This window comes from Diceros bicornis, chromosome 3 (genome assembly GCF_020826845.1).
Source record: "Diceros bicornis minor isolate mBicDic1 chromosome 3, mDicBic1.mat.cur, whole genome shotgun sequence".
Taxonomy (NCBI): Eukaryota; Metazoa; Chordata; class Mammalia; order Perissodactyla; family Rhinocerotidae; genus Diceros; species Diceros bicornis.
In genome coordinates, this window is record NC_080742.1 from 82,378,565 (window position 1) to 82,518,963 (window position 140,399).

Here is a 140,399-nt window from a genome sequence, read left to right on the forward strand (position 1 = left end):
AATTAGGTCTCTTCTATGAGTTTGTGCAATGGGTTGGGTAACTCTAACCCTCATTCAAACCTCATAGTAGTTGAGTTTGGTCCAAAATTTTAGCCCATCGCATTTTTAATCTTTCCTTAAATCAAAAGTGGCAAAACTTTATTCCATTATTATCTTCTTCCATTCTTGGGATAAGGAATTGGAATATGACATTTTAAAGCAAATAAACCAGAAAAATTTGATGGTATATTAAAAATAGGAAAGTTGAATAGTAATGATAATAGTGACCTACTTATTCAGTACTTGTGAAAGGGTAAAAGCTAGAGGAGGAAGCAGTCTCACGTCTTTTCAGGATTACCTGAAATAATCTTATTGTCTTTTAGGCAAATTCCCTGAAATGACTCTACCATGAAAAAGTCTCTTGCTGGCTTTTATCTCCAGAGAAAATATTAAACAAATTATCTTACTCCACCCTCCTTCCCTGATCTAATTTTAAGCACTCAATGTACAGTGTATTTATAGTTATCTTGGCCCCCGGATGAATTTATCTCACAGGAATAATGAAATTAACCTTTGGGTTTCATTGGATTTGTTGTGGGGCAACTGACAGTTATTTGGTGAAATTACCTGTCAAAGGCAAAGGGTACAAACACTTCAGAGTTCTTGCAAGTGCAAGATAGGAAAGGCCAGCCATATCTGTTCCATTCATGTGATTTTAACAACTCCAGGTTTTAAATCAAAAATCCAAAATCAATATATATAGTGACATTCAATGCAACTTCAAAAAAAAAAAAAAAAGCCAGCTAGTGTGCTATACTCTTAACATTTGTGTAAATTTCTCTAAAGAATAATCTCAAGTTAAAAACGTTGGTTAGTTTGAGTGAACACTAAAGCTTTTTTAAAAGTTGTATTGAGACTGTGGTAGGTTAAAAATGTATACTTTAAATCCTAAAGCTACTGCTGAAAAACAATACAAAGAGTTATAGCTAATAATTCTATGAAAGAGATAAAATGACATCATAAAAGACACTCAGTTTGTCTAAAAGATGCAGAAAAAGAAAAAAAGAGAACAAAGAACAGATGAGACAGATAGAAAATAATAGATTTAAACCTAACCACCTCAATAGTCACACTAAATGGAAATGGCCTAAACACACCTATTAAAAGGCAAAGATCATCAGATTGGGTAAAAAAGCATAGCACAACCATATGCTGTTTATTAAAAAACATTTTAAATACAAGGAAATAATTAAGTGAAAAGTAAAAGGATGGAATTATATTCCATGCTAACACTAATCAAAAAAAACTAGAGGGACTACATTAATAGCAAACAAATTTGCCTTCAGAGCAAATAAAATTTCACGGGTAAAGCAGGTTTCTCGTAATGATAAAAGGGTCAATTCACCAAGAAGATATAACGACGTTAAACATTTATGCACCCAATGATAGACTTTCAAAATATGTAAAGCAAAAACTGATAGAACTGAAAAGACAAATAGACAAATCCACAACTATATTAAGAGATTTCAATACTCCTTTTTCAACAACTGATAAAACAGGCTATCAGAAAATCAGGAAAGATATATAAAACTTGAATAACATAATCAATCAACTTGACCTAATAGAAATTTATAGAACATCCCACCCCAAAACAGTAGAATATATATTCTTTTTAAATGTATATGGAATATTTACCAAGATAAACCATAGTCTTGTCCATTAAATAGGTCTCGATAAATTTAGGATTTGAGTCACACAAAGTATGTTCAATGACCAAAATGAAATTAAATTAGACGTCAATAACAGAAATATATCTACAGAAATCTCAAGTATTTGGTAACTAAATAATGCACTTCTAAATAGCCCATGGGTTAAAAAAGAAATCAAAGGTAAATTGGAAGGTATTTAGAACTCAATGAAAACGAAAACACAACATAATAAAATTCATAGGATCCTGTTAAAGCAGCACTTAGGGGAGAAATTTAAAACACTAATACTTATATTAAAAAGAATAAAAGTTTCAAACGAATAACCTTAATTTCCACCATGAAAAAACTAGAAAAAAATTAATAAGTGAAACTTGAAGTAAGAAGAAGAAAAGAAATAATAAAAGTCAGAGCAGAAATAAATGAAATAGAAAACAGGAAAATAATAGGAAAAAAACAATGGATCCAAAATATGTTGTTTTTAAGCAGATCAATAAAACTGATTAATCTGTAGCCACATTGATCAGGTAAAAAAGAGAGAAGACACAGATTATCAATATCAAGAATGACAGATGTGACATCACCACACATTCCACAGATATTAAAAGATAATAAAGGAGTATTATGAACAATATTTTGTCAATAAATATGATTTAGATGAAATGAACAAATTTCTTGAAAGACACAAACTGTCATATCTCACTCAAGAAGATATAAATCATCTGGATAGTCCCATATTTATTAAAGAAATTGAATCCACCCCTCTCCCCCCAAAAAATGCTCTCAATCCATATCGCATTATTGGTGGATTTCACCAAACATTTAAAAAGAAATAATATCCATTCTACACAAATTTGTTGAGTAAACTGAAGAAGATGGAATACTCCCAGCTCATTTTATGAAGCCAGCATTATCTGGATACTCAAATCAGGCAAAGATATTACAGGAAAAGAAAACTATAGACCAATATCCCTCAAGAACATGGATATAAAAATTCTAAACAAAATTGTAGCAAATAAAATTCAACAATATATAAAAATATATATACAACAATACATAGAAAGGATCAAACTCCATGACCAAGTTGGGTTTATCCCAGGAATGAAAAGCTGCTTTAACATTTGAAAATCAGTTAATTTACATATTAACAAACTAAAAAAGAAATATACAATCGTGTCAATAGACCTAAGAAAAGCATTTGACAAAATCCAACATCCATTCCTAATTAAAAACTCAGGAAACTAGCAAAAATGTGAAAGACTTTGGGATCAAACTGACAAAAGATGTGCAAGATCTATACAGTGAAAATTGCATAACATTGCTGAGAGAGATTAAAGAAGTTCTAAATAAATGGAGAGATAGACTGTGTTCATTGGTTAGAAGACTCAATATTGTTAAATGACAATTCTCCTCAAATTAATGTCTAGATTCAATGCAATACCAATTAAAATCCCATCAGGTTTTTTGACAAACTTGTAGAAATTGACAGAGTCTAATATCCATACAGAAGAATGTAGAGTGGCCCAACAACTTTGAAAAGGAACAAAGTTGGAGGATTAACACCAACTATATTTAAGACTTATTATAAAAGTACAGTAATTAAGACAGTGTGGTATATTTTTTAGAAGCTAAGAAAAGAGAACAACTTCCTGATCTCAGATTAGGGAAAGGTGTCCTAGAGAAGATACAAAAAACACAAAAGGAAAAGATTGGAACATTTGATTACATTAAAATTAAGAAGGTCTTTTTGCATAAACATGTCATAAAAAGCATATAAACTCAGGCCCCAGAGTGTTGCAGGATATTTGCAATATGTATATAACCAACAAAGGACTATTATCTAGCATATATGAAGGACGCCTATAAATCATTAGGAAAACAACCAAATAGAAAAAAATGGGCAAGGACTGGAACAGATATTTAATAAAACTGGAGATCCCAGTGGCTAATAAACATATTAAAAAGCACTCAACCTCTTTAGTAATCAGTGAAATACAAATTAAAATCACAACCAGATACCATTTCAAACCTTCCAGACTGGCAAAAATGAAAGAAACTGATGGTATTTAATGTCAATAAGCAATCTAATTTTTTGTATACAGCTGGAAAAAGTGTATTGGTACAATCACTTTGGAAAACAATTTGTTATTTAGTAAAGTTGATGATATGTACATTTGCACCTCAGCAATTTCTATCGTGAGGGGTCAGAATTTGCCACCCCAAAATGTGTCTCCTTGGCTTGATTATTTTTAGCAGGAAAAGATTTTATTTATTTATTTTTTCCCCCAAAGCCCCAGTAGATAGTCGCATGTCATAGCTGCACATCCTTCTAGTTGCTGTATGTGGGACTCAGCCCCAGGATGGACGGAGAAGCGGTGCCTCGGTGCGCGCCCGGGATCCGAACCCGGGCCGCCAGCATCGGAGCGCGCGCACTCAACCACCAAGCCACGGGGCCGGCCTTTTTTGCAGTAAAAGACTCAGAAAGAAACTTGACCTTCCCCCTGACTACAAGAATTTAAGATAGAAGGCCTGTCCCGGGAAGGAGCTATCATCATAGATAACTCTAGGTGTGGTAGACAGGAAGGCACCTGGCAAGCCCCAGCAAACACTTGTTTATCACACATTTGCATTTCCATCTCCATGTAAATTGCCTTCCTCCCCTTGAAGTCCCAAACCACTACCCCCAACATCCTCCTTTGTCTTTAGCTGAAGACAATATTTAAGGTGGTGACTTTGGCCATTTTGGTGAGTTACTCAGTTTTCATGGGTTTCTCCCTTGTATACATGTAATTAAACTTTGTTGGATTTTCTCCTGTTATTCTGTCTCCTGTCAGTTTAGTTCTTAGACCAGCCAGAAGAACCCAGAGGGGAGAGGAACAGTTCTTCCTCCCCTACACCACCCTAGAGAAACTCTTATACACATATATGTATTCTGGTGCCTATGTGTACGAAGATGTTCATAGCAGCTTTGGTTGTAACAGCAAAATCCTAGAAACAGCTCAAATGTTCATCAACAATAGACTGGATGAATACATTGCAACATATTTATACAAAGCCAAAAATAATATAAACAAATCACAGTTACAGGAACATGAATGAAATGAACTTCATCTTTCAGGAGCAAATGAAGCAACCCAGAAAATAATTTATATAAATATACTCTTAATGCCACTTTTCAAAGCACCCCCTGAGGGTATCTCACCCTTGCCATTGCTGACTGTGTCAATGTTCATGGGGAGCTTACTATCTCCTAATGCTCCCAAAGCTACAGTCCTCAAGGAGCCAGAGGGAGGCTAGGTTCAATAGTGAACTGGGGAGAAGGTTCCCTGCCTACTTGATCTTGTAGTTTGTCACTTTGGTGCTGAAGCATCACTGTTTGAGCTCCGAGTTTTACAGCCTTCTGCCAAAATAACTCCTTTAATATTTACTTCTAACCTCTTTTTCCAAAGGAGCTCAAACCAACCTGACATGATAGGAGGTGGCAGGAAGGAAGGCGGAGGTGGGGAGGACAGGGGACAATGCCATACTCTCTTAGCCTAGTCTCCAGCTGCCCATGAAAAACAACTATTCTGATCCCCAAACAAAATAAGCAAATCCTACTCTCCTCTTTCTTAAACTCAAAACAAAAAAAGCTCACTCCTAGAATTGTGAAAATTTGCTTAATAATCTTAGAATTGGTTTAAGCTGTCTATTTGCCTTGGTAAGCTATCATACATATTATATGCCTGGCTGGGCTTTTGGAAGTATGCTCCCTGAATAATATAATATCTATTTTTTCTTCTTTTATTTTCACCCATGTATTCTCTGAGAGTCATAGATTTATTGTTCATATATACTATTTTCTTTCTTTAGCATATAGTGTTATCTTTCTATTAAATGTGCTTCCTTACAAGAACTCACATCCTTCATTTATCAAATTCCAATTTATTTGTATTAAACTATCCAGTTCTCATTCCTATGTTTATTCCATTTTTGGGGCATCTGAGGTCCTAAGTAGGGTCGCCAATTCATCCTGGTCTACCTGGGACTTGCCTGACTTAAAACAGAAAGTCCTGTGATCTGGGAAACCCTGCAGTCCTAGGCAAACAGGGATGGTTGGTCACCCTAGTAAGAGTTACTCCTGACAAGTGACCCCATCATATATACTCACAAATTTTAAGCTCTCCTCTCCTTTGCTGCTTCTTGTTACTTTTTTTTTTTCTTCATTGTATACAATCTTACTGGTTTCTCCATAAATTTCTCCCTTCCTTTCCAAATTCTAAGCATCGTAATCCACTATAGTTGGAAGGAAACTTAGATATTATCTGGTCAAAGTTATTGATCTACCGATAATCAAACTGAGGCCTGGAGAGAACTGACCATTTACAAGTCTTAAATCCAGAAGTGGTTATGCCTTGCAATCACAGTATCAATAATAATAATAGTGAATAATATTTGTATCCTCAAGTCTTCTTGCTTGCTGGGGACAACTTGTCTTTTAAGATGAAGTAAACATTTCCTCAACTTCAGATCCCATCTATGACAAGCAACGTGGCTTCTCTCCCAGCATCTCTAGGAGTCTTGATATTCTCATAGTTTTGCTGGGTTCCTCCGGCTCCCGACCCGGGCCCTGCTGCTTTTCTGATGACTGACCTGCTTTCACCTTCTGTGTGGAGCATTCTTTTCCACACAATCTTGCTGGGGCTCTGCTCCTTGGGACCTTAGCAGTTGCGGGCCTAATTTCCCTTCCAATGTCCCTTCTTCCAAAGTCGTCATCACCAGGCCAACTCCACGGTCTCTCCACGGCTGTGCTCACCTAGGTCCTCTTCCTACCACTGTTAAAAATTCTTCTTATTGGACTTTCTTTCTTAGTTTCTTAAAACAATGATTTTTTAGCTCATCCTTCACTGTCATACAAGCACTTCTCTTCTAAAACTTGGGGCTAGTTTTGTTGGTCTAGGGTGGAAGACAACTTGAGAGGCCGCACAGAGCACATTCCTCCCACTCTAATCATGCTTCTGATACGTAATCAAATCGGTGTCCTGGGGCTGTGCCGCCTCAACTCAGTTCTACCTCAGGAAAATTCCCTGCCCACCCCATGCATTGCCCAAGAAGATGAGGAGTGGTCTTTCCTTTCTTTTCACACCTGAGTCAGAAGTCTTAGTTATGGGACTGTTGGTTCCAAAATGTCCCATTATGGCTTTGTCCAGGGGATGTATTATAACCCCATGCAGAATCTCCTGAGGTCCCCAGCGTTTACCTGGGTCCCCAGATGTGCAGATCATGCTGTCTCAGGAGCCTCACTACATTTAATAATCCCTAATAATAATATCTATAAATATCTATAATAATTCCTAAGACTTTAGCTTAGTTGCACTGATACAATTTTCATGGTATTAGTATAAAGATAAAGCGATTTCTACCCCAAGCACTAATCTAGTTTTGCTCATATAATTTATGTGATCATATGCTAAAGATAGATTCTAGAATTACAGAAACACACTCATTGACTATTTGCTTACCCTTCTGAGGGAGAGGGAATGAGCTGCTTCTTTATTCTGCAGTAGACACAGGATTGTTTTGATCTCTTGATTCCTGCTTTTCCGTTAACCATTATCTGTTTTTGGATAATAAGAAACTCTATGTTCAGCCCTCTCATGCTGGGCCTAACCTGACCTGAGGAGCAGCCTTGATGAGCTGCAGAGGGGAGCTGGGGAGGATGGAGGCATTCATTTCCTCTTCTCTGTGTCCTTATCGCTCACAGCTGGCTTTAGCTGGAGCTTTGAACTTTCATTCTACACCTCAAACAATCCCCAGTGAATAAAGCACAGCAATCTCTTTGGGGATAGTGTCTCCCTAGGCCAGTCTGAGCCAGGCCAATCCGTCTTCCCTCAGGGGGTGGCAGTCAGCACTTCCAAGGTTGTCTGAGGTTTCTATCAGAGTCCTGCTCAGCACGCGGCCTTCTAGCAATGGAAGCCTCAGCCTCCCTCATGCCTGGCAGCAGGCAGAGGGCTCCCAAGAGGGCTCTTCACACCTGGCCAACACTTAACTCCCTAGTCACAAGGTACTACTTTGGCAAGTCTTTAGGACCATCCAGGGGAGGGCTGGTTCTAAGTCTGCTCCTAGCCACAGGATCACTGTCTTCCTTTCAAAGAACTGATAACTGCTCTGGGGCATCCACTTGGAGGTAGGCACCGGCAGGGGAAGTGAAGCCATTCTTGTACATAATGTGCTATGCTTGCCCGTGAACATGACTTTGAACATGATGTACTAGTTCTGATCCGTAAGATGAATGCTATAAAAGTCAGAGTGATTAAGAGAGCCATGGAGACGCAGTATTGAAATTTAGACACAATCTGTGTCCGTAAGGAAGCACAGATTTTATTAAAAAGCACAGGTTGTATCTACCTCAAGTAGTTCTGCTGTTGAAGAATGATCATTTACATGCCTTGCCAACATCTTCCCAGTTTCCTTCTGTAAAGTGCTTAAAGATCATCTGGGAAAGTGTCCGTGGTCTTATTCCCACCATGTACCTGCCATGGAAACTGTCTCCATTCATTTGTTAATTCATTCATTTACTCTTCAAATAGTGTTGACTATCTTCATTGGGGCAAGAACCATACTGTGAGAATGTAACTGTGCTTGGTTCCTGCTCTTAGGAAGCTTCAGACAAGTGGAAGAGGATAAAAGCTCATACAACTTCTTATGGTACAGGAGGTCTGAGTGAAATGCTAAGAAGCACAAAGGAGTTGGTGATGAACTCCTGGATTCTGCTGGAGGGGTTGAGAAGGGCTTCACAGGGGAGGGGACTTGGGGTGGTACACCCAGATGGGTGAGAGGACCTTGCTGGGCAGGGAAGGTGAAGATGGTTGTCAAAACTGGGACTTCACCAATGGTAGGACAGTCACTATTCATGGCCCAGGCAGTCTCTGACCTCAAAACCGACACAGGTGGTATGAACACGCTTGTGCTGCCCAATTAATGATGCCTGCATCACCCCCGCCCCCTGCCCGGGGCTTGTAGGCGTGTTCCATCCTATGCATGCCAAAGGACATTTCCTGGAGAATATAGAAAGCAGAAGACTTTGGGTTAATGCGCTCCACAAGGATTTGCACTTTCTATATGCATGGTAGTGTCCCAGGCCCTCTGGGGGGAACAAAGGGGCATAAGGCACTGTGCGTGTGCAAGAGGAGCTTGTAGTCTTGTTAGTGGCCATTCAATAACAATGTGAAGTTGCAAGTGGGGGTCACAGCAACAAGGGCCATGGGATCCCGTGGGTGTGTGGGGCCTTCCATACTTTATGGAATACAATACTGAATGTCACGCACACTAAAAATAGCTTTCTAAACTTTTCTCTGATTTCCTTTAGAACATTGAGCTTAATTTGTTCACAAGAAGTGTGCTCACACTGACAAAACCTTGTTAGACTCAGAAAGTCAATGGCCAGTGTTGCTCTGCTGATGGCAATGCACACCAGTGTCCAGTAACCAGCTATGTCTGCTGTCCTATCAATAATTCAATGTGTACAGCATCATTTTCTATGTCTCTATTTCCCCAAGAAGCCAGCATCACCACACTACTATAGGTTTGAGGGAACTACACATTCCGTCTTATTTTTCATTTGAAATATTGGTTGAGTGCCTACCCTAGGTCCAGCGCTTTTCCAGGTGGGAAAATTCAGAAGTAGAGGACATAGGAAGAGGCAAATACCCTTGAGATGAGTCACTGACTTAGCACTCTCTCCCCATGTACTCGACCTTGGAATCCAGCCTTCTCTGTAGATGGAAAAACAGAACCTCCTCACCTCACAGACCTTCTCTCTCAGAAGAATTCACTCTCAAGATCTCAGCTCAGCTCCAGGCTTTTAAATGCAAATGTCCTGAAAGAAGGAGCTCTAGGATCCGTGGATCATTTATGGCTCAATGTGAATACATTTTCAACGGGTTTAATTATGAAGAAAGGAGCAGAGGACCATGGGACTGGGTCTGGGCTTGGGAGACCTGAAATAGTGAGGTGAGTCACGGACAGAGGAGGGATTGGGGAAAGCTACAGATTCAGGCAGGCCCTGTGGGTATAATCAGTTTATATTATAATTGCATCTTAGCACAGACGAAACAAGAAAGTGCTCAATGTGAGTGAGCAGGACAGAGGGACGAGGGAGAAAGAGAGAAGAGACGGAGAGAGAGAGAGAAAGGAAGGAAGGAAGGAAAGAAAGTAGGAAGGAAGGAAGGAAGAAAGAAAGGAAGAAAGAGAAAGAAAAGGAAAAAACTTAGAAAATGCACCCATTTCGTGGATACCTCCAAGTCTAGACCTGGAGCTGGCTCGTTATCACTTCCTCCTCTTCTCCTCCTGCACGTCCTTCCTTAAGGAAGGCAATTAGGGAATTCATAGAGTGAATTTCTTCCTGTCTGGTACTCTGTTTCCTTCCACCTGTAAAAAAGGGAGATGGAAACCAAGGTGACGAATAAAGGCAGGGCTGAGAGGAATGAGGAGAAGCAGCCTGGGGAGGTGTCAGCAGGCCGTTGCCTCTGTTGTCTGTCATCTGAGCACAGTGTCTTGCTCCTGTGGGCGTGTGTTCCATCCCACGGCGCCTTCAGAAAGGCCATGTGGTTTTCCAGGTCAGCACCGCGCGCGTTCATGTGTCATCATCATCAGCTCCCACAGTGACAGCCGTTCTTCCCAAAGGGTGTCTCACACTGCCCTGGGGCCAGGCACCCATCTCCAAGACCCGTCTGAGGGTCTTGGGGAAGCTTTCTCTCACCAAAATAACTGAGACTACTACTCAAAACCCCTTATTTTGCAGAAAGACAAATATCCCTGGAAGGAACTCCTAGCAAGCATTCCCTCTCCACTCGACAGCAAGCTAACAGCAGTTTCCCCACCAGAACCTAGGATTTGGCCAGGGAGACTAATCTTCTGGACAAAAGTCCTTCCTCAAAGAGGTAGTGAGCATCCAGGGGGAAGCCTGACGTGTGAAACCCGCTCCCTGTGGTGACGTAATGTGACATAAGAACAAAAAGTGCTGGCTTATCTCTTTTCACTGTTTCAAGGATCTAACTACTAAATGCTGATAGGTAGGCAATCATTTTGTCTCAAAAGCCATATATTTCTATATCTATGCAAACCAATTCTAGACTCAGGCTGTGGATGTTAACCGGTTTTTAATCTCTTTGGGGCACCTCACCCATGTTCCCACTCAGCAGTTACCCAAAGACAAATAGAACTGGATGGCTGGAAACACACATGGAGGTCTCTGATTCACCGGAAGAGGAAATCTCAGAGCGGCCCACTCGGGCCACACTACCTGCCCTCCTCTTACTGAGCCTGAAAGCAGCGGGGAAACTTCTCTGGTGGTGTTGTAGGGTGTGCAGGTGGGGATGGGGAGAGAGGTTGGGCACAGGGCGCAGGGTAGGCTTCTGGGTGGTGTGTGTTGGTAGAAAAGTGGTGGTTACAAGAGGGCTTTTCAAACTTCAACATGAACACAGATCACCTAGAATCTTGTGAAAATGCAGATTCTGACTCAATGGGTCTGGCGTGGACCCTGAAATTCTGCATTTCTGACAAACTCCTAGTTCAGGCCAATGCTACCAGTCTCTCAACTATACTGTGAGAAGCAAAAGAGGGACACACAGGAAGCCCTAAGGATTCAAAGACAAAGTGTTCCCGCTTCTGAACATTGCCTTGGTCGAGCTCTGGATCTAGGCTTGAATTTGAGATTGTGTTCGAAATGACTTTTAATTTTATATGCGCAAGTAGACTTTGGTAAAGCTGGTTATCTTTCCCTAGGAAACACTACCTCAGGGCCAGTTCTGTGTTCGATTTGTCTGGAAAGCTGGGTACATGCGTATGTACTGCCCTGTGCTGATCATAGTGTGACATGCACAGTCATCTCCACCCTGGTCTGGGTGCTGGGTGGAATTTTCAGTCACACCTGAAATTGCCCCGGGCAGTTCTAGGCCAGGAAAGGCATTAGATTCATTCCTCCACCCTTGTGGGTTCATTCCAAAACATACCTTTAGATATCCATGTTTTCTGAGATTGAATGCCCTTTACTACTGCAGAGCTAGTTCTTCAGATTATGGGGTCTATCTGTTACGAGTATTCACGGTCATGTAGTATTGGGTGGTGGGTGAGTGAGAATGACTTGGAGTCTTTTTCACAAGAGACAAGAAAGAATACGTGTTCTGTAGAGGCATTCCACATTATTCTATAGGCAGCCCTTTCTCTCTGCTGAGAACCACTGCAGTATTGTTATTTTTGATGTGAAGAAACTGAGGCCCAGAGAGGCTAAGCGATGGGCCACGTTGATATTGGGAAAGCTGGCAATAGAACCTCAGTCATGCACGTGCTGCCTCATGTGTGACTCCCAGGTCACGGCTCTATGAGGAGGTGGGAATCTCCTTCGAGACTAGGATGGGTGACTCTTCACGGCTTCACAGACCCCTCCTGCCCAGTAAGTCAGATTGGCAAAGACAGCGTCTTAGTCAGATGGAAGGGAGATAGGGCAGAATGGCAGCGTCTACTCCTTATTTTTAACACAAGTACTCTGGGAATAACCCAACTGTGGCTGTCTGCGGGCTTCCCTCGTCAAGGACAGTGCTTGTAATGAGCATGGAGGAACCCTAGAACTGGGAAATTAAACCCTGGGACTTTCCTTTAAAGATTACTGTGGAAGACAGGGACGGAAGGGCTAATGAGAAACCCCGTTTCCGTGTAAGTGATAAAAGCAATATCCTTCCAGTTTCCATCTTACAATGGAGGGTGACTTCAGCTGTGATCTTAAGGTTTGTGTACATAACCCAGTTGGAAAGATTCATCCACAGGCTACTAGAGGGGAGTGTTGACTGATTGTGGGGAAAAGAGTCAAAAAGAAAAACATAAGACAATATGGCTATTAGCAGCCAAAGAGACAAGAGGAGGAAACAAAAATTGATTGGTGGAAAAAAATTCAAGAGAGTGGTTCTGTTCTCTGTCCTTTACTGCCTGCCCTCCTGTGAAACTATTTTACTCCCTCTCCTTCCTCCTGAAATTGCAAACACTTTTTTCTTTTTTTTTTTTTGCGGAGGAAGATTCTCCTTGAGCTAATGTCTGTTGCCACTCTTCCTCTTTTTGCTTGAGGAAGATTCGCCCTGAGCTAACATCTGTGCCAATCTTCCTCTATTTTGTATGTGGGACGCTGCCACAGATTGGCCACCGACGAGAGGTGTAGGTCCGTGCCTGAGATCCAAACCTGGGAACCCAGGCTGCCAAAGTGGAGCATGCCAAACTCAACCACTAGGCCATGGGGCCAGCCCCTCGCCAACACTATTTCCTTCAAGTTTAGCTGATGATCTCTGCATATTTAGAGACAGCAATGCACAGAGAAAATGGACAAGCACCACCTCATCCTCCCGCTGTCAGGTCCACCACCTCCCACCCTCTGCTGTCCTAGGTTCATGAAGCTTCCCTCCTCTTACAAAAGGAGACATGACCGCAGTCCTAATGAGGACTTTCTAAGGGATGAGGGAGCAAGAATAGTTTTAGAGAATCAGTTTCCAGATCCTCATGGAGCCTCCAATGGTGTCTGAGTGGGGGCCTCTTACATCCTCTGTCATGTAGACAGTCTTGCTAGGTAACTAGCCCCACTGCCGGATTCCTCTGGAGGCCTCACCAATACCAGGGGCAGATCATGCACAACATCATGGAATTGCATTTCTTATTGTGGTGAGACAGTTTAGGCTAATTAGGCCCACTGGAATGAATTCTAACAGCACAGTCCACCCCTGATCTGTGGTCAAAGCCTTTTTACAACAAAATAATCACTCAAAATAATCACTCAAACTGCAAAAGTGCAGTTTGACAGCACTTACTTGCCTCATGACATTGCTTAATCAAATTGACATCAAAATGTACATACAGATTCCAAACATTTTTAATAGCTGTGGAGGGGTTGGTTTAGATTGAAACAGATACCTGAAGCATCCAGTAATTCCAGCACAAACTATCTCATATTTCTGTAGTAACTTTACAAATCTTTTGCCTCCCTGATCTGTAGCTGTCTGCACTTTATGCTATATATCTGTTGAGTGATTAAGAACCATAATCAAATCATTAATTAAATCTAAATCTTCAGACCAATTCTCTTCTACAGAGACAACGTCTTGCAGGGGCTTTAATTCAATCTCCCAATAAGTGTGATCCTCGACATCAGTATTATCGTAAGTTTTATTAGCTTCAACAACACTAATTTTACTTATGCTTCTAAATTATAGCAAGTAGTACTCTGGATGCATGGTTATGATAGAAATAAGAGATAAATACAACATAATTATTCTTTCCCTCTCAAGAAAAACTACCTTTGCATATACAAAGGTATATGAATTACTATATGAATTACTCTCCCATTGCTGCTATGACAAATTTCCACAAACTTAGTGGCTTATCACAATGCAAATTTATCATCTTACAGTTCTACACGTCAGAAAGCTGACGTGGTTCTCACTGGGCTAAGATCAAGGTCTTGACAGGGCTGCTTTCTTTTCTGGAAGCTCTAGGGGAGATTCTGTTTTCTTGCCTTTTCTCGCTTCTAGAGGCTGCCCACATTCCTTGACTCCTGGTCCCCTTCCTCCATTTTCAAAGCCAGCAATGTTAGACTGAGTCCTTCTCATGTTGCCATCTCTCTGATTCTCTCTTCTCTCTTCTCATCTCTCTTCCTCCCTCTTCCACTTCTAAGGACCCATATGATGACATTGGGGCCACCTGAATAATCCAGGATACTCCCCGCATCTCAAGGTCAGCAGATTAGAAACTTAATTCCATCTGCAACCTTAATTCCACTGTGCCATGTAACCTAACACATTCACAGATTCTGGGGATTAGGGCGTGAATATCTTTGGGGGTCATTATTTTGCCTACCATACCCTATAAATTATTTTTCATAAGAGTATAAACTTGAGGCCATGTCTCTGTTATTCTAGGATTCAGAATATCTGAGTAAAAAGAAAAAAAGTCTTGAGTACACAGCCAAATTCCTTTCCTCTGGGTATATGGCTTAAATAAATATTGCTTTCCAATGAGAGAGATCCCTCAATGGGGTCAATGGGAAGTACTCTAGACCTGTTTAAAATCTGCCCAATTACCATAAGTTGCACTATGGGAAAAGGATGGTTAGCACTCAGTCATGGTGCTAAAGCTGTGAAAGAGCATCTTAATAGTTTGCGTTCCGTGATTAAACATTTCCATTGACTGGGTGGGCTACAAGTCTCCCATAAATATAGAACGTGGGCCTCTGCTGTAGCATCCCTGGCCATTGTGCCTGAGACACTTCAGACTCCATCTATTAACTACAGCCCATGGGCCAAATTTGGCCTGGCACCTGTTTTGTAAATAAAACTTTATTGAAACACACTAATTCATTTACATACTGTTTATAGCCACTTTCATGCCGCACAGCAGAGTTGAATATTTGTGGCAGAGACCACATGGCCTGCAAAGAATAAAGCAGCCCTTCATTTTCTTCTTCTCACAGGAACGAGGGCAAAGCTAATTTGCTCCTTTGATAAATTTTAGGTTTTCATAGAAAACATTTTCTGCCCCCTGGTTTAGTTAATCAGCTTGTAATGGGACCACAAGCGTCCTTTATAATATTTCTTACATCTTATTTTTACATTATATTATTCTTTTGTAGTTCTGAAATATGGTATAAATTTTTTAATTAATATAAAATATCAAAGAATACTTTCTATTTCCATATAATGCAAAATTCTAAGCGTGTAGTAAGAGCACTCTGGACTACTAGAACATGGTTTTTGTGAAACAAGTTTTCTTCAGTATTGTTTCCCATAGTGTGCTCTGCAGTTTGCTTGTCTCAAGGATGATCTACCAACAAAAGGAGGTGGGAGTGGGAGGATGGTGTTCCATGATCAAAAAAATTAAGAAAAACTACATCTTATACCTCCACTTCAAGATTCACAATGCACATAATTAGTGTATTAAAGGCTCTGACAATTCCTATAGAAAAAGAGACCTATTTAAATTTGTTTAACACAGAATTTCCCAAACTTTTTAAAATATATCCCTTTTTTTTCACCTAACAGCTATTCCATGGACTACACTTTTGGAAGCCCTCCGACGTGATCAGAGGGCAGTGGGGAGGAGGAGAGGGCCAAAGGGAAGCCAAAGGCCATAGCAACGGTCTGGGGTGATTGGAAATGGTTTTGAACTAAGTGAAGGCTGTGGAATGGGAAGGTCTGAATTGAGATGGGACACATTCTAAAGGAAGAGTCAATAATGCTAGAACTATATTTGGATGTGGGGTAGGAGGCAGGGAGATAGAGCAGGATCATTGTACACGTTTTCATATCAGAGTAACTGGGGAAAACTGAAATAGGGAGATTGTAGTGATGAAATCTGGGCCGGTTAATCAACTGGGTAGACTAAGTGCCTGTTGCCAGAGCTGATGAGGCTGCCGGCACGTGTTCATACCCTTCAGAGAAAGGTCGAGAGGCAGTTGGACTATAATTGTAGTCGCTCAGTGTGAGTTTATTGCAGAAGGAAGTATCCTTCATTCTCTTCTTCTCACAGGAGACAGGGCAAAACTATTTGCTCTTTTGATAAGTTCATCATGAAACCTGTCACCAAGTATATCCTGCATTGGTTCATAATCATATTTTATTGATTGATTGTTACTAAATGACGGGGTGGAGAAGGAATTGCTCCTAAATGTGCTTTTGATTTGCGGCGTAACCGAGGTGAAGGTCGGTGCTTGCACAAATGTGTAATGAGGGGTGTGTGTGCTGCTGTTTGTACTTTGGTTTTGAGCAGAATGTGAAGTGAGGGAAGTTTCTTCAGCAGACTGTTGGACTCTGGTTTAGCCTTGATTCGTCAAGTGAGTCAGGGACTCTGAGCAAGGTCAGGGAATGGAGTGGACAAAAAATTGGGGCAGACAGGACAAAACTGTGAGAGAGAGAAATCCTGGGTCCCAGGAAGTGAGAAGGACAGCTGGAGACACCCATGGTGACAGCCCTTGGACAATCCCTTATCCGCTTTTCCTCGGGTTCAGCCCCCCCTCCTGCCCTCAGGGCAATCACCACAGAGACCCTAATGCTGATTGTTGTCCTGGGGAGCAGTCTAATCTCTCAGAAATATTGCCTTTTTACTTATTTTCTTCTGATCTTAAGAAGGTTTTCCCTGAACCATTTGCTGAAGAATATCTGCTTTTGAGATTCTTAACAAAATAATATCTGAGTTGAATTCATGCTTTCATTCAACTACAAATACCTAGACTGTAATGTAAATCACATAGTCTAAATTCCAAGGCCTCACCAGCCCAGGGTGCACATGAGACCCATTACCACAGACACCCCGTGGCGCCAGTGCTGGGCTTCCTGGGCCTGCTCATGTGCCAGACGGGGGCTCGTTGGTCTCCTGCCCTGACCTCCCCATCCTGTCCAGTCTGGTTTGTTCTGTGAGGATGCTGTCTTGATGCCACAGCTCTTCTCTTCATGGCGCCCCAGCTCTTGAGGTGCCAAAGCCGCACTGTGGTCTGTGGTGGGGGCTGGGCCTGGAGCTCTTCATCCCCCTCCCCCACCTGTGCCTGGAACTGTCACCTGCCAGAGGGCAGGGACTGCATCCCAGCATCCAGCACAGTGGCTGGCACGTGGTGGATGCTTATTGGTGTAATAAACGTTTTTCAAACAAAAGTGAATTGATGAGAGTGGCAGATATGGTTCATCACCTGTCTGCCTGTCCCATCCTTCTCCAGGTGAGTGGAAAAGGACAGGAAGTGAGAGACTGGAGGAGGAGGGCAAGGGGCAGTGGGAGTACACGCACATGCGTGCATGCCGGGCGGCCTTGTAAATTGTTGTAGTTATGATTAAGCAGTTTTTCTTCTGAAATCAAAACAGCGGAATCAGATTTAATGGAAGTTTACCATGAGATTAGATCCTCTGAATGCTGACAGGAAGAGATGCGGGGACAGGAGAAGGACCAGGAAGGAGTGCTCATGCCACCAGACCAGTGATTGTTAGGGAAAGCTCTAACACTGAAGTTCTACATTATTACAAGGCAGGAATTATTTGTAAAGGGGGCAAGAGGACTGATGTCTTCGAAGGGGCGGTGTCTGTGGTAAGTGCTCTACTTTATTTTACTTAAGACGATTTTACTTTATTTTACTTAAAGTAATGACTTACTTTACTTCATTTCCTTAACTGAACTCGGATACTCAGCAAGGGAAATGTTCCATCATTAACAAAAGTATTGGGTGGCACCACATTTCCAAGACCCCTTTCCAGCAGATTTTGCTATTGCCAGGTGACTCTTCTAGACCAATAGCCCTTGACAATGAGGGGACAGAACGAAGTCTGATGGCAATGTCCTATTGCCCTGCCTGCTCCACTTCTCCCACCCAGGTCTTCTCCAGCAACCATACTATAGCTGTTGAGGCACCTCTTACCCTTGACTGTCTTGCCTCAGCTCCTGTGTTAACGCTATTGGAGTGGCAGGGTTGTTATGGAATATACCAACAGCCATAGGCCACTAGCGTCTGGACATGGCATTATGTTGCTTCTCTTGGGTTGGGGTTGTTCCCTAATTCTTCTTGATGTCGCCAGCCTGAGAGGCTATTGCCAACTCCCTAGTTACTACAGCAGTGTCCTCTGATGGCTGGTGAACCTTGTCCTAGGGGCTTGTCTCTCTTCCTGGCCCCATCTCCCAGCCACTCAACCATATTTTTTTTCTCCTTTAAGCTGTTAATACACAATCTAAGAATGGGATTCCTTTTGATCATAAGGTAGACTTCTTTTAAAGTGGTGTTAGATTCTGTATTTTAATATTGTAAGATTTTTACAGCAATATCCATTAGCGTATTGGCTTGAAGTTTTCTTTTGTTTCTCCTTTCAGTTTATTGAGATATAATTGACATACAATACTGTATAAGTTTAATGTGTACAGTGTAATGACTTAGGAAATGTATATATTACAAAATGATTACCAGTATAAGTTTAACATCCATCACCTCATATAGTTACAAAAAAATTTCTTTCCTTGTGATGAGAACTAGCGAGAGGATCTACTCTCTTAGCAACTTTCAAATATACCATACAACAGTGTTTACTATAGTCATCATGTTGTACATTACATCCCCAGTACTTATTTCTCTTATAAATGGGAGTTTGTACCTTTTGACCACCTTCACCCATTTCCCCCAACCTCTGCCTCCTCACCTCTGGCAACCACAAATCTGATGTCTTTTTCTGTGAATTTTGTTTTTTTTAGATTCCGTGTATAAGCAAGATCATACAGTATTTGTCGTTCTCTCTCTGATATTTCACTTAGCACAATGCCCTTCAGGTCCACCCACATTGTCTTAGAGCCTCTAGTTTTCTTTTGGTGAACTCTCTTTGTGAAGTTTTGGTAACCATGTCTTACTGAATTCTAAGAAAAACTGGGAAGCTTTTCTTCTTTCTCTGGTTCTGGAAGAGTTAAAACATAGAGGCATTATTTGTTTGTTAAAGGTTTGAAGAGAGTTACCTATAAACCCATGTGGGTAGGGACAGAGATTGGATTGGTGGTTGCCGGGGGGGGGGGGAGGGGGGGGAGGGAAGGGGGTGAAGGGGATAGTTTGGTACATGTGTGTGGTGATGGGTTGTAGTTGGTGTTTTGGTGGTCAACGTGATGTAATCTGTGCAGAAGTGGAGGTATAGTGATGTACACCTTAAATTTTTACAATGTTGTAAACCAATGTTACAGCAATAAACAAAAAATAAAAATAAATAAAAATAAATAAAATAAAAAAAAAAGAAAGAAAGAAAAAAAAAAATAAACCCATGTGGGCCTGTAATTTTTTAGGAGGTAGGAGGGAAGGAGATACTGCTCTCTGACAAATTCCTCATCTGTTTTGTAGCTATTTATAGGTTCAGGTTTTCTAGTTCTTTTTTAGTACATTTTAGCAACTTATACCAATATTTCACTATTAAAAATTTATTAGTATGGAATTATGTAAAATAATTTCAAAAAATTGGAAATTTCCACTGTATCCATGGGATTTTTTTTCATTTTCATTCCTGGGTATAAATATTTGTGATTTCCTAGTTGTTGTCTCCATTAACGTCACAGAAAATGTTGCTCTTTTGTTATTGTGGCTCATCCTTGTTTGTGTCTTACAAACATGTTATGTAGATTTAGCTTTTTTATCCAATTTGATAGGCTTTCACCATGCACTGAGTTAACCATATTCATTCAATAAATATTTATTAAGTGTAATTCTCAAGGGATATCAGAGGATTGTTGTAAAGATTAATTGTTTCACAAACATTAGTTCAACTCTAGAAGAATTGTAAGTGCTCAGTAAGGGTTATTCTAGGTAATAATAAATTGTGAAGAGGACAGTATCCTTGCCCATTTAAAGACAATTGTATCTTTTGACTTTTAGTAGGTAAATTCAACGTATTAATATCTATTGTAATAATGATAAGTTTTATCAAAGTTTGGTTATCTAAGCTTATTTTCTTTGTGTCATGCTTCCCTGACTTTTTCCAGATTGAAAATATTCCCTTTAAGCCTAATGGTTTTTCTCTCTATTGGTGTGGGTGTTCTACAATCCATTCATTCAATTAATATATGTTTAAAAGGCAAAGGGAATCCACATGCCGTCGGCAATCTTGGATGGTTTCCACCTGCCTTCTTTATTTTACTAAAATGAGACTGTGCATGCTTGTGTAGCTATCTGGCTGAAGGAAAACACTCATACAGTTCTGTTTGAATGGAAAGTTTGCCAAATACTGTGGTCAAGTGGGATGTTGTGACTTTCTCTTGGGTACTCCTTCGTTCACCTTTTATCACAAATTTCTCCTGCAGGAACTTTCCACTATCAGCTATCCTGGGTGGTAGCAGCTGCAAGCAGGGAAGAAATGAGAGCACTAGCTCCAGGGGGCAAGTAGTTTCCTCTGATCATGAGGATGATGACAAATAATAGATAACGAAGAAGCAGTAGGAAGACTGAGTTGTCGGCTACTTAAAAAAAAATTGCACTGACTTTTAAGCAATGTAACAGGCTGTGTAGTCTGCTCCCCTGAAGACCGAGACTTTCACCAACCACAATCATTCATTCATTCATTCATTCATTCATGAAGTATGCATTGAAGACCTATGCACCAGGTACTCTATCAGGCAATGGGGTGATGGTGCTGATCAAGATAGACAAGATTTCTTCCTCATGGAGTTTACTTTCTTGTGGTAGGAGAAAGAAATCAACAAGTAAACTAGGATTAATTCTGATTGTCATAAGCTGATATGAGGAATAAACTGGAGAGAGTGGTAGAGAATACTCGGGGAGAGTGGGTAGGCATGCCACTTTACACAGGCTGGTCAGGGAAGGAGGATCAGCTCAGAGGAGACATTTGAGCTGAAACATGAAGAGAGAAGTCAGCCCTGCGAAGAGCCAGTACAAGAAGATTCCAGGCAGAGGGAAAAGCAAGGGAAAATGCCTTGGGACAGGAAAGAACTTGGAACCTTTGAGAAACAGCAGAGAGGACTGCAAGGGGGACGTATGATGAGCAAAGGGAGAGTGGCGCAGGACGAGGCAGGAGAGGCAGTAAAGACACAGAGCACAGAGGCCCGAAGCCTCTATCCTGAGCTCTGTATTTTGCTGTGGGCGCAGTGGGAACATATTGATGGATTTTTTTTTGTGTGAGGAGATCAGCCCTGAGCTAACATCCATGCCAATCCTCCTCCTTTTGCTGAGGAAGACTGGCCCTGGGCTAACTTCCGTGCCCATCTTCCTCTACTTTATGTGGGACGCTGCCACAGCACGGCCTGACAAGCGGTGCATTGCTGCGCGCCCGGGATCTGAACCCGGGCTGCCAGCAGTGGAGTGCATGCGCTTAACAGCTGGCCCCTCATTGATGGATTTCTAAACAGGGATACATGATCCATTTTAAGTGTTAAAAGGGTGTAATGTAGAGAATGGTTTACAGCAGCGGTTCTCAACTTTAGCATGCATCGGAGCCACCTGGAGGGCTGCTAAAACACGGATTGCTGGGCTGTCTCTCCGGTGTTTCTCAATCAGTAGTGTTGACACAAATAATCAATAATCATGCTAGTGTAAAAGAATAGGAGAGAGAGTTTTATTCAAGCCAAACTGAGCACATTCTTTACTTTAGGGTAATGATTAAAACAGATGTACAATGTATGTTTGACAGGCCATAAGTCAGGCTTCTTAAGTTCAAATAAAATTTAGGCCAAATCAAGCTAAGACTAGAATGGGTTCCCCATATACTTTAATACATAAAACTTTCTTATATCAGTAGGTCTGGGGGGAGGCTGAGGATTTCCAATTGTAACAACTTTCTAGGTGCTGTGAACTGAATTGTGTCCCTTCCAAGTTCATATGGTGTACCCTAACCACCAATGTGATGGTCCTAGGCCTTTGGGAGGTAATTAGGTTTAGTGTAGTCATGAGGGTGGGGTCCTCATGACAGGATTAGTGTCCTCACAAAAAGACACATCAGAGATCTTGCTCTCTCTCACTTTCTGCCATGTAAGGACACAGTGAGAATGCTACCAGCTACAAGCCTGGAAGAGAGCCCTTACCAGAACCCAACCCTGCTGATACCTTATCTTGTACTTCCAGCCTCCAGAACCATGAGAAATAAATTTTTGTTGTTTAAGCCACTCAGTGTGGTATTTTGTCATGGCAGCCCGACAGACTAAGATACTAGGTGATGCTGATGCTGGGCTGGGGTCCACACTTTGAGAACCATTGCTTTTAGAGAGACAGGAGTAGGTCCACAGAGACCAGTTAGGAGCTATTTCAGGGATCTGGGTGAAAATGGACATGGTGACACGGTATCAATGGCAAGGAGATTGAGAGGCAATCAGTCAGCTGATCTGTATAGAGCATTTATAGTCATATAAACAAGAAAAGCTGATGTAGGTCCTAAGTATATTTTACTCTAAAGTTTGCAAAGAAATTCTCTCAACCTTGTTTAAACATTATTTTGTTTTTCTTTTAACTATTTAAAAGGCACAAATTAGATTGTTGAGATAAAGTGGTAAAACTGAGAACTGAATGTTTTCTCTGACTTAGGCAATGTATGGGCATCTTTCTAAAAAGCACAAGACTTAGGCAATGTATGCGCATCTTTCTAAAAAGCACAATTCTCATGCAGCATCATGGCAGCACAGGATATCCCTCTTTTTGTCCCCCCCCCCCGTTTTTTTTTTGTGAGGAAGTTCGGCCCTGAGCTAACATCTGCCAATCCTCCTCTTTTTTTGCTGAGGAAGACTGGCCCTGGGCTAACATCCATGCCCATCTTCCTCTACTCTACGTGGGACGCCGCCACAGCATGGCTAGACAAGCAGTGTGTCGGTGCGCGCCCGGGATCCGAACCGGCGAATCCCGGGCCGCCGTAGCGTAGTGCGCGCACTTAACTGCTTGTGCCACCAGGCCGCCCCCTTTGTCCCCCTTTTCTAAACAACTAATTAGGCATCTGTCCCTGAACAGAACTGCCTCTGTGAGAGTTGCAGGATCCAGCACTATACACCAAGGGACCCAGGAGGAGTCTCACCCACCTGTGCATCTGGTAATAGGCAGATACTCCTCAGTACAGGCTGCGGGACAACATATTGCAGCCAGGGAGAACCTGGAGAATGCTGACTTGGGCAAATACCCACGGATGAAAAAGAATTTGGAGAAGTCCAGCCTTCTCCAGTGGAGATTCTGGCACACCATTGGAGGAAGCCAATGAGTTTGTACACAGAGGACACGGTAAGAGGACCTTTGTCCTCTCTGGTTCTCCTCCAAAATACACAGCGTGAGGCTAATCTATCCATGGTGACCTTCTGCTCAGGGGAATAGGAGAGCAGTGAGTGAGTGCCCTGCTGCCCCAGCTCTGGGGGGAGATGCTGGAGAAACCCATTTCTCTCCCGCAGCACCCGGAGTCTGATATGGGACCTCCATGATTAGAAGGAGGGAGAAGGTCAGGAAACAGGTAGATAAGAATATAAAAGGGCTGACTGTGTTCAGGACTCCTGCAGGAAGCCCACCCACAAGCCACTGGGAGAACCTCATCCGAGGGTCTCCCCATGGCGTGCAATACCCTCAATACCCCAAGAACTAAATACACACCTCCCCCCATTTTGCAGCTGCTTTCTTATGCATATTCCCAAGTGTGGTGGCAAGAGTGAGTGCAGTAAAAGGAGCGCTATTAGCAAAGCACACCAGGTCTGTGGGCAAAGGAGAAACCATAAGCTTGAGCTGTAGAGCCACCTTGTGAAAAACCAAGGAGACCTTTCCAGCAGCCAGCCAGGTGAGATGTAAGCAGCAGAGAAGACATAAAAGCTTAAGAATTCTGCCACAACAGGGAGCAAGAAGTGTGGAGCAGGTGGATCCATGCACAGTCGGAGAGAAAACCCCAGACATAACAGGACCAGTGAAAAGTACACCCTATCCGAAGGCAATTAGTAAATATTTGAGGAGGTTCTTACCACTCAGATGTGAAAGCAGTGATGCAAAGGATAAGAAACATGAGGAATCAAGGAAACATGTCATCACCAAAAGATAATAATGCTTTCCAATAACCGAGCTCAAAGGCACAGAATCTTGCAATCAAGTTGACAAGAAATTAACAATAGCTGTCTTGAGGGACCTCGATGAGCTTCAAGAAAACATGGAAAGACAGTTGTCGGGAGAGAGGGAGAATCTCCCTCTGCCCTTTTCCTTAAGGTTCTTATGGCTGACCAAATAATTAACAAGACAGGTTAGCAGGAGAAAATAATACCAAGTTTAATAACATGTATACATGTGAGAAAGCAGGGACACTGCATTTCTCAACACAATAGCAGAAATTCTTGTCTTAAATACCATGTTCAGCCAATGACAAAGGAGGATGTTGGGGGTCGGGGGAGTCAGTTACAGGAGATTACCACTAAAGCACAGTAAACAAGAGTAAGGTTATTATGCAGATTTAAGGCCTCAACTTCCACATTGATAAGTCTCTAGAAATGAGGCCATCTCTCCTCTTCCCAAAACAGAGAGGGAGACACCTTTACAAATGGAGATTTCCCTTATAAATGTAAATGTTTGTCTGGCAACTCCTTGCAGGGCCATCCAGAGAATGTGGCCAGAGAGACATAAGATGGGCTTGTTGATGCCTTTTCTATTGTAACATCTATTTTACATTATATTACAGCCATCAGATAGAAAATCTGTTCCAGGAAGGAGTTACTATGTCAAATTCTTTAGGCAGGTAGTGGGGGAGATCAAATGTCCCTCAGAGAAAACAATCAAGGTAAAGAGATATATTTCAGGGTAGCCAAATCTTGATCTCCCACACAGTTCAATGATATCAGGAAAAAATACATAAAATGAGAGATTTAACTAAGAGATATAAATCATAAAAAAGAACCAAACAGAAATTCTGGAGCTGAAGAATTCAATGAACAAAATGAAAAATGCAATGTAATAGCGAGCATCTGCACCAGAGTAGACCAAATGGAAGGCAGAATAAGTTATCTAGAGGACAGGAACTTTGAACTATCCCAATCAGGGGAGAACAAAGAAAAAAGAATGAAAAAGTTCAAAGAAAGCCTGCAGGATTTATGGGACTCCATGAACCATACAAACATTAGAATAATCAGATTTCCAGAAGGAGAAGAGAGGGAGAAGGGGGCAGAAAGTTTATTTAAAGAAATAATAGCTGAGAACTTCCTAAACCTGAGAAGAGACTTGGACATTCAAATTCATGAAGCTAATAGATCACCCCTTTATCTCAATGCAAATTGACCTTCTCCAAGACACATTATGAGGAAACTTGTCAAAAATCAAAGGTAAAGAGACAATGGCTATCATCAAGAAGACAAGAGGCAACAAGTTTGGCATGCATGTGGAGAAAAGGGAACGCTTGTGCACTGTTGGTGGGAATGTAAATTTGTTCAACCACTATGGGAAATAGTATGGAGGTTCCTCAAAAATTAAAATAGAGCTATAATGTGATCCAGCAATCCCATTTCTAGGTATATTCAAAGAAAATGGAAACAGGATATGAAAAAGATATCTGTACTCCCATGTTTATTGCAGCATTATTCACAATAGGCAAGATATGAAAACAACCAAAGTGTCTGTCAACAGATGAATGGATAAAGAAGATGTGGTGTATATATGCATCGAATGTTATTCAGCCTGAGAAAGAAGAAAATTCTGCCATTTGCAACAACATGGATGGACCTTGAGGGCATTATGCTAAGTGAAAGAAGTTAGAGAAAGACAAATACTGCATGGCATCACTTATATATGGAATCCAAAGAAAAAGAGTCAAACTCATAGAAATAGAGAGTAGAATGGTGGTTGCCAGGGAGGGGAGAGGAGGAAGTAGAGAGGAGAAATTAAAAGGGTACACACTTTAAGTTATGAGATGAATAAGTTCTGAGGATTTAATGTATAGCATGGTGACCATAGTTGATAAGATTGTACTCTATAATTGAAACTTGCTAAGAAAGTAGAACTTAAATGTTCTCACACACAGAGACACAAAAAATGGTAAATATGTGAAATGTTGCATGTGTTCATTAACTCGATGTGGAGAATCCTTTCACAATGTATACATATATCAAATCATCATGTTGTCCACTTTAAATATCTTATCATTGAGTTTGTCCATTATACCTCAGTAAGCTGAATAAATAAATAAATGACCTCTACTGAGAAAAAAAATAGGTATAAAGCCTAAGGCAGGGCCTGTGTAAGTGAAGGCAACTGAAACTTAAGTCTTGCTAGCTTCATGGTAAATCTACCTGAAATGGCTTTGTGGCTCTGGACCATCTGGTTTCTATATACCTCTCTGCTTCACCTCTTAGCTATGCTCTTGGAGCGTCCACACTCTGGCTCCCTCCAATGTATTTCAGTCTCTCCCACCACAGGACCTTGGCTCCTACTCTTTCTCTTCCCAGAAAGTTTTCTGCGCCCCACCATTCTTGGAATTATTCTTTTCTTCCTTGTTTCTACCAGATACATTAGTTGCTGCTTCCTCTCCCTCTGAGGTAAATTGATGTGGGAATGGTGGAAGGGATGACAAACAATCCCTGCCCCTAGCTCATTCTTCTTCTATAAATTATTTTCTTTCAATTTGTATTTATTTTAAACAAAGTAAAACTTATTCCACATATATATTCCTCAGACTGAAAAAAAGAGAAATTTCATTTCTTAAAAGTATAAAACCATGAATCTTGGAAGTACCTAATCATGCTCTTATTGATTAAAAATAGCCACAAATTCTTTGCAACAACTCGCATCAAGAAGTGGAGTATATTGTCCCACTCCCGGAATCTGTGTTGGCCTTGTGACTTGCTTTGACTAACAGAATGTGGCAAAAGGAACACTGTGAACGTTCTAAGAATAGGCCTTAAAATGCCACTGCCTTGTGAACAAGTCCAAGTTAGCCTACAGAAGACGAGATACGTGTTGAGGGGTCTCAGCCATCCCAGCCCACCCAAATGAAGACCAAACATGTGAATGAGCCCAGCTGACACCGTGTGGAGCAGAGACAAGCTTACCAAGTGATTCCAGCTGAAACTGCCAACCCACAAAATCATGAGCAAATAAATGGTTGTCATTATAATGAGTTCATTTGTTACACAGAAAAAGCTAAACGATATACCTTCCTAATCCTAGTTATCCAATAAAGATCTTCTTTCTGACTCATAATTTAAATATTATCAGGGATAATACACTTTTCTCTTATCTGTAAGTTGTAAAGAATTTACTAATTCAATAATATTTGCACTACCATGTCATCCAATGTGTGCTAGGACAACCTAGCCACCATCCAACTGTGAAACATGCATATGTTACCTAATATTGGAGTAGATAATTTAACAAACATTAATGGCGTATGTTAAGCTTTTCCACTCATAGGTACAAAATATCATGCCAATTGACCCCAATGAGCTATGTCATAATCCACAGCCCGGAGGTTTATATTCACTTCAAGACTCAATCAAAGCCAACTCACAAACAAGTGAGAACACGTAAGGACAGAGAAAACCACGACATGCAGGCCGAAATTGATGCCTTGCCATGCCACAAGTCTATGTTATCTCCCCTGGATTGCTGACTACCCAACTAGTCACCACAGACTTGAACCAGGTCAGGATTTGGCCATCTCTAAACTGAACCTGGAATTGCAACCTTCCAAATGGAGATGCTGCTGCTCGCCCCTCCTCTTCTGGAGCTCATTTCACAGTGGAAACAATCACAAAACAAGAAGATTCCTCTTTCGTTCCCTTTCTCTTTGTCTCCTTCCTTCCTTCCTTCCTTCCTTCCTTCCTTCCTTCCTTCCTTCCTTCCTTCCTTCCTTCCTTCCTTCCTTCCTTCCCTTCTTCCTTCCTGTCTTTCTCTTCTAGCTGAGTTCGTTTTACACAAAAGATGTCCAGCTTTCCAACTTTCAGCTGTGTTGAACTTGTTGCCTCACTGTGAACAAACAGAACTCCTCTTCTACTTGTGATCTGAAGCTCTGTAACTTGATTCTGGTCTATTAGCAGGATCTTGATGGAACAGAAATGGACCTTTAAAAGCTTGCTTCACCCCTATTTTCATCAACATAATAGCATTCGCTGGAGAACAATAAAGATGCTGTGTAGTTAGAAGCCCCATGGACTTGTTGGCAGGATGGAAGAGAAAAGGAACTTTGGACGGATGGGATGGCCTTCCCATTGTGGGAGCAAGCACACACTTTTCCAGAGAGAAGTGCAGAGAAAATCACAGCGGGTTTCTAGATATCTTAGGTGGGCTGGGTATGTAAAAAGTAAAGGCAAGATTTCAGATAGAAAAATGTTATAAGAACAAAAGTAAGTATACTGCTGCCATATGATCCAGCAACTGTGCTCCTTGGTATTTATTCAAATGAGTTGAAAACTTATGTCTACACAAAAACCTGAACATGAATGTTTATAGCAGCTTTATTCATAATTGCCAAAACTTGAAAGCAACCAAGATGTCCTTCAATAGGTAAATGGATAAGCAACCTGTGGTACACCCATACAATGGACACTGGTCAGTGAAAAAGGAAATGAACTATGAAGCCATGAAAAGACATGGAGGGAACTTAGATGTATATTGTTAAGTGAAAGAAGACAGTCTGAAAAGGCTACATACTGTATGATTCCAACTACATGACATACTGGAGAAGGCAAAACTATAGAGACAGTAAAGCAATCAATGGTTGCCGGGGGTTGGGGGAGAAGCGAGTAGGGATGAATAGGTGGAGCACAGAGGATTTGGGGGGCAGTGAAAATACTTTTTTTTTTTTTTGAGGAAGATTAGCCCTGAGCTAACATCCGATACCAATCTTCTTCTTTTTGCTGAGGAAGATTGGCCCTGGGCTAACATCCGTGCACATCTTCCTCTACTTTATATGGGACGCCACCACAGTGTAGCTGGACAAGCGTCAGTCCATGCCTGGGATCTTAACCTGCAAATCCTGGGCTGCCGCTGCCGAAGCGGAGCACGGGAACTTAACTGCTACGCCACCGGGCCGGCCCCTCTGTATGACATTTTAATGATGGGCATGTCATTAAACATTTGTCAAAACCCATAGAAGGTACATCACAAAGAGTGAACCCTAATGTAAACTATGGACTTTAGTTAATAATCATGTATCAATATTTTCTGTAAACCTAAAAATTCTCAAAAAAATGAAGCCTTTTAATGAAAAACAAAGTCGTAAGAAAAGGATAAGGCTGTCACATCTGAAAAAGGTCTATGTGCAGGGCCCACATATCCATGAAGCCCAGTAGGCACAGGGTCTAGGGCCCATGACAATTTTAGGGACCCACAAAGATGTTTTAATTTTAATTTCTTTTAAACTCAGAAGAATAACATGAACATAATAATGAATATATAATCATGAATCCAGTCTTTATAGCAATGCCGTCATAAAATATACTTTTAAATATTTGTTTATGGAAGAAGGGGACCCCAAAGGCAAAACTGTCTAGGGCCCACAAATTATAACGTGGTCCTTGCTGTGTGTGGGTGAAACATAACCCCCAATGAGCTTGGAGGTGGGCCTGCTCCATGGCTGGGGTTCAGCTAGAAAGGACCTAAGAGCTTACATACAGAGCTAGTATGTTAAAAAAAAAGAGGACGCTTGTGGTAAGTAGTTCCAGAAGAAGTTTGGGCAACCAGACTGCTGGAAAAGAATTAAAAAGCAAATCAGAAACTGCATGAGCAGGAATAAGATGGAGGTGAAGCCAGAGTATTATCTAACTTGGATAAGAACCTGGGCTGGGAGGAACTAGGGTACCAATGACACAGGGAACAGCTGGACAGGGGCTGGATTCTTGTGGGCAGGGACCTGGTGAGACAGAGAAGAGTCCTGTTCTCCAGGGTGTGGGGACCCCAGAGGGAGAGACTCCACTCTGAATGGGTAGAGACTGAACAGGCCTGGCAAGTACTTCTGGTGCTTGGGTTTTACAAAGAAATAGGAAATAGTTACTGGAAGAAAGCCTGTGTTTGTTCTTTCATTGCTGATAAGAATGCTATGGCCTTGACTTAGACCCATCCCATGCCTCTCACTCTATATGAGTAATGAACATATTCTCTCAGCTCCAGTCGTAAACAATCCAAAAGAAGAATGCTTTCATGAGTTTTCAAGCTTTATAAAAATCTTTAAACTGTCTCTGTTCTTGTAGCAAGCTTTCAAAATTAACAATGCCTGAGAGGAGTAGTTCTTACTCGTAAATATTCACTGAAGGCAAAAAAATCATCATTCTCTTTAGTAGTTACATTTCCATTGGTTTAAAAAGATCTTGGATCAAGAAATATTATTGGGTCTGGATTGACTTCTTTTCCGATTGCATAATGTGGTGGTTCTTCAAGTTGAGGTGTGTAAGAATCTCCTCAGGGGGTTGTTATAGGGTAGCTTCCCAAAGAACACCCCCCTTTCCCAAATCCTGGTTCAGTAGATGCAGAAATCTGCCTCTTTAACAAGTATGTGAGCTGGTTTAGGTGCCAGGAGTTGGTAGACTGTACTATGAGAAACATCGGCACGGTGTTTAGGGTATAGTCTCAACCTCGGGAGCACCCTAGGATCCCCAGGGAGCTTTGTAAAATGCCGGTGTTTTACCCTCAGACTCAGCAATTCCATTCCCACGTAAATACCCACCAGAAATGTGAACATATATTCACCGAAAGATACACATGAGCATGTTTATAGCATCACTACTTCATAATAGCCACGAAGTGGAAAGATCTCTAATGCACATCAGTAGTTGAATAAAAACATTGTAGTCTTCTCATACAGTGGAATAATACACAACAGCAAGAATAAACAAACTACAGCTACATTCAGCAATGTGGATGAATCTTACAAGCCTACTTTTCAGTAGAAGGAGCCAGACGCGAAAGAAAGTATGGTTCCATTGAAACACGTAAATAAAGTTCAAAACTCAACATCTCTATGTGTCAGTTCGTCATTTGAAATGAGGATAATAATAGTATCTACCTTATGAGGTTGTTTTGAGGAGTGAATGAGAAAATATGTTAATCCATGTAATATTAGGTGGTACAGGTCCTGTTAATAATAATAATAATAATAATAATGATAAACCATAAAGAGAATGTGCTGGACTCAGAATCACCCCTCTCTTCATGTGATAATGAAGGTGTTTTTGTTTGTTTGTTTTAAGCTGGGTAAGATTTGTGCCTGGATCATCATTCCCATGAGATAAATTCTGAACCAGATATTCCTCAGTTCATCATGGAAATAAAAGTTACTTTTTTATAATTGAAATTAAAATTACTTTCTGAAGGCATGAAGAAAAAATGGGCTGGATCAACTGCTTCTGGCAGATCTTATCCACTTTTCTGAAAATTTTCTATGTTAAACTTCCAGCTTACACTGGCTTTCTCCTTTGTTTCACTCTGACTCCTATTTGTTTCAGGATTAAAATCCACCACATTTAGGATTTCTTCTTTCCAGCTCTCAGCTGGGTTTAGGGGAGACTCGCTAAATGTCAGTGTGGGAGCGGTGCCTGGTGTGGATCACCATCTGACACTGGCTTCCCCTGAGATGTGACTCATATATCTGGTCCTCAGGTGTGCTCATCCCTTTGTGCAGTCATTCCAGATGTCCGCATCCCCATCAACTCCCTGGCCTCACAGCCCACTCTGTAACCTCGATCCAGCTCCCCTGAATATGATGTGTGGGTTGTGTATGTCCACATGACAACCTCCACAAGCCCGGCTCTGAGACATCTGTGGGCTCCCGGCTCCTTCCTTTCAGCCGGCTTCCCCCGTGGACTGAGTAATCGGGCTGCTCTCCCAGCTCTGGGCTGGGGATCATGGGACATCCTGAGGCCACCCTCGGGCCCACTCACCTGCACACCACCTGCAGTCATTGCCACTCTACAGTTTAGGGGTCCCGGAGCTTCCATCCCAGAGTTGACGTCTTCTTCCCCGCCTCACCCTGGGAAACGGGGCACAGTTTTGAGACTTCCTGACTTAAGTGGTCATCCGCAGATATGCCCCCAAATGTTAAGAATGGTCATCTCTGAATGTGGGAATACGGATGGTTTTTATTTTCTTACATAACCTTTTCTGTGTTCTCTATTGATTTTTCTTTTTCTTTTTTACAAAGAGAATATATATATGACTTTTATAATATTAAAAAATAAAAACTGCAAATGCTTTATAAACGATTTCTGAAACATCACTAGCAATGGCATGCGTTATTCTTTAAATGACGTTGGGAAAAAACTGAATTTTGAACCACGTCCCACATGATAAACTAAAATAAATTTCCTTTGGCCATGTGGGAGATCAAGATTTGGCCACCCTGAAATTTATCTCTTTATCTTGATTGTTTTCTCTGAGGGACATTTGACCTCCCCCACTAACTGCCTAAAGAATTTGACATGGTGGCTCCTTCCTGGAACAGATCTTCTATCATGATGGCTATAAAGATAATGTAGGATAGAGGTTACAGTAGCAAAGGCACCAAGCCTCTTTTATCAAAAAACTCTGTCTCTCCCTGACCACATTATCTATAGATGACCCCAAAAAGAATTGTCCTCCTGCCCTCTGAGGTCCCAGGCCACTACCCACCCCCAACACGCTCCTCGCCTTTAGCTGCAATACTTAAGCAAGCAGCTTAGACAGAGGGACGAGTTGCTCATTTCTGAGTTTCTCCCATGTATACATGTTATTAAACTTGGTATTATTTTCTCCTGCTAACCTGTCTTGTTAATTATTTGGCCAGCCATAAGAACCTTAAGGAAAAGGGCAGAGGGAGATTCTCCCTCTTCCCCCGACAGTTTTGGCATAGTCGGCAGGATCCACACTGGCTGGCAAGTTGCCTTCTCTGGCTGGAAGACCTGCCTTCTCCCTGGACTACTGCAGATGATGAGATACGGGAACGCCTGATGAAAGCCGGCAAAAAGGTAAGACTTCTTACCATGTCAGCCTCCCGGGATCTCTATCTGCGGAGTCCGGCGGAAGGAAATGGTGAGAATTTTTTCTCTTTCTAAATTTAGATTGGCAGGAGAAAATATTTGGGAAACTAGTTTCTTGGGTTTTAGTGACTCTTGGTTTAAATTTGGTAGAGTACTTTTGGTTTTGATCTTGATCCCTTTTCCTTCCAGAGTAGTCTCTGTCTTGTTCTGTGTCCTGAGAACTTGGCTTTGTGACCAGTGAGAATCTTCTCCTTGGTCTCCACCATACGGAAGGTGCATTTACCGGGGTGCACCTTGGTGACCAGTCAAGTAGACTGGGGTTCCGAACTGTCTCTTTGTCTGGCTGTGCCAAGCTCTCAGGGGAGTTTGTCATAAAGGGCCCAGTCCATAAGGGCTTTTGTCGTCTTAACCTTTGTTGCTTGTTAGTGTTGGAAAAATCCCATTCCAGTATCGCCTGCCCGGTGTCACAGATTAGCGGGTCTGTGACTGAAGGTGTCCCACACTATTGTGGGAGACCGGAGACACCGTTTTCACTACACCATCCTTACCGCCTGTGCAACGAAGGTCTTTACTTTCTCTGAATATCTTTGGGAGTGAATTCTGTGGATCATGGGGGCTACATCATCTGCGTCCTCACCAGGGACGCCTCTTGCATCCATGGTAGATTTATTCTAAGCGTGGAAAGTTACCTCCGGGTCTTTCCTTAAAAAGGCTTATTCGTTCGAGTCACTATTGGAATAAATATACAAATGAAGATCCTACTCGTCAATGGCCAGACGACGGATCCTTTGAATTGGAAAAACTTCTAAATTGGGGGAAAAAATGTTTCGAGAGCTCTCACATAATTATTTATTTGGTACCTAAGAAAAGGCCAGATAAAGGAAGGGAAAAATTAGACTAGCCTTAAGACCTTGACTCAGGTTACAATTGAATTGAGAACATGTAAAAGTGTAAGTGTTGATAAGATTATAAAGGTTGGAATGTTTGAGCTAATTTTATATAAAGAGGTTACATCAACTTTGCCTGAGTATGTTTTAAAATGTCTGACTGGGAATGCTTCCCTTGTCCAAAATTATAAGACCAAGACCTATTGATAAAAATCTTAATGATAACTATGTTTAAAGGTAAAAGAGGTGATGAAATTTACATAAAATTTTGTAGAAAAAAACTGATGTTATTTCTATTACAGAACTGGTTAACAAAAATAGTAATTTAAATGATGGCTAATTTTATCTAATGTCTTATGAAGTCTTGTAGGCAATCTAAATAATTATTGGGAATAAGTAACTAAATAGTTGTGAAAAAGATGAATGTTGGATGAACTTTAAACAATAATTATGTGTTATGGTGGTTACAGCTTCCAAACTCTTTTTGGTGACTTAAAACTTGAGAGTTTTGCTAAGTTTTATGATAAAAATTCTCTGAGTATCATCATTTCCAAATAACATAAAATATTAGACATTGATTGCTAAATGTACGTTTGTCTACATTTGGCTTTTCATTACAGGAAAACTAAAAGGTGTTTTGGGTCTATTGATAAACATGTGTTTTATTAAAAGATTGTACTATAAAGTAACATATTTCTAGAAGTTATGAAGTGTTTATAAATTTATCAAGCCATGAAATGCTACTGTAAAAAAGGTTGATAATTGTTTTTACTTACAAATTAAGGTTTCTAAAGGTTAAAATTTCTAATTAATATATGTGATTGAAGCTACTAAATATTAAGAAAAATATGTCTGTGTACAAGGAAAGTAAGATGTATAAAGAAGGAACAAAGAATGGAAATATTTTGTTTGGTTAAGAAAGATAAATTTGTCCTCAAGTACTAGGAGGGAAAAGAAAGACATGGGACAAATTCTGAATGTAAAAAGAAAGTTATAGAAGTTTTGTGGAAGAGGAATTCTGGAAAAGGAGTTTTTGCATGGTCAAGTTGGCTAAGATTGAAATGAATTTAATTAAGTAAATGAGTTTTAATAGCAGAAGTAAGCTGGTGCAAAATTAAAATTTGGTCTTATTTCTCTTAAAAGGATAATTTGCTTAAACTTGATAAAGAGGTTATAAAAGATTTTTCTTTACCTTTGGGTAAGTTTACCTAAAAGACAGAAAAAAAAAAAAAACTGTTAAAATACTTTCCTGTGTTCAAAAGACTGAGGTCTCTCTATTAAGGCTTTTTGGACTGTTAGTGCTCTGTTTGCATTGACTTGACTGTTTATATTTTTGACAAGCCTCCCCAAAATTCATATCTTAAGTAAAGCCTTTTTTTTTACTTTTTTTCTTTGAGAATTTTCAAAGGGCCCTGGAACTTCTCAAAGAAATTTGCTCTCTTCCTATAAAGAGAAAGATACTTAACTTATTAGGCTTATTCAGTATGTTAAATTACATGGAAAGCATTGTCAGACAAGTGATGATAAGTCTGCTTAGGTGCTATTATGTGGGCAAATGTTATTGATATAGGTGTTTTAAAATTGTATAACATTACTGAAATGCTGATCTGTCCTGAGTATCAGTCATAATTCTGGTTATTATTATTTTAAAGTGTTGTATGTCACAAAATTAACCAAATTTCTTTGTCAATTGCCATTTTGAGGTCTTGTTTACAGACTTATTTCTTTGCTCTAATGTTTTTGCAAAATGTTTCAACTTCAGAAAAATTCATGGAAAGGACTCTGACATTTACACTGGAGTACAGTTTTCTGACAAACTTTCTGATCATAAAACTGAACTGGGTAAAAAATTATAGAAATCTGATGGAGAGACTGATAACTTCATGAAGCTGCTAACAAAAAGATTGGGATCAAGAATGGATTACACAGGACTGAACCAACTGATAAGGATGATTATAATTTTTATGATTTTTCGTTTGAAGTATTGCTGAATTTTTAATGTTTTGTTTTTTCAGATTTAAGAAAAACTTTTTCTCTTTTCTCCTGAGCTAGCTATGACTTATAGCAATTTGGTAAATGATACTTTTGTAAGTAAAATTGAAATATTTATCTTTTTCTCTCTACCTGATCCCTCGAATTTAGAAACTCTTAGTGAGTATTGTTGTTTTCATGGCAATGTAGTTATTTGCATAAGTTCAATAAGAATCTGTTCTCCTTATAACAGGACACAATTGGAAACACTGGTTCTATTACCAAGGTTGTGACTGGAACATCATATTTGCAATATAACCATACAGCTTTTGAGGAATGAAGATTGGACTTTATGGAATAAAGCCACGTGGAAATATTGGCCTGGTACCTTATGTTCCAAGCAGCACTTAGCAGGATAAGTAAAGAATGTCACTTATCTGGCAGGTACAAGGAACCTCGAAATATTTTGGGGAAACCTCGGAAGAGAGGAATTCACCCAAATCTATAGGTATTGCAGGCAAAGTCTGATGACAAAATCCTTGGCTTGGCTTTCCTGGCCTCGAGAGACCTTTAAAGTTCACTCTGAGATTCCTTATAAAAAGTTCCAGCAAAGCAGATTTAAAAGAGCCTATGTGATCAACTGCTATTCTTGCTGTACTTATGTAAATAATTGGGCCAACTCTATTGGAACTAGACTTATTTTGCAAACTAGTTTTAATTTTGCTATCTTAATAAAAATGAGGGTGATTTTAGAGAGAAAAATTATATTTCAGGAAAAATTATTTCAGTATAAATTTGCGGATATTAGATCCTAGTTTTGTTAATCGTCTTTTGAGGTTTTTGTTTTATATTTGTTGACTGGACTGGATCCTGATTTCTTCTAGTCTCCTGAAATATCTGGCTACAGATGTCCAAACTAACGTTTTTGATTTTTTCCATCATTTTCATTTGAAATCACTGAAAACTGAACCTGCCCTTTTTCCTGAAGCCTTACAAACTGAAGCTGATGGACTTGATATAAACTTAAGAGATGACCTGACAACACTATCAGAGACATTTAAACTGCAAAAGATGCTTTGACGCTGACATCTAAAACCTTAACTGGCTGTCCTCTAACTCAGAAACTGCTTTACAACTTGCTCCAACCATTAACCTTGTTTTTCTTTTGTTTACATAGATGCTTCTATTAAATACTTGATTGCTTGCTTCCACAATATAGGCGTAACCTTGAGAGCCCACCTGCATCACCACCTTCCAAAATAAACTTAACTGAACTGATCTATTTATCAGGACTAAGAAATGTGTTCAGTGAGATGAAACAATCTACCAACTCAGCTTCTGGACTATGAGACTTCTTTAAGTTTCAAAAGGACTGTGAAACTTTTAGTTTCAAAGGCGGGACTGTGGGAGATCAAGATTTGGCCACCCTGAAATTTATCTCTTTACCTTGATTGTTTTCTCTGAGGGACATTTGACCTCCCCCACTAACTGCCTAAAGAATTTGACATGGTGGCTCCTTCCTGGAACAGATCTTCTATCATGATGGCTATAAAGATAATGTAGGATAGAGGTTACAGTAGCAAAGGCACCAAGCCTCTTTTATCAAAAAACTCTGTCTCTCCCTGACCACATTATCTATAGATGACCCCAAAAAGAATTGTCCTCCTGCCCTCTGAGGTCCCAGGCCACTACCCACCCCCAACACGCTCCTCGCCTTTAGCTGCAATACTTAAGCAAGCAGCTTAGACAGAGGGACGAGTTGCTCATTTCTGAGTTTCTCCCATGTATACATGTTATTAAACTTGGTATTATTTTCTCCTGCTAACCTGTCTTGTTAATTATTTGGCCAGCCATAAGAACCTTAAGGAAAAGGGCAGAGGGAGATTCTCCCTCTTCCCCCGACAGCCACATATTCCCACTTCTGGAGAACTAGCCTAAAGTTAATCAAAATGTGTCCATTGCTTTACTCACAATGAGGTTCTTTCAAATATTGTTTATTTATAATAGAAACCAACAGGAAACAACCTAAATATCTAAGACTAGGGGAAATGATAGAATAAATTATAAAATATCCACAAAACAGAATCTTTTACAACCATTAAAAAATGATATTTGATGTAAAAACAATTTTAAAAAGAGCTTTTATAAATGTATAGCAAAGTTTATTTTGTGGTACTAGGTTTAATTTATTTTGTGGTGTATTTAACATGCGCAGTGTATTAAAAAGGCTGGGGGAGAACAGTGATCTCTCAATGGTATCTTGAGTGGTAAGAATATAGGTCAGTAATATTTCCTTATTTATAATCTTCTACACTTTCCAATTTTTCTTATGTATCATTTTATAATCAGAAAGTTTTTTTTTTTAAGAAAGTCACAAGAATTTAAAAATTTCATTATAAATACAATTATTGGTCAAAGTCCCAAGATCTAAATAAATATATGAAGAATATTAGCATCTGAAGATCCTATCCAGGTGGTTGACAGGTAATGTCTATGCTCTGGAGGAAAAAATATATAGAGCTATTATAGAGCAACTATAGAGCAATTAGAAAGGAACAAGTTAAAATAACAGACACATTTTCTGTTTATTAACCTAGCAAAAGAAAACAAAAATTGATAAAATTAATTCATGCATTTTGCAGTAGGGAGAACTTTACATGAGGTTGCGACATTTGAAGTTCATTAATGTTACTCAGTCTTGCAAAATGCTGCAAGGACTTCCTGTTCATGCCAGAGCAAGAGATGACCCAGCTTGCAGCTCGTCCCTCTGCACCAGGACCTGTGCTCTACCCTTGACCAGGGCACAAGACAGCTACCTGCTGGCCCAGAACCGTTTCCACACTCACCATGCTCAGCTTCCTGGAACTCAGCACCAAGGCCAAGATGCCCATTGTGGGCCTGGGCACCTGGAGGGTAAATATACAAATATTTGAAACATGCATCTCTCTGGCAGGGTGGGAGTGTGGGTGGGTTTCGGGTGGGGTGGGGCTGGGGGGTTGCTTAGGCAGTTTTCTCTCCTCTGTCGGTAGGGAATGCCCCGAGGCAGGGGTCTGGGGAGGTGAGAGTTTGGCCTTGGAGGCAGGACTGAGGTTGCTTTCCTTTCTTAGGGCTGGTTCAGGCTGCAAGTCTGGCTTTTCCAGGAATGGTGAGCGCTTCACTAACAATTATCAAGTTTTTCCAATTTCTCTCTTAGCCACCTTTCCCTCTAACTCTCCCCGGCTCTAGGACACTTAAAGGGGCCATGGGTTTGCTGCTGCCTGGGTGGCTGAGAGGAGGGGATGCCAGGGCTCAGAAGGCCCTGGCACTGCTCACCGCACAGCATGGAACCTGGGCTGGCAGCATCAGTGCCCCCTGGGAGGGATCCTGTGAGAATGCAGAGTCTCAGGCCCCACCCCAGGCTACTGAGTTAGGATCTGCACATCAGTGAGATCCCCAGGAGGTCCTGGTGCACATTAGAGTCTGAGAAGTGCTGAGACTATAGGGAGGATGGACCCAACAAGAGGAGAGCCAGGGTGGGAGTCAGGAGCTCAGCTTCCTAAGGTGTGCTCAAGTCAACTGGCAAAACCCAGACAGGCACCTCCCAGTGCACAGGAAAGCAGACTCCTGAGCCTCTCCTAGGGTGATGTTTCCCCATAATTCCCTAACTGCCTTCTTTCTCATTTCCATCAGTGACAGTACCATCTTGACTAATTACCAGGAGCAGTCTTTGCATTTCTTCTTCTCTTGTCCATTGTTGATTCTTTTTTCTGTTGGTTCTGTTCTTCTATGAGCCTCCTCTTTCCCTTCACCTCTCCAGGTTAGAGAGTAGGAGCCCTCTTTGTTCCAGAACTGAGTCATTCTCAGGAAGCGTTATTGGTCAGTCTGAGTGAGCAGATCAATTCTAGCTGGATTCAGTCCCAGTTTCTCCTACTTGAACAGGGCTGTTTTGCCCCAAATCAGAGCATTGACCTTGAAACAGATATGACAAATAATCACTTCCAGATCTCCAGTGAATCTGCTCATCCTGTATAAACTTACCAGAAAATTCTTTTTAGAAGTAAGGATTATGAAGGGATCCATTTTCAACATGTGGAGATCATCTAATTTTAAGGGATATGTACCTTTATCAGTGAAGGTAATGGAGGATGTGTTATTTGGGAAGGGTGTAACCGCGGACCCTCTAGGACCAGTTTGAACAGACCCCATCTCTTATCAACAAAGTGATTCAGAATTGCCTTTCAGAAAAACTGCACAATCACGTAGCCAGGGCATGCGTGAAAGAATAAATCATAACCTGTACCAACAAAACTTGGAACCAAAGATCCTCCTTCCCATGGAACCCAAGGACCGAGATAGCACCAGAAGTCAGACTTTTTTTTTTTGGCATCAGCTTTTTTTTTTTTTGGCGGGAAAGATTTGTGCTGAGCTAACATCTGTTAGGTTCCTCTCTCTCTCTTTTTTTTCCCTCCCGGGCACCCCCGTACATAGTTGTATATTCTGGTTGTAAGTCCTTCTAGTTCTTCTATGTCAGCCGCCACCACAGTATAGCTACTGAGAGACAAGTGGTGTGGTTCCGGGCCCAGGAACCAAATCCTGGCTGCTGAGGTGGAGCACGCTGAGCTTTAACCAGTAGGCCATCAAGGCTGGCTCGAAATCGGACTCTTTCAGAAGTGAGGGTTCCCTCATTCAGGAAGATCAGGTGTTATTATTCCTTCCCCACCCTGTCATAAATGTTCAAAACCTTACCATAAATGCTTGAAGCCCCCCACTCTAAGCCTGTCCCACCAGGTTTTCAACATGCCAGCCTGTTTCCCTGATCTCTTAAATTTCGCACCAAATTATGAATCAGGGAGACAGATCTAAGGGCACACACCCCAGTCTCCCTGCAAATTGATCTCGCAGAATAAAAGCTGATTTCTCCCCCTAAGGCTGGTGCCATAATTAATTGGCTTCTTTATGCACACTGGGCAGAGAACTCCAATTTTGTGCAGTAACAAGGGCACCCTGGGATGCTTCTGAACATGTTTGTTATTTTACAGTAGAAGAGGTTTTAAAAAGATTTTGTGAAAGATCAGTATTAAGTGCTTTTTTTCCCATTGTTGGCTTCACTAGATTAGACAGCATGTGGTATTTCTAACGATTTCTGTTTTGTTTTTTTTTTTGCCTTAAGGAGGGAAAAGAAACTCCATTCTTACAAGGTTTTCTACCTCTCCTTTCTCTGAAACAATAATTCTATAATGGCATGCACCTACTGACCCTTAGTGTGTGCCAGGCGCTGGGCTAAAACGTTACGTTCACTGTGCACTTAGTCAACACAACGACGTCAGGAGGTAGGTTCTATTGTTATTCTTATTTTGCAGACAAGGTTTAGAGAAATTAAGTAATCTGCTCAGGCCACACACCTAGGAGGTAGTGAGCCTGGATTTACGCTGCATAATGGCCATTTGGGAAAGTCGTCTGAAAATTCCTCTGGGTGATTACAGAATCCAAATGTCAGCCTGGTCTTTAGAAAGGGTTGCAGTAGGGCCAGCTCTCTCTCCCACACACCTGGAGACACTTCAGGGCAGGAGGGTTAACCTGAATTAGAAGGAATGGGGTTTTAGCTAGCAGAGGGCATGAGGCCATAATCATAAAGTTACTTCACTTTCCTTCCTTCTCTTTTGAAGAGTTTTCCAAGGTTTGTTTTCCTCCCAAGTGTCCTATGGATAATAGAATCCCAGTGAAGCCTTGGTTTGGAGGAGCTGGGCTGTGTAGGAGAGCCTGAGGAAGGTGGTCTGGGGATGAGAGTATGTGATGGTCTTCTCTCTTTCCTTTCAGTCTTCCCCAGGCAAAGTCAAAGAGGCTGTGAAGGTGGCCATTGATGCAGGGTACCACCACATCGACTGTGCCTATCTCTACGAGAACCAGAATGAGGTGGGGGAAGCCATCCAAGAGAAGATTCAAGAGAAGGCTGTGAAGAGGGAGGACCTCTTCATTGTTAGCAAAGTACATGGGGCTCCTTTGGGAGGAGGGCTGACTTCAAGGCAGGCGGAAGTATTTGGACTTGGTCAGCACCCAGAAGTCTGTCAGCCTTCCCTCTAAGTGCTCACTTCATTTCCTCCAGCCCTCTTCCTCACTGCCTTTATAATGTCCCTGGACACAAACAAATCCACACTCTAGACCAGTATTGGGATATGGAGACACTGCTGCTGCCCCGCCAATCTCAATGCGGTTTTCCCCTAGTGGGATGGCTCCACTGTGCCATGGCCATGCCCTTGGCCTCCCTGCTCACCATCAGTGGGATCCATTTGCCCGGTGGCACTCACAGGCTAAGAGTGGGGTCAGGGAATGATCCCGAAGCCCCAGCTTTCAGCACTGTTGTCTCAATGGCTGTACCCCAGAGCTTCTCAGCCAGTGCGTATTCTGGAAAATGGCAGGAGAGTGTTGTCACATGTGAATTTCATTTTAGTTCAGTCTAGTAAAAGGTGAGTTACAAAATGTTATTAAAAAAAGGGAGGTGGTCAATTGAGAGAGGATTGAGAATCACTGGATCTGTATTATATCCAACTTGCTAGAAAACACTAGGTACATGTACTTTGGAAGTGCATTAATCTGATGGGACAAATAGACCCTACTGTACGCAGAGGTTGAGTCTGGATAGACTCCTTGTTGAGTCATCACTGGGGGCCCACAGGCTTAGAGACATGGGAGTGCAGAGAGAGGACCATCTGCTCACAAAGGCTTAAGAATACTTGACATTAAAAAGCAGAACACAATTCCTGCCCCCTGAAAGCCTACAACCAAGGAAGGGAATAACACATGTAAACAAATCCGAAATCAGTGCTCAAATATGCTAAACAACATCAGAGACATATAGAGCACCAGGAGAGTTGATAAATAACTTACCTTCAACATGTAAGAAATGTCATTGACTTGCTGAGCACCCTGGTTATCTTCCATACCGGGATCATGTGTCTTAACCAACTTTGCTATAAATGGCCTGCCCCCGGGTTAGATCAGGGTTTCTGTCAAAAAGCAGGAGAAGGAGTGTGATGTGGCGCTTTCTCTCCCCAGTACTGACGTCTCACTGTTGCATCTCTGCAGTTATGGCCCACCTTCTTCGAGAGACCTCTAGTGAAGCAAGCCTGTCAGAAGACCCTCAAGGATCTGAAACTGGACTATCTGGACATCTATCTTATTCACTGGCCACAGGGATTACAGGTTTGAGCTACTCTCTGTCCCAGTCTCCACTTCCCAAGCGGGAGCTGGAGAATAGCAGCTGGGCCAGGCCTGGGGGCTGGGCAGGCTGAAGCAGGAGGCCTTGCACTTCATGACTTGAGCTGCAGGTTGTGAGGAGGAGACGATGGGGAAGAAAGGTGCTGGTCTGGAAGGGAGGCCGAGTCCACGTGCGGCTGCGGAGCTTGACCGCGTGCCTAGGTTCCTCTCAGCTGCATCTGAGAGAATCAGGATTTCTGGCAGCCCAGGCAAGCTGCAACTGCCACATCACCATAGTCCTGATTCCATGCCAAGGGTCCCCTCCCAGGGGGCTCTTACATAATGATATTTCAGGGCTAACCCTCGTGTGAACCACAGCCCGCCCTGGGAGTGCCATCTTGGAGTAAAGCCCAAGTGTGGTCATGCTGGAACGTAGCCAGTCCTCATGGAAGAAACAGCACACGTTACCTGGGGCTCTGCTCCTGCCTACTCCTGAGACGGAGAGGGACATGAATTCCCAGCTCCCCACCTCGTGATCAGCTAGGGGGATGATAGCATGCCATCCCTAAGTCCAGGCTTCTTGAGGCTGCAAGAATAGCAGTTGGCCAGTATCTTCCCCAGGAAGCTGCCCCTTTGGGAGCTAACCCTTGTCTGGTGAATTGAAATTGAAGTTTGTCCCCAAGTGTGTATGGAGACTGGGTCTATGAAGTTAATGTCCCTGGTGTTGATGGCAGCTTTTGGAACGTGCTAATTATAGATTTTACAATCAGTCTAGCAGTTTCTAAAATATAAGAATTTATATAATGTAGTAGATTGATTCAGAGATTTCATTAAACTCACATTCTTGAGGTTTGTACCCTGGAACTTGAAAAAATGGTATTAAATGTGGGTGTAGAGTACGACTTAGGATCCTGAGACCCAGGTAGCAGAACCAGAGGTTCAGATGCACATTGCACTAAACTTTTGTTCTGCATTTACAGCCTGGGGAGGACTTTTACCCCAAAGATGATACAGGCAAGATCCTTACCAGTAAAACAACATTCTTGGATGCCTGGGAGGTAGGTTCCATCTTCTTCTAAGTGTGCTGGGAATGAAAACTTTCTTCAGTCATCCACAAGGGTGTATACTGTGTGAAACAGCCTGTGTACTCGATGCTGTTCTGTTTCATCGTTATTCTCTAATTCTTTGAACTTCTTCCTAATCAATCTTTGCTTTTGGGTCCAATGAGACTATTTATATTTTCAAAGGCTAAGACTGAGTCCTTTGATGAGACTGGGAACATAATATACCTCAATTTGGAGGATACACATGCTGTTCTCAAATCAGAGGAGGCATTTAGAACAGAGGTTTCGCCCTAGGTTTGCCTGTCTTAGCTGAGTACCCTAGGGTAAGTATTTTAACTCTGATAACTCAGTTTCTGCCTCTTAAAAAAAATCTCATAATACATATTAATCATATATATCTTTTAGGATATGTCAATTAAGGATTAAGATTGCCAACATCTATTGAGTGTCAGGAACTTTATTCATGGAGTTGATTTAATCATTCACCCCTGTGAGGCAGTTCCTATTAGCAACCCCATTTATTAAGGAGGAAATTGAGACCTAGAGAGGTTGGTGACTTTTTCAGGTCACGTAGCAAGAGTGTGGCAGAGCTGGGATTGGACCCCGGTCTCTCTGTCTCAAAAGTCCAACCACTGATGCCCTTAACCTGGTGCGTGGCACACAGTGAATATGCAGGTCCAAACATCAGGGACACGAGTGCCCGCCTCTCAGATCTGATAATGACCTGTTCCATGTAATTCATATCCAAAATGGAATTAAAGAATGAAAGTCTTTCTCTGATAATTTTTTTCTGTAAGCATTGTGTCCTCTTGCAAATGCTAGTAGAGAACCAAGTGAATGAACAGGTTGTAAATGAGAGCAAAGAATACTCCGAGAGTTAATTGTGTTGTCAGCTTTCACGGTCGGGACACGGGTCATTCTGAGTTGGTATTGTGTTTTACAGCTTAAAAATATATTAAACCCAACCTTTCTGAGGAGCTTAGGATTGTTATAATTAAATTCAGTGTAACTTTTCTGCGGATTGTGTGTTCAAAAGTATCTGTAAACACAGCATTCCTGCTGCTTTGAATTTCAATAACTAGCGGTAAGATAATTTAGATAGGAAAATTGGTTTGATAACTGATGGAAAAGGTAATGAAGCAGAAAAGTAATCATTTTACAATGGCAAGGTTAGCAATCCTGTAAATGTATTTGTAATGGAAATTATCTTTGGCAAGTAAATCTTTAAATTTGCCTCCTAACAGCAGAAAGCCTATTAAAACCAAGTATGGAGAAAACTATCTGGATTTCTATGGGTGGGTTTTTAAGACTGTTATGAAGCTCTCTGGGTTGTGGGTTAAAGAGGAAAAAATAGCAGCCATGATAAAGAGTTACGATAATGTTCTTCAGTATTTTTACTGGATTTGCTCCATAAGGATATGTCATTTGCAGGTAGGTTCTACAAGTTAAACCTAACAATAAAAAAGAGCAATGATTTATGGAAATGAGTTATATTAAACAATCAACTACTGGAAATATTGTATCTCATGAGCAAGAGACTATACATGTGTAGAAGTAAGTCAAATAATCTAGGGAAAATCTTCTGAAGGCATCGATTTGTCATACATTATGCTATTTTGATCATACAATTAAATATGAATCCATGGTAAATGTGACAGAACATCGCTGCTGCCCAAGCCATGACGAAGTGGTTGAGCCCACATACTAGAAAGAGGGTTCAAACTACAAGTTGGAAATGCTGGTTCTTTTAGATTTACACATTCCTTTTTACATTAATGACCACACAAGTCATTATCCAACTACATGGTCTGAAATACTTGTTTGATAAATTCACTAAAATAAATTTATTAAGCCTGAATCTCAAGAAAAGATATTACTCTCTCTATGCTAGTGATAAAATTATACCATAAAAGAAACTCAAATTCTGGTACTTAACTGTAAAAAAAAGTCAACATAGTTATTTTCCTGCCATGGACAACCTCCTCTGAGAGCAATGTTTCAAGATTGATGATTTAATGAAGAATATAATGGTTTATGTGTATGGACTCCACTCACCAAATGCTTTATTCCTGAGAATGAAAAGTGTGGTAAGACCTAGAGATTGTCTAAAATTTCAGCAGACTCAGCCTTTTCATTAAATGTGATAGGAGGGCTCTGTCATCTATATGACCCTGGTAAAACACTAGGGCTTACATATATTAGGAGTTGTTTGTTGTGGGATATGGAGACCAGCATACCTCTAAGGTTGTTTCCACAAGATTTTTTGCCCTAGCTTTTAGGATGGGACCAAATGTGGCAATTATGTCATTGTTCTCTGCAAAAAGTACCTAAATTTTCACAGTGCCATGTCCTTTCAGTGGATTTGAGAGTAAAATCTACTCAAACAACTAAAAGATTTTGAAGGCAGGAAAAGGCTTTTGATGATCATGGTCAGAGGGTCTAAGATGAAATAGACACAACTGAGCACGTAAGCGATAAATGTTTATGTGGACTCACAACCAGTTCAATAGACACCTCCTTGACCGCCTTGAAGCAGATGGGAGAAAAAAAGTGTAGAAAAGTCACGATGTTGTCATAGACTCAACTGCACCTGATCTATGACACACAAAACTTTTATGTTATCTCATTGCCCAACTCAGGCATTTTGGGAACCTTGCGATCTCATCAATTCTAAACTCTTTTGCCCGATTTGAAGACCTACATTGTTTATCCGTAGGTCCCCAACTTTGGCTGTGCATTAAAATTACCTGGATAGTTTTAAAAATCTCGATGCCTAGAGTACATCCAACACCAACTCGGTCAGACACTCTGGGGGTGAAACCTGGGCATCAGTATGTTTTAAAGCTCTTGGGTGATTCCAAATTGCAACCAAGTTTGAGAACCACTGGATAGAGCATCCTCGGAACACCTCACGCCTGTCCCTCCCTCGAAGACTTTGCTCCCACTTTCCTCCCTCACCTGCTCTTGTTTTTTCTCTCTTTCCTGCAATCTATTTTTTGAGTCTCAGTTTAAACCCCACACACAAAGCCTCTTCTGACAACTGTGGCCCTTCCTTCTCTGACCTCCCAGATTCTCAGTGCTGCGTCTCTGTCCAGTGATCTGAGGCAGCTTCAGTGTTGTGGCTGATTGTTCCCCAGAAGACAACCCTAGCACTTTCATTGGATGTAAGATTCTCAGAGGAAGGAAGCACATTGTATACTTCTAAATCCCGACAACACTTGGACAGGAGCTAGACATGTAATAAATGAATATAAATATATGTTAAATTTGGAGCTGCGACTAACACATACGGTGTCTTTTGGCAAATTTGGAAAAATGTCCCTTATTGGCTAAAAATTATAGAAAGATATCTTTCCTTGGGGTCAACGCAATTTCTGCACCAGGGAGCATGGCTTGGTAAGTGAATGGTGGTCATATTTCACCCTACGCAACCCCTTGGCCAGGTGCCCCTGCCAGGGTACAATCTGCACAACCTTCCTCAGTGATCCTGATACTGCAAGCCAAACCATGGTTGGTGTGGGAGGGGGTGGCCCAGACCCAGACAAGCGATGCTTCTGCACATGCTGCAGCCTCTTCTGGAGTAACCCAGGCCATCCCGGTTTGGGTGAGAGGAGAATGGCAAGTGTATAAAACCTTTACTTCTTACGCCTAGTTTCATTAAGGCTGGGGAAGAGCAGGAGGGCTGGAATCAACCCTGGATGGGCATCCACGGGCTGGATTGAAATTTCCTTTTAATGCCTCAGCTAATCCTAGTGCAGTGGCTCCTTTGCCAGTTTCTCCTGCCACAGAGAGGACTGAGCCAAGCTTCTAAGAATGCCCAAAGTGCTCCATTCTATAACAGGACATGGAGGAGCTGGTGGACGAGGGGCTGGTGAAAGCCATTGGGATCGCCAGCTTCAACCACTTCCAGATTGAAAGGCTCTTGAACAAACTTGGACTGAAATACAAACCAGTGACTAACCAGGTAAATTCTATTTAATCAAGGATAAGGGTCCTGCCCTATTACTTCTTAAACATTTGGAAGCAGGTTCCCTGTTATGTACTGAGTCTTACCTCAGGGCACAGTAATGAGGACACTTGGGGAGATGGGAGACAGGGTCTGGTTTAGCCGGTCTAGAAGTGGTGTAGCCAGTCTAGCAGGGGACAGTGTTTGGCCTTTGTGGGCAGTCTTTTTTTGTGTGTAGAATTCCCTATGAGCAGCTCACAAAGCAGGCCAACTCACTAGTGATGAAGATTGTTTGCTTTTGCAGGTTGAGGTTCACCCATACCTCACGCAGGAGAAATTGATCCAGTACTGCCACTCCAAAGGCATCACTGTCACGGCGTACGGCCCTCTGGGCTCTCCAGATAGACCTTGGTGAGGCTTCTGAGGGATCATTCTCTTGATACTCTTAAACAATTATTTTATCATTGGTTAGTGTTGGTATGAGACGTAAGCCATCAGGAGGAAAGGTGTGTCTGAGGCAATGTGGCTAGCACACCAAAACAGTGGGGAAACGTAGAAACTTTAAAAAAACAGCAACATGCCTGATCCTGTGGAAATACTCAGGTTCAGCCACCCACTGCTGGACCAGCATCTGCAAAATGCTGAGGCTTCAGAGCTCATGGGAAGGCTCAGGGGTAAGACACAAAGCTTTCAGATCCTCTTGCTTTATCTCTCACATGGAGAAGACTAATGATCAGCCTTGGGACCATCATTGGAGTAATACTCGTTTGCATATGGTAACAATGATGATTATTCACACCAGCCATCTTTCTGTCTCCAGGGCCAAGCCAGAAGACCCTTCCCTACTGGAGGACCCCAAGATTTAAGGAGATTGCTGCAAAACACAAAAAACTACAGCCCAGGTACAATGTATGTGTGCACGGGCATGTGCCTGCATGTGTGTGTGTTTTACCCTAGCAAACTATTCTTGGATTTTGTTCCTTATATTGGGTTTTTAACTCCTTGAAGAGGAAGAAAACAGGAGAGGAAGCCCACTAAGGCTCTTCCTTGAAAGTCTGTTTGGACTTGCAGGATATACCATGATTCTTGCTGAAACCAGGATAGCATCTGTCTAACAGCTTCTGTTGAGCCCTATGGTTCAACAACAAGAGTGTGGCTTTTGGAGCTGAGAGATCTGGGTTCAGAGCCCAGCTCACCTCTTATCAGCTTTATGACCCCAAACACTGTCCAAGCTACTTTCCTTATTTTTTAAAAATGGAAATCATAGAATTGTTATGAGGATTAAGGGAGATAATTGACCATAGGACTGACAAGTGACTGACAGCTGTGAAGGGCTCAGTCATATTAGCTATTGTAACTGAAGACATAGTGAGTGGCAGAGAGATTTTGTTTTTCCTTTCAGTAGAGGAGAGCTCCTTATAGAGAAGTGGAGACATGGTGTCCCTTTCTGTACAGGTTCTGATCCGATTCCACATACAGAGGAACGTGGCTGTGATCCCCAAGTCTGTGACACCAGCACGCATCGTGGAGAACTTTCAGGTAGGATCCAGGCTGGGTGGCCCTGGTTTTCCTCAGTTGAGGAAGGGATGGGAGAGACTTTCTCACTAGGCTTCTCATCCCATCCCTGTGTTGTCTGTGGGCCTCACCCCCTACCTGCCACCCCATCATATCTCAGGCCAGGGAGCTGACCTCAGCAGAGCTGAGATGAATGACCCAGGGGCCAAGGATGTGGTAAGGGGAGCGGACAGGGAGTCCTGTCAGATCTGAGCCCAGGTGTGCCTTTCACCACTGAGAAGACCCTTAGTTGCCCCTGAGCAGTTAGGTCATGGGCCACAGGCAGGAGCAGACTGTTCTGGCCTAAACAACCTGCGTCTCAGCAGCAGGGGAGATATGGACCGTACTTGACCTGACCTGGAAGAACCCACATGTGCATTGGGGAGCACAGACATGGTGCTCGTCTGTGGTTTAATGCCTGTAAGCCTAATAGCCTCCCCTTTAGAGAACTAAACCCCATAAATGTGGCAGTCTTTGTGTAGGACCTAATTGGGAGCCAAATTCGTATCTGGTGGACACACTAGAAGAAACTCCTACGGCCAGTTAGTGCTGCAGATGCGAGCTTGCTCCTGGCTGAGAATCACAAATCACACCAGAAGTTGCTTTACCGATGATGTTTTGGAATTCTCGCCTTTCTAGGTCTTTGACTTTAAACTGAGTGATAAGGAGATGGCCACCATACTCAGCTTCAACAGAAACTGGAGGTTCTTCCTTGTGGAAGAGTAAGTGGCACTGGGCTAAGTTAAGTAGGAGGATCGCCAGTTTTTCTAAACTAGTAGAGGGTTAGCTGGAAGGAGTGGAAAGCAGCTGGGACTACTTTTATCTTCAAATACTATTTTCTGGTTGTTTTGAAAATTAAAATTGGACCACCTGGAATCATTATGAGGAAAGATGTATCCCTAACTGCTATTTATTTTCTCAACTTCTGGATGTAGAGCTAGAATTTCAAGAAAGGACATGTTGTCACTAGGTAGAAGGTAGAAGCATCCATTCATCCATTCTCTCAGTAATTACTTATTGAGCATCTGCTATGTGCCAGGCACTTTCTGGGTGCTCGAGATATGACACTGGACTAACACTTCACAGGCTAACATCCTAGTGAGGGAATACAGAAATAAACGCAAAATAAATGTCTATGAAGAATGAATCCTACCAGAATGAATGACAAAGAAAATTAATTGTAGGAAAGCATTGTCTAACTTCTCTATTTTATTTTCTTCTCTATTCTATTCTAACGTCTCTGTTCTTCTTTATTGGGGGAGTACAGAAATAAACTCAAAATATATATGTCAGATAGTAATAAATGCTATTGAGAAAAGTAATGTCAAGTGAAGGTTGATAGGAAGTGGTGGGTGGTGGTGAGATTGAGACTTTCAATAGGGTGGGGCAGGGGAGGCTTTGCTGATAAGGTGACAATGGAGGAGAAATCTGAAGGAAGTGAGAGGTGAGCCGTATAGATATCTGGGAGAAGAGTATTCTCTTTTTTTTTAAGTTTTATTGAGGTCATAATAGTTTATAACACTGTGAAATTTCAGTTGTATTTTATTATTTGTTAGTCACCATATATATGTGCTCCTTTACCCCTTATGCCCACACTCCAACCCCGTTCCCCTCTGGTAACCACTAATCTGTTCTTTTGTCAGTGTGTTTGTTTATCTTTCACATATGAGTGAAATCATACAATGTTTGTCTTTCTCTGTCTGGCTTATTTCACTTAACATAATACCCTACAGGTCCTTCCATGTTGTTGCCAATGGGACGATTTTGTCTTTTTTTATGGCTGAGTAGTATTCCATTGTATATATATACCACATCTTATTTATCCAGTCATCAGTTGATGGAACCTTGGGTTGCTTCCACTTCTTGGCTATAATGAGTAATGCTGCAATGAACATAGGGGTGCATAAGCCTCATTGAATTGATGATTTCAAGTTTTTTGGATAAATACTCAGTAGTAGGATAGCTGGGTCATATGGTATTTCTATTTTTAATTTTTTGAGACATCTCTATCCTGTTTTCCATAGTGGCTGCACCAGTTTGCATTGCCACATGCAGTGTCTGAGGGTTCCCTTTTCTCCACATCCTCTCCAACATTTGTTGTTTTCTGTCTTGGTAATTATAGCCATTCTAACAGGTGTAAGGTGATATCTCATTGTAGTTTTGATTTGCATTTCCCTAATGATTAGTGATGTTGAACATCTTTTCATGTGCCTGTTGGCCATCTGTATATCTTCTTCGGAAAAATATCTGTTCATATCTTCTGCCCGTTTTTTCTTTTTTTTTTTGGTGTGGAAGACTGGCCCTGAACTAACATCTGTGTCAGTCTTCCTCTATTTTGTATGTGGGTCACTGCCACAGCATGGCTTGATGAGTGGTATATGTCCACACCTGGGATCCAAACCTGTGTACCCTGGGCTGCAGAAGTGGAGCACACCCAACCTAACCACTACACCACTGGGCTGGTGCCGTCTGCCCATTTTTTGATCGGGTTGTTTTTTTGTTGTTGAGTTATATGAGTCGTTTATATATTTTGGAGATTAACCCCTTGTCAGATATATGATTCACAAATATTTTCTCCCAGTTGGTTGGTTGTCTTTTTGTTTTCGTCCTGTTTTTTTTTTTTTTTTTGCCTTGCAAAAGCTCTTTAGTCTGCTGAAGTCCCATTTGTTTATTTTTTCTATTGTTTCTCTTGCCTGAGTAGACATGGTATTTGAAAAGATCCTTCTAAGACTGATGTCAGATAGTGTACTGCCTATATTTTCTTCTTGGTGTTTTCTGGTTTCACATCTCACCTTCAAGTCTTTAATTCATTTTGTGCTAACTTTTGTGTACGGCAAAAGATAGTGGTCTACTTTCATTCTTTGCATGTGGCTGTCCAGTTTTCCCAACACCATTTATTGAAGGAACTTTCCTTTCTCCATTGTATGCTCTTGACTCCTTTGTTGAAGATTAGCTGTCTATAGGTGTGTGGTTTTATTTCTAGGATTTCAATTCTGCTCCATTGATTTGTGTGTCTGTTTTAGTACCAGTACCATGCTGTTTTGATTACTATAGCTTTGTAGTATATTTTGAAGTCAGGGGTTGTGAGGCCTCCAGCTTTGTTCTTTTTTCTCAAGATTGCTTTGGCTATTCGAGGTCTTTTGTGGCCTCGTATGAATTTTACAATTCTTTGTTCTATTCGCATGAAGAATGTCATTGGCATTCTGGTGAGATTGCATTGAATCTGTAGATTGTTTTAGGTAGTACAGGCATTTTAACTATGTTTATTCTTCCAATCCATGTGCATGGAATATCTTTAAATTTCTTTATGCCATCATTGATTTCTTTTAACAATGTCTTATAGTTTTCATTGTATACGTCTTTCACCTTCTTGGTTAAATTTATTCCTAGGTATTTTATTTTTTTTTGTTGCATTTGTAAATGAGATTGTCTTCTTGAGTTCTCTTTCTGTTAGTTCGTTATTAAAACATAGAAATGCAACTGATTTTTGTAAATTGATTTTGTACCCTGAAACTTTGCTGTAGTTGTTGATTATTTCTAATAGTTTTCTGATGGATTCTTTAGGGTTTTCTATATATAAAATCATGTCATCTGCAAACAGTGAGAGTTTCACCCCTTCCTTGCCAATTTGGATACCTTTCATTTCTTTTTCTTGCCTAATTGCTCTGGCCAAAAGCTCTAGTACTATGTTGAATAAGAGTGATGAGAGTGGGCACCCTTGTCTTGTTCCTGTTCTCAGGTGGATGGCCTTCAGTTTTTCCCCATTGAGTGTGATGTTGGCTGTGGGTTTGTTGCATATGGCCTTTATTATGTTAAGGTACTTTCCTTCCATACCCGTTTTATTGAGAGTGTTTATCATAAATAGACGTTGGATCTTGTCAAATGCTTTCTCTGCCTTTACTGAAATGATCATGTGGTTTTTATTCCTCATTTTTTTAATGTGGTGTATCACAGTGATTGATTTGTGGATGTTGAAATATCCTTGCATGCCTTGTAAAAATCCCACTTGCTCATTTTGTATGATCCTTTTAATGTATTGCTGTATTCTGTTTGCCAATATTTTGTTGAGGATTTTTGCATCTGGTGTTCACCAGAAATATTGGCCTGTAGTTTTCCTTTTTTTGTGTTGTCCTTGTCTGGCTTTGGGATCAGGGTGATGTTGGCCTCATAGAATGTGTTAGGAAGTGTTCTGTATTCTTCTATTTTTTTGGAATAGTTTTAGAAGGATAGGTATTAAATCTTCTTTGAGTGTTTGGTAGAATTCTCCAGAGAAGTCATCTGGTCCTGGACTTTGATTTTTGGGGAGGTTTTGATTACTGTTTGAATCTCTTTACTTGTGATTGGTCTATTCAGATTCTCTATTTCTTGTTGAATCAGTTTTAGGAGGTTGTATGACTCTAAGGATTGATGCATTTCTTCTAGATTTTCCAATTTCTTGGCATATAGTTTTTCATAGTATTCTCTTATAATCCTTTCTATTTCTGTGGTATCCACTTTAATTTCTTCTCTTTCAGTTCTAATTTTATTTATTTGAGCCTTCTGTCTTTTTCTTAGTGAGTCTGGCTGTTTGTCAATTTTATTTATCTTCTCCAAGAACTTGCTCTTTGTTTCATTAATCCTTTCTACTGTTTTTTTGGTTTCAATTTCATTTATTTCTGCTTGTTTATTATTTCCCTCCTCCTGCCCACTTTGGGTTTCATTTATTCTTCTTTTTCTCATTCTGTTAGTGATTAATGATTGCTTATTTGAGATTTTTCTTGTTTATTAAGGTGGGCCTGTATTGCTATGAATTTCCCTCTTAGGCTTGCTTTTGCTGTATCCCATACGAGTTGGTATTGTATATTTTGATTTTCATTTGTCTCCAGATACTTTTTGATTTCTCCTTTAATTTCTTCAATGATCCATAGGTTGTTCACTAACATGTTGTTTAGTCTCCACATATTTGTGACTTTCCCTTTTTTTTTTTTGTGAGGAAGACCACCTCTGAGCTAACATCTGATGCCAATACTCCTCTTTTCTTTTTGCTGAGGAAGATTGGCCCTGGGCTAACATCCGTGCCCATCTTCCTCTACTTTATATGGGATGCCACCATAGCATGGCTTGACAAGCGGTGCATCGCTGCATGCCCGGAATCCAAACCTGCGAACCCAGGGCCACTGAAGCAGAGCACGCACACTTAACGGCTGCACCACTGGGAAGACTCCCCATTTTTTTCTTGTAGTTGATTTCTAGTTTCATAGCATTATGGTGGGAAAAGTTAGCTGATATGATTTCAATCTTCTCAAATTTTTGAGTCTTGCCTTGTTTCCCAACATATGGTCTATTTTTGAGAATGTCCCATATGCACTTGAGAAGAGTGTGTATTCTGCTGTTTTTGGGTGGAGTGTTCTATATATGTCTATTAAGTCCATCTGGTCTAGTTTTTCATTTAATTCCACTATTTACTTGCAGACATTCTGTCTGGATGATCTATCCATTGATGTAATTGGAGTGTTAGGTTTCCCTCGTATTACTGTGTTGCTGCTAATATCTCCTTTTTATGTCTGTTAATAGTTGCTTTATGTACTTTGGTGCTCCTATGTTAGGTGCATATGTATTTATAAGTGTTATGTCCTCTTGCTGGAGTGTCCCTTCTATCATTACATACCACCCATCTTTGTTTCCCATTGCCTTTTTTTATCTTGAAATCTATTTTGTCTGATAAAGTATGGCAACACCTTTTTTCTTTTGTTTGCTATTAGCTTGGAGCATCATCTTCCACGCCTTCACTCTGAGCCTGCATTTGTCTTTAGAGCTGAGATGTGTTTCCTGGAGGCAGCATTTTTTGGGGCCTTGTTTTTTAATCCATCCAGCCACTCTGTGTGTTTTTGTTGGAGAATTCAATCCATTTACATTTAGATTGATTATTGATATATGAGGGCTTAATACTGCCGTTTTATCACTTGTTTTCCAGTTGCTCAGTATTTCCCTTTTTTCTCATCCCGTGTATTTCCTGGTGCCGATTCAGTTTGATGGTTCTCTATGATGATTTTCTCAGTTTTTTCTTTATTTATCATTTGTGTCTCCTGTCTGATATTTTGTTGAGTGGTTACTGTGAGGTTTGTATAAAAGATCTCATAGATGAGATACTCCTTTTTCTGATAGCCTCTTATTTCCTTAGTCTAAACAGGTTCTATCCCTTTCCTCTTCTGCATCTAAGTTATTCTTGTCAAAACTGATTCCAGTTTGTGTTGTGAGTTTGTGGTTAAAAATGAAGTGATTATAGTTGTTTTTTATGTTTTCCTTCCCTTTATGTTTAATGTTATAATTAAGTGTTTGCTAACCTGTTCAGATAGAGAGCTGTAATTTTCTGATTTTGTCTGCTTATTTATCTCCTTGCTCAAGGCTTTGTAAATCTCCCCCTTCTTTTTCAGGTATGAGGCCCTTCTTTATCATTTCTTATAGGGTCTTGTGGTGATGAACTCCCTCAGCTTTTGTTTATCTGGGAAAGTTTTTATTTGTCCAGCATATCTGAAGGATATTTTCACTGGATAGAGTATTCTTGGCTGAAAGTTTTTGTCTTCCAGAATTTTGAATATGTCTTCCACTCTCTCCTAGCCTGTAAGGTTTCTGCTGAGAAATCCACTGAAAGCCTGATAGGGATTCCTTTGTTGGTTATTTTCTTCTGCCTTGCTCCCCTTAATACTTTTTCTTTGTCATTGACTTTTGCCAGTTTTACTAATATATGCCTTGGAGAAGGTCTTTTTACATTGATGTAATTAGGAGTTCTATTGGCTTTTTTTACTTGTAATTCCAGCTCCTTTCCCTGGTTTGGGAAGTTCTCAGGTATTATTTCTTTGAACAAGCTCTCTGCTCCTTTCTCCCTCTCTTCTCCCTCTTGAATACCTATAATCCTTATGCTGCATTCCCTAATTAAGTTGGATATTTCTTGGAGAATTTCTTCATTTCTTTTTAGTCTTAGTTCTCTCTCCTCCTCCATCAGAAACATTTCTATATTTCTGTCCTCTAAATTGCTTATTCTGTCCTCCATAATATCAGCTCTATTATTTAAGGAATCCAGATTTTTCTCTATCCCATTCATTGTATTTTTTATCTTGAACATTTCTGATTTTGTTTTGTTTTATAATATCAAGCTCTTTGTGAAGAATTTCCTCGGTTCATTAATTTTATTCCTGATTTCATTCAATTGTCTTTCTGAGTTTTTTTGTAACTTGTTCAGTTTGTGTGTGTGTATGTGTGTGTGAGGAAGATCAGCCCTGAGGTAACATCTGCCAATCCTCCTCTTTTTGCTGAGGAAGACTGGCCCTGGGCTAACATCCGTGCCCATCTTCCTCCACTTTATATGGGACAGCACCACAGCATGGCTTGAGAAGTGGTGCATCTGTGTGCGCTCGGGATCTGAACCTGGGCTGCCGCAGCAGAGCACGCATACTTAACCACTACACCACCGAGCCAGCCCCCTTGTTCGGTTTTTTTTATGGTAGCTATTTTGAATTCTCTGTCATTTAGATTGTAAATTTCTGTGCCTTCAGGATTAATTTCTGGGCGCTTGTCATTTTCCTTCTGGTTTGGAGTTTTAATACAACTCTTTATACTATTTGAGGGGTGGATTTGTGCCGTAGCATAGTAGTAGTATCTGGTCACAGATTCCACCTGCCACCACTGGGGGTGGGGTGCAGTAGCTGTGTATTCTGTGCCCACCATGATCACTGGCAGCTGTGCCTGCCCTTTGGAAGCTATGCTGACAGGGCCTGTCTGTGCTGCATGCTTGCTGCTGCTGCTTTACACATGTATGTGCAAGTGCTCTGGTGGCGGTTCTTCCTCTGGCTGACAGGCTGAGCTAGTGGATAGAGGGGCTCTTTCTTTCACATGCATGATCCCGGGTGCACTCCTGCTTTGCACTTGCTGCCTGCCCTCCTGGGGTGCTCAGCTTAGTGAAGACACCCCTGTGATTGCTTAGCCCCCTCAGTGTGGAGCTTCCCAAGAACTGGGAGGCAGCTCTGAGAGCGAAAGTGTTCCCACGGAGGGCTGCCCTTTCCCCTCTCTCTTCTCAGAGCTGTGCACAGTCCCATGCCCTAGATAGCAGGCATTCACGGAGGTAGAGGAGATTCCCTTACCTCTGTCCACTGCCTTCTGGGGGGTCCAGCACCTTCACCTTCAGACATATGGCTACATGGATCTCTCAGACATCTATTGTGTTGTGTGGATGTCCTCTGTCAGTTTAGGGGTGTCCTTTTCATTGTCTCTTGCAGGGGGAGAGTCTAAGGGAGGAGCTCACTCTGCCCCGATGCTGAAATCACTTGAGAAGAGCATTCTTGGCAGTGAGAACAGCAAGTGCAAAGGCCCCAAGGTGGAATTGTGTTTAGATCATTTGAGTAAGGAGGTCAGTTGGGGAGTAGTGGAATGGGTGAGGGGAAGAGTGAGAGGGCACAAGGTCACAGAGAGGTGTCAGGGTCTCAGAGTAGGCCGAGTGGAGCAGACTGTGAGAAGGACTTTGGTATTAGCTCTGAGCAGGCTGAGAAGCCATTGAAGAATTTTGAGCAGGGGGTGGCATGATCTGACTCATGTTTTAAAAAGAGCCATGCTGACTTCTGTGTAGGGAGACTGTTGTAATAATCCAGAGAAAAGATGACAGTGGCAGGACCTGGGTGATGATGGGGGAAGAGGAGGAATGGTCAGGTTCTGGACACATTGAGAAAGTAGAGGCACTGAATTTGCTAACCATTAGGAGTCAAGATGGCTCCAGTTTTTGTTTGTTTGGTGTTATTTTTGCCTGAGCCACACGAGATGGAATTGCCATTTGTTTTTTATTTTTATTTGTGAGGAAGATTAGCCCAGAGCTAACATCGGATGCCAATCCTCCTCTTTTTTTGCTAAGGAAGATGGTCCCTGGGCCAACAGCCGTGCCCATCTTCCTCTACTTTATATGGGACGCTGCCACAGCGTGGCTTGACAAGAAGTGCATTGGTGCGCACACGGGATCAAAACCTGCGAACCCCGGGCCGCTGAAGCAAAGCGTGCGTACTTAACCACTATGACACCAGGTGGCCATGGAATTGCCATTTGGGGGAAGAAATCAGGAGTTTGGTTTGGGATGTGTTTTCAAGGCCCATTAGACATCTAAGAGGGGATATCAATAGGCAGTCGGGTATATTGGTGTGGAGCTGAGAGGAAAAGTCTGGGCTGCAGGTAAACATTTTCGATTCAGAAGCACATGGGTGGTATTTGAAGCCACAAGATTGGATAACAGGTTCCAGGAAAATGAGTTTCCCAAGAATAGACAAGTTAGACAATGCCATCCCACAATTTACTGTCTTTGTCAGTCATATGATTGATTCTTAATCGAATGCCTCTTCAAGGAGGTGGGAGTAACTTCTCCCTAAATTATTTAAATCTTTTATAAGCATCTGAGCAAAGTTTTCCACTTTCAGTAGATGATCCTTCTAAATGACCCTTTGATCTTCCATCAATACTTTCTGATTAATGTATCTCATTAAATATTCCAGAGATGTCTGTCTTGGGAAGGTGGCTCCTGGCATTTATTACTCCCAGGTCCCCAATCTAATGACAATTTGAATTTCTTCTAAAATTTTAAAAGCCAAAATGATTTCTCACTTTTTAAAAAGTGTTTCAGTATCTCAAGCATTGTTCACATGTCACGATATCACACATCTGTCCTGCCCAACCCACTGTCATAGAGCAGCCTTTCCCGTCTTCCAATCACTTACTTTTGCTGGAGGACAGCAAAGCAGCAGCTGCTTACAATGAAAAGGAAGGTCGAACGTAAAACGTGACAGTCCCCGAGACGAAACTGCTTCTCCAGCACCATTTCCAATGCAGGCAAATCTCAGCAGTGAGTCCACCTAGTTCAAACCCCAGCTCTGCCGCTTATTTATTAACTGTGAGACCTGGGGTAAATTCCCTAAGTTTCTCAAGCTGGTTTCTTTATCCACAAAACTGGGATGATGGTACTGATTACACATCTACTGAACGTTAGCTTAGAATGTGCCAGGCATCTTCAGCCCTTTGCATGTATTATTAACTCATTTAATGCTCACGACACCCCCAAACTGTTCTGTTGTTATTCCCCACCTCACAGTGTTGTGAGGATGAACTGAGATCATGCTTGTAAGGCACCAGCACTGTGCTTGGCACCAGGATTATTATCAGCTATCGTTATGAGTCTATTCTGGTGCCCTGCTCACTGCTTGCCTGCCCTCCTCCCAGCACACTCTTCAGATCAGTTTGATGGAAGGTTGAGGTGGGGCCCCTTCTTGTATTCTTAGAGAATCTCCTGGGGAGGCTGAGAGAGCACCAAGACCACAGGATACACCAGAGAAGAATGCCTTTGAAACCAGAGTCTAATGGTAACATATATTTTTTTACACCTGTTTTCTCTTCAGGTTGGCTGATTTGGACGAATATCCCTTCAATGCAGAATACTGAAGCTGAATCTCCTGAGAAGCTGACTCCGTAGATTTTCTGTTTGCTTTACTGACGTGTAACTCTCTCCACTAGAGCCCTATTTTAGCCAAGCTTATCTGAAATCATACTGAGTCTGGGCCTCCTATAGGTCAGATTCCAGGCAATGTTGTATCTAGATGGGTGTGTCCAACCAGAATTCACAAGGAGATATGACCCAGAGAAGAAAATTACAGTTTTTTTCACTTATTTGATCTGATCATGTGCTGGAGGGCATGGGAGTGGGGAATCTCTGCTGACAATGAGGATATAAAGATAAAAAGATAAAGAAGAATAATACTAAGCAACACATATTCAGAGTTTACTGTGTGCCATGACAATTTGAAGTGCTTTCCTATGTGTTAACTCACTGAAGCCTGAAACCACACCTTCAAGATAGGGACTCTTCTTCCCATTTGACAGAAGAGGACATGCAGGAATGGGGAGGCCAAGGCACTGGCTCAAGACCACCCAGATTGTAAGTGGCTTAACCAAGCTGTGAAGGCAGGCGGGCTCTGGGAGAGTTCACTGTGACTTGTCGTCTCCCTCCCAAACCTTCTGTCACCTTCCCTCCTTGCCTTTCTCTACCTTTTCCCTTTCTCGCTCTCCCAACTTGCCATTAACATATTGTCATGCCAAAGAGTCACTCTGGTATGGTAGAGATACCATAGAGTGAGATCCACAAAGCTGCTATCCTTCGTTGAAGGAGTGTGTGCCATGTCCCAGGGAGTGGAGTGGGAAAGGGAGACACGTCTGAACAAGAAGAATGTTTATTACTGCCATTCATCAGCTACATTTCTTATTTTCTACAATAATTTCTTCGTACAAAATATTCCAATTATATAGAAATGTACAAAGAATAACATAATGAGCATCTGACCACTCACTTCACAAATTTAACAAATGCTCATATTTTGCCATATTGGCTCAAAACTATTTTTAAAAGATTAACAAAGTAAATGGTTATCAATATAGTTAAGGATCACTCTGTACTCCTTCCCATCCCCAGTCTCCTGACTCCCTCCCCAGATGTCACGCTCATCCTCTAGTTGGTGAGGGGCTTCCTCCATCCTCTGCTAGTCTTTTGCCTATTTCTTCTGAGCCCTTACCCTCCCCTATTCTGCATGGCAGGGGTCTATGGACTACATTTCCCAGCCTCCCTAGTCAGATGACTTCCAGCTGGATTTGCTCAGTGAAGGTACTATTAGGGGATTGGAGGGCAGGAGGAAGGGAGAAGCCAGGTGTGTCTCCCTCTGTCCCTACCTTGAGTGGCATCTCCATAGAAGTCACATTTCCTCTGTGGTCCCAGCTCTTTCCAGGCAGCCTCCACCTTGATTCTTTCTCCCACCAGGTGTTGTGGCTTCCGGGGTTAGGAAAGAGGACTTGCTCCTAAATCCTCCATCCCAAGGACTGGTAGCCTTCTTGCTGCTGTTAGTGTCTGAGTCGGCTCACCTGCTCTTCTCCTGTTTGATAGCCCAGCTCTCCCATCCCCCGTGTAACCAATTCTTTGAATTAAATATCCAATGTTCAAAAATCTTAGAGTGGTTTCAGTTCTCCTGGCTGGACCCTGACTGATACACTCCTGATCCACATTTTTATATTTTTAATATTTATTTACACATCCATACATAGTCTATAGGGTTGTCTTGTGTGCATTTATAATGTTGTGAAAACTTTTTCCTTCATGTGATTGTGATTAGGATTTCCTTGATTAAAAAGCTTAGGTAATAGGATAAACAGATTAGGTTCCTATTAATGAATTATATGACACTTTTTGTTTCACTTGAATTTAACCAGAGGTAAATAATTAAGCTGATATGGAGAAATGCTGTGTTTAAAAAAGCAACTTCCTAGTTATTCCTGATTTTATTTTCCACACTTACATCCCAAGTAATGAGAACTTTGCAGGCCTCAGTGTCACATTTCTAACAAATTAATAAATCCTTCCTAAAATTTGTTCACTATTTTTGGATTGTTGGGAATAAAGCCACATCAGTCATCCACTAAAGCTGCAGCCATCATAAAGGGGAGAGAGTCTAAGGTACACACCACAAATGTATGTTAAATTAACTCTTTCCACTCTACGATCACATGGGGAACATGCCTTATTTTATGGTCTAGGGTGGGGCCTGAAATTCTGCATTTCTGACAAACTCCTAGTTCAAGCCAATGCTGCCAGTCCCCCAACCACACTCTGAGAAGCAAAAGAGGGACGCACAGGTAGTGCTGAGGATTCAAAGACAAAATGTTCCCGCTTCTGAACATTGCCTTGGTGTAGCTCTGTACCAGGGCTTGAGCTCCAGATCGTGTTCAAAATGACTTTTAATTTGATATATGCAAGGAGACTTTGTTAAAGCTGGTTGTCTTTTCCCAGGAAACATTACCTGAGGGCGAGTGTTGTGTTAGATTTGTCTGGAGAGCCACGTATAGAGGTATGTGTTGCCCTCTGCTGGTCATAGTCTGACATGCACTGTTGGCCCCCCCCTGTACTGGGTGCTGGATGGAGTTTTCATTCACACCTGAAATTGCTGGGGCAATTCTAGGCTGGGGAAAGGCATTAGATTCATTCCTTCGCCCTTGTGGGTTCATTCTGAAACAAACCTTTAGATACCCACATTTTCTGAGCTTTAACACAGCTTACTATTGCAGAGCTGTTTCTTCGGATTATGTATTCCATCTGTTAGGAGTGTTCACGCTCATGTAGTATTGGATGGTGGGTATGTGAGAATGACTCTGGAGTCTTTTTCACAAGAAACAACAAAGAATCCGTGTGCTGTAGAGGCATTCCAAGCTATTCTATAAGCAGCCCCTTCTCACTGCTGAGAACCACCACAGTACCAACATTTTACATGTGAAGAAACTGAGGCCCAGAGAGGCTAAGCGATGGGCCGCATTGATAGCTGGGAAGATGGCACTAGACCCTCAGTCGTGTGTGGGCCGCCTCACGTGTGACTCCCAGGTCATGGCCCTGTGAGGAGATGGAAATCTCCTTCAAGACGAGGATGGGTGATTCTTCAGGGCTTCACCACCCCTCCTGCCCAATAAGACAGTTTGGCAAAGATACCTACTCGGTCAGAAGGAAGGGAGAGAGGGCAGCAGGGCGGCCTCTTGTCATTATTATTATTATTATTATTTTTGATGTACTAACAGCTTATAACATTGTGAAATTCTAGTTGTACATTATTGTCAGTCACCACATAAATGCATCCCTTCACCCCTGTGCCCTCTCCCCCACCCAGTTCGTCCTGGTAGCCACCAAACTGTTCTCTCTGTCTGTGTGTTGATTTATCTTCCACATATGTGTGAAATCATATGATGTTTGTCTTTCTCTGTCTGGCTTATTTTGTTTAATGTAATCCCCTCCAAGTCCATCCATTTTGGTGCAGATAGGATGATTTTGTCTTTTTTTTATGGCTGAGTAGTATTCCATTGTATATATATACCACATCTTCTTTAGCCAATCATCAGTTGAGGGATACTTGCATTGCTTCCACTTCTTGGCTATAATGAATAGTGCTCCAATGAACACAGGGGTGTGTAAGCCTCTTTGAATTGTTGATTTCAGGTTCTTTGGATAAATACTCAGTAGTGGGATAGGTGGATTATAAGGTATTTCTATTTTTAATTTTTTGTTGAATCGCCATACTGTTTTCCATAGAGGCTGCACCAGTTTGCATTCGCACATGCGGTGTCTGAGGGTTCCCTTTTCTCCACATCCTCTCCAACATTTGTTATTTTTTGCCTTGGTGATTATAGCCATTCTAATGGTGTAAGATGATATCTTAGTGCAGTTTTGATTTGAATTTCCCTGATGGTTAGTGATGTTGAACATCTTTTCACGTGCCTAGTGGCCATCTGTATATCTTCCTTGGAAAAATGTCTGTTCATAATCTGCCCATTTTTTGATCAGGTTGTTTGTCTTTTTGTTGTTCAGTTGTGTGAGTTCTTTATTATTTGGGAGATTAACCCCTTGTCAGATATATGATTTGCAAATATTTTCTCCCAGCTGGTGGGTTGTCTTATCATTTTGATCGTGGTTTCATTTGCCTTGTAGAAGCTCTTTGGTTGGTGAAGTCCCATGTATTTATTTTTTCTTTTGTTTCACTTGTCTAAGTAGACATGGAATTCGAAAAGTTCTCTCTATGACTGATGTCAAAGAGTGTACTGCCTATGTTTTTTTCCAGGAGTTTTATAGTTTCAGGTCTAACCTTCAAGTCTTTGATCCATTTTGAGTTAATTTTTGTGTATGGCAAAAGATAATGGTCTACTTTCATTCTTTTGCATGTGGCTGTCCAGTTTTCCCAACACCATTTATTGAATCGACTTTCCTTTCTCCATTGTATGTTCTTAGCTCCTTTGTTGAAGATTCGCTGTCTGTAGATGTGTGGTTTTATTTCTGTGCTTTCAATTCTGCTCCATTGATCTGTGTGTCTGTTTTGGTACCAGTACCATGCTGTTTTAATTATTATAGCTTTGTAGGATATTTTGAAGTCAGAGGTTGTGAGGCCTCCAGCTTTGTTCTTTTTTCTCAGGATTACTTTGGCTATTTGGGGTCTTTTGTTGCCCCACATGTATTTGAGTATTCTTTGTACTATTTCCATGAAGAATGTCATTGGGATTCTGATTGGGATTGCACTGAATCTGTAGATTGCTTTTGATAGTATGGACATATTAACTACGTTTCTTCTTCCAATCCATGTGCATGGGATATCTTTCCATTTCTTTATGTCACCATCGATTTCTTTCAATAATGTCTTATAGTTTTCATTGTATAGGTCTTTCACCTCCTTGGTTAAACTTATTCCTAGGTATTTTATTCTTTCTGTTGCATATGTAAATGGGTTTGTCTTCTTGAGTTCTCTTTCTGTTAGTTCATTGTTAGAGTATAGAACTGCAACTGATTTTTGTAAATTGACTTTGTACCCTGCAACTTTGCTGTAGTTGTTGATTATTTCTAATGGTTTTCCAATGATTCTTTAGGGTTTTCTATATCTAAAATCATGTCGTCTGCAAACAGCGAGAGTTTCACTTCTTCACTGCCAATTTGAATTTCTTTTATTCTTTTTTCTTACTTAATTTCTCTGGCCCAAACTGCCAGTCCTATGTTGAATAAGAGTGGTGAGAGTGGGCACTCTTGGCTTGTTCCTGTTCTCAGAGGGATGGCTTTCAGTTTTTTCCCATTTATTATGTCATTGGCTGTGGGTTTGTCATATATGGCCTTTATTATGTTGAGGTACTTTCCTTCTATACCCATTTTGTTGAGAGTTTTTATCATAAATGGATGTTGGATCTTGTCAAATGTTTTCTCTGTGTCTATTGAGATGATCATGTGGTTTTTATTCGTCGTTCTGTTGATGTGGTATATCACAGTGATTGATTTGCGAATGTTGAACCATCCCTGTGTCCCTGGTATAAATGACACTTATCATGGTGTATGATCTTTTTAATGTATTGCTGTATTTGGTTTGCCAATATTTTGTTGACGATTTTTGCATCTATGTTCATCAGCGATATTGGCCTCTAATTTTCCTTTTTTGTATTGTCCTTGTCTGGCTTGGTATCTGAGTGGTGTTGGCCTCATAGAATGTGTAAGGAAGTGTTTTGTCTTCTTCAATTTTTTGGAATAGTTTGAGAAGGATAGGTCTTGAATCTTTGAATGTTTGGTAGAATTCTCCAGAGAAGCCATCTGGTCCTGGACTTTTATTTTTGGGGAGGTTTTTGATTACTGTTTCAATCTCTTTACTTGTGATTGATCTATTCAGATTCTCTATTTCTCCTTGATCCAGTTTTTGGAGGTTGTATGAGTCTAAGAATTTATTCATTTCTTCTAGATTGTCCAATTTGTTGGCATACAGTTTTTCATAGTATTCTCTGATAATTCTTTGTATTTCTGTGGTATCCACTTTAATTTCTTCTCTTTCATCACTAATTTTATTTATTTTAGCCTTCTCTCCTTTTCTTAGTGAGTGTGGCTAAAGGTTTGTCAGTTTTTTTAATCTTCTCAAAGAACCAGCTCTTTGTTTCATTGATCCTTCCTTCTGTATTTTTGGTTACAATTTCATTTATTTCTGCTCTAATTTTTTTTTTTGTGAGGAAGATCGGCCCTGAGCTAACATCTGCCAATCCTCCTCTTTTTTTTTTTTTTTTTTTTTACTGAGGAAGACTGGCCCTTGGCTAACATCCATGCCCATCTTCCTCCACTTTATATGGGATGCCACCACAGCATGGCTTGACAAGCAGTGCATTGGTGCACACCTGGGATCTGAACCGGTGAACCCCGGGCCACCACAGTGGAGCAGGGGCACTTAATTTCTCATGCCACCGGGCCGGCCCCATTTCTGCTCTAATTTTTATTATTTCCTTCCTTCTGCTGTCTTTGGGTTTTGTTTGTTCTTCTTTTTCTAATTCTGTTAGGTGTAGCCTAAGGTTGCTTATTTGGGATTTTTCTTGTTTATTAAGGCGGGTCTGTATTGATATGAGTTTCCCTCTCAGGATTGCTTTTGCTGCATCCTATATGAGTTAGTATGGTGTATTTTCATTTTCATTTGTTTCCAGATATTTTTTGATTTATCCTTTAATTTCTTCAATGATCCATTGGTTGTTCAGTAGCATGTTGTTTAGTCCCCACACCTTTGTCACCTTCCCAGTTTTTTTCTTGTAGTTGATTTCCAATTTCATAGCATTGTGGTTGGAAAAGATGCTTGTTATGATTTCAATATTCTTAAAATCATTGAGGCTTGCCTTGTTTATAGGGTCTATCCTTGTGAATGTTCCATGTGTGCTTGAGAAGAATGTATAATCTGCTGTGTTTGTATGGAGTGCTATTTATATATCTATTAAGTCCATCTGGTCTAGTTTTTCATTTAAGTCCACTGTTTCTTAATTGACATTCTGTCTGGATGATCTATCCATTGATGTAAGTGGGGTGTTATGATACCCTACTATTATTATCTTGTGGTTAATATCTCCTTTTAGGTCTGATAGTAGTTGCTTTATGTACTTTGGTGCTCCTGTGTTGGGTGCATATTTATTTATAAGTGATATGTCTTCTTGGTGGTATGTCCCGTTTATCATTATATATCACCCTCTTTATCTCTCATCACCTGTTTTATCTTGAAGTCTACTTTGTCTGATACAAGTATAGCAACACCTGCTCTCTTTTGTTTGCCATTAGCTTGGAGTATTGCCTTCATTCTTTCACTCTGAGCCTGTGTTCGTCTTTAGGGCTGAGATGTGTTTCCTGGATGCTGCATTTTTTGGGGTCTTGTTTTTTAATCCATCCCACCACTCTGTGTCTTTTCATTGGAGCATTCAATCCATTTAAATTTAGAGTGATTATTGATATGTGAGGACTTAATGTTGCTATTTTATCATTCATTTTCTAGTTCTTTTGCATTTGCTTTGTTTCTTGTCCCATGTGTTTCAGACTACCAATTCAGTTTGCCAGTTCTGTGTGATGGTTCTCTTAGTTTTCTCCTTACTTGTCTTATGTATCTCTGTTCTGATTATATGTTTAGTGGTTACCATGAGGTTTGTATAAAAAATCTCATAGATGAGATAGTCCATTTTCTGATGGCCTCTTATTTCCTTAGACTAAGTCAATTCCACCCCTTTCCTCTTCCCCTTCTAAGTTGTTATTGTCATAACTTATTCCATCTTGTATTGTGAGTTAGTTTTTAAAGTGATGAGGTTATATTTGTTTTTGGTGTTTTCCTTCCCTTAATCTTTGATGTTATAATTAAGTGTTTGCTAACCTGTTCTGATAGAGAGCTGCATTTTTTCTCATTTTGTCTACCTATTTTTCTCCTTGCTCAGTGCTTTCTATCCCTTTTCTCTCTTTTTTTTTTTTTCAGGCGCAAGGGCCTTCTTGAGCATTTCTTGTTCTTGTGGCAATGAACTCCTTTAGCTTTTGTTTATCTGGGATAGTTTTTATTTCTCCATCATATCTGAAGAATATTTTCACTGGATAGATATTCCTGGCTGAAAGTTTTTGTCTTTCAGAATTTGAATACATCATTATACTCTCTCAAGTTTCTGCTGAGAAATTGGCTGAGAGCCTGATGGGAATTCTTCTGTATGCTATTTTTTTTTTTTTTTTTGGTCTTGATGCCCTTAATATTTTTTCTGTCATTGACTTTTCCAGCTTTACTACTATATGCCTTGGAGAGGGTGTTTCGTGTTGATATATTTAGGAGATCTATTGATTTTATTCACTTGTATTTCCAGCTCCTTCCCCAGGTTTGGGAAGTTCTCAGCTATTGTTTCTTTGAACAAGCTCTCTGCTCCTTTCTCCCCCCTTCTCCCTCCAGAATACCTATAATTCTTACGTTGCATTTCCTAATTGAGTTGGATATTTCTCTGAGAACTTCTTCATTTCTTTTTAGTCTTAGTTCTCTCTCCTCCTCCATCTGGAGCATTCTGCATTCCTATCCTCAATATTGCTAATTCTTTCCTCCATATTGTCAGCTCTGTTCTTTAAATATTCTGGAATTTTTCTTTATCTCCTCCATTCTGTTTTTCATCTCCAACATTTCTGGTTGGTTTTAATTTATAGTTTCAATCTCTTTTGTGAAGAAGTTCCTGATTTCATTCACTTGTCTATCTGTGTTTTCTAGTAATTCATTGAGCTCTTTTATGACAGCTATTTTCAATTCTCTGTCCTTTAGGTTATAAATTTCTATGCCTTCAGAATTGATTTCTGGGTGCTTGTCCTTTTCCTTCTGGTCTGGGGATTTAATGTATTTTTCCATAGTGCTTGAGGGCGTGGGCTTATTTTTCCTCATTCTGAAAATATCTGGTTGCAGCTTCCACCTGCTACCACTGGGTGGGGGTCAAGAGCTGTCTATTCTGAGTCCACCTTGATGCATGGGTGCTCTGGCTGACCTGCTGTGCTAGTGCTCTGGGTGGGCGGATGGGCTCTTTCTTTTGCCTACCTGAACCCGGGAGCTTCTTGCTCTTTCCTTGCTGTCTGGTCTCCTGGGGTGCTAGCTTGAGGAAGTCACCCCTGCTACAGCTCAGTCCCCTCTGTATAGGAATTTCCCATAGGCTGTGAAGGAACACAGAAAGCAACAGTTTTCCCATGGAGGGCTGCCACTCCGCCCCTCTCTGAGAGCTGCTCAGTCCCAAAGGGGAAGGGCTCTTTCTTTGACCTGCTTGATACTGGGGGCTTCTCACTCTTCCCTCGCTGTCTGCTCTCCTGGGGTGCTAGCTTTATGAAGGTACCCCCTCAACAATTCAGTCCCCACTATATGGGAATTTCCCATGGGCTGTGAGAGAATATGGAGAGTGATGGTTTTCCCGCAAGGGCCACCCCTCTTCCCTCTCTCACTGAGAGCTGCTTGGTCCCAGTCCCAGGGTTGCTGTCACTGGGGAAGGAGAGGAATTCTCCTTACCTCTTTCCACTTCCTTGGGGGTTCCAACACCTCTGCCTTCAGATGTAAGGCTCTCTGGGTCTCTTAGATGTCTTTTGTGTTGTGTGAATGACCTCTGTTTGTATATGAATGTCCTTTTTCTTGTATCTTGGTGGGGAGAGTTGAAGGGGGAAAGCTCACTCCACCATGATGCTCCAGAAATCTACTCATTGTTTTTAGTACAAGTACTCTGGGAATAAGCCAACTGTGGCTGTCTACAGGCTTCCCTCAATGACCACAGAGGAACTCTAGAACTGGGAATTTAAACCCCAGGACTTTCCTTTAACGATTACTATGGAAGACAGGGATGGAAGTGATAATGAGAAGCCCCTCTCCTTGTAAATAATAACAGCAATATCCTTCCAGTTTCCATCTTATAATGGAGGGTGTCTTCATTGTGATCTTAAGGATTGTGTACATGACTCAGTTAACAGAGAGATTCATCCGTGGGCCACTAGGGGGCAGGGTTGACTGATTGTGGGGAAAAGAGTCAAAGAGAAAAGCATAAGACAACATGGCTACTAGCAGCCAAAGAGGAAAGAGGAGGGAAAAAAATCCATTGGTGGAAAAAACAACAGGAGACCAGTTGTGCTCTCTGTCCTTACTGCTTGCCCTCTTTTGAAACTATTTTACTCCTCCTCCTTCCTCCTGAAATCACCAACACTTTTCCTTCAAGTTTAGCTGATGGTCTCTTCCTATTTAAGGACAACAATGCACAGAGATAATGGAGAATATCACATCATCTTCCACCTGTCAGGTCCACCACCTCCCACCCTCTGCTGTCCTAGGCTCGCGTGAAGCTTCCCTCTTGTTACAAAAGGAGACATGACCACTGTCCTAATGAAGACTTTCTAAGGGGTGAGGGAGCAAGAATAGTTTTAGGGAATCAGCTTCCAGATCCTCATGGAGCCTCCAATGTTATCTGAGCTGGGGCGTCTTATACTCTTTGGTGATGTAGACATTCTTGCTAGGTAACCAGCTCCAGTGCTGGACTCCTCTGGGGGTCTTGCCAATACCAGGGGCAGATAATTCACAATATCATGGAGTTGCATTTCTTATTTCAGTAAGACAGTTTAGGCTAATTGCAGGCCTGCTAGAATGAACTCTAACAGCACAGTCTCCCCCTCTCCCCCGATCTCTGGTCAAAGCCTTTTTACAACAAAACAATCACTCTCAGTTTGACAGCACTTACTTGACTCATGACATTGCCTAATCAGATTGACATGAGAATGTACATACAGATTCCAAACATTTTCAATAGCCAAGGAGGGGTTGGTTTAGATTGAAACAGATAGCTGAAGCATCCAGTCATTCTAGCACAAACTGTCTCATATTTCTGTAGTAACTTTACGAATCTTTTGCCTTCCTGATCTGTAGCTATCTGCGCTTTATGCGATATATCTGTTGAGTGATTAAGAACCATAATCAAATCATTAATTCAATCTAAATCTTCAGACCAATTCTCTTCCATAGAGACAATGTCCTTCAAGGGCTTTAATTTAATCTCCAAAATGTCTGATCATCAACATTAGTATTCTCATAAGTCTTATGAACTTCAACATTAATTTTATCTATGTTTCCTAAATTACGGTAAGTAGTACTCTGGATAGTGGTTACAATAGAAATCAGACTTAAATACAATATAATTATTTTTTCCCTCTCAACAAAAACTATCTTTGCATATGCTATATGAGTTACTCCCTCATTGCTGGTATAATAAAGTTCCACAAACTTAGTGGATTAAAACAAGGCAAATTTGTTATCTCACCCTTCTATAGGTCAGAGGGCTGACATGGTTCTCACTGGGCTAAGATCAAGGTCTTAGCAGGGCTGCTTTCTTTTCTGGCAGCTCAAGAGGAGACTCTGTTTTCTTGCCTTTTCTAGCTCTAGAGACTGCCCACGTTCCTTGACTCCTGGTGCCCTTCCTCCATTTTCAAAGCCAGCAACGTTAGACTGAGGCCTTCTCATGTTGCCATCTCTCTGATTCTCTCTTCTGTCTTCTCATCTCTCTTCCTCCCTCTTCCACATCTAAGGACCCGTGTGATGACATTAGGCCCACCTGAATAGTCCAGGATACTCTCCCCATCTCAAGGTCAGCAGATTAGAAACTTAATTGCATCTGCAAACTTAATTCCTCTGTACCATGTAATCTAACATATTCACAGGTTCTGGGGATTAGGGCGTGAACATCTTTGGGGGGTCATTATTTTGCCTACCATAAGCTATAAATTATTTTTCACAAGAGTATAAACTTGAGGCCGTGTCTCTGTTATTCTAGGATTCAGAATGTCTGAGTCAAAAGAAAAAAATTCTTGAGTACACAGCCAAATTCCTTTTCTCTGGGTATATAGCTTGAATAAATATTGCTTCCCAATGAGAGAGTTGCCACAACAGGGTCAATGGGAAGTGCTCTAGTTCTGTTTAAAATCTGCCCAATTACCATAAGTTGCACTATGGGAAAAGAATGATTAGCACTCAGTCATGGTGCTAAAGCTGTGAAAGAGCATCTTAATAGGTTGCATTCCCTGATTAAACATTTACATCAACTGGGTGGGCTACAAGTCTCCTATAAATATAGAACGTGGGCTTCTGCTGTAGCATCCCTGGCCATTGTGCCTGGGAAACCTCAGACTCCATTTGCAAACTATAGTTCATGGGCCAAATTTGGCCTGCCACCTGCTTTGTAAATAAAACTTTATTGGAACACTAATTCATACACATATTTTTTATAGCCACTTTCATGCCACAGCAGCAGAATATTTGTGGCCAAAACCACACAGCCCACAAAGAATGAAGCAGCTGTTCAATCTCTTCTTCTCACAGGAAAGAGGGCAAAGCTAATTTGTCTCTTTGGATGAATTTTGCCTTCTTACAGAAAAAATTTTCTGCCTCCTGGTTTAGTTCATCAGCTGTGTGGTGGGGCCACAAGAGTCCATTATAATATTCTTTATATCTTATTTTTACATTATATTATTCTTTTGTAGGTATGAAATATGGTATAAATTTTTTAATTAATTTGAGATATCAAGGAATACTTGAATTTCCATGTAATTCAAAATTCTATGTATTTAGTAAGAGCATTCTGGATTACTAGAACATTGTTTTTGAGAAGTAAGTTTTCTTTGGAATTGTTTCTCGTAGTGTGGTCTGCAGTTCACATGTCTCAAGGATGATCTACTAACAAAAGCAGGTGAGACTGGGAGGATGGTGTTCCATGATCAAAAAAAATTTAGGAAAACCACATCTTATACCTCCACTTCAAGATTCACAGTGTGCATAATTAGTGTAGTAAAGGCTCTGACAACTGTGTCCTGCAGAAAAGAGACCTACCTAAATTTAACTCAGAATTTTCCAAAGATTTTTGAATACATTCATTTTTTTTCACATAACAGCTATTCCATAGACCACACTTTTGGAAGCCCTCTAACATGATCTGAGGGCAGTGGGGAGGAGGGGGACAGGGCCAAAGGGAAGCCAAAGGCCGTAGAGGTGGTCTCGGGTGATTCTATATGGTTCTGAACTAAGTGGAGGCTGTGGAACAGGAAGGTGTGAATTGAGATGGGACACATTCTAAAGGAAGAATCAATAATGCCGGAACTATATTTGGATGTGGGGTAGGAGGCAGGGAGATAGAGCAGGATCATTGTACACATTTTCATATCGGAGTGACTGGGGAAAACTGAAGTAAGGAGATTGTAGTGATGAAGTCTGGGCTGGTTAATCAACTGGGTAGACTAAGTGCCTGTTGCCAGATCTGTTGAGGCTGCCTGCACGTGTTCATGCCACTCAGAGAAAGGTCCAGAAGTAGCTGGATTGAAATTGTAGTCACTCACTGTGAGTTTGTTGCAGAAGGAAGCATCCTTCATGCTCTTGTTCTTACAGGAGAGAGGGCCAAACTAATTAGCTCTTTTGATAAGTTCAACATTAAGCCTGTCACCAAATGTATACTGCTTTGGTTGGTAATCACATTTTATTGATGATTATTATTGCACAATGAGGTGGCCAAGGAATTTCTCCTAAATGTGCTTGTGTTTCGTGGCATAACCGAGGCGAAGGTCGGTTTCGCACAAATGTGTAATGAGCGGTGTGTGTGTGCTGTTGTTTTCACTTTGGGTTTTGAGCAGATTGTTGGATGTGAAGGAAGGTTCTTCAGCAGACTATTGGACTCTGGTTTAGCCTTGATATGTCAAGTGAGTCAGGGACTCGGAGCAAGGTCAGGGAATTGGGTGGACAAAAAAACTGGGGTGGACAGGACAAAACTGTGAAAGAGAGAAAACCTGGGTCCCGGGAATTGAGAAGGACAGCTGGAGACAGCCATGGTGACAGCCTTTGGACATTCTCTTATCCGCTTTTCCTCAGGTCCAGGCCGCACTCTTGCCCTCAGGACAATCACCACAGCGACCTTACTGCTGATCGTTGTCATGGGGAGCAGTCTAATCTCTCAGAAATACTGCCTTTTTAGTTATTTTCTTCTGATCTTAAGAAGGTTTTCCCTGAACCATTTGATGAAGGATATCTGCTTTTGAGATTCTTAACAAAATAATTTCTTAGTTAAATTCATGTTTTCTTTCAAGTATGAATATCTAGACTGTAATGCAAATCACGTGGTCTAAATTGCAAGTCCTCACCAGCTCAGGGTACACATGAGACCCATTACCACAGACACCCCGTGGCACCAGCGCTGGGCTTCCTGGGTCTGCTCACGTGCCAGACGGGGGCTCCTTGTCTCCTGCCCTGACTTCCCCGTCCTGTCCAGGCCAGCTTGTTCTGTGAGGATGCTGTCCTGATGCCACAGCTCTTCTCTTCATGGCGCCCCAGCTCTTGAGGTGCCAAAGCCGCACTGTGGTCTGTGGTGGGGGCTGGGCCTGGAGCCCTTCATCCCCCTCCCCCACCTGTGCCTGGAACTGTCACCTGCCAGAGGGCAGGGACTGCATCCTGGCATCCAGCACAGTGGTTGGCACATGGTGGCTGCTTAATGGCTTAATAAACATTTCTCAAACAAAAGTGAACTTATGAGGGGATTACCAGTGGCATAGTGGTTAAGTTCATGCTCTGCTTCAGTGGCCGGAGTTCGCAGGTTCGAATCGTGGGTGCAGACCTCTGCGCCACTCATCAAACTATGTGTGGCAGGGTCCCACATAGAAAAAAAGAGGAAGATGGGCAACAAACGTTAATGAAGAGCCAAACTTCCTCAGGAAAAAAAAAAAGTGAATTGATGAGAGTGGCAGATATGGTTCATCACCTGTCCACCTGTCCCATCTTTCTCCAGGTGAGCGGAAAAGGACAGGAAGTGAGAGACGGGAGAGAAGGGCACGGGGCAGTGGGAGTACACGCACATGTGTGTTCGCCAGGTGGCCTTGTAAATTGTTCAGGTTACGATTAAGCGGGTTTTCTTCTGAAATCAAAACAGCAGAATCAGATTCAATGGAAGTTTACTGTGAAATTAGATCACCTGAAGGCTGACAGGAAGAGATGGGGGGCAGGAGCAGGCAGGAATGCTCGGGCAATGAGAGCAGTGACTGTTAGGGAAAGCTCTAACGCTGTAGTGCTACATTATTACAAGGCAGGAATTATTTGTAAAGGGGGGCAGGGGACTGAAGCCGTCGAAGGGGCAGTCTCTGTGGTAAGTGCTCTACTTACTTTATTTTACTTAAGATGAGACTTTCCTTAATTGAACTCAGACACTCATCAAGGGAAATGTTTGCTTATTACCAAACGTATTGAGTGGAACCACATTTCCAGGACCTCTCTCCAGCAGATTTTGCTATTGCGAGATGACTCTTCAAGACCAACACCCCTTGACAATGAGGGGACAGAACAAAGTCTGATGGCAATGTCCTATTGCCCTGCCTGCTCCACTTCTCCCACCCAGGTCTTCTCCAGCAACCATACTATAGCTGTTGAGGCACCTCAGACACCTGACTGTGTTGCCCCAGGTCCTGTGTTAACGCTATCAGGGTGGCAGAGTTTTGATGGAATATACCAACAGCCACAGGCCACTAGCATCTGGACACGGCATTATCTTGCTTCTCCTGGGCTGGAGTGTTTCCCTAATTCTTCTTGATGTAGCCAGCCTGAGAGAGGGCTATTGCTAACTCCCTACTTACTACAGCAGTGTCCTCTGAGGGCTTGGGAGCCTTGTCCTAGGACCTTGTCTCTCTTCCTGGCCCCAACTCCCAGCCACTAGACCCTATTTTTTTCTCCTTTAAGATATTAATACATAATATAAGAATGGGATTCCTTTTGATCATAAGGTAGACTTCTTTTAAAGTGGTGTTAGATACTATATTTTAATATTGTGAGATTTTTACACCCATATCCATTAGTGTGTTTGCTTGTAGTTTTCTTTTTTCTCCCAATTTATTGAGATATAATTGGCATATGCAATGTATAAATTTAAGGTGTTCAGCATAATGACTTAGCATATATATATATTGGGAAATGATTACCACAATAAGTTTAACATCCATCGCCCCATACAGTTACAAAATTTTTTTTTTCCTTTTGATGAGAACTAGAGAGGGGATCTACTCTCTCAACAATTTCCAAATATACCATACAACAGTGTTAAGTGTAGTCATCATGTTGTACATTACATCCCCAGGACTTATTTCTCTTATAAGTAGGAGTTTGTACCTTTTCACCACCTTTACCTATTTTCCCCAACGCCTACCTCTCACCTCTGGCAGCTACAAATCTGACGTCTATTTCTGTGTTTGGTTTTTTTAGATTCTACATTTCAGTGAGATCACACAGTATTTGTCTTTCTCTGTCCTACGTTTCATTTAGCACAATGCCCTCCAGGTCCACCCACGTTATCTCAGAGCTTCTAGTTTTCTCGGTGAACTCTCTCTGTAAAGTTTTGGTAACCACGTCATAATGAATTCTTAAAAGAAATTGGGAAGCTTTTCTTCTTTCCCTGGTTCTGGAAGAGTTAAAACATAGAGGGATTATTTGTTTGCGAAAGGTTTGTAGAGAGTTCGCCTATAAACCCATGTGGACCCGTGAATTTTTAGGGGGTGGGAGGGAAGAAGATACTGTTCTTTGACAAATTCTTCCTCTTCTCTGTAGTTATTTATAGGTCAAGTTTTCTAGTTCTCTTTTAGTACATTTTAGCAACATAAACATACCAATATTTCACAATTTAAAATTTTTTAGTATGGAATTATGTAAAATAATTTCAAAAAATTTAAAATTTCCTCTGTACCTATGGAGTTGTTATTGTGTTTTCCTTCCTGGCTGAAGGTATTTGTGATTTCCTTGTTGTTTTCTTCATTAATCTAGCAGAAGGTGTTGCTTGTTTGTTATTGTGTCTCATCCTTGTTTGTCTGTTACAAACGTGTTATGTAGATTTAGCATTTTTACCCAATTTTATAGGCTTGGACCACACACTGAATTAATCCTATTTATTCAATAAATATTTATTAAGCATAGTCCTCAAGGGATACCAGAGGATTGTTGTAAAAATCAATTTTTTCACAAGCATTAGTCCAATTCTAGAAGAATTTTAAGTGCTCAGTAAGGGTTATTCTAGGTAATAATAACTTGTGAGGAATACAGTGTCCTTGCCCATGTAAAGACAATAATATCTTTTCACCTTTAGTAGGTAAATTCAACATATTCATATCTATTGTAATAAGGACAAGTTTTATCAAACTTCTGTTACCTAAACTTATTTTCTTTGTGTCATGCTTTCCTGACTTTTTCCAGATTGAAAACATTTCCTTTGATCCTGATGGTTTCTATCTATTGGTGCGGATGTTCTACAATCCATTCATGGAATTAATATTTGCTTAAGGGCAAAGGGAATCCACATGCAGTCAGCAATCTTGGATGGTTTCCACCTGCCTTCTTTGTTTAATTACAGTGAGATTGTGCAAGCTTGTGTAGCTATCTGGCTGAAGGCACATCCTCATACAGTCCTGTTTGAATGGAAAGTTTACCAAATACTACGGCCAAGTTGTGACTTTCTCTTGGAAACTCCTTCGTTCACTTTTTATCACAAATTTCTCCCCCAGGAACTTTCCACTATCAGCCATCCTGGGTGGTAGCAGCTGCAAGCAGGGAAGAAATGGGAGCACAAGCTCCAGGGGGCAAGTAGTTTCTTCTGACGTGAAGGAGATGAGAAACAATAGATACAGAGGAAGCAGTAGGAAGACCGAGTTGTTGGCTACTCAAAAAAAAAAATTGTACTGACGCAAACTTTTAAGCAATGTAACAGGCTGTGTAGCTTACTCCCTTGAAGACCGAGACTTTCATCAACCACAATCATTCATTCATTCATTCACAAAGTATGTATTGAACACCACCTATGCACCAGGTACTCTGTTAGGCAATGGGGTTATGGTAGTGAAGACGGACAAGATTTCTTCCTCATGGAGTTTACATTCTTGTGGTAGGAGAAAGAAATCAACAAGTAAATGCACATTAATTCCCATTGTAATAAGTTGATATGAGGAATAAACTGGAGAGCGAGGTAGAGAATAGTCGGAGGGAGTAGGTAGGCATGCCACTTTACACAGGCTGGTCGGGGAAGTAGGTATCAGCTCAGAGGAGACTTTTGAGCTGAAGCATGAAGAGAGTAGTGAGCCCTGCAAAGAGCCAGTACAAGAGGATTCTAGCCAGAGGGAAAAGCAAATGCAAATGCCCTGGGACAGGGAAGAACTTAGAATCTTTGAGAAACAGCAACGAGGCCTGCAAGGAGGATGCATGATGAGCAAAGGGAGAGTGGCACAGGACGATGCAGGAGAGGCAGCAAAGGCAGAGAGCACAGAGGCCTCGGAGCCTCTATCCTGAGGTCTGTATTTCACTGTTAGTGCAGTGGGAACTCATTGATGGATTTCTAAGCAGGGGTAACATGATCCATTTAAGTGTTAGAAGGGTGTAATGTAGAGAATGGTTTATAGCAGCAGTTCTCAAACTTTAGCATGCATCAGAACCACATGCTGGACTGTATCTCCAGTGTTTCTGAATCAGTAGTGTTGATGCAAATAATCAATAATCATGCTATTGTGAAAGAGCCAGAGAGAGTTTTATTCGAGCCAAACTGAGGACTATAGCCTAGGATGTGCAGCCTTCACAAGGGAAGAAAGCGCTCAGAGAAGAGTGATTTTCAGCACAGCTATACACCATTTCCAAACAAAGAGACTTACATCAAGCACAACAGATGTACATTCTTTCAGGGTTCAGGAGATATTTGTTATAGATTAGCACTTACACAGTGGGTCAACATCCCTGGCATCATGGGTTGGGAGACTTATCTTCAAAGAGTGCTGGCTCATAAGAAGGGAGGCACAATTCTTATCTTTAAAAGGGTATATTCTTTACTTTAGGGTAATGATTAAAGCAGACATACAATGTGTGTTCAATAGGCCATAAGTCAGGCTTCTTCGGTTCAAATAAAATTTAGGCCAAATTAAAACTAGAATGGCTTCCTCTATAATTTAATATATAAAAATTTCTTCTATCTGTAGGTCTGGGGCAAAGGCTGAGGATTTCCAATTCTAAGAGCTTTCTAGGTGCCGCCAACTGAACTGTGTCTCTTCCAAATTAATATGTTGAGCCCTAACCACCAATGTGATGGTCTTAGGCCTTGGGGAGGTAATTACGTTTAGACAAGATCATTAAAGTGGGGTCCTCATGATGGGATTAGTGTCCTCATAAGAAAAGACATCAGAGATCTTGCTCTCTCTCTTTCTGCCACGTAAGGATACAGTGAGAAGGCTGCCGTCTACAAGCCTGGAAGCGAGCCCTTACCAAAACCCAACCCTGTTGGCACCTTGATCTTGGACTTCCAGCCTCCAGAATGGTGAGAAACAAATTTCTGTGGTTTAATTTACTCAGTCTGTGGTATTTTGTCATGGCAGCCTGACAGACTAAGATACTAGGTGATGCTGATGCTGGGCTGGGGTCCAGAATTTGAGAACCACTGCTTTTAGTGAGATAGGAGCAGGTCCACAGAGACCAAGTAGGAGCTACTTCAGGGATCTGGGTGTAAATGGACATGGTGACACAATGTCAACAGCAAGGAGATTGAGAGGGAATCAGTCAGCTGATCTGTAAAGCATTTATAATCATATCAACAAGAAAAGCTGATGTAGGTCCTAACTAAATTTTACTATAAAGTTTGCAAAGAAATTCTCTCAACCTTGTTTAAACATTAGTTTATTTTTCTTTTAAATATTTAAAAGTCACAAATAAGAAGGTTCAGCTAAAGTGGTAAAACTGAGAACTGAATGTTTTCTCTGACTTAGGTAAAGTGTGGGCATCTTTCTAAAAAGTACAATTCTCATGTCAGCATCAAGGCAGCACAGGATGTCCCTCCTTTTTGTCCCCCTTCCTTAAACAACTAATTAGGCATCCATCCAGGAACAGAACTACCGCTGTGGGAGTTGTGGGATCCAGTACTACACACGAAGGGACCCAAGAGGAGTCTCACCCACCTGTGCATCTGGTAATAGGCAGACACACCTCAGTACAGGCTGCGGGACCACCTCTTGCAGCCAGGGAGAATCTGGAGAATGCTGACTTGGGCGAATACCCACGGATGAAAAAGAATTTGTAGAAGTCTAGCCTTCTCCAAGGGAGATTCTGGCACACCATTGGAGCAAAAAAATGAGCTTGTACACATTGGAGAGGGTAGGAAGAACTCGGACAGTCCTGGCTTGCCTCCCAAATACACAGTGTGGTGCTAATCTATCCACAGTGACTGCCTCCTCAGGAGAAAGGAGAGCAGTGAGTGAGTGCCCTGCTACCCCAGCTCTTGGGGGAGATGCTGGAGAAACTCATTTCTCTCCAGCAGCACCCGGAGTCTGATATGAGACCTCCATGACTGGAAGGAGGGAGATCAGGAAAGAGGCAGATAAGAATATCAAAGGGCTGACCGTGCTCAGGACTCCAGCAGGAAGCCTACCCACAAGCCGCTGGAAGAACCTCACCTGAGGATCTCCCCGTGGCCCGCAGACACCCCAGTACCCCAGGTACTAAAGACACACCTCCCGCCATTCTACAGCCAGCTCCTTGTGCACACTCCCAAGTGCGGTGGCAAGAGTGAGTGCAGTAAAAGGAATGCTATCAGCAAAGCAGACCAGGTCTGTGGGCAAGGGAGAGACCACAAGCTTGAGCTGTAGAGCCACTTTCTGCAAAATGAAAGAGATCTTTCCAGCAGCCAGCCAGGTGAGCTGTAAGCAGCAGAGAAGACATAAAAGCTTAAGAATTCTGCCACAACAGGGAGCAAGAAGTGTGGAGCCCATGGATCCATGCACAGTCGGAGAGAAAACCCCAGATATAGCAGGACCAATGAAAAGTACACCCTATCTGACCACGGATATGAGGTGGAGTGTGCTGCCTATAGAATAGCTTGGAATGCCTCTACAGCACACGTATTCTTTGTTGTCTCTTGTGGAAAGGACTCCAAAGCGATTCTCACACACCCACCACCCAATACTACATGACCGTGAATGTTCCTAGCAGATAGACCCCATAATCTGAAGAACTAGCTCTGTAATAGCAACCTGTGTTAAAGCTTGGAAAATGTGGATATCTAAAGGTTTGTTTTGGAATGAACCTACAAGGGTGGAGGAATGAATCTAATGCCTTTCCCCTGCTTAGAAGTGCTCCGGCAATTTCAGGTGTGAATGAAAACTCCATCCAGCGCCCAGTCCAGGGCAGGACCGACTGTGCATGTTTGACTACCACCAGCAGAGGGCTCATATACCTCTATACCTGGGTTTCCAGACAAATCTAATACAACTCTGGCCCTCAGGTAGTGTGTGCTGGGGAAAGACAACCAACTTTAACAAAGTCTACTTGCGCCTATAAAATTAAAAGCCATTTCGAACACGATCTGGAGCTCAAGCTCTGGTCCAGAGCTGCACGAAGGCAATGTTCAGAAGGGGGATCATTTTCTCTTTGGATCCTCAGGGCTTCCTGTGTGTCCCTCTTTTGCTTCTCAGAGTGTGGTTGGGGGACTGGCAGCATTGGCCTGAGCTAGGAGTTTGTCAGAAATGCAGAATTTCAGGTCCCATCCCAGACCATAAGATAAGGCAAGTTCCCCATGTCATCATAGAGTTAATTTATGAAATTTAGGAAAAAGTTAATTTAACACACATTTGTGGTGTGTACCTTAGACTCTCTCCCCATTATGACGGCTTCCGGTTTAGTGGATGACTGGTGTGCCTTTATTCCAACAATCCAAAACTAGTGAACAAATTTTAGGATGGATTTATTGTATTTGTTATAATCATGAGATTGAGGACGCTGAGGCCTGCAAAGCTCTCATTACTGGAGATGTAAGCATGGAAAGTAAAATTAGAAATAACTAGGGGGCCAGTCCCATGGCGTAGCGGTTAAGTGCGTGCGCTCCGCTGCTGGCGGCCTGGGTCGGATCCCGGGCGTGCACCAAGGCACCACCTGTCAGGCCATGCTGTGGCGGTGTCCCATATAAAGTGGAGGAATATGGGCACAGATGTTAGCCCAGGGCCAGTCTTCCACAGCAAAAAGAGGAGGAGTAGCATGGATGTTAGCTCTGGCTGATCTTCCTCACAAAAAAAGAAAAAAAAAATTAGAAATAACTAGGAAGTTGTTTTTTAAAAAATAACATGTTTCTCTATATCAGCTTATTTACTTACCTCTGTTGGGTTAAATTCAAGTGAGACAAAGAATGTCATATAATTCCTTAATAGGAACCTAATCTGTTTATCTTGTTACCTAAGTTTTTAAATCAAGGAAATCTTAATCACAATCACATGAAGGAAAAACTTTTCACAACATTATAAACGCACACAAAACAACCCCATAGGTTATTATGGATGTGTAAATAAATATTAAAAATATAAAAATGTGAATCAGAAGTGTATCAGTCAGGGTCCAGCCAGGAGAACAGAAACCACTCTAAGATTTTTGAACATTGGATATTTAATTCAAAGAATTGGTTACATGGGGGTTGGAAGAGCTGGGCTATCAAACAGGAGAAGAGCAGGTGAGCCGACTCAGACACTAACAGCAGCAGGAAGGCTACCAGTCCTTGGGATGGAGGATTTAGGAGCAAGTGCTCTTTCCTAATCCCAGAAGCCACAGCACCTGGTGGGAGATAGAATCAAGGTGGAGGCTGGCTGGTAAGAGCTGGGACCACAGAGGAAATGTGACTTCTATGGAGGTGCCACTCAGAGAGAGAGAGAGAGAGAGAGAGAGAGAAACACATGGCTTTTCCCTTCCTGCTGCCCACCAATCCCCTAACAGTACCTTCATTGACCAAACCCAGGCAGAAGCCATCTGGCTAGGGATGCTGGGAAATGTAGTTCATAGGCCCCCGCCATGCAGAACAGGGGAGGGTAAGGACTGGGAGCAAGTGGGCAAAAGACCAGCCAAGGAAGGAGGAAGGCCCTCACTGACTGGAGGATGAGCATGACCTCTGGGGAGGGAGTCAGGAGAAGGGGGATGGGAAGGAGTACAGAGTGTCCTGAACCATGATGATAACCATTTATTTTGTTAACAATTTTTTTTAAAAGTTTTGAAGCCAGTAAGGCAAAATGTTAGCATTTGTTAAATCTGTGAGGAGGGTGGTCAGATGCTCATTATGTTATTCTCTGTACATTTATATATAAGTGGAATATTTCATGAGAAGAAATCATTACAGAAAAAGGAAATGTTCCAGATGAATGGAATAGTAAACATTCTCCTCGTTCAGATGCGTCGCCCTTTCCCACTCCACCCCCAGGGCTACACCACACACCACTCCTTCAGTGAAGGGTGGCACCATCGAATGTCTCACAGGCTCTGCCACCACCAGAGTTGACTCTTGGCATAAGGACATGTTAAAGGAAGGTGGGAGAGTGAGAAAGGGAAAAGGTAGAGAAAGGCAAGGAGGGAAGGTGCCAGAAGGCTTGGGAGGGAGAGGACAAGTCGCAGTGAACTCTCCCAGAGCCCGCCTGCCTTCACAGCTTGGTTCAGCCACTTACAACCTGGGTGGTCTTGAGCCAGTGCCTTGGCCTCCCCATTCCTGCATGTCCTCTTCTGTCAAATGGGAAGAAGAGTCTCTACCTCGCAGGGGTGGTCTCAGGATTTAATGAGTTAACACACGGGAAAGGCACTTCAAATTGTGATGGCACACAGTAATCTCTGATAGCTGTTTCTTACTATTATTCTTCTTCATCTTTTATCTTTATATCTTCAGTTACCAGAGATGTCCCCCCCTGCCCCCTCCCCCGCCCATGATCAGATCAAATTAGTGAAAAAAACTATAATTTGCTTTTCTGGGTCATATTTCCCTCTGATTTCTAGTTGAATATACTGATCTAGATACAACACTGCCTAGAATCTGACCTACGGGAGGGCCAGACTCAGTATGATTTCAGATAAGCTTGGCTAAAATAGGGCTCTAGTGGAGAGAGTTACACGTCAGTAAAGCGAAGGTAAAGAAGCTGTGGAATCATCTTCTCAGGAGATTCAGCTTCAGTATTCTGCATCGAAGGGATATTCGTCCAAATCAGCCAACCTGAAGAGAAAACAGGCGTAAAAAAAAATATGTTACCATTAGACTCTGGTTTCAAAGGCATTCTTCTCTGGTGTATCCTGTGGTCTTGGTGCTCTCTCAGCCTCCTCCCCAGAAGATTCTCTAAGAATACAAGAAAGGGCCCCACCTCGACCTTCCATCAAACTGATCTGAAGGGTGTGCTGGGAGGAGGGCAGGCAAGCAGTGAGCAGGGCACCAGAATAGACTCATAACGATAGCTGATAATAATCCTGGTGCCAAGCACAGTGCTGGTGCCTTACAAGCATGATCTCAGTTCATCCTCACAACACTGCGAGGTGGGGAACAACAACAGAGCAGTTTGGGGGTGTCGTGAGCATTAAATGAGTTAATAATACATGCAAAGGGCTGAAGATGCTTGGCACATTCTAAGCTAACGTTCAGTAGATGTGTAATCAGTACCATCATCCCAGTTTTGTGGATAAAGAAACCACCTTGGGAAACAGGAAATTTACCCCAGGTCTCACGGCTAATAAATAAGCGGCAGAGCTGGGGTTTGAACTAGGTGGACTCACTGCTGAGATTTGCCTGCATTGGAAATGGTGCTGGAGAAGCAGTTTCGTCTCGGGGACTGTCACGTTTTACGTTTGACCTTTCTTTTCATTCTAAGCAGCTGCTGCTTTGCTGTCCTCCAGCAAAAGTAAGTGATTGGAAGACGGGAAAGGCTGCTCTATGACAGTGGGTTGGGCAGGACAGATGTGTGATATCGTGACATGTGAACAATGCTTGAGATACTGAAACGTTTTTTAAAAAGTGAGAAATTGGGGCCGGGATAAACCTGTTATCCAGTCTTGTGGCTTCAAATACCACCCACGTGCTACTGACTCCCAGATGATTATCTACAGCCCAGACCTTTCCTCTCAACTCCACACCAATACATCTGACTGTCTATTGACATCCCCTCTGACATGTCTAATGGGCCTTGCAAACATGATCCCCACCAAACTCCTGATTTCTTCCCCCAAATGGCAGTTCCATCTTGTGTGGCTCAGGCAAAAACAAAACCAAACAAAGAAAAACTGGAGCCATCTCGACTCCTAATGGTTAGCAAATTCAGTGCCTCTACTTTCTCAACGTGTCCAGAACCTGACCATTCCTCCTCTCCCCCCACCATCACCCAGGTCCTGCTACTGTCATCTGTTTTTTTAATTTATTTATCTTTTTGTGAGGAGATCAGCCCTGTGCTAACATCCACCAATCCTCCTCTCTGTTTGCTGAGGAAGACTGGCCCTGGGCTAACATCCGTGCCCATCTTCGTCCACTTTATATGGCTCACCAAGCAGTGCTTCGGTGTGCGCCCGAGATCCGAACCGGCGAACCCCGGGCTGCCGCAGCGGAGCGCACACACTCAACCGCTTGCACCACAGGGCCGGCCCTATGCCACTGTCATCTTTTCCCTGGATTATTACAACAGTTTCCCTACACAGAAGTCAGCATGGCTCTTTTAAAACATGAGTCAGATCATGCCACCTCCTGCTCAAAATTCTTCAATGGCTTCTCAGCCTGCTCAGAGCTAATACCAAAGTCCTTCTCACAGCCTACTCCACTCGGCTTACTCTGAGCCACTGACACCTCTCTGTGACCTCGTCTCCTCTCACTCTTCCCCTCACTCATTCCACTACACCCCAACTGACCTCCTTACTCAAATGATCTAAACACAATTCCACCTTAGGGCCTTTGCACTTGCTGTTCTCACGGCCAAGAATGCTCTTCTCCCAGACATCCACATGGCAGACCCCTCACTTCCTTCAGGTTTCTGCTGGACTGTCACCTTATCAGCAAAGCCTCCCCTGCCCCATCCTACTTAAAGTACCAATCCCACCACGACCCACCACATCCTATCCCCAGTACCCAATTTTATGCTTTCTGACATATATATTTTGAGTTAATTTCTGTACTCCCCCAATAGAGAAGAGTAGAGAAATGAGAAGAAGTAAAATAGAGAAGTTAGACAATGCCTTCCTGCAATTTACTTTCTTTGTTAGGTGTAGGATTCATTCTTGTTTGCTGAGAAAGATTTGCCCTGAGCTAACATCTGTTGCCAATCATCCTCTACTTTGTATGTGGGTCACCACCACAGATGGCCGCTGACAAGTGGTGTAAGTCTGTGAAGTGGAGCAAGCCAAACCTAGGCAAACTAGGCAACTGGGCCAGCCGCTGTGGGATTCATTCTTAGTTGACATATTTAATTTGAGTCTATTTCTGTATTCCCTCCCTAGGATGCTAGCCTGTGAAGTGTTAGTCCAGTGTCATATCTCCAGCACCTAGAATGTGCCTGGCACATGGGAGATGCTCAATAAGTAATTATTGAGTGAATGGGTGAATGGATGCTTCTACCTTCTACCTAGTGAAGACAAGTCCTCTCTTGAAATTCTAGTCCTACATCCAGAAGTTCAGATAATAAACAGCAATTAGGGATATGTCTTTGCTCATAATGATCCCAGGTGCTCCAATTTTAATTTTCAAAACAACCAGAAAATAGTATTTGAAGATAAAAGTAATCCCAGATAGCTTCCACTCCTTCCAGCTAGCCCTCTACCAGTTTAGAAAAACTGACGATCCTCCTACTTAACTTAGCCCAGTGCCACTTACTCTCCCATGCGGAAGAACCTCCAGTTTCTGTTGAAGCTGAGTATGGTCGCCATCTCCTTATCACTCAGTTTAAAGTCAAAGACCTAGAAAGGCGAGAATTCCAAAACATCATCGGTAAGGCAATTTCTGGTGTGATTTGTGATTCTCAGCCAGGAGCAAGCTCACATCTGCAGCACTAACTGGCCATAGGAGTTTCTTCCAGTGTGTCCACTGGATACGAATTGGCTTTAAATCAGGTCCTACACAAAGACTGCTGTGTTTATAGGGTTTACTTCTCTAAAGTGGAGGTTACCAGGCTTATAGGCGTTAAACCACAGGTGTGCACCATGTCTGTGCTCCCCAATGCACACATGGGTTCTTCCAGGTCAGTTCAAGTACGGTCCATACCTCCCCTGCAGCTGGGAGGCGGGGTGTTTAGGCCAGAACAGTCTGCTCCTGCCTGTGGCCCATGACCTAACTGCTCAGGGGCAACCAAGGGTCTTCTCAGTGGTGAAAGGCACACCTGGGCTCAGATCTGACAGGACTCCCTGGTCGCTCCCCTCAGCCCATCCTTGGCCCCTGGGTCATTCATCTCAGCTCTGCTGAGGTCAGCTCCCTGGCCTGAGATATGACGGGGTGGTGGGAAGGAGGTGAGGCCCACAGACAAGACAGGGATGGGATGAGAAGCCTAGTGAGAGAGTCTCTCCCATCCCTTCCTCAACTGAGGAAAACCAGGGCCACCCAGCCTGGATCCTACCTGAAAGTTCTCCACGATGCGTGCTGGTGTCACGGACTTGGGGATCACAGCCACTTTCCTCTGGATATGGAATCGGATCAGAACCTGTACAGAAAGGAACACCAGGTTTCCACTTCTCTGTAAGGAGCTCTCCTCTACTGAAAGGAGAAACAAAATCCCTCTGCCACTCACTGTGTCATCAGTTACAACAGCTAATATGACTGAGCCCTTCACAGCTGTCAGTCACTTGTTAGTCCTGTGGTCCATTATCTCCCTTAATCCTTAGAACAATCCCATGATTTTGCTTCTTAAAAAATAAGGAAAGTGGCTTGGACAGTGTTTGGGGTCACAAGGCTGATAGGTGGTGAGCTGGGCTCTGAACCCAGATCTCTCAGCTTCAAAAGCCATGCTCTTGTCGCTGAGCCATAGGGCTCAACAGAAGCTGTTAGACAGATGCTATCCTGGTTTTAGCAAGAATCATGGTATTTCCTGGAGGTCCAAAGAGACTTTCAAGGAAGGGCCTTAGTGGGCTTCTTCTCCTGTTTTCTTCACCTTCAAGGAGTTGCAAACACAATACGAGGACCAAACACAAGACTGGTTTGCTGGGGCAAAACACACACACACGTGTGCATGTGTACGTGCACACATACATTGTACCTGGGCTGTAGATTTTTTGTGCTTTGCAGCAATCTCCTTAATCTTGGGATCCTCCAGTAGGGAAGGGTCTTCTGGCTTGGCCCTGGAGACAGAAAGATGGCTGGTGTGAATAATCATCATTGTTACCATATGCAAATGAGCATTACTCCAATGATGGTCCCAAGGCTGATCATTAGTCTTCTCCATGTGGGAGACAAGGCCAGAGGATCTGAAAGCTTTGTGTCTTACCCCTGAGCCTTCCCAAGAGCTCTGAAGCCTCAGCATTTTGCAAATGCTGGTCCAGCGCTGGGTGGCTGAACCCGAGTATTTCCACAGGATCAGGCATGTTGCTGCTTTTTTTAAAGTTTCTGTTTTTCCCCACTGTTTGGGTGTGCCAGCCACATTGTCTCAGATACAATTTTCTTCCTGATTGCTTATAGTCTCATACCAACATTAATCAATTATAGAATAATTTTTTAAGAATATCATGAGAATGATCCCTCAGAAGCCTCACCAAGGTCTATCTGGAGAGCCCAGAGCGCCATAAGCCGTGACAGTGATGCCTTTGGAATGGCAGTACTGGATCAATTTCTCCTGCGTGAGGTATGGGTGAACCTCAACCTGCAAAAGCAAACAATCCTAATCACTAGGGAAGTTGGCCTGCTTTGTGAGCTGCTCATAGAGAATTCTACACACACAAAAAAACTGCCAAGTAAAGACCACACACTGTCCACTGCCAGACTGGCTACACCAGACCCTGTCTCCCATCTCCCCAAGTGTCTTCATCACTGAGCCCGGAGGTAAGACTCAGTACATAACAGTCAACTTGCTTCCAAATGTTTAAGAAGTAATGGGGCAGAGCTCTTATCTTTGATTCAATAGAATTTACCTGGTTAGTCACTGGTTTGTATTTCAGTCCAGGTTTGTTCAAGAGCCTTTCAATCTGGAAGTGGTTGAAGTTGGAGACCCCAATGGCTTTCACCAGCCCCTCGTCCACCAGCTCCTCCATGTCCTGTTATAGAAAGGAACACTTTGGGCATTTCTAGAGGCTTGGCTTAGTCCTCTCTGTGGCAGGAGAAACTGGCAAAGGAGCCACTGTGCTACAATTAGCTGAAGCATTAAAAAGAAATTTCAATGCAGCCCATTGATGTCCATCAAGGGTTGTTTCCAGCCCTCCTGCCTGTCCCCAGCTTCAATGGTTTCAGTAAGAAACCCCAAGGAAAGATAGCTTTTTATAGTTTTTAGTCTATGAGTGGCACTTTTCCAAATTTGCCCAAAGATACCATATGTGTTAGCAGCAGCCCCAAATTTAACACCTATTTATTATTCATTTATGACATGTCTAGATCCTGTCCAGGAATTGTCAGGATTTAGAAGTATACAATGTGCTTCCCTCTTCCGAGAATTTTGCCGTCCAATGAAAGTGCTAGGGTTCCCTTCTGGGGAGCAATCAGCCACGACACTGAAGCTGCCTCAGATCACTAGACAGAGACTCAGCCCTGAGATTCTGGGAGGTCATAGAAGGAAGGGCCGCAGTTGTCAGAAGAGGCTTTGTGCGTGGAGTTCAAACTGGGACTCAAAAAATCACTTGCAGAAAGAGAAAAAACAAGAGCAGGTGAGGGAGGAATGTGGGAGCAAAGGCTTCGAGGGAGGGACAGGCGTGAGGTGATCCAAGGATGCTCTATCCAGTGGTTCTTAAACTTGGCTGCAATTTGGAATCACCCAAGAGCTTTAAAACATACTGATGCCCAGGTTTCACCCCCAGAGCGTCTCATCGAATTGTTCTGGGATGTACCTAGGCACTGAGATTTTTAAAACTCCCTGGGTAATTTTAATGCACAGCAAAGTTGAGGACGACCAGATAAATGATGTAGGTCTTCAAATTGGGCAAAAGAGTTTAGAATTGATGAGAATATAGGGTCCCTGAAATGCCTGAGTTGGGCAATGAGATAACATAAAAGTTTCGTGTGTCATAGATAGGTGCAGTTGAGTCTATGACACATCTTGACTTTTCTACTATTTTTTTCTCCCATCTGCTTCAGGGCGGTAAAGGAGGTTTCTTTTGAAAGGGTTGTGGCTCCACATAAACATTTATCGTGTCTGTATTTCACATCTTAGATCCTCTGATCGAGATCATCAAAAATTTTTCATGCCTTCAAAGTCTTTTATTTCACAGTTATTCTCAAATCCACTCAAGGACAAGGCACTGTGAAAATCCGGGTACTTTTTGCAGAGAACAATGACATAATTGCCACATTTGGTCCCATCTTAAAAGCTAGGGCAAAAAATCTTGTGGAATCATCCTTAAGGTATGCTAGTCTCCACATCTCACAACGAATAATTCCTCAGATAGGTAAGCACTCATGTTTTACCAGGGTCATATAGATGACAGAGCCCTCTTATCACATTTAATGCAAAGGCTGAGTCTGCTGTAATTTTAGTCGATCTCTAGGTCTTACCAAGCTTCTCATTGTCAGGAATAAATCATTCATTGAGTGGAGTCCATGCACATAAACCATTATATTCTTCACTAAATCATCAGTCTTGAAACATTGATCTCACAGGAGGTTGTTCGTGGTAGGAAAATAAATATGTTGACTTTTTTTACAGTTAAGTACCAGAATTTGAGTTTCTTTTCATGGCTATAATTTTGTCACTAGCCAAGAGAAAGTAATATCTTTTCTTGAGATTCAGGCTTAATAAATTTATTTTAGTGAATTTACCAAACAAGTATTTCAGACCATGTAGTTGGATAATGACTAGTGTGGTCGTTAAGGTAAAAAGGAATATGTAAATCTAAAAAAACCAGCATTTCCAATGTATAGTTTGAACCCTCTTTCTAGTATGTGGGCTTAACCACCTCATGGCTTGGACAGCAGTGATATTCTGTCACATTTAGCACGGATTCATATTTAATTGTATGATCAAAATAGCAGAATGTATGACAAATTGATGCCTTTATAAGATTTTCCCAAGATTATTTGACTTACTTCTGTGTATAGTCTCTTGCTCATGAGATACGATATTTCCACTGATTAATTATTTAGCATGACTTTTAATTCCATAAATCATTGCTCTGTTATGATTGCTAGTTTTAACTTGGAGAATCTACCTACAAATGACATATCCTTATGGAGCAAATCCAGTGGAAATACTAAAGAACCTTATTGTAATTCTTTACCATGGTTGCTAGATGTTTGCTTTTTTGTGTGTGTTTCTACATATAACACAGAGAGCTTGATAACAGTCTTAAAAATCCACCCACAGAAATCCAGATAGTTTTCTCCATACTTGGTTTTAACAGCCTTTCTGCTGTTAGCAGGCAAATTTAAAGATTTACTTGCCAAAGATGATTTTCCTTACTAATACATTTAGGGGGTCGCTATATGTGCCATTGTAAAATGATTACTTTTCTGCTTCCTTAGGCTTTCCATCAGTTATCAATCCAGTTTTGCTATCTGAATTATCTTACTGCTAGTTGTTGAAGTTCAAAGCAGCAAGAATGCTGTGCTTACAGATAATTTTGAACATACAATCCACAGAAAAGTTACATTGAATTTAACTACGACAATTCTAAGCACCTCAGAAAGGTTGGGTTTAATATATTTTTAAGCTGTAAAACACAATACAAACTCAGAAGGACATGTGCCCTTACCCTGAAAACTGACAACACAATTAACTCTCGGAGTTTTCTTCACTCTCATTTACAACCTGTTCATTCACTTTGTTCTCTACTAGCATTTGCAAGAGGATACAGTGATTTCAGAAAAAAATGATCAGAGAAAGACTTTTGTTCCTTAAATCCATTTTGGATGTGAATTATGTGGAACTGGTAATCTGATCTGAGAAGTGGGCGCTCGTGTCCTCTGATGTTTGGAACTGCATATTCACTGTGTGCCACGCACCAGCTTTAGGGCATCGGTGGTTGGACTTTTGAGACAGAGAGACCTGGGTCCAATCCCAGCTCTGCCACACTCTTGCTACATGACCGGAAAAATTCACCAATCTCTCTAGGTCTCAATTTCCTCCTCAGTAAATGGGGATGCTAATAGTATTGGCCTCGTAGGGTTGAATGATTAAATCAACCCTCTGATTAAAGTTCCTGGCACTCAATAGGTGTTGGCTATCTTAATCCTTAATTGACACATCCTAAAAGATAGATATGATTAACATGTATTACAAGGTGTTTTTTTTAAGAGGCAGAAACTAGGCTTTCTAGAGATAAAAACCTTACCCTAGGTTACTCAAACAGGACACACCAACCTAGGGTGAAACCTCTGTTCTAAATCCCTCCTCCGGTTGGAGAACAGCATGTGTATCCTCCAAATTTAGGTATATTATAGTCACAGGCTCATTGGAGGACTCAGTTTTAGCGTTTGAAAATATAAATAGTATCAGATCGACCCAAAAGCCAAAAGTGATTAGGAAAGAGTTCAAAGAATTAAAGAATAACAATGAAACAGAACAGCATCAAGTACACAGGCTCTTTCACACAGTGCAGACCCCTGTGGATGACTGAAGAAAGTTCTCACTCCCAGCACACTTAGAGGTAGATTGAACCTACCTCCCAGGCATCCAGGAATGTTGTTTTATTGGTAAGGATCTTGCCTTTATCATCTTGGGGATAAAAGTCCTCCCCAGGCTGTAAATGTAGAACAAAAGCTTAGTGCAATGTGCATCTGAACCTCTGGTTCTGTTAACTGGTTCTCAGGATCCTAAGTCGTGCTCTACCACCCACATTTCATACCATTTTTTCAAGTTTCTGGGTACAAACTTCAAGAATGTAAGTTTAAAGAAATCTCTAAATCAATCTACTATATTATATAAATTCTTATATTTTAGAAACTGCTTTGTTGGTTTTAAAACCATTAATTAGCACATTCCACAAGCCACCATTATCACCACGGGCATTAACTTCATAAACCCAGTCTCCATACACACTTGGGGGCAAACTTCAATTTCAAAATCACCAGACAAGGGTTAGCTCCCAAAGGGGCAGCTTCCTGGGGAAGATACTGACCAAATTCTATTCTTGCAGCCTCAAGAAGCCTACACTTAGGAATGGCATGCTATCATCCCCCTAGCTGATCACGAGGTGGGGAGCTGGGAATTCATGTCCCTCTCCGTCTCAGGAGTAGGCAGGAGCAGAGCCCCAGGTAATGTGTGCTGTTTCTTCCATGAGGACTGGCTAGCTTCCAGCATGCCCACACTTGGGCTTTTCTCCAAGATGGCACTCCCAGGGCGGGCTGTGGTTCACACGAGGGTTAGCCCTGAAATATCATTATGTAAGAGCCCCCTGGTGGGACACTTGGCATGGAATCAGGACTATGGTGATGTAGCAGTTGCAGCTTGCCTGGGTTGCCAGAAATCCTGATTCTCTCAGATGCAGCTGAGAGGAACCTAGGCACACGGTCAAGCTCCGCAGCCGCACGTGGACTCGGCCTCCCTTCCAGACCAGCACCTTTCTTCCCCATCGTCTCCTCCTCACAACCTGCAGCTCAAGTCATGAAGCGCAAGGCCTCCTGCTTCAGCCTGCCCAGCCCCCAGGCCTGGCCCAGCTGCTATTCTCCAGCTCCCGCTTGGGGACTGGAGTCTGGGACAGAGAGTAGCTCAAACCTGTAATCCCTGTGGCCAGTGAATAAGATAGATGTCCAGATAGTCCAGTTTCAGATCCTTGAGGGTCTTCTGACAGGCTTGCTTCACTAGAGGTCTCTCGAAGAAGGTGGGCCATAACTGCAGAGATGCAACAGTGAGACGTCAGTACTGGGGAGAGAAAGCGCCACGTCACACTCCTTCTCCTGCTTTTTGACGGACACCTTGATCTAACCTGGGGACAGGCCATTTATAGCAAAGTTGGTTAAGACAGGTGATCCAGGTATGGAAGATAACCAGGGTGCTCAGCAAGTCAATGACATTTCTTACATGATGAGGGTAAGTTATTTTTTCAACTCTACTGATGTTCTATACGTCTCTTATTTTATTTAGCATATTTGGGCACTGATTTTGTATTTATTTACATGTGGTATTCCCTTCCTTGGTTGTAGGCTTTCAGGGGGCAGGAATTATGTTCATCTTTTAAATGTCCAGCATTCTTAAGGTGTTGTGAGCAGATGGTCCTCTCTTTGCACTCCCATGACTCCAAGCCTGTGGCCCCAAGTGACGACTCAACAAGGAGTCTATCCAGACTCAACCACTGTCAACAGTGGGGTCTCTTTGTCCCACCAGATGCATGCACTTCCCAAGTACCTATAACTGTTGTTTTTCAACAAGTTGGTTATAATACAGATCCATTGATTCTCAATCCTCTCTCAGTTGACCTCCTTCCTGTTTTTCATATCATTTTGTAACTCACCTTTTACTAGACTGAATTAAAATGAAATACATATGTGACAATAAAAAATTCTCCTGCCATTTTGCAAAATACTCGCTGGCTGAGAACCTCTGGCCTACAGCCATTGAGACAACAGTGCTGAAAGGTGGGGCTTAAGGATAATTCCCTGACTCCACCCTTAGCCTGTGAGTACCACAGAGCAGATGGATCCCACTGATGGGGAGCAGGGAGGCCAAGGGCACGGCCATGGCTCAGTGGAGCCATCCCACTAGGGGAAAACTGTGTGGAGACGGGGGTGGGGGGGGTGGGAAGAAGGAGTGTCTCCACATCCCAATACTGGTCTAGAGTGTGGGTTTGTTTGTGTCCAGAGACGTTATACAGGCAGTGAGGAAGAGGGCTGGGGGAAATGGTGTGAGTACTTAGAGGGAAGGCTGGCAGAATTCTGGGTACTGACCAAGTCCAAATACTTCCGCCTGCCTTGAAGTGCAGTCCTCCCCCCAAATGAGCCCCATGTACCTTGCTAACAATGAAGAGGTCCTCCCTCTTCACAGCCTTCTCTTGGATCTTCTCTTGGATGGCTTCCCCCACCTCATTCTGGTTCTCATAGAGATAGGCACAGTCGATGTGGCGGTACCCTGCATCAATGGCCACCTTCACAGCTTCTTTGACTTTGCCTGGAGAAGACTGAAAGGAAAAAGAAAAGACCATCACATACTCTCATCCCCAGATCACCTTCATCAGGCTCTCCTACACAACCCAGCTCCTCCAAACCAAGGCTTCACTGGGATTCCATTATCCATAGGACACCTGGGAGGAAAACAAACCTTGGAAAACTCTTCAAAAGAAAAGGAAGGAAAGTGAATTAACTTGATGATTATGGCCTCATGTCCTATGGTGGCTAAAAGCCCATTCCCTCTAATTTAGGTTAATCGTCCTGCCCTGAAGTGTCTCCAGGTGTGTGGGAGAGACAGCTGGCCTTACTGCAACCCTTTCTAAAGACCAGGCTGACAGCTGGATTCTGAAATCACCTAGAGGAATTTCAGTCAAGTTCCCCAAACGGCCATTCTCTAGCAAAAATCCAGGCTCACCACCTCCTAGTTGTGTGGACTGATCAGATTACTTAATTTCTGTAAACCTTGTCTGTAAAATGGGAATAACAATAGAACCTGCTTCCTGAGGTGGGTGTGTTGACTAAGTGCATGGTGAATGTAAAGTTTTAGCCCAGCACCTGGCACACACTAAGGGCAAGGGTGCATGCCATTTTAGAATTATTGTTTCAGAAAAAGGAGAAATAGAAAACCTTGTAAGAATGAAGTTTCTTTTCCCTTCTTAAGGCAAAAAAAAAAAAAATCAGAAAGCATTAGAAATATCACATTCTGTCTAACCCAGTGAAGCTAAACAATGCAAAAAAAAAAAAAGCACTTAATACTGATATTTCACAAAATCTTTTTAAAACCTCTTCTACTGTAAAATAACAAACATGTTCAGAAGCATCCCAGGGTGCCCTTCTTAAGGCACAAAATTGGGATTCTCAACCCCACGTGGGTAAAGAAGCTAATTAATTATGGCATCAGCTTTTATTCTGCAAGATCAATCTGCAGGAAGACGGGGCATGTGCCCTCAGATCCATCTTCTTGGTTCAGGATTGGGGCGAAATTTAAGAGGTTAAGGAAACAGGTTGGCACATGGAAATGCTGGTGAGACAGGCATGGATTGGAGGATTTCAAGCATTCGTGGTAAGGTTATATTTATGACGGTATGGGGAAGGAATTTTAACACTGGATCTTCCTAAATGAGGGAAGCCTCGCTTCTGATAAGAGTGACTGTCAGGGGCTGGCCTGGTGGTACAAGCAGTTAAGTGCGTGCGCTCCGTTTCGGCGGCCTGGGGTTTGCAGGTTCGGATCCCGGGCGTGCACTGACACACTGCTTGTCAAGCCATGCTGTGGCGGCATCCCATATAAAGTGGAGGAAGATGGGCACGGATGTTAGCGCAGGGCCAGCCTTCCTCAGCAAAAAGAGGAGGATTGGCAGATGTTAGCTCAAGGCTGATCTTCCTTGCAAAAATAAAAGTGACTTTCAAGCCAACCATGATGACCTAGTGGTTAAAGTTCGGCATGCTCAGCTTCAGTGGCCAGGGTTCAGTTCCTGGGCAGGAGACCACACCACTAGTCTGCCAGTAGCCATGCTGTGGCAGCAGCTCACATAGAAGAACTATAAGGACTTACAACTAAAATATACAACGATGTAACGGGGCTTTGGGGAGGGAAAAAAAAAAGAGAGGAAGATTGGCAACAGATGTTAGCTCAGGGAAAATCTTTCCTAGCCACAAAAAAAAAAAAAAAGAAAAAAGAAAGTTGATGCCAAAAAAAAGAGTCTAACTTCCAGATGTATTCTGGTCCTTAGGTTCCCCGGGAAGGAGGATCTTTGGTTCCAAGGTGGTTTCAGGTCACGATTTCTTCTTTCCTGCATGCCCTGGCTATGTGATTGCATGGTTTTTCTGAAAGGCAATTCTGAATCACTTTGATGGTAAGAGATGGGGTCTGTTCTAATGTGTCCTGAGGGTGCAAGGTTACACCCTTCCCAATCATCACACCCTCCTTTACCTTCACTGCTAAAAGTACATGATCCTTTAAAATTAGATCATCTCCTCATCTTGAAAATGGCTCCCTTCATAATCCTTACTTCTGAAAAGAATTTTCTGGTATGTTTATAAGGGGTGACCAGGTTCACTGGAAATCTGGAAGTGATTATTTGTCATATCTGTTTCAAAGTCAGTGCTCTGATTTGGGGCAAAACAGCCCTGTTCAAGTAAGAGAAGCTTGGACTTAGTCCATCTGGAATTGGAGTGCTCACCCAGACTGACCAAGAACACATCCTGAGAATGACCCAGGCCTGGGATAAAGAGGGCTCCTACTCTCTAACCCTGGAGAGGCGAAGGGAAAGAGGAGGCTCCTAGAAGAACAGAGCCAGTGGGGAGAGAATCATCAGAGGGACAAGAGAAGAAGATGCAAGGACTGTTCCTGGTAACTAGTCAGCATGGTACTGTCACTGATGGAAATGAGAAAGAAGGCAGTTAGGAAGTGATGGGGAAACATCACCTTAGGAGAGGCTCAGGAGTCTGCTTTCCTGTGCACTGGGAGGTGCCTGTCTGGGTTTTGCCAGTTGACATGAGCACGCCTGGGGACCCTGAGCTCCTGACTCCCACCCTGGCTCTCCTCTTGCTGGGTCCATCCTCCCTGTGGTCTCAGCACTTCTCAGATTCTACTGTGCACCAATCTCAGGACTACTTGGGGATCTCACTGAAGTGCAGATTCTAACTCAGTAGCCTGGGGTGGGGCCTGAGACTCTGCATTCTCACAGGCTCCCTCCCAGGGGTACTGGTGCTGCCAGCCCAGGTTCCATGCTGAGCGGTGAGCAGTGCCAGGGCCTTCCGAGCCCTGGCATCCCCTCCTCTCAGCCACCCAGGCAGCAGCAAACCCACGGCCCCTTTAAGTGTCCTAGAGCCAGGGAGAGTTAGAGGGAAAGGTGGCTAAGAGAGAAATTGCCCTGGAAAAGCTTGATAATTGTTAGTGAAGCTCTCACCATTCCTGCAAAAAGCCAGACTTGCAGTCTGAATCAGCCCTAAGAAAGGAAAATAACCTCAGTCCTGCCTCCAGGGCCAAACTCTCACCTCCCCAGACTCCTGCCTCAGGGCATTCCCTACGACAGAGGAGAGAAAACGCCCTCAATCCCTCCTCCCTGCCCGCCAGAGAAGCACATTGCAAATATTTGTATATTTACCCGCCAGGTGCCCAGGCCCATGATGGGCATCTTGGCCTTGGTGCTGAGTTCCAGGAAGCCCGCCATGGTGAGTGCAGGAACGATTCTGAGCCAGCAGATAGAGGTCTTCTGCCTTGGTCCAGGGTGGGGCAAAGGTCCTGGTGCAGAGGGAGGAGCTGGAGGCTGGGGGCGGGCAGTGGCCTCTTGCCCTGGCATGAACCAGAAGTCCTTACAGCCTTTTTTGTAAGACTGAGTACTGTTATTGGACCTCAAACATCACAGCCTCGTGTAAAGTTCTCCCTTCTACAAAATGCATGAATTAATTTTATCGATTTTTGTTTTCTTTTGCTAGGTTAATAAATGGAAAATAAAAGTCCATTATTTTAATTTGTTCCTATCTAATTGCTCTAGAGTTGTACCTTTTTTCCCCCAGATCATAGACATTATCTGTTAACCACCTGGATAGGATCTTCAGATGCTAATATTCTTCATATATTTATTTAAACACAATAATTGTGTTTACAATGAACTTTTTAAATCCTTGTGATTTCCTTAGAAAGAAAACTTTGTGATTATAAAATGATATATAAAGAAAAATTGGAAAGTGTAGAAGATTACAAATAAGAAAATATTAGTCACCTGTATTCTTGCTGCTCACGATACTATTGAGAGAGCACTTTTTCTCCAGCTTTTTTTCTGTGCATTATATATTTTTAATGCAGTGCATATGCTTAAATACCACAAATAATTTAAACTTAATACCACAAAATAAACTTTTCTATACATTTATAAAAACTCTTCTTAAAACTGTTTTTACATCACACATCATTTTTAATGGTTGTAGAAGATTCTGTTTTCTGGATATATTATAATTTATTGTATCATTTCCCCTATTCTTAGTAATTCAGGTTGTTTTCAGTATAAATAAATAATATTTCAAAGAACATCTTTGTGAGTAAAGCAATGGATACATTACATTTTTATTAATTTTAGGCTAGTTCTCCTGAAGTGGGAGCATGTGCTCAAAGGAAATTTATTTTAATTTATCATGTGAGACCTGGTTCAAAATTGAGTTTTTTCCCAACATCATTTATAGAATAACGCATGCCACTGTTTGTGATGTTTCAATAATAATTTATAAAGCATTTACAATTTTCATTTTTTAATATTATAAAAGTCATATATACGTACTCTTTGTAAAACATAAAAAAGAAAAATCAGTAGAGAACAGAGAAAAGGTTATATAAGAAAATAAAAACCATCCATACTCCCATGTTTAGAGATGATTATTGTTAACATTTTGGGGCATACCTGCAAATGTCCACTTAAGTTGGGAAATCTCAAAGAGGAGGAGAACTGTGCCCCGTTTCCTAGGGTGAGGCTGGGAAGAAGACATCAACTCTGGGATGGAAGCTCCGGGACCCCTAAATTGTAGAGTGGCAATGACTGCAGGTGGTGTCCAGGTGAGTGGGCCCTCGGGTGGCCTCAGGATGTCCCATGAGCCCCAGCCCAGAGCGGGGAGAGCAGCCCGATTACTCAGTCCACCGGGGAAGCCGGCTGAAAGGAAGGAGCCGGGAGCCCACAGATGTCTCAGAGCCGGGCTTGTGGAGGTTGTCATGTGGATGTACACAACCCGCACATCATATTCAGGGGAGCTGGATCGAGGTTACAGAGTGGGCTGTGTGGCCAGGGAGTTGATGGGGATGCGGACATCTGGAATGACTGCACAAAGGGATGACCAACCCTGAGGACCAGATATATGAGTCACATCTCAGGGGAAGCCAGTGTCAGATGGTGATCCACCCCAGGCACCGCTCCTACACTGTGACATTTAGTGAGTCTCCCCTAAACCTAGCTGAGAGCTGGAAAGAAGAAATCCTAAATGTGGTGGATTTTAATCCTGAAACAAATAGAAGTCAGAGTGAAACAAAGGAGAAAGCCAGTGTAAGCTGGAAGTGTAACACAGAAAATTTTCACAAGTGGATAAGATCTGCCAGAAGCAGTTGATCCCAGCCCATTTTTTCTTCATGCCTTCAGAAATTAATTTTAATTTCATTTATGAAAATATAAGTTTTATTTCCATGATGAAAGGAGGAATATCTGGTTCAGAATTTATCTCGTGGGAAGAATGATCCAGGCACAAGTCTTACCCAGCTTAAAATAAACAGAAAACGCCTTCATTATCACATGAGAAGAGGGGTGATTCTGAGTCCAGCACATTCTCTTTATGGTTTATCATTATTATTATTCTTAAACATAGCCTGTACCACCTGACATTACATGGATTAACATATTTTCTTATTTACTCTTCAAAACAATCTCATAAGATAGATACTATTATTTTTGCCATCTTGGATGAGGAAGTGACACATAGAGATGTTGAGTTTTGAACTTTATTTAAATGTTTCAGTGGAACCATACATTGCGCCTTCTTTTGTGTCTGGCTCCTTTCACTGAAAAGTATGCTTGTGAGATTCATCTATGTTGCTGAATATAGCTGTAGTTTGTTTATTCCTGCTGTTGTATAGTAATCTGCCATATAAGAAGACCACAACATTATTACTCAACTACTGGTGAGAATTATGGATCTTTCCACTTTGGGGCTATTATGAAGTAGTGATCCTATAAACATTCTCGTATGTATCTTTAGGGGAATATATGTTCACATTTCTGGTGGGCATTAATGTGAGAATGGAATTGCCGAGTTTTAGAATAAAACACTGGCATTGAACAAGGCTCCTTGGGGGATCCTAGTGTGCACCCAAGGTTGAGACTATACCCAAACACCATGCGGATGTTTCTCATAGTACAGTCTATCAACTCCTGGCACCTAAATCAGCTCAGATAGTTGTTAAAAATTCAGATTCCTGCATCTACTGAACCAGAATTGGGAGAGTGCATGTTCCTTGTGAATTTATGCTTTAACAACCGCATGAGGTGATTCTTACACACCCCGAAGTAGGAGAACCACTGCATTACACCATATAGCAAAGAAGAAGTCAATTCAGACCCAATAATATGCCTTGAGCCAAGATCTTCTGAAAATGATGAAAATGCAACTGCTAAAGGGAATGATGACTTTTTCCCTTCAGTGAGGATTTGTGGATAAGAACTACTCCTCTCAGGCATTGTTAATTTTGAAAGCTTGCTACAAGAAGGGAGATAGTTTAAAGAGTTTTATAAAACTTGGAAACTCATGAAAGCACTGTTTTGTTGGATTCTTTACCACTTGGGCTGATAGAATATGCTCATAATCCTATAAAATGAGAGGCATGGGATGGGTCTAAGTCGAGGCCATAGCATTCTTATCAGCAATGGAAGAAGAACAAACATAGGCTTTCTTCCAGGAACTATTTCCTATTTCTTTGTAAAACACAAGCACCAGAAGCACTTGCCAGGACTGTTCAGTCTCTACCCATTCAGAGCGGGGTCTCTCCCTCTGTGGTCCCAACACCTTTGAGAACAGGACTCTTCTCTATCTCACCTGGTCCCTGCCTATAAGAATCCAGCCCCCGTCTAGCTGTTCCCTGTGTCATTGTTACCCAATGCCTTAGTTCCTCCCAGCCCAGCTTCTTACCCAAGTTAGATAATACTCTGGCTTCCCCCCATCTTATTCCTGCTCATGCAGTTTCTGACTTGCTTTTTAATTCTTTTCCAGCAGTCTGTTTGCCAAAACTTCTTCTGGAACAACTTGCCCAGGCCTCTCTTTTTTTTTTTTTTTAATATACTATCTCTGCAAGTAAGCTTTTAGGTCTTTTCCAACTGAACCCCAGCCGTGGAGCAGGCCCACACTCAAGCTCACTGGGTGTTATGTTTCACCCACAGACAAGGGCCACATTATGACATTTGCGGGCCCTCTACGCTTTTGCCTTTGGGGTCCCCTTTGTCCATAAAAAAATATTTAAATCTACATTTTGTGACTGCACTGGTATAAGGACTGGATTCATGATTATATATTCATTATTATATTCCTGCTATTCTTCTGAATTTAAAAGAAATTAAAACATCTTTGTGGGTCCCTAAAAGTATCATGGGCCCTAGACCCTGTACTTACTAGGCTTTACGGATATGTGGGCCCTGCACATAGCCCTTTTTCAGATGTGACAGCCTTACCCTTTTCTTATGACATTTTTTTTCATTAATCAGATTCATTGTTTTGAGAAGTTTTAGGTTTACAGAAAATATTGATACATGATTATGAACTAAAGTCCATAGTTTACAATAGGGTTCACTCTTGTGTTGTACATTCTATGGGTTTTGACAAATGTATAATGACATGTCCATCATTAAAATATCATACAGAGTGTTTTCACTGCCCCCCAAATCCTCTGTGCTCTGCCTATTCATCCCTACCCCCTTCTCTCCCAACCCCTGGCAACCATTGATTGCTTTACTGTCTCCATGGTTTTGCCTTTTCCAGTATGTCATATAGTTGGAATCATACAGTATGTAGCCTTTTCAGGTTGGCTTCTTTCACTTAGCAATATGCATTTGAGTTTCCTCCATGTTTTTTCATGGCTTGATAGCTCATTTCTTTTTTCACTGACCAGTGTCCATTGTATGGGTGTACCACAGGTTGCTCATCCATTTACCTATTGAAGGACATCTTGGTTACTTTCAAGTTTTGGCAATTATGAATAAAGCTTCTATAAACATTCATGTTCAGGTTTTTGTGTAGACAGAGGTTTTCGACTCATTTGAGTAAATACCAAGGAGCACAGTTTTTGGATCATATGGCAACAGTATGCTTACTTTTGTTCTTAACAACATTTTTCTCTCTGAAACCTTGCCTTTACTTTTTATACACCCAGCCCACCTCTATAAGGTATCTAAAAACCCACTCTGATTTTCTCTGCACTTCTGTCTTAAAGTGTGTGCTTGCTCCCACAATAGGAAAGCCTTCCCATCTGCCCAGTGTTCCTTTTCTCTTCCATCCTGCTGACAAGTCCATGGGGCTTCTAACTACATGGCATCTTTATTGCTCTCCAGTGACTGCTATCATGCTGATGAAATTAGGGGTGAAACAATGTTTAAAGGGCCCATTTCTATTCGGTCACGATTATGCCAATAGACCTGAATTAAGTTAGCGATCTCCAGATCACAAGTAGAGTAGGATTTTCTGTTTGTTTACGGTGAGGCAACAAGTTCAACACAGCTGAAAGCTGGAAAGCTGGACGTCTTTTGTGTAAAAGGAACTCAGCTAGAGCAGAAAGACAGAAAGGTAAAAGAAAAAGAAAGAAAGAAAGAGAGAGAGAGAAAGAAGGAAAGGGAGAAAGGAAGGAAGGGAGAAAGGAGGGAAGGGAAAAAGGAGGGAAGGGAAAAGGAAGGAAAGGAAGGAAGGAAGGAAAGGAAAGAAGGAAAGAAGAAGGAAAGAAAGAGACAGAGAGAAAGAAAGGGAAAGAAAGGGAAATCTTCTTGCTTTGTGATTGTTTCCACTGTGAAACGGAGTCCAGAAGAGGAGACGCAAGCCATAGTATCACCATTTTGAAGGTTGCAATCCCAGGTTCAGTGTAGAGATGGCCAAAACCTGACCTGGTTCAAGTCAGCCGTGACTAGTCATGTACTCAGCAATCCAGGGGACATGACACAGACGTGTGGCATGGCATGGCATCAATTTCAGCCTGCCAATAGTCAGTTTTTCTGTCATTTATGTGTTCTCACTTGTTTGTGAGTTGGCTTTGTTTGAATCTAGAGGTGAATATTATCCTCCAGGCTGTGGATTATGACATAGCTCATTGGGGTCAATTGGCATGATATTTTGTACCTGTGAGTGGAAAAGCTTAACATACTACATACTCCATTAATGTTTTTTAAATTATCTACTTGAATATTAGGTAACATTTGCATGTTTCATAATTGGGTGGCCAGCGAGGTTATAGTACAAAGTCTTGTAAATCTAGACATGTGGCATCTTATTGTCCTAGCACACACTGGATGACACGGCAGTACAAGTATTATTGAATTAGTAAATTCTCTGTGACTTACAGAATAGAGAAAGATGTATTATCCCTGATAATATTTCTTCTAGAACCACTTAAACTGTGAGTCAGTGAGAAGATCTTTATTGGCTAACTGGGATTTGGAATGTATATCAGTTAGCTTTTCCTGTGTAACAAATGAGCTCATTACAATGACAACCATTTTTTTGCTCATGGTTTTGGGGTTGGCAATTTGAGCTGGAATCAGTTTGTAAGCTTGTCTCTGCTCACTTGGTGTCAGCTGGGCTTGTTCACATGTTTGGTCTTCATTTGGGTGGGCTGGTATGGCTGAGAGCCCTCTCCAAATGTCTCTCATCTTCCAGAGGCTAACTTCGACTTGTTCACAAGACAGCAGCATTTTAGGGCTTATTCTTAGAAGAGTCACAGTGTTACTTCTGCCAAATTCTATTAGTCAAAGCAAGTCACAAGGCCAACACAGATTCAAGGAGTGGGACAACAAACTCCACTTCTTTATGAGAGTTGTTGCAAAGAATTTGTGGCTATTTTTCATCAACCCCAGAAGGCTTAATAATAGCTTTGATTAGGTACTTTCAATCTTCATGGTTTTATACTTTTAAGAAATGGAATTTCTCTTTTATTTAGTCTGAAGAATATATGTGGAATAAGTTTTACTTTGTTTAAAATAAATACAAATTGAGAGAAAATTATTTTATAGAAGAAGAATAAGCTAGGGGGAGTGATCATCTTTCATCCCTTATGCCATTCCCGCATTAATTTATCCAAGAGGAAGAGGAAGCAGCAACTAATGTATCCAGTAGAAACAAGGAAGAAAAGAACAATTCCAAGAATGGTGGGGTGCAGAAAACTTTCTGGGCAGAGAAACAGTAGGAGCTAAGCTTTTGTGGTGGGAGAGACTGAAATACATTGGAAGAAGCCAGTGTGTGGATGCTCCAAGAGCAGAGCTAAGAGGTGAAGCCAGAGAGGTATATAGAAACCAGATGGTCCAGAGCCACAAAGACATTTCATGGAGGTAGATTTACCATGAAGCTAGCAAGACTTAAGTTTCAGTTGCCTTCACTTACACAGGCCCTGCCTTAGGATTTATACCTATTTTTTTTCTCAGTAGAGGTTATTTATTTATTCAGTTTATTGAGGTGTAATTGACAAACACAATGATAAGATATTTAAAGTGGACAACATGATGTTTTGATATATGTATACATTCTGAAAGGATTCTCCACATCGAGTTAATGAACACATCTATGGTTCACATGTTGACCATTTTTGTGTCTCAGTGTGTGAGAACATTTAAGTTCTACTCTCTCAGCAAATTTCGGCTATATAATACAATGTTATCAAATAAGTCACCATGCTATACATTAGATCCTCAGAACTTATCCATCTTATAACTGAAAGTTTGTACCCTGTTAATAACTTCTCTCTTATTTCCCCCTCCCCCAGCCCTGGCAACTACCATTCTACTCTCTGTTTCTGAGTTTGACTTTTTCTTAGATTCCATATGTAAGTAATGCCATGCAGTATTTGTCTTTCTATGGCTTATTTCCCTTAGCATAATGCCCTCAAGGTCCATCCAAGTTGTCACAAATGGCAAAATGTCCTTCTTTCTCATGGCTGAATAACATTCCATTGCGTATGTATAAACTGCATCTTCTTTATCCATTCATCCGTTGACAGACACTCAGGTTATTTTCATATCTTGCTTATTGTGAATAATGTTGCAATACACATGGGAGTGTAGATATCTTTTTGATATCCTCTTTCCATTTTCTTTGGACATACCCAGAAATGGGATTCCTGGATAATATTGCAGTTCTATTTTTAATTTTTGAGGAACCTCCATACTATTTTCCGTAGTGGCTGAGCCAATTTACATTCCCACCAACAGTGTATGAGGGTTCCGTCTTCTCCACATGCACACCAAACTTGTTGCCTCTTGTTTTCTTGATGATAGACATTGTCTCCTTATCTTTGATTTTTGGTAAGTTTCATTATAATGTGTCTTGGAGAAGTTGATTTTGCACTGAGATAAAGGGGTAATCTATTAGCTTCATGAATTTGAATGTCCAAGTCTCTTCTCAAGTTTGAGAAGTTGTCAGCTATTGTTTCTTTAGATAAGCTTTCTGCCCCTGTCCACTTTCCTCCTTCTGGAAACCTGATTATTCTAATGTTTGTATGGTTCATGGAGTCCCACAAATCATGCAAACTTTTTAGACTTTTTCATTTTTTTCCTTTGTTCTCTGATTGGGTTATTTCAAAGTTCCTGACCTCTAGATAACTTATTCTGTTTTCCATTTGGTCTACTCTGGTGTAGATGCTCTCTATTGCATTGCATTTTTCATTTTATTTGTTCAATTCTTCAGCTCCAGAATTTGTTTGGTTCTTTTTTATGATTTATATCTCTTAGTTAAATTTCTCATGTTGCTCATGTATTTTTTCCTGATATCATTGAACTGTCTTTCCATGTTTTCTTGTAGCTCATTGAGTTTCCCCAAAACAGCTATTTTTAATTCTTTGTCAGCTAGATTGCAAGATTCTGTGCCTTTGAGCTTGGTTATTGGAGAATTATTATCTTTTGGTGATGACATGTTTCTTTGATTCTTCATGTTCTTTATCATTTGCATTGCTGCTTTCACATCTGAGTAGTATGCACCTCCTCAAATCTTTACTAGCTGCCTTCCGATAGGGTGTTGTTTTCATTGGTCCTTTTATGTCTGGGGTTTTCTCTCCGAATGTGCATGGATCCACGGGCTCCACACTTCTTGCTCCCATTTGTGGCAGAATTCTTAAGCTCTTATGTCTTCTCTGCTGTTTACAACTCATCTGGCAGGCTGCTAGAAACTTCTGTTTTGTTTTTCAGAAGGTAGCTCTACAGCTCAAGCTTGTGGTCTCTCGCTTGCCCACAGACCTGGTCTGCTTTGCTGATAGTGCTCCTTTTACTGCACTCGCTCTTGACACCAAACTCGCTCTTGTCACTGCATTTGGGAGTGTGCACAAGAAACCGGCTGCAGAATGGGGGGATGTGTGGGTTTAGTACTTGGTGTATTGGGGTGCTTGCATGCCGTGGGGAGATCCTCAGGTGGGGTTCTCCCAGCGGCTTGTGGGTGGGCTTCCTGCTGTAATCCTGAGCACAGTCAGCCGTTTGATATTCTTATCTGCCTCTTTTCTGATCTCCTCCATTCCTTCCAGTCATGGAGGTCCCAAATGAGCACTCAGGGTGCTGCTGGAGAGACATGAGTTTCTCCAGCATCACCCCACACAGCTGGGGTAGCAGAGCACTCACTCACTGCTCTCCTTTCTCCTGAGCAGGAGGTCACTGTGGATAGCTTAGCCCCATGATGTGTATTTGGGAGAAGAGCCAGAGAGGACAAAGGTCTTCTTACCCTGTTACCGTTTAAAAACTCATTTTTTTTTTTTTTTTTTTGTTGCTCCAGTGGTGTGCCAGACCCTCCCCTGGAGAAGGCTAGACTTCTACAAATTCTTTTTCATCCGTGGGTATTTGCCCAAGTCAGCACTCTCCAGATTCTCCCTGGCTGCAATACGTTGTCTCACATCCTGTACTGAGGTGTGTCTGCCTATTACCAGATGCACAGGTGGGTGAGACTCCTCTTGGGTCCCTTGATGTATAGTGCTGGATCCCACAACTCCCACAGAGGCATTTTTGTTCATGGATGGATGCCTAATGAGTTGTTTAAGGAAGGGGGACAAAAAGGAGGTACGCCCTTGCTGCCATGATGCTGACTAGAGAATTGTGTTTTTTAGAAAAATGCCCATACATTACCTAAGTCAGATACAACATTCAGTTCTCAATTTTACCACTTTATCTGAATCTTCAAATTGTGATTTTTAAACATTTAAAAGAAAAACAAAATAATGTTTAAACAAAGTTGAGAGAATTTCTTTGCAAACTTTAGAGTAAGGTTTAGTTAGGACCTACATCAGCTTTTCTTGTTCATATGACTATAAATGCTCCATACAGATCAGCTAACTGATTCCCTCTCAATCTCCTTGCCGTTAACACTATGTCACCACGTCCATTTTCACCCCTATCCCTGAAGTAGCTCCTACCTGGTGTCTGTGGACCTGCTCCTGTCTCTCTGAAAGCAATGGTTCTCCAAGTCTGGACCACAGCCCGGCGTCAGCATCACCTAGTATCTTAGTCTGTCAGGCTGCCATAAGAAAATACCACCGACTGAGTGGATTAAACAATGGAAATTTGGAGCCGGCCCAACGGCGTAGGTGTTAAGTTTGTGTGCTCCAGTTCAGCGGCCCAAGGTTCACAGGTTCAGATCCCCGGCGTGGACTGACGCACTGCTTATCAAGCTATGCTGTGGTGTCGTCCCATATAAAGTAGAGGAAGACATGCACGGATGTTAGTCCTGGGCCAGTCTTCCTCAGCAAAAGGAGGAGGATTGGCAACGGATGTTAGCTTAGGGCTAATCTTCCTCACAAAACAAAAAAAAAAACAATGGAAATTTATTTCTTACAGTTTTGCAGACTGGAAGTACAAGATCAAGGTGTTAGCAGGGTTGGGTTCTGGTCAGGGCTCACTTCCAGGCTTGTAGATGACCGTCTTCTTGCTATGTCCTTACATGGCAGAAGGTAAGAGAACAAAATCTCTGGTGTCTCTTCTTATGAGGACACTAATCCCACCATGAGGATCCCACCTTCCTGAACTCATCTAAACCTAATTACCTCCCAAAGGTTTAAGTCCATCACGTTGGTAGTTAGGGTACAACATATGAATTTGGAAGGGACAAAATTAGGATCCTAGCATCTAGAAATTTGTTAGAATTGGAAATCCTCCGCCCTCTCCCCAGACCAACTGAGATAAGAAATTTTTACATATTAAAGTATGTGTGGAAGCCATTCTAGTTTTAGCTTGATTCGGCTTATATTTTATTCGAACTGAAGAAACCTTACTTATGGCCTGTCAAAAATACATTGTACATCTGCTTTAATCATTACCCTAAAGTAAAGAATGTGCTCTTTTGAAGATACGAATTAATGTCTCCCTTATGAACCAGCACTCTTTGAAGATAAGTCTCCCTTCTAGTGATGACAGGGTCATGTTGACCCAGTGCTAATCTGTAACAAACGTGTCCTTGAACCCTTGAAAGAATGTACTTCTGTTATGTTTGATGTAAGTCTCTTGGTTTGGAAATGGTGTATAACTGTGCTGAAAATCGCCCTTCTCCAAGTGTTTTCTTCCTTGTGAAGGCTGTACCTCTATGGCCATAGTCCTTGGTTTGGCTCGAATAAAACTCTCTCTCCTGTTCTTTAAGAATAGCATGATTATTGATTATTTGAGTCAACACTACCGATTCGGAAACACTGGAGATACAGCCCAGCAATCTGTGTTTTAACAGCCCACCATTTGGTTCTGAGGCCTGCTAAAGTTTGAGAACGACTGTTATAAACCATTCTCTACATTACATCCTTTTAACACTTAAAATGGATCATGTTACTCCTGCTTAGAAATCCATCAATGAGTTTCCACTGCACTGACAGTGAAATACAGTCGTCAGGATAGAGGCTTCGAGGCCTCTGTGCTTTGTGCCTTTACTGCCTCTCCTGCCTTATCCTGGGCCACTCTCCCTCTGCTCATCATATGTTGCCCTTGCAGGCCTCCCTACTGTTTCTCAAAGTTTTTAAGTTCTTTCCTGTCCCAGAGCATTTGCTCTTGCTTTTCCCTCTGCCTGGAATCTTCTTGTACTGGGTCTTCTCAGGGCTGACTTTTCTCTTCATGTCTCCGCTCAAACGTCTGCTCCCCCAACCAGCCTGTGTAAAGTGGCATGACTACCCACTCCCCCCGACTATTCTCTACCTCACTCTAGAGTTATATCTCATATCAGCTTATTACAATGGGAATTAATGTTCATTTACTTGTTGATTTCTTTCTCCTATCACAAGATGTAAACTCCATAAGGAAGAAATCTTGTCTGTCTTGTTCAGCACCATCACCCCATTGTCTGATAGAGTTCCTGGTGCATAGGAGGTGTTCAATACATACTTCATGAATGAATGATTGTGGTTGGTGAAAGTCTTGGTCTTCAAGTGAGTAGGCTACACAGCCTGTTACATTGCTTAAAAGTTTAAGTCAGTGCAATTTTTTTTTTCAGTAGCCAACAACTCTGTCTTCCTACTGTTTCTTCTTGTATCTATCATTTGTCATCTTCTTCATGGTCAGAGGAAACTATTTACCATCTGGAGCTGGCGCTCCCATTTCTTTCCTGCTTGCAGCTGCTACCACCCAGGATGGCTGATAGCGGAAAGTTCCTGGAGGAGAAATTTGTGGGGCCGGCCCCGTGGCTTAGCAGTTAAGTACGCGTGCTCTGCTGCTGGCAGCCTGGGTTCGGATCCCGGGCGCGCACCGACGCACCGCTTCTCCGGCCATGCAGAGGCCGCATCCCACATACAGCGACTAGAAGGATATGCAACCACGACATACAACTATCTACTGGGGCTTTGGGGGACAAAAAGGAGGAGGATTGGCAATAGATGTTAGCTCAGAGCCGGTCTTCCTCAGCAAAAAGAGGAGGATTAGCATGGATGTTAGCTCAGGGCTGATCTTTCTCACAAAAAAAAAAAAAAAAAAAAGAAATTTGTGATAAAAGGTAAAGGAAGGAATATCTAAGAGAAAGTGACAACATCTCACTTGACCACAGTATATGGCAAACTTTCCATTCAAACAGGACTGTTTGAGGATGTGCCTTCAGCAAGATAGCTACACCAGCACACACGATCTCCTTTCAGTTAAATAAAGAGGGCAGGTGGAAAATATCCAAGATTGCTGACTGCATGTAGAATCCCTTTGCCCTTTAGGCAAACATTAATTGAAAGAATTGATCATAGTACATCCATACTGATATACAGAGAAACCATCATCTTTAAAGTAGACTTATTCAACCTGGAAAAAGTCAGGAAGATGATAAAAAGAAAATAAGTTTAGATAACAGAAATTTGATCAACTTATCCTTATTACAATAGATATGAATATGTTGAGTTTACCTACTAAAAGTCAAAGTCAATTGTCTTTAAATGGGCAAGGACACTGTCTTCTTCACAATTTATTATTACCTAGAATAACACTTACTGAGCACTTACAATTCTTCCAGAATTGGACTAATGCTTGTGAAACCATTAATCTTTACAACAATCCTCTGGTATCCCTTGAGGATTATGCTTAATAAATATTTATTGAATGAATTGGTTAATTCAGTGTATGGTCAAATCCTATCAAATTGGATAAAAAAGCTAAATCTACAGAATATGTTTTGTAAGAGAAAAACAACGATAAGTCACAATAACAAAAGAGCAACATCTTCTGCTAGATTAATGAAGAAAACAATGAGGAAATCACAAATATTTACACCCAGGAATAAAAATGCAAAAAAACTCCCATAGATACAGAGGATATTTTAAAATTTTTCAAATTATTTTACATATTCCATTCTAATAAATTTTAAATTGTGAAATATTGGTATGTTTAAGTTGAAAAAAGTACAAAAAAATAAATAGTAAACCTGAGTCTATAAATAGGTAGAGAAAAGATGAAGAATTTCAAAGAACAGTATCTCCTTCCCTCCCACCCCTTAAAAAGTTACAAGTCCACATGGGTTTATAGGTGAACTCTCTTCAAACATTTCACAAACAAATAATCCCTCTATGTTTTAACTCTTCCAGAACCAGAATCAGAGAAAGAAGAAAAGCTTCACAGTCTCTCTTAAGAATTCATTACAACATGGTTACCGAAACTTCACAAAGGGAGTTCACCAAAAGAAAACTAGAGGCTCTGAGACAACGTGGGTGGACCTGAAGGGCATTGTGCTAAGTGAAATGTCAGACAGAGAAAGACAAATACTGTATGATCTCAGTTAAATGTGGAATCTAAAAATGCCAAACTCAGAAAAAGACATCAGATTTGTGGTTGCCATAGGTGGGGAGTAGGGTTTAGGGGAAATGGATAAAGGTGGTCAAAAGATACAAAGTCTCACTTATAAGAGAACTAAGTCCTGGGATAACGTACAGCATGATGAATATAGTTAACACTGTCGTAAGGTATATTTGAAAGTTGCTCAGAGAGTAGATCCTCTCTCTAGTTCTCATTACAAGGTAAAATGTTTTTTTGTAACTATATGGGATGCTGGATGTTTTACCACTTATGGTGGTAATCATTTCTCAATATATGCATATGCTAAGTCATTATGCTGAACACGTTAAACTTACACAGTGTCTATGTCATTATATCTTAATAAATTGGAAGGAAACAAAACTACAAGCAAGTACACTAATGGATATTGGTGTAAAAATCCTACAATATTAAAATATAGAATCTAACACCACTTTAAAAGAAGTCTACCTTATGATCAAAAGGAATTCCATTCTTGGATCATCTGTTAAAAGCTTAAGGAGAAAAAAATATGGTCTAGTGGCTGAGAGTTGGGGACAGAAGAGTGACAGGGCCCTAGGACAAGGCTCCCAAGCCCTCAGAGGACACTGCTGTAGTAAGCAGGGAGTTGGCAACAGCCCTTTCTCAAGGTGGCTGCAACGAGAGGAATTAGGGAACCACCCCAGCCCAGGAGAAGCAAGATAAGGCCATATCCAGATGCTAGTGGCCTGTGGCTGTTGGTATATTCCATCAAAACCCTGCCACCACGATAGCATTAACACAGGAGCTGGGCAACACAGTCAGAGGTCAGAGGTGCCTCAACAGCTATAGTATGGTTGCTGGAGAAGACCTGGGTGGGAGAAGTGGAGCAGGCAGGGCAACAGGGCATTGCCATCAGACTTTGTTCTGTCCCCTCATTGTCAACGGGTGTTGGTCTTGAAGAGTCACCTGGCAATAGCAAAATCTGCTGGAAAGGGTTCTTGGAAATATGGTTCCACCCAACATGTTTGGCAATGATCAAACATTTCCCTTGATGAGTATCTGAGTTCAGTTCAGGAAAGTCTCATCTTAAGTAAAATAAAGTAAGAGAAAATGTAGCAGAGAAAATGCCCCTTCGAAGACGTCAGTGCCCTTGCCCCCTTTACAAATAATTCCTGCCTGTAGTAATGTAGAACTACAGTGTTAGAGCTTTCCCTAACAGTCACTGGTCTCATTGCCCAAGCATTCCTGCCTGCTCCTGCCCCCCCATCTCTTCCTGTCAGCCTTCAGGTGATCATATTTCACAGTAAACTTCCATTAAATCTGATTCTGCTGTTTTGATTTCTGAAGAAAAACTGCTTATCATAAGCTGAACAATTTACAAGGTCGCCCGGTGTGCACGCATGTGCGTGTACTCCCACTGCCCCGTGCCCCCCTCCTCCCGTCTCTCACTTCCTGTCCTTTTCCACTCACCTGGAGAAGGATGGGACAGGCAGACAGGTGATGAACCATATCTGCCACTCTCATCAATTCACTTTTGTTTGGTAAGCGTTTATTAATCTGTTAATTGTCCACCATGGCCCAGCCACTGTGCTGGATGCTGGGATGCAGTCCCTGCCCTCTGGCAGGTGACAGTTCCAGGCACAGGTGGGGGAGGGGGATGAAGAGGTCCAGGCCCAGCCCCCACCACAGACCACAGTGCGGCTTTCGGAACTCAAGGGCTGGGGCGCCATGAAGAGAAGAGCTGTGGCATCAGCTCAGCAGCCTCACAGAACAAGTTGGCCTGGACAGGACAGGGGGGTCAGGGCAGGAGACCAAGGGCCCTGCCCGGGGGAGACCAGGAGACTGTGGGCAAGTAAGCGGGCCCAGGAAGCCCCGTGCTGGTGCCATGGGGGGTCTGTGGTCATGGCTCCCACGGGCAACATTGAGCTGATGAGGCCCTGCAATTTAGACTACGTGATTTACATTGCAGTCTAGGTATGTGTAGTTGAATGAAAGCATGAATTTAACTAAGATATTATTTCAAGAATCTCAAAAGCAGATATTTTTTATCAAATGGTTCAGAGAAAATGTTCTTTAAGATCAGAAGAAAATAAGTGAAAAGGCAGTATTTCTGAGAGATTAGACTGCTCCTCAGGACAACGTTCAGCAGTAGGGTCGCTGTGGTGATTGTCCTGAGGGCGGGAGTGGGGACTGAACCCGAGGAAAAGCGGATAAGGGAATGTCCAAGGACCGTCACCACGGCTGTTCCAGCTGTCTTACTCACTTCCCGGGACCCAGGATTTCTCTCTCTCACAGTTTTGTCCTGTCTGCTCCATTTTTTTGTCCACCCCATTCCCTGACCTTGCTCAGAGTCCCTGAATCCCTTGATGAATCAAGGCCAAACCAGAGTCCAACAGTCTGCTGAAGAACCTTCCCTCACTTCTCATTCTGCTCAAAACCAAAGTGCAAACAGCAGCACACACACCCCTCATTACACATTTGTGCAAGCACCAAACTTCACCTCGGTTACGCCACAAATCACAAGCACATTTAGGAGAAATTTCTTGGCCACCCCGTCGTTTAATAACAATCAATCAATAAAATGTGATTATGAACCAATGCAGGATATACTTGGTGACAGGTTTCATGATCAACTTACCAAAAGAATTAATTACTTTTGCCCTCTCTCCTGTGAGAAGAAGAGAATGAAGGATACTTCCTTCTGCAATAAACGCATACTGAGCGACTGCAATTCTAGTCCAGCTACTTCTGGACCTTTCTCTGAAGGGCATGAACACGTGCAGGCAGCCTCATTAGCTCTGGCAACAGGCACTTAGTCTACCCAGTTGATTAACCGGCCCAGACTTCAGCACGACAATCTCCCTATTTCAGTTTTCCCCAGTTTCTCCGATGTGAAAACGTGTATGATGATCCTGCTCTATCTCCCTGCACCCTCCCTCATGTCCAAATATAGTTCTAGCATTATTGACTCTTCTTTTAGAATGTGTTCTATCCCAATTCATACCTTTCTGTTCCACAGTCTCCATTTAGTTCAGAGCCATATAAAATCACCTGAGACCAATGCTATGGCCTTTGGCTTCCATTTGGCCCTGTCCCCCTCCTCCCCACTGCCCTCTGATCATGTTAGAGGGCTTCCAAAAGTGTGGTCTGTGGAATAGCTGTTATGTGAAAAACAATGGATATATTCAAAAAAATCTGGGAAATTCTGAGTTAAATAAATTTAAATAGGTCTCTTTTCTACAGGACTTGTCAGAGCCTTTAATACACTAATTATGTGCATTGTGAATCTTGAAGTGGACATATGTCATTTTCCTAAATTTTTTTATTGAGGTCATAATAGTTTATAACATTGTGAAATTTCAGTTGTGCTTTATTATTTGTCAATCACCATATATATGTGCTCTTATGCCGCCCCCCAACCCCCTTCCTCTCTGGTAACCACTAATCTATCCTCTTTGTTTATTTGTTTATCTTCCAGATATCAGTGAATCACATGGTGTTTGTCTTTCTCTGTCTGGCTTATTTCACTTAACATTATACCTTCAATGTCCATGCAGTTGTTGCAAATGGGATGATTTTGTCCTTTTTTATGGCTGAGTAATATTTTATTGTATATCTATCCCACATCATCTTTATCCATTCATTTGATGTGCACTGGGTTGCTTCAATGTCTTTGCTACTGTGAGTAATGCTGCAATGAACATAGGGGTGCATAAGTCTCTTTGAATTGGTGATTTCAAGTACTTTGGATAAATACCTAGTATAGTGGGATAGCTGGGTCATGTGGTATTTCTATTTTTAATTTTTTGAGAAATCTCCATACTGTTTTCCATAGTGGCTGCACCAGTTTGCTTTCCCATCAGCAGTGTCTGATTGTTCCCTGTTCTCCACATCCTCTCCAACATTTGTTGTTTTTTGTCTTGGTAATTATAGCCTCTCTAACAGGTATAATATGATATCTCATTGTAGTTTTGATTGCATGTCCCTAATGATGAGCGACGGTTAACATCTTTTCATGTGCCTATTGGCCATCTGTATACCTTCTTTGGAAAAATGCCTGTTCATATCCACTGCCCAGTTTTTGATTGGGTTGTTTTTTTTGTTGTTGTTGAGTTGTATGAGTTCTTTATATATTTTGGATTATCAGATATATGATTTGCAAATATTTTCTCCCAGTTGGTGGGTTGTCTTTTTGTTTTGTTTCTGGTTCACTTTGCCTTGCAGAACCTTTTTAGTTTGATGAAGTCCCATTTGTTTATTTTCTCTTTTGCTTCCCTTGCTGGAGCAGACATGGTATTCGAAAAGATCCTTCTTTTCGAATGTACTGTCTATATTTTCTTCTAGGAGTTTTATGGTTTCGTGTCTTACCTTCAAGTCTTTAATCCATTAAGACTTAATTTTTGTGTATGGAGAAAGATAATGGTCTACTTTCATTCTTTTGCGTGTGGCTGTCCAGTTTCCCCAACACCATTTATTGAAGAGACTTTCCTTTCTCCATTGTATGTTCTTAGCTCATTGTTGAAGATTAGCTTTCCATAGATGTGTAGCTTTATTTCTGGGCTTTCAATTCTGTTCCATTGATCGGTGTGTCTGTTTTAGTGCCAGTACCATGCTGTTTTGATTATTATAGCTTTGTAGTATACTGTGAAGTCAGGGATTATGAGGCCTCCAGCTTTGTTCTTTTTTCTCAGGATTGCTTTAGCTATTTGGGGTCCTTTATTGCCCCATATGAATTTCAGGATTCTTTGTTCAATTTCCATGAAGAATGTCCTTGGGATTCTGATTGGGATTGCATTGAATCTGTAGATTGCTTTAGGTAGTATGGGCATATTAACTATGTTTCTTCTTCCAATCCATGTGCATTGATATCTTTCCACTTCTTTATGTCACCATCGATTTCTTTCAAAAATGTCTTATACTTTTCAGTATATAGGTCTTTCACTTCTTTGGTTAAATTTATTTCTAGATATTTTTTTCTTTTTGTTGCAATTGTAAATGGGATTGTCATCTGGAGTTCTCTTTCAGTTAGTTCGTTATTAGAGAATAGAAATGCAACCCACATTTTAAGTTGATTTTTCACCCTGCAACTTTGCTGTAATTTTTAATTATTTCTAATAGTTCTCCGATGGATTCTTTAGGATTTTTTATATATAAAATCATGCTGTCTGCACATAGTGAGAGTTTCATTTCTTCATTGTCAATTTGAATACCTTTTTTTTTTCTTGTGAGGAAGATCAGCCCCGTGATAACATCTGCCAATCCTCCTCTTTTTTTTTTTTTTTTTTTGCTGAGGAAGACTGGCCCTGGGCTAACATCCATGCCCATCTTCCTCCACTTTATATGGGATGCCGCCACAGCATAGTTTGCCAAGTGGTGCTTCGGAGCACGCCCGAGATCCGAACCGGTGAACCCCAGGCCTCCGCAGCGAAGCGGCGTGCACTTAACCGCTTGCACCACTGAGCCGGCCCCTGAATACCTTTTATTTCTTTTTCTTGTCTAAATGCTCTGGCTAAACCCTCCAGTAGCATGTTGAATAAGAGTGGTGAGGGTGGGCACACTTGTCTTATTCCTGTTCTCAGAGGGATGGCTTTCGGTTTTTCCCTGTTGAGTATGATGTTGGCTATGGGTTTGTCACGTATGGCCTTTACTATGTTGAGGTACTTTCCTTCTATACCCATTTTGTTGAGAGTTTTTATCATAAACGGTTGTTGGATCTTGTCAAATGCTTCCTCTGTGTCTACCGAGGTGATCATGTGGATCTTATTCCTCATTTTGTTAATGTGGTGTATTACATTGATGGATCTGTGGATGTTGAACCATCCTTGTGTCCCTGGTATAAATCCCACTTGATCATGGTGTATAATCCTTTTAATATGTTGCTGTATTGGGTTTGCCAATATTTTGTTGAGGATTTTTTCATCTGTGTTCCCCAGTGATATTGGCCTCTAGTTTCCCTTCTTTGTATTGTCCTTGCCTGGCTTTGGTATCAGGGTGATGTTGGCCTCATACAATGTGTTAAGAAGTGTTCCATCTTCTTCAAATTTTTGGAATAGTTTGAGAGGGATAGGTATTAAATCTTCTTTGAACATTTGGTAGAATTCTCCAGAGAAGCCATCTGGTCCCGGACTTTGATTTTTTGGAAGGTTTTTAATTACTATTTCAATCTCCTTACTTGTGATTGGTCTATTCACATTCTCTATTTCTTCTTGATACCATTTTTGGAGGTTGTATGAGTCTAAGAATTTATCCATTTCTTCTAATTAGTCCAATTTGTTGGCATATAGTTTTTCATAGTATTCTCTGATAATCTTTTGTATTTCTGTGGTATCCATTGTAATTTCTCCTCATTCAGTTCTAATTTTATTAATTTGAGCCTTCTCTCTTTTTTTCTTAGTGAATGTGGCTCAAGGTTTGTCTAGTCCTTTTTTTAATTTCCTCAAAGAAACAGCTCTTTGTTTCATTGATCCTTTCTACTGTTTTTTTCATTTCAATTTCATTTATTTCTCCTCTAATTTTTATTATTTCCCTCCTCCAGCTGACTTTGGGCTTCGTTTGTTCTTCTTTTACTATTTCTTTTACGAATAGTCTAAGATTGCATATTTGAGATTTTTCTTGTTTGTGATGGTGGGCCTGTATTGATATGAATTTCCCTCTTGAGACTGCTTTGCTGCATCCCATATGAGTTGATAGGGTGTAATTTCATTTTCATTTGTCTTCAGATATTTTTTAACTTTTCCTTTAATTTCTTCAATGATCCATTGGTTGTTCTGTGGCGTGTTGTTTAGTTTCCACATATTTGTAACTTTCCCAGCTTTTTTCTTGTAGTTGATTTCTGGTTTCACAGCATTACAGTTGGAAAAGATGCTTGATACGATTTCAATCTTCTTAAATTTCTTGAGGCTTACCTTGTTTCCAAGCATATGGTCTATCTTTGAGAATGTTCCATGTGCACTTGAGAAGAATGCGTATTCTGCTGTTTCTGGGTGGAGTGTTCTACATATATCTATTAAGTGCATCTGGTCTAGTTTTTCATTTAATTCCACTACTTTACTGTTGACTTTCTGTCTGGATGATCTATCCATTGATGTAAGTGGGGTGTTAAGGTCCCCTACTACTACTGTGTTGCTGTTAATATCTCCTTTATGTCTGTTAATAGTTGCTTTATATACTTTGGTGCTACTTTGTGGGGTGCATACATTTTTATAAGTGTTATGGCCTCTTGGTGGAGTTTCCCTTTTAACTTTATATACTGCCCCTCTTTGTCTCTCATTGCCTTTTTTATCTTCAAGTCTACTTTGTGTGATATAAGTATGGCAACACCTGCTTTCTTTTGTTTGCCATTTGCTTGGAACATCGTCTTCTATCCCTTCAGTCTGAGCCTGTGTTTGTCTTTAGAGTTGAGATATGATTCCTTGAGGCAGTATATTGTTGGATCTTGTTTTTTATTACCTCCAGCAACTCTGTGTTTTTTGATTGGAGAATTCAATCCATTTACATTTAGAGTGATTATTGATATATGTGGGCTTAATACTGCCATTTTATCACTTGTTTTCTGGTTTTCTGTATTTCCCTTGTTTCTCGTCCCATGTATTTTGGACTGCCAATTCAGATTGGTGGTTCTCTATGATGGTTTTCTCTTTATTTATCATTTGTGTCTCTGTTCTGATTCTGCATTTAGTGGTTACTGTGAGGTTTGTATAAAAGATCTCATAGATGAGATAATCTATTTTCTGATAGCCTTTTATTTCTTTAGTCTAAGCAGGTTCCATCACTTTCGTCTTCTCCATCTAAGCTATTCTTGTCACAACTGATTCAATTTTATGTTGTGAGTTTGTGGTTAAAATGGTGTGATCATAATGATTTTTTATGCTTTCCTTCCCTTTACCTTTAAAGATAAAATTAAGTGTTTGGTAACCTGTTCTGATCGAGAGTTGTAATTTCCTGATTTTGTCTGCCTATTTATCTCCTTGCTTAAGGCTTTTGAATCATTTCTTTTTTTCCAAGTGCGAGGATCTTCTTGATCATTTTTTGTAGGGGGGTATTTTGGCAGTTAACTCCCTCAGTTTATCTGGGAAAGTTTTTATTTCTCCATTATATCTGAAGGATATTTTTGCTGGATAGAGTATTCTTGGCTGAAAGGTTTTGTCTTTCAGAATTTTGAATATATCATTCCACTCTCTCCTAGCTTGTAAAGTTTCTGCTGAGAAATTTACTGAAAGCCTGGTAGGGGTTCCTTTGTAGGTTATTTTCTCCTGCCCTGCTGCCCTCAGTACTTTTTCTTTGTCAATTACTTTTCCCAGTTTTACTAATATATGCCTTGGAGAAGATCTGTTTACGTTGATGTAATTAGGAGTTCCATTGGCTTCATTTACTTGTAATTCCAACTCCTTCCCCAGGTTTGGGAGTTCTCAGCTATTATCTCTTTGAACAAGCTCTCTGCTCCTATCTGTTGCTCCCTCTGAAATATCTATAATTCTTATGTTCCATTTTCTAATGATTCAGATATTTGTCAGAGAATTTCTTCATCTCTTTGTAGTCTTAGTTCTCTCTCCTCCTCCATCTGAGGTATTACTAGATTTCTGTCCTCTAAATTGCTGATTCTGTACTCTATAATATCAGCTCTCTTATTTAAAGATTCCAGATTTTTCTTTATCTGATTCATTGTGCTTTTCATCTCCAACATTTGTGTGTTTTTTTTAAATAATTTCATTGTCTTTTGTGAAAAATTCCCTCTGTTCACGAATTTTATTCCTGATTTCATTGAACTCTCTTTCTCAGTTTTCTTGTAGCTCATTGAGTTTTTTTTTTTTTGATAGCTCTTTTGAATTCTCTGTGATTTAGATTGTAAATTTCTGTGCCTTCAGGATTGACTTCTGGGTGCTTGTAATTTTCCTTCTGGTCTGGAGTTTGAAGAAACCTCTTTATCCTATTTTATGGGGTGTATTTGTGCCATTGCATATTATCTGGTCACACAATCCACCTGCCGCCACTCATGGGAGGGGCAGGAGCTATATATTCTGAGTCCACCATGATTCATGGCAGTGGTGCCTCTACTTTGGAAGCTGTCTGAATTTGCCCACTGGCCACCACTGCTTTCCCCGTAAATGCAAAGATGCTCCAGCAGGGGTCCCTTGCTCTGACAGACAGCTGAGCTGGTGTACCAGGCAGGGGTAGGGATGCTTTCTTTTGGGTGCACAATCCCGGGGGCACTCCGCTCTGCACTTGCTGTCTGCCCGTCGGGGTTGCTTGGCTTGCTGAAGATGCCCCCGTGATTGCTTAGCCTCCTCAGTGTGGAGCTTTTCCTCAGCCTGGGAGGCAGCTTCGAGTGTGAAGTCGAATCTCTGGAGGGCTGCCCTTTCCCTCCCTGTCCTTTCAGAGCCACATGCAGTCTTGCACCCTAGATTACTGCCATTCAAGGAGGGAGAGGAGATCCACTTACCTCCTTCTGCTGCCTCTTGAGGGGGTCCAGCACCTCCACCTTCAGACATATGGCTGCACTCATCTCTCAGATATCTATTGTGTGGTCTGGATGTCCTATTTTTGTTTATGAGTGTCCTTTTCATTGTATCTTAGTGGGGAGAGTCTAAGGGAAGAAGTCACTCCGACATGATGCTGACATCACTCAAGAAGAGCATTCTTGGCAGTGTGAACAGCAAGTGTAAAGGCCATGAGGTGGAATTATGTTTAGATCACTCAAGTAAGGATTCCAGTGGGGCTGAAGCAGAATGTGTGAGGGATGATGTGACAGCAGATGAGGTCACAGAGAGGTATCACGGGCTCAGAGCAGGCAGAGGGGTTTAGACTGTTTGAAGGGCTTTGGTTTTAGCTCTGAGTGAGCTGAGAAGCAATTGAAGAATTTTGAGCACAGGGCTGGCGTGATATGACTTACGTTTTAAAAGAGCCACATGGACGTGTGCATAGAGAGGCTTTTGTAATAATCCAGGGAAAAGATGACAGTGGCTGGACCTGGGTGATGGTAGCGGGGAGATGAGGAATCATCAGGTTCTGGATACACTGAGAAAGCAGAGGCAACTGAATTTGCTAACTATTAGGAGTCAAAGATGGCTCCAAGTTATTTTTTGTTTGATTTGTTTTCACCTGAGCCACACAAGATGGAATTTCCATTTGAGGAAAGAAATCAGGAGTTTGGTTCAGGACATGTTTGCAATGCCCATTAGACATCTAAGACAGGATGTCAATAGGCAGTCAGCTATATCAGTGTGGAGTTGAGAGGAAAGGTCTGGGCTGCAGATAAACATCTTGGAGTCAGTAGCACATGGGTGATATTTGAAGCCACAAGATTGGATAACAGGTTTCTAGGAAAGTGAGCTTCCCAAGCATAGAGAAGTTAGACAATACCGTTCCACAATTTATTGTCTTTGTCAGTCACAGGATTCATTCTTAATTGAATGCCTCTTAAAGGAAGTGGGAGTAACTTCACCTTAAATTACTTAAATATTTATAAGCATGTAAGAAAACTTTTCCCTCTTACTAGGTGATTGTTATATATGATCTATTGATTTTCCACCAGTACTTTCTTTTTTTTTTATTTCTTTTTTTCTTTTTTTTAATTTTTTGTTTATTGCAGTAACATTGGTTTATAACATTGTAAAAATTTCAGGTGTACAACATTGTACTTCTATTTCTGCATAGATTACATCATGTTCACCACCCAAATACTAATTACAACCCATCACCACACACATGTACCAAATTATCCCTTTCACCCTCCTCCCTCCCCCCTTCCCCTCTGGTAACCACCAATCCAATCTCTGTCCCTATGTGTTTGTTTATTGTTGTTATTATCTACTTAATGAAGGAAATCATACAGTATTTGACCTTCTCCCTCTGACTTATTTCACTTTGCATTATACCCTCAATGTCCACCCATGTTGTCACAAATGGCTGGATTTCATCGTTTCTTACGGCTGAGTAGTATTCCATTGTGTATATATACCAGAGCTTCTTTATCCATTCGTCCCTTGATGGGCACTTAGGTTGCTTCCAAGTCTTGGCTATTGTGAATAACGCTGCAATGAACACAGGGGTGCATGTACCTTTACAAATTGGTGTTTTCAAGTTCTTTGGATAAATACCCAACAGTGGAATAGCTGGATCATATGGTAGTTCTATCCTTGATTTTTTGAGGAATCTCCATACTGTTTTCCATAGTGGCTGCACCAGTTTGCACTCCCACCAGCAGTGTATGAGAGTTCCCTTCTCTCCACATCCTCTCCAACACGTGTTGTTTCCTGTCTTGTTAATTACAGCCATTCTGACGGGCGTGAAGTGATATCTCATTGTAGTTTTGATTTGCATTTCCCTGATAGTTAGTGATTTTGAACATCTTTTCATGTGTCTGTTGGCCATCTGTATATCTTCTTTGGAGAAATGTCTGTTCAGGTCTGTTGCCCATTTTTTAATTGGGTTGGTAGTTTTTTTGTTGTTGAGATGCATGAGTTCTTTATGTATTTTGGAGATTAAGCCCTTATCAGAAGTATGGTTTGCAAATATCTTCTCCCAATTGTTAGGTTGTCTTTTCGTTTTGTTGATGGTTTCCTTTGCTGTGCAGAAGCTTTTTAGTTTGATGTAGTCCCATTTGTTTATTTTTTCTATTGTTTCTCTTGCCCGGTCAGACATTGTGTTTGAAAAGATGTTGCTAAGACCGATGTCGAAGAGGGTACTGCCTATGTTTTCTTCTAGAAGTTTCACAGTTTCAGGTCTTACATTCAAGTCTTTAATCCATTTGGAGTTAATTTTTGTGTATAGTGTAAGGTAAGGGTCTACTTTCATTTTTTTGCATATGGCTATCCAGTTTTCCCAACACCATTTGTTGAAGAGACTTTCTTTTCCCCATTGTATGTTCTTGGCTCCTTTGTCAAAGATTAGCTGTCCATAGATGTGTGGGTTTATTTCTGGGCTTTCGATTCTATTCCATTGATCTGTGTGTCTGTTTTTGTTCCAGTACCATGCTGTTTTGGTTACTATAGCTTTGTAGTATATTTTGAAATCAGGGAGTGTGATACCTCCAGCTTTGTTCTTTTTTCTCAGGATTCCTTTAGCTATTCGGGGTCTTTTGTTGTTCCATATAAATTTTAGGATTCTTTGTTCTATTTCTGTGAAAAATGTTGTTGGAACTTTGATAGGGATTGCATTGAATCTATATATGGCTTTAGGAAGTATGGACATCTTAACTATGTTAATTCTTCCAATCCAAGAGCACGGAATATCTTTCCATTTCTTTGTGTCTTCTTCAATTTCTTTCAGAAATGTTTTATAGTTTTCGGTGTACAGATCTATCACCTCTTTAGTTAAGTTTATTCCTAGGTATTTTATTCTTTTTGTTGCAATTGTAAATGGGATGGTATTCTTAATTTCTCTTTCTGCTACTTCGTTGTTAGTGTACAGAAATGCAACTGATTTTTGTATGTTGATTTTGTATCCTGCAACTTTACCATATTCGTTTATTACTTCTAAAAGTTTTCTGGTGAATTCTTTAGGGTTTTCTATATATAAAATCATGTCATCTGCAAATAGTGACAGTTTCACTTCTTCCTTTCCAATTTGGATCCCTTTTATTTCTTTCTCTTGCCTGATTGCTCTGGCTAGGACTTCCAGTACTATGTTAAATAGGAGTGGTGACAGTGGGCATCCTTGTCTGGTTCCTGCTCCTAGAGGGATAGCTTTCAGTTTTTCACCATTGAGGATGATATTGCCTGTGGGTTTGTCACATATGGTCTTTATTATGTTGAGGTACTTTCCTTCTATCCCCATTTTATTCAGAGTTTTTATCATAAATGGATGCTGTATCTTGTCAAATGCTTTCTCTGCATCTATTGAAATGATCATGTGATTTTTATTCTTCATTTTATTAAAGTGGTGTATTACGTTGATTGATTTGCGAATGTTAAACCATCCCTGCATCCCTGGAATAAATCCCACTTGATCATGGTGTATAATCTTTTTAACGTGTTGTTGTATGCGACTAGCTAGTATTTTGTTGAGGATTTTTGCATCGATGTTCATCAGTGATATTGGCCTGTAATTTTCTTTTTTTGTGTTGTCCTTGTCTGGTTTTGGTATCAGGGTAATGTCGGCTTCGTAGAATGAGTTAGGGAGCTTCCCCCATCCTCAATTTTTTGGAAGAGTTTGATAAGGATAGGTATTAAGTCTTCTTTGAATGTTTGGTAGAATTCACCAGGGAAGCCGTCTGGTCCTGGACTTTTATTTTTGGGGAGGTTTGTGATTACTGTTTCGATCTCCTTACTGGTGATTGGTCTATTCAAATTCTCTACTTCTTCTTGATCCAGTTTTGGAAGGTTGTATGATTCTAAGAATTTATCCATTTCTTCCAGATTGTCAAATTGGTTGGCATATAGCTTTTCATAGTATTCTCTTATAATCTTTTGTATTTCTGAGGTGTCTGTTGTAACCTCTCCTCTTTCATTTCTGATTTTACTTATTTGTGCCTTCTCTCTTTTTTTCTTGGTGAGTCTAGCTAAAGGTTTGTCAATTTTGTTTATCTTTTCAAAGAGCCAGCTCTTGGTTTTATTAATTTTTTCTATTGTTTTTTTGGTCTCTATTTCATTTATTTCTGCTCTGATTTTTATTATTTCCCTTCTTCTACTGATTTGGGGCTTTGTTTGTTCTTCTTTTTCCAGTTCCTTTAGGTGCATTGTTAGATTGTTTATTTGAGATTTTTCTTGTTTGTTGAGATAGGCCTGTATCGCTATAAACTTCCCTCTTAGAACCGCTTTTGCTGTATCTCATAAATTCTGGCATGTCGTATTTTCATTTTCCTTTGTCTCCAGGTATTTTTTGATTTCTTCTTTGATTTCTTCGTTAACCCAGTCGTTGTTCAGTAGCATTTTGTTTAATCTCCACGTATTTGTGGCTTTTCTGATTTTCTTCCTATAGTTGATTTCTAGTTTCATACCGTTGTGGTCAGAAAAGATGCTGGGTATTATTTCAATCTTCTTACATTTATGGAGACTTGTTTTGTGGCCTAATATGTGATCAATCCTGGAGAATGTTCCATGTGCATTTGAAAAGAACGTGTATTCTTCAGTTTTTGGATGGAATGCTCTGTATATATCTACTAGGTCCATCTGTTCTAGTGTGTCGTTTAAGGCCAATGTTTCCTTATTGATCTTCTGTTTGGATGATCTATCCGTTGGTGTAAGTGGAGTGTTAAAGTCCCCTACTATTACTGTGTTACTGTCTATTTCTCTTTTTATGTCTGTTAATAATTGCTTTATATATTTAGGTGCACCTACATTGGGTGCGTAGATATTTACAAGCGTTATATCCTCTTGTTGGAGTGTTCCCTTGATCATTATGTAATGCCCTTCTTTGTCTCTTTTTACAGTTTTTGTTTTAAAGTCTATTTTGTCTGATATGAGTACTGCTACCCCAGCTTTCTTTTCATTGCCATTTGCGTGGAGTATCTTTTTCCATCTCTTCACTTTCAGTTTGTGAATGTCTTTAGGTCTGAAGGGTGTCTCTTGTATGCAGCATATATATGGGTCTTGTTTTTTTATCCAGTCAGCCGCCCTATGCCTTTTAATTGGAGCATTTAGTCCATTGACATTTAAAGTAGCTATTGATAAGTATGTACTTACTGCCATTTTTTAACTTTTTTTTTTTTCTCAGTGTTTTAGTAGTCCTTCTCTGTTCCTTTCTTCTTCTGTACAGAATTGATGGTCACTTTAGTTTGACCTGTGTCTGAAAGCTGTACTCTTTAACTCCCCTCCTCCCTCATGTTTTTGATATCATCTCTAACCTCCTTTTTGTGCATTTGTATCCATTACGTTCTTATCATGGAAATGGATAATTTTTCCTATTTGTGGTCTTCTCTTTTCCCCTTAAATCCATCCCTTTAACATTTCTTGTAGCACTGGTTTCTTGGTGACAAACTCCTTTAATTTTTGCTTGTCTGGGAAAATTTTTATCTCTCCTTCCATTTTGAATGATAACCTTGCTGGGTAGAGTATTCTTGGCTGTAAGTTTTTTCCTTTTAGCACTTTAAATATATCGTGCCACCCTCTCCTAGCCTGTAAGGTTTCTGCTGAGAAGTCAGCTGATAGCCTTATGAGGTTTCCTTTGTATGTAACTTGACATTCTCTTGCGGCTTTTAGGATTCTCTCTTTATCTTTAATTCTGGACATTTTGATTATGATGTGTCTTGGTGTGGGCCTCTTTGGGTTTATCTTGTTTGGGGCTCTCTGTGCTTCCTGTACCTGGATGTCTGTTTCCTTCCTTAGGTTAGGGAAGTTTTCATCTATTATTTCTTGAAATAGATTCTCTGCCCCCTTGTCTCACTCTTCTCCTTTCGGGACACCTATAACACGGATGTTAGTGCGCTTGATGTTGTCCCAGAGGTCCCTTAGACTGTCCTCAGTCTTTTTAATTCCTTTCTCTTTTACCTGTTGAGCTTGGGTAATTTCTTCTAGTCTTTCGTCCAGCTTGCAGATCCGTTCTTCTGTAGCCTCTACTCTGCTTTTGAGTCCCTCTAATGAATTTTTCATTTCCAGTATTGTATTCTTCATTTCTGATTGGTTCTTTTTTATATCTTCCATTTCTTTGTTGACATTCTCACTGAGTTCATCTATTCTTCTCCCCAGATCAGTGAGCATCCTTAACACTCTTAGTTTGAACTCTCTGTTGGGTAGGTTGCTCATTTCTGTTTCACTTAGTTCCTTTTCTGGGGTTTTGTCCTGCTCCCTTACTTGGAATGTATTCTTTTGCCTCTTCATTTTGCCTCTTACCCTGTGCTTGTGTGTACGTAATAGGTAGGTAAGCTACGTCTCCTGCTCTTGGATAGGTGACCTTATGTAAGTGATGCCTTAGGAGGCTTCCAGTGTGCTTCCCTCAGTTCTCAATGTTCCAGGGGTGACCCCTATGTGGGCTATGTGTGTCCTTCTGTTGTGGCCTGTTTGCTCTCCCTGTAGGCGCCCAGGGAGGCTGAGTTATGCTTCTGGCCAGCTGTTGTAATGCTCATCTGCTTGTAGTTGTTGTGGGCCCTTCAGTCTCTTTATCAGGTGTGGGGAGCCCCAGCACAGGTGGCTGCAAGTTCTAATACCATATTTGTGTTGCAGTATTTCTTTTAAGTGAGTAGGCCCCCAGCGTGGCAGGTTGTTAGGCTCAGGGCCTTACAATTGCTGTAAGCCTCTAGCCTGTTAGGTCTCTTGTCAGCTCTCTGAGGATTGCAGCTGGGTGGGGCTGGCCTCAGGCACAGGAGCACCCAATTGTTGCAGGCTTTGGAAGGTGGGGCAAACCCCCTATGTGGGTCTTTGAGAAGCACAAGTCTTCTGCAGCTGACAAGCCCTGCCACCCACAGGTCCACACACACAGTCAACACAGTCCTGCCCCGTGTGCGCGCCCCAACCTCCCCAAGTGGACCCAGTCTCTCCACGGTGGGAGCCCCACACACTCCGCCACCGCCCCACACTCTCCACCCACTCCTTGTGCACACCCTGCCCCGCTCAAGTTGGCTCAGTTGCCAGGCTGCAGAGAATCCAGTCACCAATCTATGCAGACCCACAAGTTGCCTGAGGGCTTGTTGTTGGGTGGGGCCAGTCTCTAGGGTGGGCTGCCTGCCCTGGCTGAGCTGGATTAAATCGGTGCTCTAGGGGGTGGGGCAGACCCTGGGCTAGCAGGCCCCAGGGAGAACTCCAATAGCGTCTGTGTCAGCACGCCCACACCAGGCCACAACAATGGCCGCCGCCAATGTCCCAGTCCCTGGTGAGGTCTCACCCCTCACCGAGACGCACTCAGGGCCTATTAGGTGAGTCTCTTTTCACCACAGCACTGTGCACTTTTCTTTCTGGTTATTTTAGGATGCTTTCTGAAACGAGTGAGTTTGCGCGTGGGCCCTTTAAGAGCCAGTTTTAGTTTCTTTGTGAACCGGGTTTTCTGGGGGTGCTCCCCAGTGTTTTACTAGCAGGCAAAGTCAGATATTATGCCACTCGTCTCGATTGTGCTGGGTCCACAAAATGCCCACAGAGGGGCCGCTCCCCGGCTCAGGGCCCCGCGCCTCCAGGGAGGGCTGCGTACCTGTGAGCTGCTCCCGGAGGCCGTGAAGCTGGCGGCGTGTGAAGGCGGCGTTTTTCCTCTCCGGAAGGGAGTCTCTGCCTCTTCTACCCCAGTTAGGATTGTCCGTTGTTGCAGGAGTTCCTCTTATCCAGTTTTCAGTTCTGTCTCAGGGGTAATTTTTCCACGAGTAGTTGTAAATTGGCTGTGTCCACGGGAGGAGGTGAGTTCCGAGTCTGCTTATGCCGCCATCTTGACTCCCTCCCACCAGAACTTTCTGATTAATGTATCTCCTTAAATATATCAAAGATGTTTGTCTTTGGGAAGGTGGCTCACGGCATTTATTACTGCCAGATCCCCAATCTAATGACAATTTGAATTCCTTCCAAGACTTTTAAAGCCAAAATGATTTCTCATTCTTTAAGAAAGCATTTCAGTATCTCAAAAGTTGTTTGTTTGTCATGATATCACATATCCATCCTGGCCAACCCACTGTCATAGAGCAGCCTTTCCCGTCTTCCAATCACTTACTTTTGCTGGAGGACAGCAAAGCAGCAGCTGCTTACAATGAAAAGGAAGGTCAAACGTAAAACGTGACAGTCCCCGAGACGAAACTGCTTCTCCAGCACCATTTCCAATGCGGGCAAATCTCCGCAGTGAGTCCACCTAGTTCAAATCCCAGCTCTGCCGCTTATCTATTAGCCGTGAGACCTGGGGTAAATTTCCTAAGTTTCCCAAGTTGGTTTCTTTATCCACAAAACTGGGATGATGGTACTAATTACAGCTAACATCTGTTGAGTGTTCGCTTATAATGTGCTAGGCATCTTCAGCCCTTTGCATGTATTATTAACTCATTTAATGCTCATGACAAACTCCAAACTGTTCTGTTGTTATTCCCTGCATCGCAGTGCTTTGAGAATGAACTGAGATCATACTTGTAAGGCACTAGCACTGTGCTTGGCACCGGACTTATTGTTAGTTATCATTGCAAGTTTATTGTGGCGTCCTGCTCACTGCCTGCCTGCCCTCCTCCTAGAACACCCTGCAGATCGGTTTTATGGAAGGTCGAGGTGGGGCCCCTCTTGTGTTCTTAGAGAATCTGCTGGGGAGGAGGCTGAGAGAGCATGAAGACTACAGGATACACCAGAGAGGAATGCCTTTAAAACCAGAGTCCAATAGTAACACGTTATTCTTTGTGCCTGTTTTCTCTTCAGGTTGGCTCATTTGGATGAATATCCCTGCCACGGAGAATACTGAATCTCCTGATAAGATGGATCCACAGATTTTCTCTCTTCGCTTTACTGAAGTGTAACTCTCTCCACTAGAGCCCTATTTTAGCCAAGCTTGTCTGAAATCATACTGAGTCTGGCCCTGCTGTAGGTCAGATTCTAGGCAGTGTTGTGTCTAGAATGGCATGTTCAATCAGAAGTCACAGGGAGATATGACCCAGAGAAGCAAATTACAGTTGTTTTTGCTTGTTGATCCAATCACGGAGGGATATCTGCTAACACTGAGGATATAAAGATAAAAAGATAAAGAATAATAATAGTAAGCAACACGTATTCAGAGTTTACTATGTGCCATCACAATTCAAAGTTCTTTTTGTATGTGTTAACTCATTGAATCCTAATAACACTCCTTCGAGGTAGGGATTCTTCTTCCCGTTTTACAGAAGAGGACATGCAGGAATGGGGAGGCCAAGGCACTTACTCAAGACCACCCAGTTGTAAGTGGCTGAACCAAGCTTCAAAGGCTGGAGACTCTGGGAGAGCTCACTGTGATTTGTCCTCTCCCTCTCAAGCCTTCTGGCACCTTGTCCCCTTGCCTTTCTCTACCTTTTCCCTTTCTCACTCTCTCACCTTCGTTTAATGTGTCGTCATGCCAAGAGTCAACTCTGGTGGCGGCAAAGCCTGTGAGACCCACAAAGGTGCCACCCTTCATTGAAAGAGGAGTGTGTGGTGTAGCCCTGGGAGTGGAGTGGGAAAGGGAACCCTGTCTGAACGAGGAGAATGTTTACTATTTCTATTCATCTGGAACATTTCCTTTTTCTGTAATGATTTCTCCTTACGAAATATTCCAATTATATAGAAATGAACAGAGAATAACATAATGAGCATCTGACCACCCACCTCACAGATTTAACAAATGTTAACATTCTGGCATATTAGCTTCAAAACTTTTTTAAAAAAATTATCAAGGAACTACATGGTTCCTTGATATCAGTATAGCTGAGGACCACTCTGTACTCCTTCCCATCCCTATTCTCCTGACTCCCTCCCCAGAGGTCACGCTCATCCTCAAGGTGGTGAGGGGCTCCCTCCATCCTCTGCTAGCCTTTTGCCTATTTCATCTGAGCCCTTACCGTCCCCTGTTCTGCATGTGGAGGACTATGAACTACAATTCCCAGCCTCCCTAGCCAGATGGCTTCTGGCTGGGTTTGGTCAACAAAGGTACTGTTAGGGGATTGGAGGGCAGGAGGAAGGGAGAAGCCAGGTGTGTCTCCCTCTCTCCCTACCTTGAGTGGCATCTCCAGAGAAGTCACATTTCCTCTGTGGTCCCAGCTCTTTCCAGGCAGCCTCCACCTTGATTCTATCTCCCACCAGGTGCTGTGGCTTCTGGGGTTAGGAAAGAGCACTTCCTCCTAAATCCTCCATCCCAAGGACTGGGAAAATAACCACAGACAAAAAATAATTTGGTAAAGTACAGCCTTCTGACACACCACTGGAGAAAAAACGAGTTAGTACATAGTGGAGAGCATAAAAGGAACTTTTGCCAACACTGGCTCTCCTCCAAAATATACACAGTGGGCCTAAGCTATCCACGGTGACCTCCTGCTCAGGGGAAAGGAGAGTGGTGAGTGAGTGGCCTGCTATCCTAGCTGTGTGAGGCGATGCTGGAGAAACCCATTTCTCTCCAGCAGCACCCAGAGTCTGATATGGGACCTCCACGACCGGAAGGAGGGAGAAGATTGGGAAAGAGGCAGAGAAGAATATCAAGGGGCTGACTGTGCTCAGGACTCCAGCAGGAAGCCCACCCACAAGCCACTGGGAAAACCTCACCTGTGGATCTCCCCGTGGCCCGCAGACACCCGAGTACCCCAAGTACTAAATATATACCTCCCCACATTCTACAGCCAGCTCCTTGTGCACACTCCCAAGTGTGGTGGCAAGAGTGAGTGCAGTAAAAGGAGTGCTTATCGGAAGAGCAGACCAGGTCTGTGGGCAAGTGAGAAATCACAAGCTTGAGCTGTACAGCCACCCTCTGAAAAACAAAAGAGAAGTTTCTGGCAACTAGCTGGGTGAGTTGTAAGCACCAGAGAAGACATAAAAGCTTAAGAATTCTGCCACAACAGGGAGCAAGAAGTGTGGAGCAGGTGGATCCATGCACAGTTGGAGAGAAAATCCCAGATATAACAGGACCAATGAAAACTACACCCTATCCGAAGGCAAGTAGTAAAGATTTGAGGAGGTTCATACTACTCAGATGTAAAAGCAGCAATGCAAATGAGAGGAATATGAAGATTCAGGGAAACATATCATTACTAAAAGATAATAATTCTCCAATAACCGTGCTCAAAGGCTCAGAATCTTGCGATCTAGCCAAGAAGGAATTAAGAATAGCTGTTTTGAGGAAACTCAGTGAGCTACAAGAAAACATGGAAAGACAGTTCAATGATATCAGGAAAAAATACACAAACAACATGAGAAATTTAACTAAGAGATATAAATCATAAAAAAGAACCAAACAGAAATTCTGGAGCTGGAGAATTCAATGAATAAAATGAAAAATGCAATGCAATAGAGAGCATCTGCACCAGAGTAGACCAAATGGAAGATAGAATAAGTTATCTAGAGGACAGGAACTTTGAAATAACCCAATCAGAGAACAAAGGAAAAAGAATGAAGAAAGTTTACATGATTTATGAGACTCCATGAACCACATCAACATTAGAATAAACAGGTTTCCAGAAGGAGAAGAGAGGGAGAAGGGGGCAGAACATTTATCTAAAGAAGAAATAATAGCTGAGAAATTCTCAAACCTGAGAAGAGACTTGGACATTCAAATTCATGAAGCTAATAGATCACCCGTTTATATCAATGCAAATTGACCTTCTCCAAGACACGTTATGAGGAAACTTGTCAAAAATCAAAGATAAAGAGACAATGGCTATCATCAAGAAGACAAGAGGCAACAAGTTTGGCATGCATGTGGAGAAAAGGGAACCTTTGTGCACCGTTGGTGGGAATGTAAATTGGTTCAGCTACTATGGGAAATAGTATGGAGTTGCCTCCAAAATTAAAAATAGAGCTATAATATGATACAACAATCCCATTTTTGTGTATATCCAAAGAAAATGGAAAAAGGATATGAAAAACATATCTGCACTCCCATGTTTATTGCAGCATTATTCACAATAGGCAAGGCATGAAAACAACTGAAGTGTCTGTCACTAGATAAATGGATAAAGATTATGGAGTATATATATACAATGGAATGTTATCCAGCCATGAGAAAGAAGAAAATTCCGCCATTTGCAAGAACATGGGTAGACCTTGAGGGCAGTATGCTAAGTGAAAGCTAGAGAAAGACATACTGCATGGCATCACTTGTGTATGGAATCCAAAAAAAAGTCAAACTCATAGAAACAGAGACTAGAATGGTGGTCGCCAGGGCTGGGGGAGGGGGAAATAGAGAGAAGTTTTTAAAAGAGTACAAGCTTTCAGTTATAAGACGGATAAGTTCTGAGGATCTAATGTATAGCTTGGTCACTTATTTGATAACATTGTATTGTATAGTAGAAATTTGCTAAGAGAGTAGAACTTAAATATTCTCAAACACAGACACAGAAATGAGAAATATGTGAAATGATAGATGTGTTCATTAAATTGATGCGGAGAATCCTTTCCCAATGTATACGTATATCAAATCATCATGTTGTCCACTTTAAATACCTTATCATTGTGTTTGTCCATTATACTTCAATAAAGCTGAGTAAAAAAATGATCTCTACTGAGAGAAAAATAGTTAAAGCATTAAGGCAGGGCCTAAGTGAAGGCAACTTAAACTTAGGTTTTGTTAGCTTCGTGGTAAATCTACCTCCATGAAATGTCTTTATGGCTCTGGACCATCTGGTTTCTATATACCTCTCTGGCTTTACCTTTTAGCTCTGCTCTTGGAGCATCCACACACTGGCTTCCTCCAATGTATTTCAGTCTCTCCCACCACAGGACCTTGGCTCATACTGTCTCTCTGCCGAGAAAGTTTTCTGCACCCCACCATTCTTAGAATTGTTCTTTTCTTCCTTGTTTCTACCAGATACATTAGTTGCTGCTTCCTCTCCCTTTTGGATAAACTGATGCACGAATGGTGGAAGGGGTGAAAGATGATCCCTGCCCCCAGCTCATTCTTCTTCTATAAAATTTTCTCTCAATTTTTACTTATTTTAAACAAAGTAAAACTTATTCCACATATATATTCCTTAGAGTAAATAAAAGAGAAATTCCACTTTTTAAAACCATAAAACTATGAAACTTGAAAGTACCTTATCAAAGCTCTTATTAAGCCTTCTGGAGTTGATTAAGAATAGCCACAAATTGGTTGCAGCAACTCTCATCAAGAAGTGGAGCGTATTTTCCCAGTTCTTGAATCTGTGTTGGCCTTGTGACTTGCTTTGACTAATAGAATGTGGCAGAGGTAACAGTGTGAATGTTCTTAGAATAGGTCCTAAAATGCCGCTGTCTTGTGAACAAGTCCACGTTAGCCTCTGGAGGTCGAGAGGTGTGGTGAGGAGTCTCAGCCATCCCAGCCCCGCCAAATGAAGACCAAACTTGGGAATGAGCCAAGCTGACTAAGTGGAGCAGAGACAAGCTTACCAACTGATTCAGCTCAAATTGCCAACCTACAAATTCATGAGCAAATAAATGGTTGTCGTTATAATGAGCTCCTTTGTTACACAGAAAAAGCTAACCTATACACCTTCCTAATCCTAGTTGTCTAATAAAGATCTTCTCACTGACTCATAATTTAAGTAGTTCTAGAAGAAATATTATAAAAGAGAATACATCTTTCTCTGTTCTGTAAGTCACAGAGAATTTACTAATTCAATAGACAATAAGACGCCACATGTCTAGATTAACAAGACTTGCTACTACAACATAGCGGCCACCCAATTATGAAACATGCATATGTTAGCTAATATTCAAGTAGATAATTTAACAAACATTAATGGAGTATGTTAAGCTTTTCCACTCGTAAGTACAAAATATCATGCCAATTGACCCCAACAAACTATGTCATAATCCGCAGCCTGGAAGCGAATATTCACATCTAGATTCAATCAGAGCCAACTCACAAACAAGTGAGAACACATAAAAGACAGAAAAACTTACTACCTGCAGTCCCAAATCGATGCTATGCCATGCCAGAAGTCTACGTCATGTACCCTGGATTGCTGACTACCTAGCTAGTCTTGGCCGACTTGAACCAGGTCAGTATTTGGCGATCTCCAAGCTGAACCTGGAGTTGCAGTCTTCCAAAGGGAGATGCTGATGCTCGCCTCTCCTCTTCTGGACCCCATTTCACAGTGGAAACAATCATAAAGCAAGAAGATTCCCTTTCTGTCCTTTTCTTTCTCACTGTTCGACCGTCCGTCCGTCCGTCCTTCCTTCCTTCCTTCGTTCCTTCCCATCTTCCTTCCTTCATCACTTTCTTCCTTCCTGTCTTCCTCCTCTAGCTGAGTTCCTTTTACACAAAAGAACTCTAGCTTTCCAAATTTCAGCTGTGTTGAACTTGTTGCCTCACTGTGAACAAACAGAACTCCTCTTCTACTTGTGATCTGAGGCTCTGTAACTTGATTCTGGTCTATTAGCAGGATCTGGATGGAACAGAAATGGGCCTTTTAAAGCTTGCTTCACCCCTATTTTCATCAGCATAATAGCATTCACTGTAGAGCAATAGAAATGCGATGTAGTTAGAAGCCCCATGGACTTATTGGCAGGATGGAGGAGAAAAGCAACATTGGGTGGATGGGAAGGCCTTCCCATTGTGGGAGCAAGCACACACTTTTCAGAGAGAAGTGCAGAGAAAATCACAGTGGGTTTTTAGATACCCTAGACAAGTGGGCTGGGTGTGTAAAAAGTAAAAGCAAGGTTTCAGAAAGAAAAATGTTATAAGAACCAAATTAACTACTCTTGTCATATGATCCAGCAACTGTGCTCCTTGCTATTTACTCAAATGAGTTGAAGCCTTATGTCTACACAAAAACCTGAACATGAATGCTTATAGCAGTATTCATATTTGGCAAAACTTGAAAGCAACCAAGATATCCTTTAATAGGTAAATGGATGAGCAACCTGCGGCACACCCATAAAATGGACACTGGTCAGTGAAAAAGGAAATGAGCTATGAAGCCATGAAAAGAAATGGAGGGAACTTAGATGCATATTGTGAAGTGGAAGAAGACAATCTGAAAAGGCTACATGCTGTATGATTCCAACTATATGACATACTGGAAAAGGCAAAACTATGGAGACAGTAAAGTAATCAGTGGTTGCCAGGGGTTGGGGGTGAAAGGGGTAGGGATGAATAGGCAGAGCACAGAGGATTTGGGGGGCAGTCAAAATACTCTGTATGATATTTTGATGACGAACATGTCCTTATACCTTTGTAAAAACTCATAGAATGTACAACACAAAGAGTGAACCCTAATGTAAACTATCGACTTTATTTAATAATCATGTATCAAAATTTTCTGTGAACCTAAAACTTCTCAAAACAATGAATCCTATTAATGAAAAAAAAGTCATAAGAAAAGGATAAGGCTGTCACATCTTAAAAAGGGTTATGTGCAGGGCCCACATATCCATGAAGCCCAGTAGGCACAGGGTCTAGGGCCCATGACAATTTTAGGGACCCACAAAGATGTTTTAATTTTAATTTCTTTTAAACTCAGAAGAATAATGTGAATATAGTAAGGAATATATAATCATGAATCTAGTCTTCATACCAATGCCGTCATAAAATACACTTTTAAATATTTATTTATGGAAGAAGGGGACCCCAAGGGCAAAAGTGTCCAGGGCCCACAAATGTCAAAATGTGGCCATTGCTGTGTGTGGGTGAAACATAACACCCAGTGAGCTTGGATGTGGGCCTGCTCCATGGCTAGAGTTCAGCTGGAAAGGACCTAAGAGCTTACATACAGAGCTAGTATGTTAAAACAAAAGAGGAGGCCTGGCGCAAGTTGTTCCAGAAGAAGTTTGGGCAACCAGACTGCTGGAAAAGAATTAAAAAGCAAATCAGAAACTGCATGAGCAGGAATAAGATGGAGGCGAAGCCAGAGTATTATCTAACTTGGATAAGAACCTGGGCTGGGAGGAACTAAGGCATTGGGTACCAATGATACAGGGAACAGCTAGACGGGGGCTGGATTCTTGTAGGCAGGGACCAGGTGAGATAGAGAAGAGTCCTGTTCTCAAAGGGGTTGGGACCCCAGAGGGAGAGACTCCACTCTGAATGGGTAGAGACTGAACAGGCCTGGCAAGCACTGCTGGTGCTTGTGTTTTACAAAGAAATAGGAAATATTTCCTGGAAGAAAGCCTGTGTTTGTTCTTTCATTGCTGATAAGAATGCTATGGCCTCTACTTAGACCCATCCCATGCCTCTCACTCTATATGAGTAATGAACATATTCTATCAGCTCCAGTGGTAAACAATCCAAAAGAAGAGTGCTTTCATGAGTTTTCAAGTTTTATAAAAATCTTTAAACTGTCTTTATTCTTGTAGCAAGCTCTCAAAATTAACAATGCCTGAGAGGAGTGGTTTTTACTCGTAAATACTCACTGAAGGCAAAAAAAATCATCATTCCCTTTAGTAGTTGCATTTTCATCAGTTTCAAAATACACTGGATCAAGAAATATTATTAGGCCTGGATTGATTTCTTCTTTGCCACATGGCATAATGTGGTGGTTTTCCAAATTTGGGATGTGTAAGAATCACCGTGGGGGGTTGTTAAAGTGTAGATTCACAAGGAACATCCCCCTCTCCCCGTTCTGGTTCAGTAGATGCAGGAATCTGAATTTTTAACAATTATCGGAGCTGATTTAGGTGCCAGGGGTTGGTAGACTGTACTATAAGAAACATCCACATGGTGTTTAGGGTATAGTCTCATACTTGGGGGCACCCTAGGATCCCCCAGTGAGCCTTGTACAACACCAGTGTTTTACCCTCAGACTCCCTAATTCCACTCCCATGGAAATACCCACTAGAAACATGAACATATATTCACCTAAAGATACATATGAGAATGTTTATAGCATCACTACTTCATAATAGCCAAGAAGTGGAAAGATCCGTAATGCTGATCAGTAGTTGAATAAAAATATTGTGGTCTTATACAGTGGAATACTATACAACAGCAGAAATAAACAAAGTACAGCTACATTCAGCAAACATGGATAAACCTCACAAGCAAACTTTTCAGTGAAAGGAGCCAGACACAAAAGAATGTGAAGCATATGGTTCCACTGAAACGCTGAAATAAAGTTCAAAACTCAACGTCTCTGTGTCAGTTCCTAATCCAAAGTGAGGAAAATAATAGTATCTACCATATGAGTTTGCTTTGAAGAGTAAATGAGAAAATATGTTAATCCATGTAATATTAGGTGGTACAGGTTCTGTTTAATAATAATAATAATAATAAACCACGCAGAGAATGTGCTGGACTCAGAATCGCCCCTCTCCCCATGTGATAATGAAGGCTTTTTTTGGTTTCTTTGTTTTAAGCTGGGTAAGACTTGTGCCTGGATCATTATTCCGAAGTGCTAAATTCTGAACCAGAAATTCCTCAGTTCATCATGGAAATAAAACTTTTTTTAATAAATGAAATTAAAATTAATTTCTGAAGGCATGAAAATAAAAATGGGCTGGCATCAACTGCTTCTGACAGATCTTATCCACTTCTGAAAATTTTTTTGTTAAACTTCCAGCTTACATTGGCTTTCTCCTTTGTTTCACTCTGACTTCTATTTGTTTCAGGATTAAAATCCACCACATTTAGGATTTCTTCTTTCCAGCTCTCAGCTGGGTTTAGGGGGAGACTCACTAAATGTCACAGTGTAGGAGCGGTGCCTGGGGTGGATCACCATCTGACACTGGCTTCCCCTGAGATGTGACTCATATATCTGGTCCTCAGGTGTGCTCATCCCTTTGTGCAGTCATTCCAGATGTCTGCATCCCCATCAACTCCCTGGCCTCACAGCCCACTCTATAACCTCGATCCAGCTCCCCTGAATATGATGTGCAGGTTGTGTACGTCCACATGACAACCTCCACAAGCCCGGCTCTGAGACATCTGTGGGCTCCCGGCTCCTTCCTTTCAGCCGGCTTCCCCCGTGGACTGAGTAATTGGGCTGCTCTCCCAGCTCTGGGCTGGGGATCATGGGACATCCTGAGGCCACCCTCGGGCCCACTCACCTGCACACCACCTGCAGTCATTGCCACTCTACAGTTTAGGGGTCCCGGAGCTTCCAACCCAGACTTGACGTCTTCTTCCCCGCCTCACCCTGGGAAACGGGGCACAGTTCTCCTCCGCTTTGAAACTTCCTGACTTAAGTGGGCATCTACAGGTATGCCCCAAATGTCAACAATGACCATCTCTAAATGTGGGAGTATGGATGGTTTTTATTTTCTTACATAATCTTTTCTCTGTTCTCTATTGATTTTTCTTTTTCTTTGTTTACGAAGATCATGTATATGACTTTTATAATATTAAAAAATGAAAATTGTAAATGCTTTATCAATGATTTCTGAAATATCACAAACAGTGGCATGCTTTATTCTATAAATGATGTTGGGAAAAACTCAATTTTGAACCACATCTCACATGATAAACTAAAGTAAATTTCCTTTGATCAGATACTCCCACTTCTGGAGAAGTAGCCTAAAGTTAATCAAAATGTGTCCATTGCTTTACTCACAATGAGGTTCTTTGAAATATTATTTATTTATAATAGAAACAAACTGGAAACAACCTAAACGTCTAAAAATAGGGAAAATGATAGAATAAATTATAAAATATCCGTAAAACAGAATCTTTTACAACCATTAAAAATGATGTAAATGTAAAATGTAAAAAATGTAAAAACAATTTTAAAAAGAGTTTTTATAAATGTATAAAATAGTTTATTTTGTGTTATTAAATTTAATGTAGTTTGTGATATTTAACGTATGCAGTGTATTAAAAACATACAATGCGCAGAAAAAAGGCTAGAGAAGAACAGTGCTCTCTCAGTGGTATCTTAAGTGGTAAGAATAAAGGTGATTAATATTTCCTTATTTGTAATCTTCTACACTTTCCAATTTTTTCTATGTATCATTTTATAATCGTCAAGATTTTTTTTTAAGGAAGTCACAGCATTTAAA

At 41.6% G+C, this 140,399-nt stretch overlaps 1 protein-coding gene and 1 pseudogene across 1 annotated transcript; one reads left to right on the forward strand and one right to left on the reverse strand.

Annotated features, from left to right (window-relative positions):
* The first annotated feature begins 38,794 nt into the window (after positions 1-38,794).
* Positions 38,795-60,130, forward strand: LOC131422231 (aldo-keto reductase family 1 member B15-like; annotated as a pseudogene).
* Positions 60,131-83,778: 23,648 nt separating this feature from the next.
* Positions 83,779-98,205, reverse strand: LOC131422238 (aldo-keto reductase family 1 member B15-like). Its single transcript, XM_058569297.1, has 10 exons — positions 98,140-98,205; positions 94,876-95,043; positions 93,645-93,761; positions 92,593-92,670; positions 88,918-89,040; positions 88,543-88,649; positions 88,050-88,131; positions 87,414-87,497; positions 86,678-86,760; positions 83,779-84,049 (listed from the first exon to the last, which is right to left on the reverse strand). The coding sequence occupies exons 1-10, from the start codon at positions 98,203-98,205 to the stop codon at positions 84,007-84,009; spliced, it is 951 nt and encodes a 316-aa protein (XP_058425280.1). The 3' UTR covers positions 83,779-84,006.
* Positions 98,206-140,399: the final 42,194 nt, after the last annotated feature.

What these genes read in the sequence shown, in the direction of transcription:
- LOC131422238 (XM_058569297.1), bottom strand. Translation starts at nt 98,205, where the DNA reads ATGGCGGGCTTCCTGGAACTCAGCACCAAGGCCAAGATGCCCATCATG. An exon ending in ACCTCTTCATTGTTAGCAAG is followed by an intron (nt 93,762 to 94,875) that starts GTACATGGGGCT and finishes GCATCTCTGCAG; the next exon opens with TTATGGCCCACCTTCTTCGA. An exon ending in GGCTCTCCAGATAGACCTTG is followed by an intron (nt 88,132 to 88,542) that starts GTGAGGCTTCTG and finishes TTCTGTCTCCAG; the next exon opens with GGCCAAGCCAGAAGACCCTT.